The 140,649-nt window shown below is 37.4% G+C and overlaps 6 protein-coding genes, 1 long non-coding RNA gene and 1 other non-coding gene across 8 annotated transcripts; 4 read left to right on the plus strand and 4 right to left on the minus strand.

The window, feature by feature from the left end:
• The first annotated feature begins 11,898 nt into the window (after positions 1-11,898).
• On the plus strand, positions 11,899-18,406 carry LOC117316062. The gene is made up of 5 exons (XM_033870538.1): positions 11,899-12,022; positions 14,961-15,029; positions 16,130-16,201; positions 17,787-17,921; positions 18,166-18,406. The coding sequence occupies exons 1-4, from the start codon at positions 11,956-11,958 to the stop codon at positions 17,879-17,881; spliced, it is 303 nt and encodes a 100-aa protein (XP_033726429.1). The 5' UTR covers positions 11,899-11,955; the 3' UTR covers positions 17,882-17,921; positions 18,166-18,406.
• Positions 18,407-19,466: 1,060 nt separating this feature from the next.
• Positions 19,467-26,049, minus strand: LOC117316121 (N66 matrix protein-like). The gene is made up of 3 exons (XM_033870622.1): positions 25,928-26,049; positions 22,580-23,431; positions 19,467-19,541 (listed from the first exon to the last, which is right to left on the minus strand). Exon 2 carries the CDS (start codon positions 23,416-23,418, stop codon positions 22,582-22,584), a length of 837 nt encoding a protein of 278 aa, XP_033726513.1. The 5' UTR covers positions 23,419-23,431; positions 25,928-26,049; the 3' UTR covers positions 19,467-19,541; positions 22,580-22,581.
• Positions 26,050-42,636: 16,587 nt separating this feature from the next.
• Positions 42,637-69,758, minus strand: LOC117316122 (WD repeat-containing protein 48-like). Its single transcript, XM_033870623.1, has 19 exons — positions 69,693-69,758; positions 67,476-67,616; positions 67,111-67,186; positions 66,544-66,626; positions 65,934-66,063; positions 65,019-65,209; positions 63,578-63,682; positions 63,137-63,256; positions 61,899-61,967; positions 60,429-60,519; positions 58,066-58,163; positions 56,915-57,022; positions 55,780-55,879; positions 55,257-55,328; positions 52,659-52,737; positions 49,503-49,617; positions 48,867-48,943; positions 47,755-47,953; positions 42,637-47,270 (listed from the first exon to the last, which is right to left on the minus strand). The coding sequence occupies exons 1-19, from the start codon at positions 69,741-69,743 to the stop codon at positions 47,172-47,174; spliced, it is 2,004 nt and encodes a 667-aa protein (XP_033726514.1). The 5' UTR covers positions 69,744-69,758; the 3' UTR covers positions 42,637-47,171.
• On the minus strand, positions 53,621-54,184 carry LOC117316123. The gene is made up of 3 exons (XR_004529823.1): positions 54,031-54,184; positions 53,850-53,978; positions 53,621-53,797 (listed from the first exon to the last, which is right to left on the minus strand). It is a non-coding gene; the product is annotated as an uncharacterized LOC117316123 (long non-coding RNA).
• A 4,934-nt stretch (positions 69,759-74,692) lies between the features above and the next one.
• LOC117316390 (40S ribosomal protein S8-like) lies at positions 74,693-90,720 on the plus strand. The gene is made up of 6 exons (XM_033870932.1): positions 74,693-74,745; positions 75,360-75,466; positions 81,115-81,214; positions 82,262-82,437; positions 86,012-86,147; positions 90,560-90,720. The coding sequence occupies exons 1-6, from the start codon at positions 74,742-74,744 to the stop codon at positions 90,667-90,669; spliced, it is 633 nt and encodes a 210-aa protein (XP_033726823.1). The 5' UTR covers positions 74,693-74,741; the 3' UTR covers positions 90,670-90,720.
• Positions 84,446-84,536, plus strand: LOC117317208. The gene has a single exon (XR_004530149.1). It is a non-coding gene; the product is annotated as a small nucleolar SNORD12/SNORD106 (small nucleolar RNA).
• Positions 90,721-99,855: 9,135 nt separating the features above from the next.
• LOC117317040 (transmembrane protein 205-like) lies at positions 99,856-111,423 on the minus strand. Its single transcript, XM_033871823.1, has 4 exons — positions 111,152-111,423; positions 101,753-101,922; positions 101,247-101,404; positions 99,856-100,555 (listed from the first exon to the last, which is right to left on the minus strand). Exons 1-4 carry the CDS (start codon positions 111,247-111,249, stop codon positions 100,271-100,273), a joined length of 711 nt encoding a protein of 236 aa, XP_033727714.1. The 5' UTR covers positions 111,250-111,423; the 3' UTR covers positions 99,856-100,270.
• Positions 111,424-126,866: 15,443 nt separating this feature from the next.
• On the plus strand, positions 126,867-137,462 carry LOC117316625 (glycoprotein-N-acetylgalactosamine 3-beta-galactosyltransferase 1-like; the record flags this gene model as incomplete). Its single annotated transcript, XM_033871304.1, is given in 6 exon segments — positions 126,867-126,905; positions 128,130-128,203; positions 128,993-129,105; positions 130,282-130,362; positions 132,233-132,900; positions 137,141-137,462. Coding segments are annotated over 5 exon segments (1,062 nt in total). The 5' UTR covers positions 126,867-126,905; positions 128,130-128,171.
• Between the last annotated feature and the right edge of the window lie 3,187 nt (positions 137,463-140,649).

Consider the following 140,649-nt stretch of genomic DNA (forward strand, 5'->3'; position numbering starts at 1 on the left):
TGTTTCTCTATGTCTCTTCATTTCCTGATACCCGATTGTGGGTTTTTCTGATGGTCTTTTCGTTCATTTTTCCCTATTGTTTGGTTTGTTCTGATGTCTCCTCCTTCATTTTCCTGATTCCTTTTTCCTTTGTTTGTTCTCTTTTCCTTTCCTATTGATTTTTTCAGTCTCTTCATTTCCTGATATCGATTGTTTTTGTCTCGTTTGTCTCTTTCATTTTCCTGATTCGATTCTTTTTCCTTTGATTGTTCTTTCTTCATTTCCTGATTATGGTTGTTGTGTTTTCTTTCTGATGTTCTCATTTTCTTATCGATTATGTTGTCTGATGTCTCCCCTTCTTTTTCTAAAATTTTGGGATTGTTTTGTTTCTTTTTTTTTCTTTTCCTTTCTTTTTGATTTTTTTCTTTTCCTTTTTTCCCTTTGTTGTGTTGTTTTTTTTCCCTTTTTTTTCAATTTTTCTTTCTCTTTTCTTTCCCTGTTGTTTGTTTTCTATTTTCTTTTTCCTTTGTTGTTTGCTCTACCCCTTTCTTTTTTTTAGTTTTTTTTCCCCTTTTTTTTTTGGGGGTTTTTTTTTTTTTTTTTTTGTTTCCGGGTTCCTTTTTTTCCCTGATATCGATTTTTTTTCTGATGTCTCTCATTTCTGTTTGATTGTGTTGTCTGATGTCCTTCTTTCCTGAATCGATTTTTTGCTCTGATTCTCTCATTTCCTAATCGATTGGGTTTTTGATGTCTCCTTTTTTCAGGGGGTTGTTTTTTTCCCCTTTCCTATTCGTTTGTTTTTCTTTTCCCTTTTCCTATTCGTTTTTGTTTGTCCTATTCCCAATTTTTCTTTTCCCTTTTTCCTGATTCGATTTTTTTTGTTTGTTCTCTATTTCCCCCCTTTGTTTCTTTTCCCCCTTTTTCCTGAACGATTGTGTTCCCTATGTCCCCTCTTTCTTTTGATTTGTTGTTATGTTCTTTTTCCTGTTCGATTTTGCTTTTTCCCTTTTTTCCCCTTATTTGTTATCGATTAGTTGCTCTGATGTTCTCTTCATTTCCTGATATCGATTGTGTTGTTCATGGATGCTCTCTATCATTTCCTGATATTCGATTGTTCGCCTCGATGTCTCTTCATTTCCTGAGTAATCGATTGTAGTTGCTCTGATGTCTCTTCAATTTCCTGATATCGATGTGTTAGTTCTGATGTCTCTTTCTTCATTCCTGATATCGTTGTGTTGCTCTGATGTCTGCGTTCATTTCCTTGATATCGATGTGATTGTTCTGATAGGTCGCTTCATTTCCTGATATCGATTGGTGTTGTTCCTGATGGCTCTTCATTCCTGATATCGATTGTGTTGTTCTGATGTCTCTTCATTTCCTATATCGATTAGTGTTCTCGAATGTCTCTTCATTTCCTGATATCGATTGTGTTGTGCTCTGATGTCTCTTCATTGCCTGATATCGATTAGTGTTGCCTTGATGTCTCCTCTCATTTCCTGATATCGATTGTGTTGTTCTGATGTCTCTTCATTTCCTGATATCGATTGTGTTGTTCTGATGTCTCCTCATTTCCTGATATCGATTGTGTTGTTCTGATGTCTCTTCATTTCCTGATATCGATTGTGTTGTTCTGATGTCTCTTCATTTCCTGATATCGATTGTGTTGCTCTGATGTCTCCTCATTTCCTGATATCGATTAAGTTCTGATGTCTCTTCATTTCCTGATATCGATTGTGTTGCTCTGATGTCTCTTCATTTCCTGATATCGATTGTGTTGCTCTGATGTCTCTTCATTTCCTGATATCGATTAAGTTCTGATGTCTCCTCATTTCCTGATATCGATTGTGTTGCTCTGATGTCTCTTCATTTCCTGATATCGATTGTGTTGCTCTGATGTCTCTTCATTTCCTTATATCGATTAAGTTCTGATGTCTCTTCATTTCCTGATATCGATTGTGTTGCTCTGATGTCTCCTCATTTCCTGATATCGATTGTGTTGCTCTGATGTCTCCTCATTTCCTGATATCGATTGTGTTGCTCTGATGTCTCTTCATTTCCTGATATCGATTGTGTTGCTCTGATGTCTCTTCATTTCCTTATATCGATTAAGTTCTGATGTATCTTCATTTCCTGATATCGATTGTGTTGTTCTGATGTCTCTTCATTTCCTGATATCGATTAAGTTCTGATGTCTCTTCATTTCCATATATCGATTGTGTTGCTCTGATGTCTCTTCATTTCCTGATATCGATTAAGTTCTGATGTCTCTTCATTTCCTGATATCGATTGTGTTGTTCTGATGTCTCTTCATTTCCCTTATATCGATTATGTTGTTCTGATGTCTCTTCATTTCCTGATATCGATTGTGTTGTTCTGATGTCTCTTCATTTCCTGATATCGATTGTGTTGCTCTGATGTCTCTTCATTTCCTTATATCGATTAAGTTCTGATGTCTCTTCATTTCCTGATATCGATTGTGTTGTTCTGATGTCTCTTCATTTCCTGATATCGATTGTGTTGCTCTGATGTCTCCTCATTTCCTGATATCGATTAAGTTCTGATGTCTCCTCATTTCCTGATATCGATTGTGTTGTTCTGATGTCTCTTCATTTCCTGATATCGATTGTGTTGTTCTGATGTCTCTTCATTTCCTGATATCGATTGTGTTGTTCTGATGTCTCTTCATTTCCTGATATCGATTGTGTTGCTCTGATGTTTCTTCATTTCCTGATATCGATTAAGTTCTGATGTCTCTTCATTTCCTGATATCGATTGTGTTGTTCTGATGTCTCTTCATTTCCTGATATCGATTGTGTTGTTCTGATGTCTCCTCATTTCCTGATATCGATTGTGTTGCTCTGATGTCTCTTCATTTCCTGATATCGATTGTGTTGCTCTGATGTCTCTTCATTTCCTGATATCGATTTAGTTCTGATGTCTCTTCATTTCCTGATATCGATTGTGTTGTTCTGTTGTCTCTTCATTTCCTGATATCGATTGTGTTGCTCTGATGTCTCTTCATTTCCTGATATCGATTAAGTTCTGATGTCTCTTCATTTCCTGATATCGATTGTGTTGTTCTGATGTCTCTTCATTTCCTATTATCGATTGTGTTGCTCTGATGTCTCTTCATTTCCTGATATCGATTGTGTTGCTCTGATGTCTCTTCATTTCCTGATATCGATTAAGTTCTGATGTCTCTTCATTTCCTGATATCGATTGTGTTGTTCTGATGTCTCTTCATTACCTGATATCGATTGTGTTGCTCTGATGTCTCTTCATTTCCTGATATCGATTGTGTTGCTCTGATGTCTCTTCATTTCCTGATATCGATTAAGTTCTGATGTCTCTTCATTTCCTGATATCGATTGTGTTGTTCTGATGTCTCTTCATTTCCTGATATCAATTGTGTTGCTCTGATGTCTCTTCATTTCCTGATATCGATTAAGTTCTGATGTCTCTTCATTTCCTGATATCGATTGTGTTGTTCTGATGTCTCTTCATTTCCTATTATCGATTGTGTTGCTCTGATGTCTCTTCATTTCCTGATATCGATTGTGTTGCTCTGATGTCTCTTCATTTCCTGATATCGATTAAGTTCTGATGTCTCTTCATTTCCTGATATCGATTGTGTTGTTCTGATGTCTCTTCATTACCTGATATCGATTGTGTTGCTCTGATGTCTCTTCATTTCCTGATATTGATTGTGTTGCTCTGATGTCTCTTCATTTCCTGATATCGATTAAGTTCTGATGTCTCTTCATTTCCTGATATCGATTGTGTTGTTCTGATGTCTCTTCATTTCCTGATATCGATTGTGTTGCTCTGATGTCTCTTCATTTCCTGATATCGATTAAGTTCTGATGTCTCTTCATTTCCTGATATCGATTGTGTTGTTCTGATGTCTCTTCATTTCCTGATATCGATTGTGTTGCTCTGATGTCTCTTCATTTCCTGATATCGATTGTGTTGCTCTGATGTCTCTTCATTTCTTGATATCTATTGTGTTGTTCTGATGTCTCCTTATTAACTGTTATCGGTTATGTTGTTCATTTGCCCCCTGTTTTGTATCGTTTATGTTGCTTTGATGTCTCCTCATTTCCTGTTTTCGATTATGTTGTTCTGATGGTGCCCTGGTGTTTCCTCGTTTCATGTTATTGAATTTGATTTTCTGACGTCTCCCCTGTATCGATTGTATTGTTCTGATGTCTCCTTAATTCCTAATATCTCCTGTTATCGATTGTATTGTTATGACGTATCCTCATTTCCTGTTATCGATTGTATTGTTATGATGTCTCCTCATTTCCTATTATCGAACATGTTGTTATGATGTCTCCTCATTTCCTGTTATCGAATATGTTGTTATGATGTCTCCTCATTTCTTGTTATCGATTATGTTGCGCAAACTTCGACAATTCCTGTGTTTGTAAAATCAAGAACTTCCCCTATTATCCCATAAGATCCTGGTGAAGTTAGTTTTAATTTTTTCTATTAGCTCTTTTTGTTGCGAGTGATCGATAGAAAACAACATCTGGTTTAATGACTCAATGTTTTATTTACATCTTTGAAATTGACCTTCGGCAAGATGTCCTTGAACCGAGACCACTCTCTACAAAAATGATTTATTTGAGGAATTATTTGATAGGTGATGACACAATTGAATTTGCCATACAATTGATATACAAATTGACTTGGAACTATGACCTTATGAATTCTGGCTAAGAATAACCACAGTAGAATCAATTTACAACCATGATCTTGTATATCATATACTATATTATATATATCATGATGATGATATAATAATAGAATATATACCCTAATGATAACATAATAATATAATATATACCCTAATGATGATATGATAGAATACGTACCCTAATGATGATATAATAATAGAATACGTACCCTAATGATGATATTTAAGTATTAAACTGTCTTTTTATGGATTATATGGTCTATATAGATGCCAGAGCTTTGCAGACAATCTTCATAATGCGCGCTAGCGCATTATGAAATGATTGTCTGCAAAGCTCTGGCATCTATATAGACCATATAATCCATAAAAAGACAGTTTAATGTTTATATTTACGTTTTCTATATTAGTTTCTTTTCGATTTCAACTTTAATTTTCATTATAATTTGAAATCTGACTTTTACCGACGTTTCCACTGTCAGAGGTCAACAAATAGAACAGCCTATTGTGATTCACGTGCTGATTGGCAAAAAAAAAAAAAAAAATAGTGCGTGGAAATCATTAAAAAAATACTGAAAACATCATCAGATATTTTAATAACAATACCAATAATATTAGTAGTCAGTATTTCAGAATATACGGATGAATTATTCAGTTTGTTAACGATTTCGGATTTTTTTTTAAAATTTACCATCCGGAACAATTATGCGGATGGAAATTTCACCCGTCACCACGCGCACGCAACGGCTGACAGCATTGACAGAGTTTAGCTATGAAAGTTGAATGTGCAGTGGGAGAAAGTGGAATTCGCCAAAAAAACCAGATGTAAACATGTTCTTTGATTGCATGGAAACCTGATTACAGTTTATAGTAGCTACAACAGCACCGGTGTCAGGGATACGACCAATGAGAGAAGTGACAGTGGCCGAGGGAGTTAGACGAGCTTCAGCGACAACTTTGCTTGTGACGGGTACCATGCATATGGCTGTTTCAAATTTAGGATGCGTTAGACACGGTAATGCACCACTTGATGCTTTCTTTTGTGAAGAAGAAACTGTTCTATTGTACGACCGGAGAGAAGCCTCGTTCTTATGATTTGACATAAACATGATGTGTCGGGTTTCAAATTTTTTGTCATTCAAACACTGGATGGCGGTGGCGCGCAAACAATGTGGTGTGTAATGATTTTCCACTCTGGCCCCGGAACAAATATCTGTCAACATATGTGTTTATTAAATCTTGTTTTATTTCCATTTTCGTGATTGTTAACCATTCTTACCTTTATTTTCGTTTTACGTTTTAAGATTTGTTTTCTGGTCTCGTACTCTATCCGATAGCATGATGAGCAATGATAAGATGCCACTTGTTTACATTGGTTGCAAGTAGTTCCGGGGAATCCGGTCGCGTATGAATAACACCCGAATGCACGATTTGGGTGTCAGTTATGCATAGAATGGTGTCACGCTTTGGGTGTCAGTTATACTCTCATAGACTGCAAATTTGTTTAGTTTGTCTATATCATGGCTTTGCCATCCAAATGTAAATATAATAATATAATACGTACCCTAATGATGATATGATAGAATACGTACCCTAATGATGATATAATAATATAATATGTACCCTAATGATGATATAATAATAGAATACGTACCCTAATGATGATATAATAATAGAATATGTACCCTAATGATGATATAATAATAGAATATGTACCCTAATGATGATATGATAGAATATGTACCCTAATGATGATATGATAGAATACGTACCCTAATGATGATATGATAGAATATGTACCCTAATGATGATATAATAATATAATACGTACCCTTATGATGATATAATGATAGAATATGTACCCTAATGATGATATAATAATAGAATACGTACCCTTATGATGATATAATGATAGAATATGTACATTATGTACCCTAATGATGATATAATAATAGAATATGTACCCCAATGATGATATAATGATAGAATATATACCCTAATGATGATATTTTGATACATTACGTTACAGTACCTAATGATGATATAATGTGAGAGTTAGTATCGCAGTGTTTTATGATTACATTTAAAACTTGGAAACTACCCACTGATTTCGGGGAATCTCTAATGCTCCACTTTCTATATGTAAATGAGCCGGATGTATATGTGTCGTACACGCATGCGCCAACTGCTTTGCTTTAAAGAATGGTGAACTAGCGATCAATGTCATACACCAGAAGCCCAAAGTCGATAAAACGTACTGGTAGAAAAAGAATGGACAAAATCACAACATAGTCATAATTTTGGCTGTTTCCGATATCTAAGGGAAGTGATAAACCGACTTCCGGTTCTATTGCACCAAACATATTTTGTCACTTTTTGACATATTATGTTTGCTTGATTTATTGAAAATTTCATGAAATTTCCTGACTGTAAAATTAGTCATTTAAAACAATATATGCAAGGAGTCAGTATTGCGAAATGATGATATAGATATTTTGATGAAACTTTTTACATATATGATAGATATATATAAAATCTGATAGTATCTATGAAACTATCTCTGCATAAATAGTAAGAGGCCCGGAGGGGTCTGTATCAAGTCAGCAAAACAGTAAGGAACCACGCAAGAAAATATTTTTGTTAATTGTATAACCCTCTGGACATATCCTTAGATTTGAAAAGGGATGATGTTCTATTTATATGCGGGCACAGGTGAAGTTGATGTCTGGATGTCCAGGTTACAACTCTTGCTGACTAGAGTGCTTTGGAATTTTTCTGATGTATATAATAACCCAGCTAGTACACCATCGACGCAACATGAGCGCACATACAATGTACAAAGTACCTGATGTCCGTTTTCCAGCAGAACCAAAGGAAATATTAGATCTTCCATTATGTTCGTTTCAAATTGGATCCAAACATGACATTTTGTTTGCGACTTGCGACGAGAATGAATCTGACCTCGTATAATATCATCATCATGCTGGTACACCCAGATTTCGTACGTAGTCACTATCATTTGATTGGTGCTCAACAATGTAACCAGGGGACAGTTTTATCTGGTAAATGCCACATGCCAATATCTGAAGGTACTCAAGATTCTACCGGGCAAATGCTATGTTTGAAGCTTCAAGTCTCTGCCATTCACCCGTGGCTCTAAGTATGAAGTTTGGATCATCTGTCATCTGCAAAAGAGACGTCATGCGAGTTGCCATTTGAATGTCGCACTGCTCACGCTTGGAAAATAAACCAAACCAAAGCTCACGCTGATGGTCTGAAACATATACAGATCCTCTGAAAGCATACAGGCTTGCAGTTACAGTACAAACATGAGTTTCTCGATGATTGCTTCAAAGTGGTAAGACTCTACAACCCATCGTACTTTGGTGCAAATGCGATCATCGTTGGCTTGTTGGGAATCCAATTGTGACTTACCAGCTGGCAGGAAGGAGGTGAAGGCATTTTAGCATCAGAACCCAACTGGGCAAGGATATCTAGCACGTCCCTGAAACCACGGTCTACAATAATGTTGTCGTTTTCATGTAACCATCATTTCAAAATACCGAAATTCTCCACGATTAATTTGCTGATATATGCATAATTGATGCTGCTATATTAATTACCAAATGTACATGTATCTACTGTATTACGTGATGACTGTTTTGTGGAGATATATGAATGATTATATCTAAGATCAGGCTTACCTTGTCACCATCAAGCATTCTTATAAAAACAGGGCTTCGTCATGTGTAAGAATGTTTTCTAGATATATAACAATCAAAATATAGTTAAAAATATGTGTTGATTATTCAATTTGCCGATATACTACATATATAATAGTGTTTGTATTTAATCAAATATATATATATATATAAATGTTGAAGCCTTTGATTGTCAATACTATTTTTTGATATATATATATATAACATAGTAACACAATTGAAGACGACTTTATGACTCGTGCCCTGACCGGGCCTCGAACTCACGATCTACGGCACCCAATCGCCTAGCCAGAAAAAACCCGCAGCTTATACCGCTGCGCCACATCGGCGTTTTATATATAGATAAATATATATAGATATATATGTTGTAATAGCCAAAACAATGAATATGACATTTCCCATAATGCAATCGTCATTTAAATTTAGCTACGGTTACATTTGTAGTATCGAAATTTGCAGTAAATCATATTCCTTAGAAATAATATCATATCATTTCACCAAATGAAATATATAGGGTACTACAAATAGCATCTGGTTTTGGTCAAATTTATTCGTGGGCAAAATCCTATTGTTCGTGAAACAGGACCTTTACAAGAATTATACATATTGCAAATATCTCAACATTTTAATGTTTTGTAATTATATTTTGGTACCCATTTCATTTGCTAATATGACAAATAGATTCCTTGTTTACATATAAACAATTAAATACTGAATGGTTTTGTGGTCTGGAAGTTGATAAAAAGCCCAACTGCCTCAATGTGGACGATTTGGTACTCGTTTATGTACAGGTAGAGTTTGGGGTGATGCTGATCAAGGTAAGCATACATGTAAACCCACAAGGACTGTATATCATGTCATATGCTGAATATAATTAGTTAAACCGAAAATAATAATGACTGCTCTAATAAGATAATCAAATAATAAATAAATAAAATAATCGTATTATTAAAGTGTTTTATATATTGTAAGTTGTTCAATGCTATATGTAGCTCTTTTAATTGGCTTTAATGCTCTGTTTTAGCTATTTATAAAAATAAGGATTTACCCTTGGACATATCTATCACAATCGTTATTTGTTTTTTGAGAATGTTTGCCTCATACCTTAGATATAAGACTTATAAAGTGCTCTGACGAAGTTGATTTAACTGATGGAAACCATGCTGGATTTCGTAAAACGTACACAACCATTGATAACAATTTTGTCTTGCACTCATTAATTACTCTTACTGGTGTGATGAAAAGGAACCTTTACTGCATGTTATTAATTTCGATAATATTCGATAAAGGGGTCCAAAATGTGGAGACAATTAATGTTAGATCAATTTAATGTTTAACTGTATTCAGTCAATCTAATATAACATATAATAGTCAGAAATCGACAGCCTGTGACTGTGCTAATGGTTTAAGACAAGGAGAAAATGGTCTATTTAGTTTATATTTGAATGACCTAGAGCATATCATCGGATTACAGTGCTTCATTACTCAACTTGATGATGATCCCATATCTTCATGATTTTTTTTAATATTATTACCTACCTGCTGATGAAACAATATTATCTATCTTACCCAAACTTTTTATTTTATTGTATGTGAATGAAAAAGTTTTTACTTTCTGAGAATCCAGATTTGCAAAAGCATAACATTTTTAACGAGTTCAATGTGTATTGAAAAAACTGGAGATTGAAATTTAACATAGTTAAAGAGGTTTTTCCTTTCAAGCGTCAAAGTCACTCAGATGTCAACACTGCCGACGACAGTCATGGTGACTTCTTGCTAGGCTTACAGGAAAGTCGAGATGTCAGTGAGCCTAGCTGTGTTTTATTGATTATGTAATAAAACAAGTATATCATGTGTGTCTGTGCAATAGTCCAGACCCTCGGTAATTGCAATCGACTGATGTTCTACTGTACTCGGCCTTCGGCCTCGTGCAATAGAACAATGATAAATTACCAGTATCTCATGTCCAGTATTTTGGACTATTGCACAGACGCCCATGATATATTTGTATAATATTGTAATGGCGATGTTACACTCTATATAACTACACATATCCATGTATGTATTATTATGTACATCTTCTGGACAAAAGTATTGCATAATAGTAGTTTGTTATGCAAATATGTTTCGTTGTAATGAATTTGGTTAAAGAGAATAAACGAATTGAATTCACAATTGTTCTTCTCTTGTATCTTTCAAAGCGCAGAAGGTCGTATACAATTAGTTTTATTACATAATGCTTTGAATTTTCCTTAACTATATGCATAACCTATATGCACGGCTTAAATGACTTGCACAGACAACCGTGATATATGTGTATAATATATCTTATAACTTATAATAGGGTAGCAACGCATTTGTCTTCCACCTAGGCGACCGGTGTTCGATTCTCCGATAGGACGTGAAAAGGTATAGGGTCATCTGCCCGACCTCCGGTTTCCTAACACAGTACATTGTATATTTGTTTATGGAAGCTGAAGTATTTATGTGTAGGTAAGCTGGAGGCGTACTCCCCCTTGCGGCAACTTAAAAACCTACTCCCATCAAAATAACACGAAACCTATGAACAAAGTTATCAGAGGCTGCCATCAGTGTCTTAAATATTCCATTAGTGTTAAGTGACTCAAAGGAAAAGAAAGCTATGTGTTTCAATCTAATGGGATTATTTTGTTATGAAAAGTATATAAATGTATCTAATTAACAGCCACCTCTCATTAAGGTGGATCTGTAATAATATTATACTCTTTTCCTGACTTGACTATATCTAATTCAGGATGGATATGTGATAATATTATACTCTTTATCTAACTTGACTATCTCTAATTTAGGGGGATCTGTAATAATATTTTACTCTTTATGTAACTTGACTCTCTTTCATTTAGGATGGTTGTAAACCACTTCCCTCAATAGCTAAGTATCATATGCTTCTATAGTTATTAGTATTACTCCTTCTCCTATAAAACAAAACATCGTATATTCCAGATGTTTGGGAAAAGATAACAAAAACATCAAACGTGAATAGTAATTTGACTTTACTAATTACATACCAGAAATAGGGTATACCTATCTGTATATATAGAGAGACATCATCAATACAGCTGTTTCGTCCTTACCCACCAACGAATCAAATCGATTAGAGTAAACAACATTTGAGGAAGGGTATCAAATCTGGCCTTCATTTTCTATGCATTACAACAATGAGCAATGTTTTACTGCCACATGAAATATCAGTACCGTTAACTGCAATGTATCTATAATGTGTATGACAAGCCCATCGTTAAACTCGTCAATCACTATTTACATAAATCACTTTTTGTTTCGTATTTTATCGGGCTTTTAATCACCAAAACATTTGCATATGCAGCTCGTTGGCTTTCAATGCTTCATTAGTGAAAACGTTTTTTATAAAATTAATGTAGCTAAGATAACTTTCTAATTACCATATTTGAAAAAGAAAGAAAAATGGTTTGACGTGGCAGGTATGTTTACCTCGAAATAAACACAATTTTAGTTCGGATTTCACAAGATACATGTACTTCAGAGAAGATCTCGGTCGAAATGAGGAACGCGGCGTTGATCGTACTTGTCCTAGTGATTATCTGTCTTGTACAGATACAAGGAAAAGGTAAGTGAACTGTCGTATGCAATAAATAATTGTACAACAGAAACACAGGTATTAGAGTCAAAATGAATTAAACTAAACCATAACTCTCATTGAGTGATAGGCCTGAAGTGTTGATAAAACTAGGAGACGACAGAGGAAACTCCAGTGGGTCGGAAGCATGGTGAAAATCTGGTCAGGGAGGAAAATAGTCCGTTATAAAACATACTCCCTGATGTTGATTAGTGGAGTACAATAAAAGTCAAATGTACGTGTATAGAAATGCTATATACTAAGAAATACGATTTTTAAACTACCGAAAATTAAAGTTGTTAAATTGTTAACTGGAAATAACGTGGTTGAATTATCTACTGAGAATGACTGTGGTTGAATTACCTACTGAGAATGACGGTTTTTGAATAATTATCAACGGTTATGATGGTTTTTAGATTGTCTACTGAGAATGGCGGTTGATGAATTATCTACTGGGAATGTCGGTGGTTGAATAACCTACTGATAATGACGGTGGTTGAATTATCTACTAAGAATGTCGGTGGTTGAATTATCTACTGAGAATGACGGTGGTTGAATTAACTACTGAGATTGGCGGTGGTTGAATTATCTACTAAGAATGTCGGTGGTTGAATTATCTACTAAGAATGTCGGTGGTTGAATTATCTAAGAATGACTGTGGTTGAATTACCTACTGAGAATGTCGGTGGTTGAATTATCTACTGAGAATGGCGGTGGTTGAATTATCTACTAAGAATGGCGGTGGTTGAATTATCTACTAAGAATGTCGGTGGTTGAATTATCTACTGAGAATGTCGGTGGTTGAATTACCTACTGAGAATGTCGGTGGTTGAATTATCTACTAAGAATGGCGGTGGTTGAATTATCTACTAAGAATGTCTGTGGTTGAATTATCTACTAAGAATGTCGGTGGTTGAATTATCTACTAAGAATGTCGGTGGTTGAATTATCTAATGAGAATGTCGGTGGTTGAATTATCTACTAAGAATGTCGGTGGTTGAATTATCTACTGAGAATGTCGGTGGTTGAATTATCTACTGAGAATGGCGGTGGTTGAATTATCTACTAAGAATGGCGGTGGTTGAATTATCTACTGAGAATGGCGGTGGTTTAATTATCTACTAAGAATGTCGGTGGTTGAATTATCTACTGAGAATGGCGGTGGTTGAATTATCTACTAAGAATGTCGGTGGTTGAATTATCTACTGAGAATGTCGGTGGTTGAATTATCTAATGAGAATGTCGGTGGTTGAATTATCTAATGAGAATGGCGGTGGTTGAATTATCTACTAAGAATGTCGGTGGTTGAATTATCTACTTAGAATGGCGGTGGTTGAATTACCTACTGAGAATGTCGGTGGTTGAATTATCTACTGAGAATGACGGTTTTTGAATAATTATCAACGGTTATGACGGTTTTTAGATTTTCTAGTGAGAATGGCGGTTGATGAATTATCTACTGGGAATGACGGTTGTTGAATTATCTCCTGAGAATGAAAGTTGTAGCATTGTCTACTGGTAATGAAGTATCCTCATGTAAAAACGGTTGTTGAATTAAGTAAAGGGAATGGCATTTACGGAATCATCTACTTGAAAAGAAGATGGCTGATTGTATAGGTTATTTCTCGGAAGGAAACTTAAAATCTACTATAGGAATGAAAATAACAGTAGTTGAATTAATTCCTGGGAATGAATTTGATTTCTACCTCAATAAACCGGTACATTTCACTGTGCAAAAATACTAATTTATTTTATTGTGTATATACTATGCGAAGGTACAAATCTATTGTGTTGTGTATATACTGTACAAAGGTACATTGTGTTGTGTTGTGTATATACTGTACAACGATACAAATCTACTGTGTTGTGTATATACTGTACAAAGGTACATTGTGTTGTGCTGTGTATATACTATACAAAGGTACAAATATATTGTGTTGTGTATATACTGTACAAAGGTACAAATTTATTGTGTTGTGTATATACTGTACAACGATACAAATCTATTGTGTGTTGTATATACTGTACAAAGGTACATTGTGTTGTGCTGTGTATATACTATACAAAGGTACAAATATATTGTGTTGTGTATATACTATACAAAGATATATTGTGTTGTGTTTTTGTATATACTGTACAACGATACAAATTTATTGTGTTGTGTATATACTGTACAACGATACAAATCTATTGTGTTGTGTATATACTGTACAAAGGTACATTGTGTTGTGTTGTGTATATACTATACAAAGGTACAAATATATTGTGTTGTGTATATACTATACAAAGATATATTGTGTTGTGTTTTTGTATATACTGTACAACGATACAAATTTATTGTGTTGTGTATATACTATACAAAGGTACAAATATATTGTGTTGTGTATATACTGTACAAAGGTACATTGTGTTGTGTTGTGTATATACTATACAAAGGTACAAATATATTGTGTTGTGTATATACTGTACAAAGGTACATTGTGTTGTGTTGTGTATATACTATACAAAGGTACAAATATATTGTGTTGTGTATATACTATACAAAGATTTATTATGTTGTGTTTTTGTATATACTGTACAACGATACAAATTTATTGTGTTGTGTATATACTGTACAACGGTACAAATATATTGTGTTGTGTTTATACTATACAAAGATACATTGTTGTGCTGTGTATATAATGTACAATGGTACACATTTATTGTGTTGTGTTTGTAGTGTACAAAGGTACATTGTGTTGTGTTGTGTATATAATGTACAAAGTACAAATATATTGTGTTGTGTTTGTAGTGTACAAAGGTACAAATATATTGTGTTGTGTTTGTAGTGTACAAAGGTATATTGTGTTGTGTTGTGTATATACTGTACAAAGGTACAGATTCATGATGTTGTGTTTGTACTGTACAAACCTTTATATTTATATAATAGTTCTGGGCAAGCGTCATGACGACAACCGATTGGAGGAAGTATCTGAGGATGAGCAGTTTAAGAATGAAGGTATGTATATTGAGGCGTTATGCTGAGCTAACCAGCGAAATCCACGAAAAAGGTAGGGACACATACGGAATACATTAAATGTTCTAACGGGCAATTAGATGGAGAAATGGGATACGTACGATTTTGGTAATATTTTATCTATCTATTTATTTTTTGTTTATTGATTTATTCATTTTTTTTGAGATTGGGTTTTTAATCATTTGATTAAAAGAGAATGGATGATTAAAGGTTTCCCGAAGAACGAAACTCAGTCTCTACAGTTGTTTGTAACATTCTTGGTAAGTGTTCGTTTTGAGGGCGCTGTTGTTATTTTTCAACTGGATGATGATGATAATATACTGTAAATCGCTTAGATTTCGCGAATACCTTACTTCGCGAACTTACCTCTTCAGACATATTCGGGAATATATGATTTTGCGTACACTTATCCAGAAATGTCTTTAAATTTGCGAGTGATGAACTATAAGATTCATGGACTCCGAAAGACTACTATATCGGTAACCGCCATCTTGGCCGCAATCCAATGGTGTTATTTTCCTACAAATAATCGCAAAGGATTTCTTCGCTTTTAACGCAAAAATAAATCCACACAAAATTTAAGTGATTTGAGGTATTGTTTTCCTACCGTAGATGACATAAAATTTTGTGCATTCCTATGAAAAGCACCCTACCTTTACATTATAGCTCTAGGTGGGCGTGACAACAGAGTAGAGAGTATTAACACACCTACATATACATTAAAGCGTTGTGTGGGCGTGACAACAGAGTAGATCATATCAAAAAGTCTTCCTTTACATTATAGCCCTGTGCGGGCGTGACATCGGGGTAGAGAGTATTAACACACCTATATATACAGTGTACATTAAAGCGCTGTGTGGGCGTGCAGAGCAGATCATATCAGCAGATCTTCCCTTACATTATAGAGCTTGGCGGCATGACAACAGAGTAGATCATATTTACAAGTCTTATTTTACATTACAGCGCTGTGTGGGCGTGCCAACAGAATAGATCATATCAGCAGATCTTTTTTTTTACATTATAGAGCTTGGCGGCATGACAACAGAGTAGATCATATTTACAAGTCGTTTTTTACATTATAGCGCTGAGTGAGATTTCCAACTTGTTTGCGAACATTAACATGATGGATGGGACTTTAATTGGAACACAGCAAGGTGAGCAAGGTCAACCCGCGAAGGCGTGTCTAATGACGAAATATTAAGCTAATATTTGATTGTCGTTATTGGGATATGTCTATAACGTTTTCTATATGGGACAATTTTCTTGTTATTGATCTGACATATACAACAGACCATAATACACCTTTTCGATTACTGTATAGCTGATTATTTTGGCGGTTAGATCGCAATTTCCATTTGAAACGAAAGAATGAAATCTTATCAATAAAGATCTTGTTATTTTCACTTGATTTAGAGGTATTCTGGTAATCTTTGTTGTAATGAGATACTGACCCTTCAGGAATACAGGCTCGTATTCCTATTTTAGACATTACAGCATGTGGCTACATGATTATTTAAAATGCAATAAAAAGACGGTTACTCTACCGAACACCTGGTCGTATTATCCTGATACGCTTCGAGAGTATCAGTGCTAACCTATCGCGATAGCTCAGTCTGTTAGAGCGCCGACAACGTGACCTCCGAGGTCTGTGGTCCGACGCTCACTTCCGCATGCGGTTTGTGTTTCCTGGTAATCTAAGAAACGGACCGATCTGTACAGTCATGGTTGTATCCTTGGGCTTTACCCTAATTGTTCTGGATGGCATGCGGTGGGCCTCCCGTTTATTGTTCAGTGAGGTAGTCACCATCTACTGCAATGACACCCCGCCTCAAAATAACCCTTGCTGTTCATGGCGCTATTAACCCAACAACCAAACAATGTTAACTTTATTGTTCTTCACATTGTATATCATTTATCTATTTGAGTCTGTCTTTAATCTTCACAGTCCGTGAGAACTATTTGAAGATAACAAAATGGAGAGGTATTTGAAACTTTCCAACGTTTTTAGGGGTTTGATTAACATGCTAGTGAGGTTTTATCTTTATCACCCTAACACCACTGGGTCTTACATATTCACACAATTGTTCTTTCTGTATGTAATGCTTTCCAGTCGCAGAGCCTCTATCACGATTGTAGATCACAATCGTAGAACCTATGCCGCATTTGAAGAACCTCTACCATTATTCCTATATGGCATGTTTAGTATCTTTACTCACTAATTATAGGTTTAATGTTTTCTGCGAATAACTAATATCATTGAGACATTACGAGTATTCTTTATAAAAAACGTAGGAAGTGGTGACCGGTGTGATATGAAAAGTGAGGCGTGTGTTTTGCTTGGTTAGTTGTTTGAAGCAGAAGACACTTACCTCCGAAGCACCTTGTCTTTTTCTCCTCATTCTTTTCTTCTCGTTCTTTATCTCCTAGTTCTTTATCTCCTCGTTCTTTTCTTCTCGTTCTTTTTCTCCTAGTTCTTTTCAATGGTCACCAAGTGAATATTTTCTGGCTCCTATTTGTCCCCTTTTTGTCGATGTTGAGTTAATATTACAATTTCGTTTTGATGTGGGTAAATGGGTTTTTTTCTTATCTGTTTCGGGAATTCAGTGTCTTAATAAAAGAAATAAATCGGCTTTAACAGTTACACATATTTGTATATGCGTTTGACAATAGATTTAGACATAACAAACAAGCAGATCGATTCGTTTATGTTTCGGTGATTTTAATGTGCTATGCTTTAAGGTAAAGCTATGGAACAACAGAAGTTCCGACCTCTGAGACGGGAAAGGAGCGAAAGGAAGGAACTGAGAGAACAAGAGAACAATGAGAAGGAATAGAACTGATATCCAGTTGAGGTGTCACCAAGAACGAGTCTCGGTAACGAATATGGTCCAGTTTTTTTTCAATTTCTTACCTTAAGCAATACGTTAAATTCTGTAATGCCTTTGTGTGGAAAGTGAAATAGTTTTCTTAGAATAAGTGAATATTGACAGGGTCCTGAACTAATAATGATATCTTGTGTGATCTATTGTGCTGACAATGTTGTTATCAAAACAAAAATTGGTCCATTAATAGAATGTTCACAAAGTACAAACTTATTATCATAATGTGATTATTTCAGAACCCAACTGAACGGCCTTGACGATTTTAAGGAAAACGATCATTCTGCTATCTTGTGTGAGGACTTTATCAACTGATATTCTACAGATTTTCATTATTGATTCGAGGACACAAAATTGACCCAATAGTATATTAATACAATGTAGCATTGTTAATTGATCTAAGATATTACGAGACTCCCAATTCTCATGACGGTTATAACAGGTGTTTAGTACTTGGTGGAATAAAAGCTGTATGTAAAACGTGAGTTGTTTGTTTTATTGTAAACCTACTCCGCCATCCATAATTCCTATACACTTTCAGAAAATGTTTTGAAGTTTAGAAAATATCATAAGAATATTTTATTGTATCTTTGTCTGTTAACAACTTATGGCAATGATGTTTAGTTGATTCGGTTATTGATAATTTACAAATCCACAAAATATTAAATCTTTTTATGGATTTTGTTAGATGGAGAGCTTTTTTGCTTTCACTTAATATCTATAATAATAAGTGTACTATAATGGTGAATCTCTTAAAAACCCGTTTTCATTCGGTTTTGAAATATTTTCGAAAATAAGTCCCTCCAATGACTCCTGCAGAAACTTATTGGGTTTGGTTGTTTTCATGAAAACTTTCATCTGTCACTTCAAATAAAAAAATCTTTAAGGAATTGGTAAGTGATTTGCATGATATATTTTACCAAGTCAAATGAGCTGGTAGATATATTTCTGAATGGCAGTGTATCTTTTACACCTTTCTACATAGATTACACGATCATGTAGTCTCTTCTTGCATGGCAAGTCTGAAGACTCTGTTCGAGTCTGTTAGTACAGTATATACAAAATTTTGAACTACATGTATCTGAACGTTACTGGTCTTTATCACAAGATTTGAGTAACCATAGCCATTTTTTTTATTTTAAACTGATCGTGAGTGTACCAATATATATCTACATTTTTACATGTACATGTTTCGTTTTTTTCTTATGTCATTTTGTCTCTTGCCCATTTTGCTCGTATTTTTAATCACACTTTTTGGCCTTTATAGTGTTGATGTTTAACGGATTCAAAGTCCAAGCCACACTTGACTGTGCGAGTTTGCAGATATCGTGTGTCCTCCGAGATTTTGGCAGCCGTGTTTGAAAGTAAGGTTTGATAATATTTGAACAGTGAATGCCCTGTCTGCCTGTGAACTACTGGTAGGAACTGCACGGCTAATTGTACTGTTGTATCGACGGACAGACGGACGGAACACACACCACGGAGTCTAACTAGTCCATCCACTTACAATGGTTGACGAAAATATAATAAAAATGACAACCAAACGCCTATCGTTTATTATTTAATAACCATGGTCACTGTAGACACCAGTTCCACGTGATTACATCGGCAATACCTGAAGACAAAAAGGATATCTTTGAACTTTAATATCAACATACAAATTGTGACTGAAGCGAAAAGGAAAAGTCATCAGTAAGAATCTGGTTAATATCAAAAGAAAAGAAGCGTACCAAAACCATTTACAACAAATCTCGAATAAAGTTCGACTAATGTATGATGCATTTTAATGTTCAGTAACGAGTTGTCCTTTACATTTTATTCATTTCTTTTTCAATTTCAACAGTATAAGGAAAACATCAATGCCAAACAGTAAATGGTCAACAACAATATCAACCAGTATACGGTCAACATCAATGCAAAACAGTAAACGGCCAACATCAATATTAATCAGTATACGGTCAACATCAATATCAACCAGTATACGGTCAACATCAATATAAATCAGTATACAGTCAACATCAACCAGTATACGGTCAACATCAATATCAATCAGTATATGGTCAACGTCAATATCAACCAGTATACAGTCAACATCAACCAGTATACGGTCAACATCAATATCAACTAATGTACGGTCAACATCAACTAGCATTCGGTCAACATCAATATCAAACAGTATTCGGTCAACATCATTATCAATCAGTATATGGTCAACGTCAATATAAATCAGTATACAGTCAACATCAATATAAATCAGTATACAGTCAACATCAACCAGTATACGGTCAACATCAATATCAACTAATGTACGGTCAACATCAACTAGCATTCGGTCAACATCAATATCAAACAGTATTCGGTCAACATCATTATCAATCAGTATATGGTCAACGTCAATATCAACCAGTTTACGGTCAACATCAATACCAACCAGTATACGGTCAACATCAACCAGTATACGGTCAACATCAATACCAACCAGTATACAGTCAACATCAACCAGTATACGGTCAACATCAATATAAATCAGTATATGGTCAACGTCAATATCAACCAGTTTACGGTCAACATCAATACCAACCAGTATACGGTCAACATCAATATCAATCAGTATATGGTCAACATCAATACCAACCAGTATACAGTCAACGTCAATATAAATCAGTATATGGTCAACGTCAATATCAACCAGTATACAGTCAACATCAATACCAACCAGTATACAGTCAACGTCAATATAAATCAGTATATGGTCAACGTCAATATCAACCAGTATACAGTCAACATCAATACCAACCAGTATACAGTCAACGTCAATATAAATCAGTATATGGTCAACGTCAATATCAACCAGTATACAGTCAACATCAATACCAACCAGTATACAGTCAACGTCAATATAAATCAGTATATGGTCAACGTCAATATCAACCAGTATACAGTCAACATCAATACCAACCAGTATACGGTCAACATCAATATAAATCAGTATATGGTCAACATCAATATCAACCAGTTTACGGTCAACATCAATACCAACCAGTATACGGTCAGCATCAATATAAATCAGTATATGGTCAACGTCAATATCAACCAGTATACGGTCAACATCAATACCAACCAGTATACAGTCAACATCAACCAGTATACGGTCAACATCAATACCAACCAGTATACGGTCAACATCAATACCAACCAGTATACGGTCAACATCAATACCAACCAGTATACGGTCAACATCAATACCAACCAGTATACGGTCAACATCAAACAGTATACGGTCAACATCAATATCAAGCAGTATACGGTCAACATCAATACCAACCAGTATACAGTAAACATCAACCAGTATACGGTCAACATCAATACCAACCAGTATATGGTCAACATCAATACCAACCAGTATACGGTCAACATCAAACAGTATACGGTCAACATCAATATCAACCAGTATACGGTCAACGTCAATATCAAGCAGTATAGGTCAACATCAATATCAATCAGTATACGGTCAACATCAAACAGTATACGGTCAACATCAATCAGTATACGGTCAACATCAATATCAACCAGTATACGGTCAACATCAACATCAAACAGTATACGGTCAACATCAATATCAATCAGCATACAGTCAACATCAACCAGTATCGGTCAACATCAACTAGGATTCGGTCAACATCAATATCAATCATTATACGGTCAACATCAATATCAATCAGTATACGGTCAACATCAATATCTACCAGTATACGGTCAACCTCAAACAGTATACGGTCAACATCAATATCAATCAGTATACGGTCAACATCAATCAGTATACGGTCAACATCAAGATCAACTAGTATACGGTCAACATCAATACCAACCAGTATATGGTCAACATCAATATCCATCAGTATACGGTCAACATCAATACCAACCAGTATATGGTCAACATCAATACCAACCAGTATACGGTCAATATCAATCAGTATTCGGTCAACATCAATATAAATCAGTATACGGTCAACAATATCAAGCAGTATACGGTCAACATCAATGCCAACCAGTATACAGTCAATATCAATCAGTATTCGGTCAACATCAATATAAATCAGTATACGGTCAACAATATCAATCAGCATACCGTCAACATCAATACCAACCAGTATACAGTCAATACCAATCAGTATTCGGTCAACATCAATATAAATCAGTATACAGTCAATATCAATATCAACCAGTATACCGTCAACATCAATACCAACCAGTATACAGTCAACATCAATATCAACCAGTATACCGTCAACATCAATATCAGTCAATATATCGTCAACATCATTATCAATCAGTATACGGTCATCATCAGTATCCAAATGTTCCGATATTTCATATCAGATGTGCTGGAATTTTTAATAAAGAGACTTTAGTCATATAATTTATATTTATAAGCATCGGAATAGGTGTAGCTTATATAATGGCAGTTGAAATAAATACTGTGAATTTAGCACGTTGATTTAATGTAATTTCCCCCACTTCGCTAAACAAATCAAGCCCGTGGGAAAATATTTGTGAAAAAACAGTCTACTTACAAAAGAGTGGTTACATTAATAAAGGCCTATTAGAATTTCAGCCAAATTTTAAAACATTGGGTCGGGGACATGTGACTACCTTTAGTCGCCTCTGTAAACTTTGGGTCCTGCTAATCTGCTAGTCCTCCTGCTTAGCAATGCAGAAATACCACTGTGTGTCCGTCCTCCGTGTATGACACGTGGTATCCTCATGGGTCCACGACTTCCTAGTTGGCTCTTCCCGTTGTTCCCGTATTGTTTATCTCCAAAGTTTTGAACGACACGTGGTATGCTCATGGGTCCACGACTTCCTAGTTGGCTCTTCCCGTTGTTCCCGTATTGTTTATCTCCAAAGTTTTGAACGACACGTGGTATGCTCATGGGTCCACGACTTCCTAGTTGGCTCTTCCCGTTGTTTCCGTATTGTTTATCTCCAAAGTTTTGTATGATACGTGGTATGCTCATGGGTCCACGACTTCCTAGTTGGCCCTTCCCGTTGTTCCCGTATTGTTTATCTCCAAAGTTTTGTATGATACGTGGTATGCTCATGGGTCCACGATTTCCTTGTTGGCTCTTCCTGTTGTTCCCGAACTGTTTATCTCCCAAGTATCCTTGCTGGTTCATTGCATTGTTCCTGTACTGGTTGGTGCCATATTGTACGTACTGGTTGATTTTATTTTTGCCGTTCTGGTTTATTCCATGGTATCTCTGCTGGCCTATTCCATTACTTCGGTACAGGTTCATTCCGTTTCTATACAGTCCATGTGTCAACAGGTTGCCAGAATCAGATTGATGGATCGGGGTGACAACAGGTATGTTACCAGTAGCAACATTTCTACAATACGGACCAACGCAGGTGGGTTTCGTCCCTCGTGGGAGGATATAGGAGGCCCTCACTACGACCATAGAGACTAGACACACCACCACGAAGGACAACATTGTTTGTCTTGGTCTGGCAAATAGAACATAGGCTATGTTGTTAATATATAGACACGATATGGCCGGTTATTTTTCGCGGGTCGGGCTGACTTTTTAGAATTTCGCGGGCCACTGACGAGGTCGCGAGGTAATTACACAAACAACAAAAATAAACATATCAAACACTTTGGCATTCGACATCAGGAGCAGTATTCGCGATGTCCTCTTATGGCCAGATCGCGAAATTTTAATTCGTTTAATTTAATTGTTTCGTTTAATTTGAAAATCGCCAAAATTATGATCCATGAAAATAACCAGCTGTATGGTATATAGACAATGTGTCAAATATTTATTAAAACTCCATCATAATGTGAAATGTGACAAATTTACAAATCCAGAAGAAAAGTTGAAAACTGTTGAATGAAGGAAGAGCTTTCAATCCGAGAATATCTGACTATTCATAAGAATGCGACATACATGACCATTGAGCAATTACCCAACATTTGTAATGATTCATATGACTAGTATTAGAAATGTTTCAAAATCTTTTTTGAAACAATGTCCTTGTGAAAATACTACTTTAAAGAACCAACACGCAGTTGAATGAACACTAACATCTGAAATAAACTATAAGCATAATTAAGTGAAGTTACAATAGGTTTGAGCAACAAAGTCGTGAAAGCCGATGTCGTAAGACAGTCCTGGCAGAACATACATAACGAAGTATTATTAATTATTCCTGGAGTTTTTGTGTGACCATCCTATAGTGATAGAAAGGCTGGCCTTGACCTTACAAATCAAGAAAGAATGTGTTGAAAGGTTACAAAGTCCTATAATTTATTTCATTTTACATTGATCACATTTGCGTGTATTTAGTTGTTTTTCATTACTAAAGTTAAACATTATAAATGATTTTTAGCGGTTTTTATCCAACGTATTGAAACATGAAGTGTGTCTAGTATTTTTATTTTTCACGATTTGATCAGGTGTTGATGATAATATGGCCTGTCAATACTGACCACACGAAATCAGGTGTGTTATGCGACAATGAATATAAAGCTTTGATTATCTAACGTGGTATGTATTCTGATTTTATACTAAGTTATATCTGTCATTTGATATATTTAGAAAACTTAGAATGTACATCTGCATTCATGAGATTTCCCATTACCCTACATATCACGTCTATCCTTAGTGCCATAGGTTCAGAATATTAGGAAGTTCTCTCCCGTTTTAACATCCTTGATTCGCGTGGCATCTGGATTTCTACAATTTGACCCCTACACGTCACAAATGAATCCAAATATAAGGTGTCACTCTATAATGATACAACAAAATGACACAGTAAATGGAAGTAACTGATAGCAGCCTGATACCGAGAATTGATTTTTTTAAATGATATACCGTAATTAATCCATAGATGTCACTTAACATGAATGTCACTTACATATCGTAACATGCAAAGTTAAAGAGAATATGATTAACAGAATGTAGAAGTAACAAATACAGGTAGAAAGTGTCAATTAATGTTCATCTAGATAGCTTATCCAGTGATATTTTACAATCCTTTAAATACCTACTCTGGAGAAACTTAACGGAAGTAACTTGATTAATTATTAGTATGTATAATGGTTAACCATGGGTCTTTCTGCTGACATGTGGTCTGTTAGCTGTGAAAAAGACATGTTTGAGGAGAACACAATCATATCATGTGGATCACGCACAAAAAAAACCATGCCGCTGTGCCTATAGGACCCAACAATGCTGCTTCTTTGACCGGATTTGACACTGTTATTAGCATAAACATTGATTCCCCTTTGACCTTGAAATATTAAATGCACAAATATAGAATGAAGGGAGGCATTTCAATCAATACAAATGTTCCTATTTAATATTGGTAATACATCTATTTATAGGTAGAATATGATTATTGCAAGATAAATATTTAAGTTGTGGCGTTTTGGGTTATTTTCCACAAATCTTTAAACTCCGCGATCGAACAATATTTCCTAAAAAATATTCTTAATAATATCTAATACCCCGGTAAGAACATTTTGTGATATTATTCGCAGCCACCATTTGCATTCCAGGTCGAAAGTGAATCAATATTGTGCTTTTATAAAGTAAAACGATGTCAAATGGTGCGATAGTGCGGGAAAATGTCACTTGTGAAAACAATGACATGGTTAATTTGTGTAATATATGTGATCCACGTGAACTAATTGTGTTCTCCTGAAACATGGTTTAATTAACAAAGTGTTTAGCAAATTAGATGTCAACAGGAAGACACATGTTTAGCCACGATACACCCTAACAACTGATCAAGTGACCTCTGTTCTATTGCAACAGTGTAGTGATTTGCCACAGGCTTGTAAACCGGATTTAGTCTGGACAAAGTTCTGATCACTTGTGTCTAATCCATTTGTATAAGAGTTATTACAATACATGAATGGGCATCCATAGAAGTCACTTAAAGTTAATTTGAAATTAATATGATATTAACATGAATAAAATCACAGGAGCGACTTACCTTGACTGGTCGGCTGTATACGCGAGGGATCCTTGTCAACTGTTCAATGTTGGACAGGTACGTCCTTATATGGTAAAAAGGAGACAAAAATGATTAGTTGTACCACAGCTATTATCCAATCAAAGACCCACACAGATTTTATATATTTTTTCGACAGTCCATCATAATAAATACAATGATAAATTGAATGAATTGCAACCCTATCCGTTTTTTGTTCACACTCAAGTCCTTGAATGCAATACAACCTGATTCCAGTACCAAGTTAAATAAAAACGATCTCTCAAAACAAATTTTCAAATCGAAAGCGAAAAAGTTTACAATAGAAGTAAAATTTAAAACGTTGCTTCTATGTTTTTGTTTTCGTCAACTGTATTTGATTCCATATGTGTAGTGTTGATGATATGTACTATTGGTGATATTGTAAGGAGTATATGAAGCTAGTTGCTCCTCAAGCTGACGACGCTTTGAGCCTTGTGGTGATGCATCACTGTAATGAGATGGGCGGCTTACTTTGTGGTTTGATTTACAGGACGACACACCGAAGCGTTTGGTGCTGATCACCTTAATGGCAAAGTGTCACAGTATTCTTAATAAAAATGATGTTTTTTTAAATAAAATATTTCCTGCTGATTCTCTGTGTCATTGTTACAGTATTGATCTGACGCCAGTATCTGAAATGCAATTCATAACGGTTCAGTGAGCAGGGTCGTGGCGGTGGGGTATTTTTGGATGTTTGCAGTGTCACCTCAACTTTTAGCTGGCCATCCTAGCAAGGATGCATATCGTCAGCTACAGTACAGCTAAAATTCCTTACATTCCAGAGTGTATCTATAAAAGGGATCAATATTAATTGATACTGGCTTAAATGATGGTGATCAGTTAAAAACTGACGGAGTTCCGAACAAGAAGAAATGAAAAATAATCTATTCCAAATTCCATACCGAAATGCATAGGTTTCATAGCAATGACCGCCATGTACAAACAGAAAATAAGATAGTTTGAAGCGAGGGAGGAGCTCTCCGGAAAACCTAATTAAACGAAAATTAAACACCGGGTTAGAGCTTTGTGTGGATGCCAAGCTATTGTATTCGATAGGGGGAGACTAATCATCGTAATTATTATTTTCTATTGTATTTATTATATTGCATAGTATTGCATTGTACTGTACGTATTGTATTGTATTGTACGTATTATACTATTGTATTGTACTGTACGTATTGTACATATTGTATTGTATTGTACTATTGTATTGTACGTATTATACTATTGAATTGTATTGTACTAGTGTATTGTACTGTACGTATTGTATTGTATTGTACGTATTAGACTATTGTATTGTACTGTACGTATTGTACTATTGGATTGTATTGTACGTATTGTACTATTGTATTGTACGTATTGTACTATAGTATTGTACTATTGTATTGTATTGTTTTGTATTTTATGTATTGTATTGCATTGTATTTTACGTACGGTATTGCATTGTATTGAAATATTGTATTGTATTGTACGTATTGTACTATTGCATTGTATTATTGTATTGTATGTATCGTACTATTGTATTGTATTGCATTTTATTTTACGTATTGCATTGCATTGTTTTTTTACATATTGTATTGTATTGCATTGTACGTATTGTACTATTGTTTTGAACGTATTTTACTATTTTATTGTATTGCATGTATTGTACTATTGTATTGTATTGCATTGTATTGTTCATATTGCATTGTACTATTGTATTGCATTGTATTTAACGTATAGTATTGTACGTATTGTACTATTGTATTGTGTGGTATGTATTGTACTATTGTATTGTACTATTGTATTGTATTGCATTGTATTGTTCATATTGCATTGTACTATTGTATTGCATTGTATTTTACGTATAGTATTGTACGTATTGCACTATTGTATTGTGTGGTACGTATTGTACTATTGTATTGTATTGTATTGTACGTATTGTACTATTGTATAGTACGAATTGTATTGTACGTTTTGTATAGTATTGTATGGTACGTATTGCATTGACTATTATATAATATTGCATTGCATTGTACGTAGTGTATTGTATTAAATTGTACGTATTGTATAGTATTGTACGTATTGCATTGACCATTATATAATATTGCATTGCATTGTACGTAGTGTATTGTATTAAATTGTACGTGTTGTATAGTATTGTACGTATTGCATTGACCATTATATCATATTGCATTGCATTGTACGTAGTGTATTGTATTAAATTGTACGTATTGTATAGTATTGTTTTGTATTGTATTATATGCATGTTGTCATAGGCCCTTACTATGCAATCAGGGCTCACACCATTCATCTATATATTGTCATATCAATCGTGTATAGTTTTGTAATTACCACTGAATTCGGATTCGCGAGTTTTTCTTTAGATATGATATCCTTATTTCGAATCTTTTGTCTCAACATTTATCCTTATAGAACATGCTGATTTAACATTTTATGCCAAAAACAACATAGTTGTTTTGGTATATATCTGTTTCAAATACCGAATACCCAGATAAAATAAAATATTTTTCATAGAAGAGCCGTAAGGTGCGTTACAAAAATTGTGAGATCCATGACCTTGGGGTCTTCACTGGCCAAGTCTGATGAAGATGACATAGTAGTCACCGAAACGTCACATTCAAATCATACACTTGTTGTTTTATACTAAAGTGTAATACTGGTCGTTAGTCTGATGAAGATGACAGAGTAGTCACCGAAACGTCACATTCAAATCATACACTTGTTGTTTTATACTAAAGTGTAATACTGGTCGTTAGTCTGATGAAGATTACAGAGTAGTCACCGAAACGTCACATTCAAATCATACACTTGTTGTTTTATACTAAAGTGTAATACTGGTCGTTAGTCTGATGAAGATGACAGAGTAGTCACCGAAACGTCACATTCAAATCATACACTTGTTGTTTTATACTAAAGTGTAATACTGGTCGTTTGTCCGATTTAAGGTGACAGAGTGGTCACCAAAATGTCACATTCAAATCATACACTTGTTGTTTTATACTAAAGTGTAATACTGGCCTTTTGTCCGATTTAAGGTGACAGAGTGGTCACCGAAACGTCACATTCAAATCATACACCTGTTGTTTTATACTAAAGTGTAATACTGGTTATTTGTCTGATTTAAGGTGACAGAGTGGTCACCAAAATGTCACGTTCAAATCATACACTTGTTGTTTTATACTAAAGTGTAATACTGGTCGTTTGTCTGATTTAAGGTGACAGAGTGGTCACCAAAATGTCACGTTCAAATCATACACTTGTTGTTTTATACTAAAGTGTAATACTGGTCGTTTGTCTGATTTAAGGTGACAGAGTGGTCACCAAAATGTCACGTTCAAATCATACACTTGTTGTTTTATACTAAAGTGTATTACTGGTCGTTTGTCTGATTTAAGGTGACAGAGTGGTCACCGAAATGTCACGTTCAAATCATACACTTGTTGTTTGATACTAAAGTGTATTACTGGTCGTTTGTCCGATTTAAGGTGACAGCGTGGTCACCGAAATGTCACGTTCAAATCATACACTTGTTGTTTTATACTAAAGTGTATTACTGGTCGTTTGTCCGATTTAAGGTGACAGAGTGGTCACCAAAATGTCACGTTCAAATCATACACTTGTTGTTTTATACTAAAGTGTAATACTGGCCTTTTGTCCGATTTAAGGTGACAGAGTAGTCACCGAAACGTCACATTCAAATCATACACCTGTTGTTTTATACTAAAGTGTAATACTGGTTATTTGTCTGATTTAAGGTGACAGAGTGGTCACCAAAATGTCACGTTCAAATCATACACTTGTTGTTTTATACTAAAGTGTAATACTGGTCGTTTGTCTGATTTAAGGTGACAGAGTGGTCACCAAAATGTCACGTTCAAATCATACACCTGTTGTTTTATACTAAAGTGTAATACTGGTCGTTTGTCTGATTTAAGGTGACAGAGTGGTCACCAAAATGTCACGTTCAAATCATACACTTGTTGTTTTATACTAAAGTGTATTACTGGTCGTTTGTCTGATTTAAGGTGACAGAGTGGTCACCGAAATGTCACGTTCAAATCATACACTTGTTGTTTGATACTAAAGTGTATTACTGGTCGTTTGTCCGATTTAAGGTGACAGCGTGGTCACCGAAATGTCACGTTCAAATCATACACTTGTTGTTTTATACTAAAGTGTATTACTGGTCGTTTGTCCGATTTAAGGTGACAGAGTGGTCACCAAAATGTCACGTTCAAATCATACACTTGTTGTTTTATACTAAAGTGTAATACTGGCCTTTTGTCCGATTTAAGGTGACAGAGTGGTCACCGAAACGTCACATTCAAATCATACACCTGTTGTTTTATACTAAAGTGTAATACTGGTTATTTGTCTGATTTAAGGTGACAGAGTGGTCACCAAAATGTCACGTTCAAATCATACACTTGTTGTTTTATACTAAAGTGTAATACTGGTCGTTTGTCTGATTTAAGGTGACAGAGTGGTCACCAAAATGTCACGTTCAAATCATACACCTGTTGTTTTATACTAAAGTGTAATACTGGTCGTTTGTCTGATTTAAGGTGACAGAGTGGTCACCAAAATGTCACGTTCAAATCATACACCTGTTGTTTTATACTAAAGTGTATTACTGGCCATTTGTCTGATTTAAGGTGACAGAGTGGTCACCGAAAACGTCATATTCAAATCATACACCTGTTGTGTTGTGATATATACCAATCCTATTTACATATGATGCACTCTAGTTTCATTTCACAGGGAAAAACATTTAGTCATCGTCTCCATAAAAAGACAATAGATTTGTGTAATAATGACTACACAGTGATAGATTAGTGTACTCCATTGAAGTGGGGACGACATGTAATGCCCGTCTTTTGACACATGACCGGACTTGCATGTCACTGAAATAAGAAAAATAATTCTTAGTGCATTTGATAAATTGAAACAATTAAGTTTACACCTGTGAATTTGAAAAGATACCTTAACTATTTTATCTTATATTAACATTTCTGTTGCCGTTGTGTAACCGCGTGGTGTCTTAAAGAAATGAATTGTATAAAACACGCGAGATTTCAAAAGAAAGTGCGAGATTTAGTAGATTTAGTAGAGACAAAAAAAAAAAAATTACCAAAAACAGAGGCGGAATACGAAAGAAGTTGTCAAGATTACAATTAATTATTTATTCACATTGGATTTAAAAGAAAAGTCAAACTTTTAGAAGATGATGATAGTGTCAATTACGTAACCTTTTGAGAATGATAACAATGTAAGGTATGTAACTGTCTAAAGGATGGTATTAATGGAAAGTGTGTAACGTTCGGAGGGAGGTAATAGTTTAAAGTATGTAACTTTCATAGGGTGGTATTAATGTAACGTATAACTTTTGAAGGTGGTAATAGTGTAAAGTATGTAACTTTGTGAGGGTGGTAATAGTGTAAAGTATGTAACTTTGTGAGGGTGGTATAGTGATCAGTATGTAATTTTTGGAGGATGGTAGTAGTGTAAAGTGTGTAACTTTGTGAGGGTGGTATTGGTTTTCAGTATGTAATTTTTGGAGGATGGTAATAGTGATCAGTATGTAGCTTTTGGAAGGTGGTAATAGTGTAAAATGTGTAACTTTGTGAGGGTTGTAATATTGTAAAATGTATAATCTTTCGGAGAGTGGTAATAATGCAAAGTATGTCATTTTAGGAGGGTGGTTATAGTTTAAAGTATATGACATTTGGGGGTAGTAAGTGTGTAAAGTATATAACTTCTTGAGCGTGGTAATAGTGTAAAGTATATAACTTCTTGAGCGTGGTAATAGTGTAAAGTATATAACTTCTTGAGCGTGGTAATAGTGTAAAGTATATAACTTCTTGAGCGTGGTAATAGTGTTAAGTATATAACTTCTTGAGCGTGGTAATAGTGTAAAGTATATAACGTTTGGAGCGTGGTAATAGTGTAAAGTATATAACTTCTGGAGCGTGGTAATAGTGTTAAGTATATAACTTCTTGAGCGTGGTAATAGTGTGAAGTATGTAACTTTAAGTATTGTGAAAAATACAGTCTGTTCTTATTATCATGAGCATTCGCATACATCTCTTATTTGTAATATAACCAAGTTCTAATATGGTTCATGAAATCTTAGATTGAACGAAATTATCAAACAAAACCAAACAACACAAAATTTTACCTTATCGTCTCATATAGCAAGTTAATTCTCAAAAAATACTAGTAAACATGAATAAAATGCAGTTCTGAAAACGTTATATTTCAAGTTTTGTTTTAAAACGTGGTTCAATCTCCATGTTCATAAGCCAATTAAAATTGAAACGTAACGAAAACAACCTTCCATTCCAAAATTACAAAGATTAACATACACTGAGTGGACTTTCTTTACTACACTTGATGGTCTCGTTACCACAGTTTGCACTTTCCTCTCATTTAGACACCGTGACATTATAACTTGATTACGCTTAGTTCATCGTCGATACTTACATGATCTGTCTTTCATAGTTCAGGTCGACCCCGTGGTTACACTTGCACAAAAACTATCGTATTCATGAATTATTTATGAACCAAATCAAGAAACAGATTAGTTCCGTAGAAAATTGCTACGGAAAATGTGACCAATCAGAAATGGTGTTTTATATGTCCTTTGGCTTGTTTGACAAGATGGCAGATAACAAAGAATTCCGAAATAGGCAATATATATATATGAATATCAATCCGAGGTTGTCAAGTTAATTCTCCCAAGGGATTACACGAGAGACTCCCAAGGGGTTACACGAAAGACTGCCATGGATTAAACGAGAGACTCCCATGGGTTACACGAGAGACTCCCATGGGTTACACGAGAGACTCCCACGGGTTACACGAGAGACTCCCACGGGTTACACGAGAGACTCCCACGGGTTAAACGAGAGACTCCCATGGGTTACACGAGAGACTACCATAGGTTACATGAGATACTCCAATGGGTTACACGAGATACTCCCATGGGTTACACGAGAGACTTCCACGGGTTACACGAGACACTCCCATGGGTTACACGAGAGACTACCATGGGTTACACGAGAGACTCCCATGGGTTACACGAGATACTCCAATGGGTTAAACGAGAGACTCCAATGGGTTAAACGAGAAACTCCCATGGGTTAAACGAGACTCCCATGGGTTACACGAGACTACCATGGGTTACACGAGAGACTCCCACGGGTTACACGAGAGACTCCCACGGGTTAAACGAGACACTCCCATGGGTTAAACGAGAGACTCCCAAGGGGTTACACGAGAGACTCCCACGGGTTACACGAAAGACTGCCATGGATTAAACGAGAGACTCCCACGGGTTACACGAGATACTCCAAGGGGTTACACGAGAGACTTCCCATGGGTTACACGAGAGACTTCCACGGGTTAAACGAGAGACTCCCACGGATTAAACGAGAGACTCCCATGGGTTACACGAGAGACTCCCATGGGTTACACGAGATACTCCAATGGGTTAAACGAGAGACTCCAATGGGTTAAACGAGACACTCCCATGGGTTACACGAGAGACTACCATGGGTTACACGAGAGACTCCCACGGGTTAAACGAGACACTCCCATGGGTTAAACGAGACTCCAAGGGGTTAAACGAGACACTCCCATGGGTTACACGAGAGACTACCATGGGTTACACAAGAGACTCCCACGGGTTACACGAGAGACTTCCACGGGTTAAACGAGAGACTCCCACGGGTTACACGAGAGACTCCCACGGGTTACACGAGAGACTTCCACGGGTTAAACGAGAGACTCCCACGGGTTACACGAGAGACTTCCACGGGTTACACGAGAGACTCCCATTGGTTACACGAGAGACTCCCATGGGTTATACGAGATATTCCCATGGGTTAAACGAGAGACTCCCACGGGTAAAACGAGAGACTCCAATGGGTTAAACGAGAGACTACCATGGGTTAAACGAGAGACTCCCAATGGGTTAAACGAGAGACTCCCAATGGGTTAAACGAGAGACTCCCATGGGTTAAACGAGAGACTACCACGGGTAAAACGAGAGACTACTATGGGTTAAACGAGAGACTACCATGGGTTAAACGAGAGAAGACTCCTTGGGGCCAACGATGGGCTAATATTTTAGATTTCATGAACAGAAAACGCAGCATTGCGCGAATAGTCACCAGTGGCATACATGTACGCTTGCTATTGTTATTTAAGATTTAAGTTCGTGATCGTATTCAGTCATTATTGATATATAATGTAAACAAACTTCATTTTTGCATCACTTTGGCAGGAATTATTTCATTTTCTAAAATATAATTTATACAGTGTAGTTTTGCTATCTTGCGGCGGGGTTCTTTTACGTTTTGGCGATAAAACTTACATCTGCTCCATAACACGCGGATGTCACTGGTATGATTCGGAAAAAGGAACGACATTGGTAAATAATTTCACGTGATTCTCGTGTACACGCATATAAATCCTCGTTAAGACTTGTAAAGGCTATCCAGGAGGCAACGATTTCTAAGTCGCTAGTTCATTCACGTTGTGATAGTCTGTCACCTGTCAATGGCCGCATTATTTGCAAACTTTTTCATATACGTCTGTTTTTACATTGTGGAGCCATGTATCGTTTGTTGTTTTTTGTTTTATACGAATGCAATTAAAGACTTTATTTTGATTTCCCAACGCATTTCGAATTATTTAGCATTAACCTCGCGGTGTCGAATAAGTAAACTAGCCCACGTGAACCGAACACAACCACAAGTCCTCAGTCCAATGCTTATCTATGAAATGTTTGAGGGTGCATAAACATAAAGTACGAGTATGTGATGTTCCCAAATGTAATATTTGTACTTTGAACTACACCACAGCGAGTGTGTTTTTGACATTATATGAATACAAATTCAAAGGAAAAGCTAATGTGGGACGTAACATTTTATACTTGTATACTATAATAAACATTATAATCATCTTCATTTGAAAATAATATCAATTAGAAAGCAAAGGTATTAATTTGAATAGCATGTATCTTATAATTTACTTCATATTGATGCAATCTTACCACAGATGTAATTGACTAATTTGAATATCTACGATTTTACATCTTAGTGAGACAATCTTACCACAGATGTAATTGACTAATTTGAATATCTACGATTTCACGTCATAGTGAGACAACCATGAATTCGGAGTCCCCTTGTAGGATGCAGATTTTTCTTTGAAATTAATCCCAGGAGTTTTCCTATTGATTTCTCAGTGTCCTTTTTAAATTTGATATCGAAAAACATGTAAGATTTGTATACTATATAATTTCTCTCAAAACACCAATGTAAATTACCAAACAAATCCTGTAACTTGGTTGGTAAATATACTATGCATTTGTAGCATCAATATTTCTTTGTACAATAAAGCTTCACACATGAATTGGGGCCTAAGTGACCCCCATGCTAAATCCATAGCTTTTGATTGGCTAAGGGCTCAGCCAAGCCCCTGCAACAACAAGGTTATCCCCACTATAGAGTTAATCCCTGTAAGTTTATGACGCCATCTTGGAACGTTTCTAAATACATATGTAGGTGAAATCAATTTTGTTTTGATTTAGAAGAATTCAGTTTTAGAATTATTTTAAAAAGGACACCCCTGCATTCCCCTTTTTATGTGTCAACAGTGTGGATCTTAATTTTCAAACTATTCTTTTGTGCTCTTCTTTAGTATATTAGTATTGTTAATTTTATTCATTCTGACTTAGTTATTTATATTTTGTTGTCTGATATAAGTTTGATCTATTTGTATAACACTTGTAAGTGGAGTCCCGGTGCTTCCCTTCTGGTCATTTTGCCACACTGCCGGGCGCAGGTTTCCTTTTAAAGGTTTTTCCTGAAGTCCTTGATGATCCATAAATAGAGGGTTTAGTTTTCACTATCGTAGTTTTAAAGGCGTTCTCGCTCACCTTTGCTAAAAATATGTTTTAATTCTAAAATATATGAAATATTAGTGTTAATAATAAACGGCTGCCCCTTTCATCTAGTGGTATGCCAAGATTTTACTGCCATTTATATTGATTGGTATTTTATATTTTATAATTTTCGCGCAAACAGAGCTCGAGGTATGGACCAGATTGTGTAGCTGCAGATAGGTTGATATTGTTTTATAATCATTAACTTTAGCAGGACAAAAAGGTCTCCATGCCTTTGGAAAACGATCAAAAATGGCCAAAATTTTAATGTTAGTAATTGGAATACCTTATTTGTTTAAGCCTGTGTTATATTTCGGGTATATTAAAATTGAAGCCTTTTTAGGACTTGCTTGACCGCGTAGATATGAGACCAAGGTCATCTTAACATATTTTTTATAATTTGTTAAATGAAAGACTTAGTTTCTTTTTTCAAATAATTTTAGCATCTGAAAGTCAGATATATTTCAGGTCATCAGAAAACAATATATGATATATATCATATTGTATAACACGAAATGTTCGAGTGTAATTTTTTTCCATGGAAACTTTTGGAATTTGTGGTTACAAACTTTCGTTAAAACAAAATTATACATAATTGGTCTGAACGAAAGATAAAGGATTCAATTTCTTTTTAAAACATTTTTATGCCTTTGGTGTAGCACTACAAAAACGTAAATGTCGTTTGTTATGCAAGAAAAATAATATAAAATAAAAATGTCCATTTAATGCTGTTGATAATATAGCCTGACATAAGAGTTTATGTTCATATATAATAACGGTAGCAGTTATAAGGTCTAATCTCTCTGGGGTAAATAACCTAACGTAAGAGTTGTTGTTTGTACTTTAATGGCCTTGTTTTCAAATTAACTCTCACAAAAACAGATAGACACAGGTATGTAAAGGTATGTTTATTTCTTTGCTTTTACATGATTTATTCAACAAGTGTTTTAAAATTCATGAATGCACGTGCTACGCCTGGAAAGGAATGACTACACACACTATTAACCTTATTTATAATCTAATTCACACTCAATTTTGGTTTCATGGATTTTTTTAGATTGAACGAAGCATTAAAATACATCATTTCTGGCAATTCAAGCAGCAATGTCGATTCAGTATTTAATCAAATAATAAATTATACCGCATTTAATATTGAGGACATGATATAAACGTTCTTATGAGATATCCTCTTCACATATCTAGGACAATCTATAAACATTTCATATAGATATACTATATATAGGATCATACTTGAGTGTCACACTGAATTTATTAAATACAGTTTAATAACGTTATATACCACAAGCCTTCAGGCGAATGACATATCAGTGAGTTTAATATCGTATAACTAATATTTATGAGAATATACGTGAAAATTATCAACATCATTTCCGAATAAGACAGATAGATTTCGACTCTAGGAGTATGTGTTTCTCTAGAGACAATCGTGGGACTTCATTTATTACATATGACGTCATAAATTATTTGTGACGTCACAATAGTGTTACCACTAATGAATCTTACGATATAGATGACATGGTAGAACGGGCCAGTTTTAGGATAAGTACAGCTTTATTAAGTACTGTATCAACATTGATGCGTGAATATATGACAGCTTGGTTTTTCATACTTCGGTAAAATATGTACAACTCTACACAATTTTTACAGTAAATATGTTACTCGTAAGGCATTAGTCTCTTCCACTAGGCACCAGTCTCATCAATGTTTATTAACTAAGATATTTTTTAACGATATTTTTTAAGATTTTTTTTTTTTTCCAAAAGAAAGAACTATCAAATCTAAGGGAAAATATAAATATAGGAAATTGTTCTAAATAGTTTGTATTTGTTTCCTATTAGAAACTTTAAATTAAGAAATTTCCTGAAATTATGGAATACTGATGAAACGGATGCCATATGTTTTAACCACTTCATAATTCAAAGTAGAATTGAACGAGAATGCAAAATAATTTATAGAATTTTTTTTCAGTTTTAACGCAAAGATCAGTCTCTTTTTCAATATCACTAAATATAAAGTATAACAAAAACAATATTACATTCATACTCTCAAAGAATAAGACAAATGGAGTGGGATAGAATGATAACACACTGTCGACATGTACAACTGATCCACTTTTTCTATAACACACTGTCGACATGTACAACTGATCCACTTTTTCTATAACACACTGTCGACATGTACAACTGATCCACTTTTTCTATAACACTGTCGACATGTACAACTGATCCACTTTTTCTATAACACTGTCGACATGTACAACTGATCCACTTTTTCTATAACACACTGTCGACATGTACAACTGATCCACTTTTTCTATAACACTGTCGACATGTACAACTGATCCACTTTTTCTATAACACTGTCGACATGTACAACTGATCCACTTTTTCTATAACACTGTCGACATGTACAACTGATCCACTTTTTCTATAACACTGTCGACATGTACAACTGATCCACTTTTTCTATAACACTGTCGACATGTACAACTGATCCAACTTTTCTATAACACACTGTCGACATGTACAACTGATCCACTTTTTCTATAACACTGTCGACATGTACAACTGATCCACCTTTTCTATAACACTGTCGACATGTACAACTGATCCACTTTTTCTATAACACTGTCGACATGTACAACTGATCCACTTAATTTTCTATAACACTGTCGACATGTACAACTGATCCACCTTTTCTATAACACTGTCGACATGTACAACTGATCCACTTTTTCTATAACACTGTCGACATGTACAACTGATCCACTTAATTTTTCTATAACACTGTCGACATGTACAACTGATCCACTTTTTCTATAACACTGTCGACATGTACAACTGATCCACTTTTTCTATAACACTGTCGACATGTACAACTAATCCACTTTTTCTATAACACTCTGTCGACATGTACAACTGATCCACTTTTTCTATAACACTGTCGACATGTACAACTGATCCACTTTTTTCTATAACACTGTCGACATGTACAACTGATCCACTTTTTCTATAACACTATCGACATGTACAACTGATCCACTTTTTCTATAACACACTGTCGACATGTACAACTGATCCACTTTTTCTATAACACTGTCGACATGTACAACTGATCCACTTTTTCTATATAACACTCTGTCGACATGTACAACTGATCCACCTTTTCTATAACACTGTCGACATGTACAACTGATCCACTTTTTCTATAACACTGTCGACATGTACAACTGATGCACTTTTTCTATAACACACTGTCGACATGTACAACTGATCCTATTTTTCTATAACACTCTGTCGACATGTACAACTGATCCACTTTTTCTATAACACTGTCGACATGTACAACTGATCCACTTTTTCTATAACACTGTCGACATGTACAACTGATCCACTTTTTCTATAACACTGTCGACATGTACAACTGATCCACTTTTTCTATAACACTGTCGACATGTACAACTGATCCACTTTTTCTATAACACTCTGTTGACATGTACAACTGATCCACTTTTTCTATAACACTGTCGACATGTACAACTAATCCACTTTTTCTATAACACTGTCGACATGTACAACTGATCCACTTTTTCTATAACACTGTCGACATGTACAACTGATCCACTTTTTCTATAACACTCTGTCGACATGTACAACTGATCCACTTTTTCTATAACACACTGTCGACATGTACAACTAATCCACTTTTTCTATAACACTGTCGACATGTACAACTGATCCACTTTTTCTATAACACTGTCGACATGTACAACTAATCCACTTTTTCTATAACACTGTCGACATGTACAACTGATCTACTTTTTCTATAACACTGTCGACATGTACAACTGATCCACTTTTTCTATAACACTCTGTCGACATGTACAACTGATCCACTTTTTCTATAACACTGTCGACATGTACAACTGATCCACTTTTTCTATAACACTCTGTTGACATGTACAACTGATCCACTTTTTCTATAACACTGTCGACATGTACAACTGATCTACTTTTTCTATAACACTGTCGACATGTACAACTAATCCACTTTTTCTATAACACTGTCGACATGTACAACTAATCCACTTTTTCTATAGCACTCTGTCGACATGTACAACTGATCCACTTTTTCTATAACTCTGTCGACATGTACAACTAATCCACTTTTTCTATAACACTGTTGACATGTACAACTGATCCACTTTTTCTATAACACTGTCGACATGTACAACTGATCCACTTTTTCTATAACACTGTCGACATGTACAACTGATCCACTTTTTCTATAACACTGTCGACATGTACAACTAATCCACTTTTTCTATAGCACTCTGTCGACATGTACAACTGATCCACTTTTTTACAATTATACTACTAAGTAGTGTATGAATAGATTATCTAAGCAGAGAAATAGGCGTAAGGTTCTCTGATCAAACAAACCATGTCATCACATACTTTTACAATAAATAGAGCGATGGTTTATAACTTCTTTTATTTCCCATTATTTCTGCTTCAGTTTATATTAACTGTGTACAGACAAACAGTAGTACAATGTATATGTATATATTGATGTTGAGGTATATCGGAACCATTTCGGTTTAACAAAATCTTTGATAGCTTCATAAACCACTTCGGTTAAACAAATAAGAGTACCATAAACGGATGCATAATACCCCGGTCTGACCCTGTCCAATGTTGCTTTAGTTTAGTTTATATTGATAGCATGCTTGGATTTTGTAATAATACTGGGTGGCTAGTCCAAAAAAAGTTAAATCCAAAACGGGAAGATTTTTTTTTTTTTTTTTTTTTTGTAACATACTTATTACACCTGACAGAGATCTGACAGAACTGTAGTTCACTGAAGAAATTTTGAAAGTTTAGTCCCAAACCTGTCAAAATTTAATACATATATATTCCATCATTAAATCGATATTGTCCTTGTTATACCCCATATAAGAATCACTGTCAAAATTTAATGGGACAGATGGAATGACAGACAAAATGAACGTATGTAGACACTATACATAATACGCTGATTGACAGTCAAAGGGCATATGGAAAGATTGTAGGGTCAACTTCAATTTCAAAATCCTTGATCAGACAATTTAAAGATCATTAATATACTTTTCATTGTAGTTTAACTCTGGAATTCAGATAGATAATTTGGAAACATAGTACGTTAGGTACTGAAATTTTATATTTTGTAGCAAGGCATGAAGCCTAATTTCACCGACATTATAATGCATCTATATTGTATCGTTCATTTTAAACCTAGACCACACGGAGCTTCAAACTCACCACCCAGAGGTGGAGGACTAGTGAGAAAGTGTCGGGACACTTTAACCACTCGGCCACCGCGGCCCAGAGGTGGAGGACTAGTGAGAAAGTGTCGGGACACCTTAACCACTCGGCCACCGCGGCCCCCAACAAGGGTAAGAACATTTAATGAGGGAATAGATATTTTAACGATTTGGAGTTGGAATTACGGCGTCGTTAATATGTCGGTATTCTTTGTTATTTTTATATAATTTGGTGTGAGAATTAGGGAGTTCCTTCATGCTCAGTCACAGTCAAAGAGACTACGTGTTCTGTCATTCATATTATATAATTACAACGTAGAGCTGTTCAGTTTTTAATTTAAAATCTATTCAATTCATACAGCCAGCTTAGTTATTTTATACACCATTCTAATACATGTTTACTATTTTATATGCCGTTGTTACTTTTCATTTAATTTCGTAAAATTTATGTATATGCGATAGATTTGTGACAAACTTTGTCCATCAGATATTTTTCATAGTATCGCATACTTTGCACAGGAGCTTTTTATGGCTGAACAAAATCATCTATCTATACATACAGACATTTACGGCCAAAACCGATGTATAATTCATCGCAGGCATAAGCAAATGCTTGATAACGATACTGATATGTATTTTTCGCAGTCATTAGGATTGATTTCCCTGCATACCATGATATTACGAGTTTGTCTGTACCTTGTGTATACTACATGGTCCTATACAATATCGTTCATGGGAAAATATGGCGGAAAACTAGTACCCCGGTAGTATCTCATCAGTCACTAGACTCAGGAGATAGATCAAAATGAAAAATAACCTATTTTAAAACTTGATATAATTAATGCATAGTAAAATGAAAACTGAAAGAAAGAAACAAGAGGCCCATGGGGCCTTAACGGTCACCTGAGTTTTGAAATATTTCACTTAATTTGACCCTTTCTGGTTCTGCCCATCAGCCCCTAGGGGTCAGTCAGGGCCAAAATGTGCATACCATCAAACTATCATCTCATGCTGATAAAGTAAACCAAGTTAGAATGAATTCCAATAGAAATCAAACAAATGACAGTCAAAAATGGGATTTCCCTATATAAAGTAGTTCACTCCCTCCCCAGGGGCAAACATGAGAACCTAGGGTCATGAAATTCACAATTTAAAGCACCTTTTAAAGACTCTTCCATCAATGAAGAATATCCTATTCTTATTTGGGTATTCAGTAGAAATTTTTTGAAATTTCAGACAATTTGACCGTTTTGGGCCCCACCCCATCCCACCCTTACCACGACAGACAAAAGGCTATTAGAATAGGTCACTAGAGACTTTGTCTCAGGTGACCTAAAAAATGTGAACACAACTGGACTCATAAACAATGGGAAAAACAGAACTAACACTAAATTTTGCTAGGTTACACAACACTCGACATTGTGGAAATATTTAATCTTGTTTTGGTCCCAACCGCTGTCATACCTGACAGATCAATAAGACACAACAGGGATTGGTTAACATAGAAATAAAATAATGCATTTTCAGGCAGACAAATTAAGAGGAAAAATGTAACAAAAAATACATTGTTGTTGTGAGAATTGTTGTTTGTACAAAAGAGAAACATGTTAACAGTACCCAGATGTTATACAACTCTCCATCCATCGACAGATTTGTCTCTCACCATCTAAATCACTTTCTCCCAATTAAACTGTACCAGATTTCTTTCTCTCAATTAAACTGTACAAAATTTCTCCATCAACAATGCATGCACTTACCTTCTGAACTGGAAGTATGTAAGTATCACAATAGACAAATGACGAAAAGTCAATATATTAATTTTCTACATAATTCCTCCACATTTCAAACAATGTTTGGTTGGCACAGCGACACATTTCTATTATATGTCTAAATGAGGGCCTGAAAGTTTCACATTAATCAAATAAGTATGAATTTTATGAAACCTATTTTGACAAATGCTACTGCTATGTAGTGTAAATGCTTTAAGATGGGGCAAGGACTACCTTTAGGAGTAACACACCATGTGCTTCTCTTTATAAACAAGGAGCCTCAGTGAAGACTTGGTAGGAAAATCACATTAAGGTCATGAGAAATATTACCTTTTATACCATGAGGATGTGACATAGAAGTCTCGAACTAATTCTCCAAGTGTGAAATTCGTGTCCAATCAACTATCTTACCTTGGGGTCGAGATTCTTTGTTCTAATATACTTCACATGGTGATCTCGTGGTTACAAGGGATAGGACTAATAAAATCTAACATGTGGACAGGGATATCTCAACCCGAGTGTAAGAGTTTGACCAGTCAGCATGAGACTTGCCGAGTGCTGGCCAGCCAAACTCTTACACGAGGGTTGAGATATCCTTGTTCGCATAATAGACCCTACTCCAACAATGTTAGAGGTTTTACACAGCGAGATACTTTTGACAGGTGCTGTGTAACCTGTCGCAGTCAGCAAAATCATATCCGATAGAAAAAGAGCCAACCAGCGGCCTCTTATGTTATAGGAGTAAATAGACCCATGTTTGATTTTTTTTTCACATACTTGCAAGCAAATGTTAGTTTTGATTGATGAAAGTTTTTTATCGCACCATCTACAATGCTCCTTGGAATGTGCGCCTAATTGATGACGTCATTATTTACGACATGGTTACTCAACGTAAAATGATGACGTTATGTTATTGTGAATGTCATATAGAGCGTGCTGTTTTTACCCCCCTGTATGAGAATGATTTATCTTTTCCCCAGCAACCGCCGGATAACCATGTGAAGTATGTGAAAAAAAGATTTCTCACATACTTCACAGGGTTATCCATCGGTTGCCAGGGAAAAGATAAATCGATCTTACACAGGGTGGGTAAAGACAGCTGGCACAAGCTATATGACGCTGCTCACAATAACGTAACGTCATCATTTTACATAGAGTAACGTAAATGATGACTTCATTAATTCTGACGCATATATTCCAAGGAGCATTGAAGATGGCGCGATGAAAAACTTTCAAAACTTAAAAATAATCAATCATGGGTCTGTTCCGACCGGCCAAACCCTTACACTCGGGTTGAGATATCCATGTCCACGGAACAGACCCATGTTAGATTCTATTAATCTTACAATGTTTAGGGAAAGACAGCTGGCACGTTCTATGACACATGCTGCTTACAATAGAGTGTGGCGTTATCATTTTATGTCGCATAACCAAGACGCATCATGTCCTCAATTTCTTAACACATTTCCTCGAACATTTGTGATGGCACAATGAATAAGTTTCACAACACTTCACATTTGTTGCCGTTTTTAAGTATGTGAGAAAAGCATGGGGCTGTTCCATAGATGGGACAGACCCATGTACAATTATGTTAGTCACACCCTCAAGATAGTGGAAGATTCAATTAATCTTGTGATAATTCCCTTTGACCTCTATATCATAATCTGACAAAATACAGTCGACTGTATGTTATTCACATTCAAGTTTGTGTCACAATTTTTGAGATTGCAAATGAAATATAAATCATTTCTTGACAACTACTGCTCGACTCTTATTTCCTGAACACTGTCAACAACATGGAGAAATGTTCATGTTGTCTCCCCTTCAAATTGCCATTGTTTACCAGGAAGATCACAAATACAAAAGAAATTGAGCAAATACTAGAATAAACCTTTACCGAATTACAATGTATATAAAATAACAGGGAATACCAACAATAAAACAAAACTGTAATGCTAATTTAAAATCAATTAAACAAGGCAAAATACAAACAAAAAATGTCGGTACTAATGAGGTACCGTATAAAGTAAACTACGTAAGTCCAAACCCTGTTCCCTCCGTGTTCTTATTGCTGACATAGTCTGTTAATTTCAGAAGGCATTAAAAGAGGAAATTTTTAATGTTATTTTGTTTTGATTTTATTTTGTGCCCTGGTACATTATAACAATGCTATAAAAATGATGTAAAAACTCATTAGTATAATTTTGTTCACAATCTCAAAAAGTAAAACCCAAACTATGTGAGACATACTTTGGTGTAAAACTTCTCTCTCACTCCTTGACCCTCATTCATCAGATGATATTAGTAGATACATATACATATATATATATGTTACTGTAAACGTGGTTATTTTCGCGGGGGGTTAATTTCGCGATTTCAATATGTAAACTATACGCGTTGGGGTAATTTTTGCGATCGATCCTTTCTTTTCGTTTGTAGTTCGAGATTATGCAACTTGATATCAAAATAATATGCGTGGGGGGGGGGGGGGGAATTTCGCTATCAAAAGGACTCTGTGTACTTAGCGTAAATTTCCCCCTCGTAAAAATGTCCATATTTACAGTATGTATCTCCCTAGACACATAACAAATCAATATCTCAGTTATACACAACAAATGACTGTGAGAGTTCAGTAACTTACTGTAAATCACTTAGATTTCGTGAATAATTTACATTTTGTGCACTTTCATCTTCAGACATATTCGCGATTACAAAATTTTGGGAACACTGATCTAGAAATGTCTTTAAAAATTCATGAATGATGAGCTATTAGGGTCATTGACTCTGGAAGACTCGTGTAATGGCGACTGGAATTGGCCATCATACAAGTGACATTTTCATAAGAATAATCACAATTGAATTTCTTCAAATATAAACGCGAAAATAAATCCCATGCAAAGTACAAGTGATTTACAGTAGTCTTGATTTTCTCATACTATTTTATAAATATAACACTCGGACTAAACACTGCCAACTTACTCTTTCTTTTGAGGGATTTCTTATGTAATACACTTAGAGAAAAAAAATAGCTTTCTGATAAAACATAAATCTCTATCAGTGACTGGAGTAATAAAAAAAAAGGAAAAAAAAGAAAAGGAAAACATCAGCTACAAATACATGTATAATGTACACATTATAGCTGTTATCTGATTCTCAGCACTCTTTACACTTAATTCAATTATGATTGCACTAAATTACACTGTATATGAACCAGTCATATAGCAAATAATGTGGGAGTACTTATTCATCATTGCTGTATTCTGCAATGAGATCCAATAGGATCTTGACCCTCACCATTTAATAATCTTTATCAGTCCATTGAAAGACTGAACTTTTCTCTTCTTTTCCTTTCTTTCCCTCCTCTTCCTTTTAATCATTTGATAACATGGGGTACCAAAATATAAAGTCTAAGAACGAATCTACATGTACAAAGAATTTTCTAAAATATATCAATTACAAATTTCAACTGTCAAAATTCAAGATGGCTGCCTGTCGGCCATTTTGTTTTCTTGCTCAAACTCAAACAAGGGACCAAGGGAAACCTACAGATCAGACTCAATATAAAATAGGCACAACTAGGGACCAAGGGAAACCTACATATGAAGTTTGAGAAATATAATAATATAAATAATAGTAAGAGATAACAATGATTGTTTACAGATGGATGGCGGACCACAGATGTAGGGTGATTTGAATCATCTGATAATGGTCAGCTAAAAATATGGTAATGCACTAACATTTGAGAGCAACAATATCAGAACATCACAGTTAAAATACATATTGTCAAATCCATTAATTTTACCTCGGTATATATAGTAGCTAATGACAGTGTGTAATCCATCTACTGGTTTCTTCAATAATTTCCGAAAGTATTGGTAGTAGTATTATGATGTAATGTAACCCTGTACATAAGGTAGATTATTCCAATCTGCAACCTATTAATAAATTTCAGACAGATCTGTCTATCTTTCACTACATTCTGATCTGGTTCCAATTTTACATGTTGAACCGTTCTCTTTCGTGAAATCTGTACATCGTAAATGCTCTACTTTGTGGACATGGTGTGTCTCTCACACACACACATCACGTTGTCCTGTTTCCAACACAGCTATCATAGAGCCATCCTGACTACCCAGCAAGGGTCCCCGACAACCTGTGTCATACCTTCTGTACGGGGCGATAATGTAAAGTCAGATCTCCTGTTTGTTTCCAATAGAAATGCTTCACAGTTCGTAAGTCCATGTTAGAATCAAGAATCTGAAAATCATAAGAAAGGAAAGGATTTTTAGATTTCATAATGCTTTTATTGAGGTATAGTTGTTTTATAAGAAAAAAAATCACCATAATAGCAAAAAGAAAGCAAAACTAAACTGCTTTTTTTCTTCTTATTTTTGTCAAATGGTTCCAACGTGCTGAATTTATCATTACCAAATCTCAAACAGTTCAACCAATATCTGGGTCACTGCTTACAGCAGAACGCTTTAACAATTGTAATTACAAATTGACAGACAGACTGATTGTACATAATCATGATGTTCTTTGATTTTTGTTGTCACAATAAAAAGAGTAATTTGATGTGACCAGATATCCAAACAACAAGTAATTCCTGGATTTGATGCTTTATCTTACAACACAGTTTAACATTATTCAACCTTACTGGTGACCAGGGGAATGGGTTTATAGAACTCCTGTTTTACCTGTTCAATCTGACTACAGACCCAGACTATGGAAATTTGTATACCTGTTCGTTGCATATGAGCTCGACTTTCTCCTCTGCCACAGATGATAGATCAGGCTCCTCCTTTTCAACTGGCTCTGCTCGCTCCCCACCAGTACTATTGGTTTGAGACCCATTTTCTGAACCTTGACCCAACACTTTTTCATACACATGCTCAATTACTTTTCTCACTTGGATCATATCACTGGCTGATAGTCGATCTCTGAGGAAACAAACGGTAACCATAAGTATTTCTGTAACATTCACTGTGATGAGTTTGTGAGTTTGTCCTTCAACAACATACCTTTTACTTGTGATTATCCAATTAGTCTACTCATAGAAAGGGGAGGTAATTCTGACTTAAACAGTTGACATTGTATTTAAAGATTGAATCTAATTTTAAATCCTCTTCCCACAGGGAAGAATACACATACATATATATGGACCATGGGCTAGAAAGCGGCCAAGCCTCTGTGGTTCTTTGTAATATTCTCAGGAATTAAAGTTTACATATCAATAATGCTTACTGACTAATTGAGCACCTGAAAATAAACTAAAAGCGCTAATGCTTAACATGGACTTTGTCATTTGTCAGTTTTTTTTCTATATATACACATAGTAATATTTATCGTGTTTTCCAATCTTTTAACTTTTATATATATATATACCAAAAGCTACATAAATTTCCTTTAGAGTCCTGAGCTAAATATACTTCCAAAAGTATTTTATAATCCAATAGCTTTATGTCCAACTGTAATAGTTGAGAAATAATTCAAGGTCACAGTAACCTGATATAAGTGCACTATACTCACAGCCTCTGGGTGATACATAATGTCGCAAGACTCATAAAGATATCTTCAATGGTTCAAAAGTTACGGCCTGGACAAGATTGTATTATGAAGAGGCAGAACTGTTTCCTTTTTTTTTCTCGAAGGCAAGACATAATTACATCATATTTAATGATTGATAAAAGGAATTCCTCAATTCTTTACAAAAAAAAGTTTGGTTCATGTTGGAACTGGCATTTTCCTCCAGAAGCCTAAAGGGCTTGTATTGGTGTTTAAATGAGATAATTGTATTGTATTGTTGTTGTACAGCCCACTAAGTCCCTTGTTAACACACAAATGAGTACTTACTTCTTAATCGTTTTGATCCCTGTACTTGGGTGTGGTTGTAAGAAGAATGGAATTTTGTTTGATTTCGGTGCATTTCTCTGGAAAAAAAATCCAATGAATTGTAATTGTATTTGTGGGCCCAGTCACCTCTTCTAATGCTAAAATTTAAAGTGCTGCCGAAATATGGCTTCATTCACATATGACTTTACAGTTCAAAATATTCCTCAACCATGCCAGGTGAGAGTAAATAGTTCCTATTTAATAAACAGAAAGATAGTATAAAACACTTAAATAGTTCCTATTTAATATACAAAAATATAGTATAAAACACTTCAATAGTTCCTATTTATATACAAAAATATAGTATAAAACACTTCAATAGTTCCTATTTATATACAAAAAAATAGTATAAAACACTTCAATAGTTCCTATTTATATACAAAAAAATAGTATAAAACACTTCAATAGTTCCTATTTAATATACAAAAATATAGTATAAAACACTTCAATAGTTCCTATTTAATATACAAAAATATAGTATAAAACACTTCAATAGTTCCTATTTAATATACAAAAATATAGTATAAAACACTTCAATAGTTCCTATTTAATATACAGAAATATAGTATAAAACACTTCATAAGTAAGTAAGCTTACATGTACAATAACATCAACCACCCATGATGGCACAGTTTCGTTCAGTAGCATCTGTTCTGTCTCCCCTGCAGCGTCTCGACACAGCAGTCGGAACAATGTCCTACCTCCAATCTCACTAAAACACAACATACCATTATTAATAAAATATAAATGGTCAATATAAATAGGGATACGGTTGAACTTTCCTAAACCAATCAGACTCGATATATGCTTACAACAAAGTAAGTTAAAATGCAAGATTTCGGCTCATTTGTTTAATATCCTTTAAAAATGTTCAGGTATTGAACAAGTTTTCTGTCATAATATGTAATAAGTTTCATTTAAAGTCAAGTTCATTGACTTAAGTTTATTTACTTTCCACAGTTTAGTTATTATACAAATTAGAAATTATTGGGTATTTTTGGGAATAAATTGCTTATCACAGGGTATTAGCCCTGATGATGTAGCAAAGTTGCTACATTGTGAGGCCATGACAGGAGTAACTATCTGGCTTTCTTCCACTTTAGTAACAAATAGTTACTGTTTGACTCCTATATCTCTATCATGGCCTCATGATGAAGCAGCTATCCATGGTAGATTTAAATAATGAACAGTGGTTTCCATGCTGTTATAGTCAATATGACAGCAAAATGTATGGTGGGCAAATGCAGCATGGGAACATTTACCCATCGTCTTGCTGCCATAGTGACTATAACAACAATAAAACCACAGTTCATGACTTCATGACAATGGCTTACCATTTTCGTCAATTGTGAAAACTGAACCAACAAAAACAAGAGGCCCATGGGGCTTGTATCGCTCACCTGGTTGGATTTGACCAAATGTCAAAATAATGTTCATGTTCAATTTGTTAATACATTATACAAAAATGTACTCTCTGAAAGACCATATGGATTATTTTTACAACATAATGGTGTTTAAAGAAACTAAGTCCCTTAGGGTGGGGAAAACCCTTTGGCCTATGTTTACATAAGAATTGTGTTTATCCCTTAATGCCCAGCGTTACTATACATAGTTATGGGATTGAGGGTCACAGTAACCATTTATGCAAAATCTGTTCCCCCATCACCACGGATGTTTCTGACCAAATTGGGTTCAAATCCATTTAAAACTCAAATCTCTATTTCCCCTATTTGGCCCCTCCCTTCAGGCCCCTTGGGGGTCAGAGTCAATATTTATATAAACTCTCTTTCCCCCTTCCCCTAAGAATATTCCAGACCAAATTTGGTTCAAATCCATTCATAACTTTATGAATAATAGCGATTTAAAGGATAAACCCCTATTTCCCTATTTGGCCCCGCCCATCAGGCCCCTGAGGGTACAGAGTAAAAATGTATCCAAACTCGGTTCCCCTTCTCCTAAGGATGCTCTTGACCAAATTTGGTTAAAATCCATTTAAAACTTTATGGCAAATAGCAATTTAAAGACTAATCTCTATTTCCCCTATTTGGCCCCGCCCCTCAGGCCCCTCAATGTTTACACAAACTCTTTCCCCCCTTCCTCTCTCGATGTTCCTGATAAAATTTAGTTAAAATCCATTCGTAACTTAATAATTAATAGCGATTTAAAGGATTAACCCCTATTTCCCCTATTTGGCCCCGCCCCTCAGGCCCCTGGGGGTTCAGAGTAAAATTTATACAAACTCTGTTCACCTTCTGCCAAGAATGTTCCTGACCAAATTTGGTTCAAATTCATTACTAACTTTATGACTAGTAGCGATTTAAAGGAGTTACCCTATTTCCCCTATTTGGCCCCGCCCCTCAGGCCCCTAGGGGTTCAGAGTAAAAAATTATACAAACTCTGTTCCCCTTCTGCCAAGGATGTTCCTGACCAAATTTGGTTCAAATTCATTCATAACTTTATGACTAGTAGCGATTTAAAGGAGTAACCCTATTTCCCCTATTTGGCCCCGCCCCTCAGGCCCCTGGGGGTTCAGAGTAAAAATTTATACAAACTCTGTTCACCTTCTGCCAAGAATGTTCCTGACCAAATTTGGTTCAAATTCATTACTAACTTTATGACTAGTAGCGATTTAAAGGAGTTACCCTATTTCCCCTATTTGGCCCCGCCCCTCAGGTCCCTAGGGGTTCAGAGTTAGAATTTATACAAACACTGTTCCCCTTCTGCAAAGGATGTTCCTGACCAAATTTGGTTCAAATTCATTCATAACTTTATGACTAGTAGCGATTTAAAGGAGTAACCCTATTTTCCCTATTTGGCCCCGCCCCTCAGGTCCCTAGGGGTTCAGAGTAAACATTTATACAAACTCTGTTCCTCTTGTCCCAAGGATGTTACTGACCAAATTTGGTTCAAATTCATTCATAACTTTATGACTAGTAGCGATTTAAAGGAGTAACCCTATTTTCCCTATTTGTCCCCGCCCCTCAGGCCCCTGGGGGTTCAGAGTAAACATTTATACAAACTCTGTTCCCCTTCCCCCAAGGATGTTACTGACCAAATTTGGTTCAAATTCATTCATAACTTTATGACTAGTAGCAATTTAAAGGAGTAACCCTATTTTCCCTATTTGGCCCCGCCCCTCAGGCCCCTGGGGGTTCAGAGTAAAAATTTATACAAACTCTGTTCACCTTCTGCCAAGGATGTACCTGACCAAATTTGGTTCAAATTCATTCATAACTTTATGACTAGTAGCGATTTAAAGGATTAACCCTATTTCCCCTATTTGGCCCCGCCCCTCAGGCCCCTGGGGGTTCAGAGTAAAACTGTATACAAACTCTGTTCCCCTTCCCCCAAGGATGTTCCTGACCAAATTTGGTGAAAATCCATTCAGTACTTTAGGACTAGTAGCAATTTAAAGAAAAAGTTGACGGACGCCGGACGCCGGACGACGGACGCTGCACCATGGCATAAGCTCACCGGCCCTTCGGGCCAGGTGAGCTAAAAATACTGCCTTATTTTAATGATATATGACCCAGTTAATAGTCTGAGGCACTGGGTGTTATAGGCGTATGGTGGCAAACTGCTTCTTAGTATTGTACCAATGGAAAAATACAGATCAAATGTAAATATAGCCAGATAGTTACTGACCAGCTCCTGACATGGCCTTTTTCCCCTTAGTGTTATATGAATTATCCACGAAGTACCCACTAAAAAGCATAATTCCATTCGATATGCAAAATTATTTCTGAAACTTACCAGAATATGACAGGAGTATGACCAGGAACCTGGAACAATGGTGTAGACTGGCTCTTCTCCATAATACCATTCATACCTTCTGTCAGGGGACAAAAAAATAACTTATAATTACTGACCGTTCATACCTTCTGTCAGGGGACAAAAAAATAACTTACTGACCGTTCATACCTTCTGTCAGGGGACAAAAAAATAACTTACTGACCGTTCATACCTTCTGTCAGGGGACAAAAAATAACTTACTGACCGTTCATACCTTCTGTCAGGGGACAAAAAAATAACTTACTGACCGTTCATACCTTCTGTCAGGGGACAAAAAAATAACTTACTGACCGTTCATACCTTCTGTCAGGGGACAAAAAAATAACTTACTGACCGTTCATACCTTCTGTCAGGGGACAAAAAAATAACTTACTGACCGCAGTGACCGTTCATACCTTCTGTCAGGGGACAAAAAAATAATTTACTGACCGTTCATACCTTCTGTCAGGGGACAAAAAAATAACTTACTGACCGTTCATACCTTCTGTCAGGGGACAAAAAAATAACTTACTGACCGTTCATACCTTCTGTCAGAGGACAAAAAAATAACTTACTGACCGCAGTGACCGTTCATACCTTCTGTCAGGGGACAAAAAAATAACTTACTGACCGTTCATACCTTCTGTCAGGGGACAAAAAAATAACTTACTGACCGTTCATACCTTCTGTCAGGGGACAAAAAAATAACTTACTGACCGTTCATACCTTCTGTCAGGGGACAAACAAATAACTTACTGACCATTCATACCTTCTGTCAGGGGACAAAAAATAACTTACTGACCGTTCATACCTTCTGTCAGGGGACAAAAAAATAACTTACTGACCGTTCATACCTTCTGTCAGGGGACAAAAAAATAACTTACTGACCGCAGTGACCGTTCATACCTTCTGTCAGGGGACAAAAAAATAATTTACTGACCGTTCATACCTTCTGTCAGGGGACAAAAAAATAACTTACTGACCGTTCATACCTTCTGTCAGGGGACAAAAAAATAACTTACTGACCGTTCATACCTTCTGTCAGGGGACAAAAAAATAACTTACTGACCGTTCATACCTTCTGTCAGGGGACAAAAAAATAACTTACTGACCGTTCATACCTTCTGTCAGGGGACAAAAAAATAACTTACTGACCGCAGTGACCGTTCATACCTTCTGTCAGGGGACAAAAAAATAACTTACTGACCGTTCATACCTTCTGTCAGGGGACAAAAAAATAACTTACTGACCGTTCATACCTTCTGTCAGGGGACAAAAAAATAACTTACTGACCGTTCATACCTTCTGTCAGGGGACAAAAAAATAACTTACTGACCGCAGTGACCGTTCATACCTTCTGTCAGGGGACAAAAAAATAACTTACTGACCGTTCATACCTTCTGTCAGGGGACAAAAAAATAACTTACTGACCGTTTATACCTTTTGTCAGGGGACAAAAATATGTAACTTACGGACTGAGATACTGTGATACTAATGGAATTCTGTCTTCAATCATCAACATAAATAAGAATAAATACAATTACACTTCATACACAGACATAATCTACATTTCATCATCTAACGCTTGAAATGAAATGTATTAATGTATTATGTAATGTGAAGGGCATTAGAGTAATTTTGCAAGTTATAATAGTGCACTTTACAAGATATTTTTACTGTTGTTTACTTTTTATCAACACTATTTATCAACACAAATACTGAATTTTCAGTGATAATTCTGGATAATTAATGCTAAGGGCAATTTCAGAATTTTTGAAAGCAGATGGGATTTCTTCAATAGAGCACATTCCTTCGGGGAATGTGAATGGGATTTTTAGGGGGTAAATGCGTTTAAATCCCTAAATCTCGCCTGAGAGTGATACCTGTTCACCGTCACTTTTGAAAAGAGTTGGCAGCTAGAATTTGAATTATCATCATGAAATCAAATTAATATTCTTCTCTTTTGTAACAGTAATTATATGTGTCCATGATTCTGACTCCATACTGCTGAAATAGGAGTCTTTCATGTGATCACAGGTTTGAACAATGAACATCAAGATATCAGATTACAAATCATCATACAAATAAAAAAAGAAGTTTGTAATTTTTATATGAGCTAAATTAGGATATCATAGAAGGGACATAACTCCAGGAAAATCCTCAGATATGAATCCAAACCCTCAGGTAAGTCATCTAGACCATGATCCATCAGGATTTGTTGAGGAAGTAATAGGTGTTATTCTGGAGAAACTTTTCATATGAACTAGAAATGGAATGCATAACGACCTTGACCTTACAGATTGGTACTTTTCATGTTCAGGAAGTCCTGGCTGAGAGAGACCTGGCTGAGAGAGTAAAGTAGTAGTATTTGGCAAAAACTTCTGTCCAAAGAAGATTTTAACAAACCTGACAGCCTGTTATCCCAGCATAACTACAGGCTAATTATCAAGATTTGTAGCCTCTATGTTATAAGAAGATGTTGTTAAATGTTAATGCCAGACAACAAACCCCTGTGTACTGTGTAGGCTCAGTTGGTCTCCATTGATGCCAGTGATATAATAAACAGTCAACAACACTTACCCTGGTTTTCATAAACATGTGTCTTTGGCCAATGTTCTAACAGTGCCTGTAGGAGTTCCTGGCCAATATTTACTGAAACAAATACCAACAGAACATGTAAACTCCAGACAATATATAGTCAAGCTTAAGCTTGCAATCGTATAAGGAAAATTTTTTTAGTTACATATTTTCCAATTCAGATCTATACGATTTTTTATTGCATTCAATTAACGCTCATCCCTAAAACTTATCACAGGATACCAATAGTTTGAGAGTTTACAATGATATGATATAAACTTTATCTATTTTACAACAATTGCGAAACAAGTTATATCAACTTATATTAATCACACTTGTTGCCCGGCCCAGGTGGAAGCAAGGGGTGCCAAACTAGAGAAAACCCATGTGGTCAAGCAGATGCCCCCACACATTTTCCCAATTGGGAAATCGAACCCTGGCTGCCTAGGATAAAGACAAGAAAGTTTACTGAGCCCCTAACATGTCAGTCTAACCCAAATCGTACAAATGTATACCTGGTACCTACATTTTGGATCTGTTCCTTCGGGGGTCAGGCCTGCCCCTAACTCCCTCGAAGACATCCAAGCAGCGAAGCAGTCTGATTCATCTAAATGTATGGTGAGCAACTACAAAAGAGGATTGGAGACCCTGTTAAAACACTTATTCAGAGCAGTAGTGGTGTTTACATTAAAACCAAAGACTTAATAAACTGCTGATATATTGTACCAGTAAAGTAACACTTTGAATTCAAAATCATAAAGGATTCACCAAATAACTAAGCAGGTTTTTTCTTTAATTTTTAAACTTAGACATATGTATAGGGTAGATGGTATACAGTCATATATATAGGGTAGATGGTATACAGACATATAAAGGGTAGATGGTATACAGACATATATAGGGTAGATGGTATACAGACATATATATAGGGTAGATGGTATACAGACATGTGTATAGGGTAGATGGTATACAGACATATATATAGGGTAGATGGTATACAGACATGTGTATAGGGTAGATGGTATACAGTCATATATATAGGGTAGATGGTATACAGACATATAAAGGGTAGATGGTATACAGACATATAAAGGGTAGATGGTATACAGACATATATATAGGGTAGATGGTATACAGACATATATATAGGGTAGATGGTATACAGACATATATATAGGGTAGATGGTATACAGACATATATATAGGGTAGATGGTATACAGACATATATATAGGGTAGATGGTATACAGACATATATATAGGGTAGATGGTATACAGACATATATATAGGGTAGATGGTATACAGACATATATATAGGGTAGATGGTATACAGACATGTGTATAGGGTAGATGGTATACAGACATGTGTATAGGGTAGATGGTATACAGACATGTGTATAGGGTAGATGGTATACAGACATATATAGGGTAGATGGTATACAGACATATATAGGGTAGATGGTATACAGACATGTGTATAGGGTAGATGGTATACAGACATATATATATAGGGTAGATGGTATACAGACATATATAGGGTAGATGGTATACAGACATATGTTTTGTGTAGACGACATACAAAGACTAAGGTATGTACTATGTTTATCAGGAAGTATAAATACAAGCTGTATTGCTGGCCAGAACAGGTGTGGTATACATACCCCAGTCTTTAAATCAACAGAAAACCAGTTGGGAACAAACACTGTTTTGAATCTTTTCTTTATTTCTTCCTCAAAATCCACTTTTCCAAGTTCTTCTGTTTTTCGTGCCTACAACAGCAATACCAGTAGTCTATGTAGTCCACATCTCAGTTGTTAACACGTATCAGTGACGCAAATTCAAGGAAAGTTAAGCTTTTTAAAAAAGCTTCACTTGGTAAGCTTTCCTGGATACACAGGTCATAATTTGTTTACTGGGTTTATTTTGAATATCCAGAGTCATTTTGAGGTGGAGTCTCCTTCATAGTAGTAGTTGGTGGCTACCTCACTGAACAACATACGGGCGGCCCATCACATGCCTCCAGAGCCTTGTCCAAAGGACACAACAATGACAGCACTGACCAGCCAGTTCTCAGTTTCCCATGAAACACAAACCACCAAAGGTAGGGAGCGACGAACCATGTATTGGTTCCTGTGCCACTTGTAATTACTTCAAAATCAAACTTAACCCTTTTTCTTTACCACAGCATTGAGAATTAATGAAGTCTAATAGAGCATCAACACAAATTGTGGGGTACCGGTATAACATACATTTTTAATGCCTTCACTTACTTATTTGACCATGTCTGGTTTAGATCATCACAACCTTTCCCTGGTGTGAACTGACGTTTGAATAAGGTGATCCAATTTGGAGGGGTGAAACACTGAAGAAAATCTGAGGTTGACAGGGTTTGATTTCACCCTGTCTATGACCCATTCCCAGAGATAAATTGTAATTTTTGCCAAACTCTACAATCTAGAGGCAAAATTAAATTCCATAAAATACTATGAACTGTTAAAACTAGATGAGTTAACAGACAATTATTTCCTTCTATGCTATTATGACAACAATACCTGCAGATTAGATTTGTAGCATCACAAGTGATGAAGACAAACTAAGTATTACACTTTTGAATTGTATTTGAAAGAATTTTTCCAACATTGATAGGTATGAAGATGTCTGGATCATAAAATAATATTAGACTTAAGCTTTTTCAAATCATGTGTAACTTCTTACGCTGTTATCTGTGATTGGCTAGTAAGTGAAAATTTAAGGCAATTTTAGACTTGTTTCATGACCATAGAGCCAGGTGAGCAATAAATATCAATCTTACCGTTAATACATCCCAGAGAGCCACATTATTTTCTGTATCTTTGGTCAATATGTGGCGCTTGTCATTTAAAACAAAATATTGCCGTATGCTTGGTCCCCCTGTCGGTCAAGAAAGACATCATTATTTAGTTTCTTAAATACATATTTATTAGGATCTATATTTCCTCAAAACAAGAGGCCCAAAGGGCCTTAACGGTCACCTGAGATTTGAAATATTTCGGCCAACTAAATTGACCCTTTTTGGCCCCACCCATCAGTCCTAATGGGGTCAGTCTATGAAGAGTATTTGATTCTAACAAATAGTTGCTAAGAAGATTTTGGAAATTTCAGTCAATTTGACCCTTTTTGGCCCCGCCCACCAGCCCCTGGGGGTCAACCAGGGCCAACATGTACATAACATCAAACTGTAATTAAATGCTGATAATTTGAATCAAGTTAGAATGAATTCCAATAGAAATCAAACAAATAATAGTCAAAAATGTGATTTCCCTATATAAACTATAGTAAAGTTTACCCCCTCCCCAGGGGCAAACGTGAGACCCCAGGGTCATGAAATTCACAATTTTGGTAAAGCACCTTAAGACCCTTCCATCTATAAAGAGTATTTGATTCTACCATATCTGAGAGTAGAGAAGAAGATTTTTGAAATTTCAGTCAATTTGACCCTTTTTGGCCCCACCCACAAGCCCCTGGGGGTCAACCAGGGCCAACATGTACATACCATCAAACTGCCATCCCATGCTGATAATTTGAACCAAGTTAGAATGAATTCCAATAGAAATCAAACAAATAATAGTCAAAAATGTGATTTCCCTATATAAACTATAGTAAAGTTTACCCCCTCCCCAGGGGCAAACGTGAGACCCCAGGGTCATGAAATTCACAATTTTGGTAAAGCACCTTAAGACCCTTCCATCTATGAAGAGTATTTGATTCTACCTCATCTGAGAGTAGAGAAGAAGATTTTTGAAATTTTAGTCAATTTGACCCTTTTTGGCCCCGCCTCCCAGCTCCTGGGGGTCAATTAGGGCCAACATGTACATAACATCAAACTGTCATCCCATGCTGATAATTTGATACAAGTTAGAATGAATTCCAATACAAATTCCAACAAATAATAGTCAAAAATGTGATTTCCCTATATAAACTATAGTAAAGTTTACCCCCTCCCCAGGGGCAAACGTGAGACCCCAGGGTCATGAAATTCACAATTTTGGTAAAGCACCTTAAGACCCTTCCATCTATGAAGAGTATTTGATTCTACCTCATCTGAGAGTAGAGAAGAAGATTTTTGAAGTTTTAGTCAATTTGACCCTTTTTGGCCCCACCCCTCAGGCCCCTGGGGGGTGGGGACCATATAATTCACAATTTTGGTTGACCTTCAGCCATAGAAACTTTCTGCCAAATTTCATTGAATTTTGTTAAGTGGTTTTGGAGAAGAAGTCGAAAATGTAAAAAGTTTACGGACGCACGCCGCACGCCGCACGCCGCACGACGCACGACGGACGACGACGGACAAAAGGCGATTAGAATAGGTCACTTGAGACTTCGTCTCAGGTGACCTAAAAATGTTGCCTGTTTTAATTAAAATAACTACATAATATATTATGAAAAAACATATAAGACTTTCTTTTATATTGAATATTGAAAAAATTCATGTTGAAAGTTGGTATGTAATAATAAGTTGGTGGAAAACAATCTTAGAGATCTCTTTATTTACAATTATAACAGTGTTATCAAACCAATGTGAGGTATTTCTAAATCCATTTATGAAACCTGAAAGTCATTTCCTTGAAAACTGAACAGTACATTTTTCAAATAAATATCGTAGATCCCATGACTTTGAAAACTACATGAAACGATACACACCTCTATTGCAGCAAAAATTAACCAACACATAACCATAAGAATTTTCCATCTACATCATATATAGTTACTGTTTATCATGATATAAAAATCTCATCTTACCAACCTTCAACTTTCGAACAACAGTGTTAAGTTGTGAGTCTTCTGTATGTACATCTTAGCTGAGCACTCAAATATCAGGTTGCAGAAATGTTTATATCAAGTAAATTTGAGAAAGGTTTCCTTACATTAAAATTCCTGAACTAATTACTGGCATGATGTTTTATATGATTTTACCTTTTACTGAAGCTGACAGATGAGGGGACACAGGGGGAGCTCAACCCAGGAGGGAAGATTCTTAATTTTTTAGTTTTTTTTTTCATTTGGATGTAAAATCACAGATTTGGAGAGCAGTAGATAGCTGACCATAAATAGATGACTGGTCAGAATTTGCTAGCCTATGGTTATGGTCAGTTTTAGAGGACTACGCTGTCTATGGTAACAGACAAGATATATTACCTTTAATCGTGAAATCTGGCTGTGTATACATAGGCGTGAGGCCCTCGTTGTCGTACCCGCCTGATAGTCTGGTGCTGATTTTCTGTAGTGGCTACAATGGATCAATAAGCAGATTTATAACACCATTTTTTATTATCTATTATTGCTGTGAATGCTCAAGCTTTACACATGTGAAATACTGTATACCCCAGACTTTTTTGCCTTGAGCAGCACAGAACATATTCGCCTCGTTTTAAAGTCACCCTAAATTGATTTGAAGAAATGTCCTTTTTCCTGTTTGTAGAACCAATATTCCATTCAGAATTCTGGATACAGATGCACTCGGAACACTCAGGATTTACAGAGTTCCCCAAATGTCTTTTCAATACATAAGTAGAGCAGTGAATGTAATCAGGTGTGAAATAAAGAATGTTTACCTGTGATCAATTTTTAGCCTCTTTTGATTCAAATAGTATTGGGTATATACATGGGTCATTGGGTGATTTCAAGCAAACACAAGGAATTGTAATTTCACTATGCCCTGATTAATCATTGACCAGTGTTTTCTCTTGTTCTCTTGTACATGAATGGCATGAATTTTAACTAGATTTTAACTAGATTTTAACTAGACATCGGAGTTACAAGATGTCCATTTTAAAGTTCCTCCCTAAAACAACGTACCTGTAGAAATGAAATATTTTAATTAACACAGAAAAAAACGGCTTATCAAAAGGCAAACAATGAGATTTACTAAACAGTTTTTAATAGTGGTGAGGAAAAGAGAAAAAGAGGATAATACCATAATTACACCCCTGAAATTCGTGAAAAATTACAGGACTATTTAAAAAATTTAAGGATCACGGGTGGAATTGTGTCTAAATTAAAAATTAAAATTAAATGGTGGCAAAAATTATCAGGTATACATTATTTAGGATGGCTAACTAATAACCCCACTCCCAATCCAACCTGATTCCCACTCAAACCAAACCTGTACACTTGTTGATCAGGACAAAATTGGACACAACTGCAGATCAAAACAGTAAACATAGGTGTACAAGTTCAGTGTGCAGACAAACTGATTCCAGGTCACCCTCTAACTTTGTTGTGGGCAGTATGTTATTGGTCTTAAGGCAGTATCTATAAGTGGTGAGAATTACAGAACTGATGTGCTAATTCATCGCGGTGTTAAATATTTAAAATTTGGCAACAAACATTAAATTTGATTGCACTAAGTTGTATTGTGGGAGAGGAGTAAGAGAATGTAGATTAATTTGTTTTAATTTCTGTCTAATAATTTCCCTAATAATCCCTCTTTAAATGATAGTGTAACCTATCCATAACCTCTTGTCCTGGATTATAGCACGTACACACTTACTCTTCAGTGAAAAACCACAGAGTGACCTTTGATGTGCCAGATAGACAGGTCTCACACAGGTCATCAAATAAATTTCATCATTGAATATATGTTTTTAATAACAGCAATATCCTTACCCAACATTTAATACAGGAATCTGTCGTGGCTATCCACAGAGCTGGCTGATCGGTATGTGTTAACTCAAGCTGTAACAGAAAAACAACATGTTATATGGACCCAAACAAAAATGGCAGAAACGATTGAAAGATCAGGAAATATCCTAGTAGGTTTAAGGTTTCTATAGACCATGCTTTACTTATAGCAATGTCACTATCCCGGCAATGTCACTATCCCAGCAATGTCACTATCCCGGCAATGTCACTATCCCGGCAATGTCACTATCCCGGCAATGTCACTATCCCAGCAATGTCACTATCCCGGCAATGTCACTACCCAGCAATGTCACTATCCCAGCAATGTCACTATCCCGGCAATGTCACTATCCCGGCAATGTCACTATCCCGGCAATGTCACTATCCCGGCAATGTCACTATCCCAGCAATGTCACTATCCCTGCAATGTCACTATCCCGGCAATGTCACTATCCCGGCAATGTCACTATCCCGGCAATGTCACTATCCCTGCAATGTCACTATCCCTGGCAATGTCACTATCCCGGCAATGTCACTATCCCAGCAATGTCACTATCCCAGTGTACGGTGAAATTATAGACTGGTGACATCTCACCGTTCATCTTGATTGTTACATAACAACTATGAAAGTACTATGTAAAGACATCATCAAGTGTTTGATGGTCATTATAGACGATATATAATTCAATGCCTCTACTAGTGATCAAACCTCGGACCTCTGTTTTACTCATCTTACACTCAACCAGTTGAATCATGTCTAGACAAGGTATATTTTGCATATTTTCTTCCAGGGTTACATATTTTTTATTACATACATAAGATCTTGTCCTAGCCTTTCCAGTATTAAAGTGTGATGTTACCGAGAGTAACTCTAAGGATGATTCCCAGTCCCTACGTTGGCGCTAATGTAACAGAGATCGAAAATCAATTTCTGTAAGCAGGTCAGTAACTGACCGATGCCCCACACAAATGCCTTTCACCAAGCTAACAAGCACTACCTGCCATAGGCCTAAGTGAAACTAACAAGATAATTAGCGGCTCCATACGGGGTTATCAAGACATATTCTCCAAAATCGGGAGAATACCCTATGTTTTACCTATACGATCGGGAGACGGGGCAGGGAGTCTGAAATCGGGAAATGTCTGACTGAATCGGGAAAGTTGGCAAGTATGCAAATACATGTATACTGAATTCAGTATATCAACTTTTCTTCATTTCTTACCTTTAATATAGGGGCAGTTTCTTCACAAACAAGGCCTCTATAATCTGGGTTTCGTACATCTGTAGCCCAAACTCGTCTATCTCGACCCGCAGAATATACCACTGAGAAGTTCTCATTTGTCTGAAATACAATATATCAAATAAATGCAATATGAACTTTCATATTTGGTACTGAACTTTACTGGTTTGATTTTAGGGCTTAAACACATATTGTAAGGCTATTTCACATCTCTCATTTCCACATCTATTCCAAGTAATTTCATGTCATTTCTAGATAACCAATAAATTTAGTTTTTGAAAAAAAAATTCGGAAGAAATTTTAGAAAATTGCAACCCCGTGCCACCAAAACAACACACAAATTAACATTTAAGGTTTTCATTGCTAAATCTCTTATTCAGTAATTATTTTGCACACTCTATCAAATCCTCCAAGTTCTCCTACCTGTAAAGCCCACACACCCTCATCATGAACTCTGAAAGTCGCCACACACCGCTGTTGTCCAAGGGACCAGAGACGAATTGTTCCATCAGAGCTACCAGACAGACACTAAAATCAAAACAAAGCTTAGTGGATTCTTACAAAACAATTTTTTTATACCCCTATGAAATTAAGATATATTGACATCAAAGCTAATAATTGATTTTTGAAACTATTTCAAATTTAAAACATGCTTTATGTAAAAAAATTCTTATTTGATAAGGGATTCTTTTGAAGGAATCAATACACAACATCAATGATCGTATTGTGACATCACGTTTTTTAAGCGTCATTTACATTTTTTCTCTCATAGAGGCATAAAAAGAAAACTCAACCAATCAGAATGCTGCATTCTGCAAACAAACGATAGAAAATCAATTATTTGTTTGTGAAAGTAACGTCATGAATTTGTGGGGAAAAAACATACCGTATATGACCTAACACTTGTATTAGGGTGCCTGCCCTAATAAGGGCCCCCCTACCTTTTTTCAAAGAAAAAAAATCTTTGACAGAGTGTCAAAATGGTGTTCAAAAGTAATAATCCATGTGAAATGTTTTGCTATTTTGTGTTCAATTTTCTTCATCAAATCAAACCGCTGGAACAGAAGTTTTTGTTACATTTTGTCAATTAATACAGATGAGAGTGCAAAGTGCACCCGAAACTAAACACACATACAAATTATATATATATAACTTACCATCTTTATTTAAAGATAAAGTAAAAGACTTAAATAATTCATGTTGTTAACTAAATGTTGTTCAGAACAGAAAGCTAGAAAAAGACATTGTAAATAAATTATTAGGTCAATGAAAATGATGTCTGATATGATCTGGGAAATCACCTGTGTCTATAAATAGAACACAATAGAATTAAATTTGAATATAAATGGTGGAACACATGTTTTCCTTTCTAAAGAACAGCTGGCATGGTTTACAAGTTTACAGGAATAATCAAGTGGTGTTTAAGCTTAATATATGATAATGAATAGATATCTTCATCTGGAATATTATTTTTATGACTGAATATTTTACTGTTTCCACAGCATTGGGTATTCTGCTAAATAAAACTTCAGAATAATGTATCTTAATAAGGGCACCCCCACTGTCAATTGCCAACGCCCTGCACGCTTATTAACATATACATGTATAGTGATTTCCTCACTCTAACTAATGATGTAATAATTAATACCTGCTCACAAGAGCAGATAACCCTGCATTACGAAAAGACAGAGTATAACATGTTGAAATAAATGTTATTCAATGAAGTATGATTTGTTCACTTTTTAATTGCCATTGATAATCTAAGTAGACAAAAAATCATATTCATATCAATTATAGTCCTAATGAATAGTTATCACTGGTACAGAACATTAAACTCAGTGATGAATTTAACATAGAAACAAACCTGAGTGCCATCCCTGTTTAACACCAGAGCCTTGACATTGTCCGTATGACCTTTCAATTTCATTAATTTCTGACAGGTCCGGGGATCCCAAACACGAAGCACCTTCTCTGTCGACCCTGACACAATGACAGTTCCTGGTGGATTCATTGCCAAACTGTATATTGAGTCCTTGTTCCCATTTAAACTAGATGCTGAAATGAAAATGAAACCTTCATAACTACAGTCAATAGTAAGAAAACATCACAAGCAATCTAATTTGCTCTTCTTCCACAAACAATGATCTGAACTAATCATGAAAATGATAAAACCACTTATAATACATGTACACTGAACAGAATCGTCTATATAATATTGATTAAACATTTGCCTGTAAGTTGATGATTCACAAAAAAGCTATAAAGGATTTTTTTTTGTTTGAATGTGTGAGATAAAGATTATCTTACAGTATAGGAGTGGCTACATAACATGGAATTGATTTAAAATATCAAATGTGTTTAATAAATTTCATAATGAATAGCAATGCTTGTAACATTCTGTTAATCAGAGAGCTCGTTTTTATGAGAACATAGTTTTAACAAACTTTCCAATCTGTTCCTATGTAAGACAGGCAAGTTTTAAATGCAGAATGTTTGTTTTTCTTCAGAGACAATATGTGACATCATAAATAATGGGCATTTTTGACATCACAATACCGTGACAACCATATGACACAGTATAACACACAAGTTATTTGATATAAGAAAATATAACATTCTTTTAACTGAATAAATGCTTTTCAATTTTAGCATCATTTAATTTATTGACATTTAACCAATTTTGTATCAATTGTCTTTCTATCATAATAAAAATATCTACCGATGGTTTTTAATGAGTAATTTTCATGTGAATATACCACAGAGACCGTGTTGTACCTACTTGTTACAGTGTTGTTACTAGCGGTCAACGCTGTGAGGGTATTGACGTCCCAGAGAAAAATTGACCGATCAAGTCCAGCCGATGCCACTTGCTCTTTCTCCTTGGCATATGCCAGAGCTTTCACATAATCCTGTATGATAACAAGACATACAACATATATACAATAACTGAAACTGGGCCACGCTTAGATTCTTCAGAAAAACAATTCATTTCACCTCAAACATACTTACGCAATTTAACTTTTTTAAATACATTTTTTGTTTATATTTACCCTTACCTAATTATTCTTCAAAGAAACAAACAGTAAATGGTTTTTCTGTGCTATTTACGAGAATATACAACCTTCACCATTAATATGTAAATGACATTCCGCTTATCACAATATTCTACTTTCAAGAGAAATTATTAATAATAACTGGAATATCTATATTTATTTTCATTACACACATACTGGGTAGAATTCAAATCGCAATTTTGTTTAAAACAAAACTTTTATCGCAATTTATGAAAATTCTGTGACTGGAAATAGACAAAGTATTACTTTGAGAGTATCATAAATATGCAGACATCTAATTAAACAGATGATATAAATTGACTGACATATATGTACCTTGTGTGTCCTTAGAGTTGACATACAGAAACCTTTGTGGGCATTCCAAACTTTGACTGTTGTGTCACTGGATGCAGAAATCACTGGAAATATATTTATAAATTGCAGGTAATAATTCAAAATAAGTTACATTTCAAAAGGGGAAACAAATTTACTGTCAGCTGTGGATTCCATGCAGTTTTGTTTTATGATTTTTAACAATTTTAATAATCAATGTGTATACAGTAACAGGTAATGAGGTTTCTAGACAAGATGGTTTATAAGCTGTACTAGTGTACCAAGGCCAACAGGGTCTTTATGTGCTGATACAGAACACGTAGACTACTCGTTGACTACTTTGTAATTACAGGAATTTCTCTAGCTGGTTTTGGATATGGGGCCTTTTTGTCTCATTTTGGGAAGAAAATTGGTGAATTGTACTTGGTTCTCAATTTAAAACAACAATGACACAAGCATATATATATATAGCTCTAAAGGAAATAAAGAGAAGTATAGCTGCATACATAAGGTTAACACCTTATCAAAGATTTGATACGAAATGAAGTGAATTATGTTTATCAAACTTACATGTTCGTCCTCCACAACACAGCACAATGTCATTGACCCAGTCTGTGTGATGTTCCATAGACAAAACATAGGGGTCCTACAATTTTAAATGATATTCTTATCAAGCATCATAAAAATATGCATTAAAGTAGGGTTTGAGATACAACTTATATGATTTTTTAAAAACTAAATAAGTTATAAAACTGCACTCTATTTATATAATAAGATTATGTTAGTTCAACAAAAGACACTGACTCACATGTTCTGCATAACATGGTTAATATTTGTGTCGTTTCCATTATATTGATGTCACAGCTAGAAAGTTGTTGTGAACATATAGATATAAAGTTTACGTCAATGCAGACTGAAAAAATTTGGAAAAATACCTTATTTGCACGTGTGTTCCATATCCTGATAATGGAATCACGCCCAGCAGTGTAAAGTCTGTTAAATATGGGGTCAAACTGCAGGGCATTGACCCCTGACCTGTGATGACGTTCCACCTCATCTCGAATTACAAAAGACACCTGCACACAAATTAAAATGTTTCTTCACTAGTCAAGAAACATGGAGTTCACAAGTTAGAACAACATATCAGCTAAAGACTTATCAATGATAATCTTCATAACTGTACAAGTGTTAGAAATTAAAACTGCTTCAGAATTCATGACTAATCATTCCTCCAAATCTTAATTACATCTTAATTACTGTCTGATTATTATGATCGATTGAATATGTTATTACAGTTAACGATGCTGTATCAGGTATTGCAATGGTAACACTATAAGATCATAGCATTAATACAGTTGTCTATTATCTTATGTGTCATCAGAGAATTCTATGGAGGAAGTATGGGGAGACCCAGCCCACCTATTCTGTAGAGTTCAAGTGTTTATGGGATTTATTTGCTGATCATATACCGGGTTTCCTGCCAAGTGCTGCCAGTTCCTTGCTATCACAAGGAGGCAAAAACAAACATACTGCATGCAGCCTCCCAAACACAGTGACACTTAACATATATGCCTCTTGGACACAGGGGAGGCCATACTAAAATTATCATAGCAGTTGATATGACGTTAAACAATATTAACTAAAGCAAACCTTTTTCAATCAACAAAAATGTTTATTTATGAATGTATAGGGAAAATTCTCAAAAATAATAACGGGGTCTGTTTCCAAATTAGTCCCACAATGCAACAGGCGGGTTATCAGTCAACAACAACAATGACAGATTCTGCCAAAAAAAAATGTAAAAGGGACTGGAAGCAGCAAAACCTCAGGACTTCCTTAGGAAAAGAATTGATTCGTTGGAACTAAGCAAGTGAAGAAAAGGGAATAGACTTGAATTCCAATTTTGCCTGGCATCTATTGGATTGCTGGTTAGCTTTTTTCGTATTCCGCATATATTGTCAACTTTAACCGATCTGATTTTTATCAACGGTCTGTTGTATTGATATTGCTATATTTTAAAACAAGTATTTCGTTGTATGTTTGCTTATATTGATCAGTTATCAGGGAATAGACTTGAATTCCAATTTTGCTGGACATCTATTGGATTGCTGGTTAGACTTTTTTCGTATTCCTCAAACATTGTCAACTTTAACCGATCTGATTTTTATCGACGGTCTGTTGTATTGACATTTCTATATTTTAAAATAAGTATTTAGTTGTATGTTTGTTTATATTGATCAGTTATTACGAGAATATTTTGCTAATATGTTCAAATTGAAAGCATCAATAGGCAAGTTCACTTATACTCGATATGTAAACAACGGTCATGTGTGTAGTTTATGTGTAGTCAGTGTGAACGTACTCCTATAACATAAGAGGCTGCTGGTCGGCCTTTTTTTATCGGATATGATTTTGCCGATTGCGACACCTGTCAAAAGTATCTCGCCGTGTAAAACCTCTAACATTGCTGGAGTAAGTGTGAACGTTGTTGTAGCCTCGTTCTCGGCAAGTTATTTTATACACTGATGTCGCAACGATTCCCCAGGTCAAGCATCCAGTCCAATGGTCATTTTAATGTTAGGAGAGCGTGAATGAGCATCTGAGATTACCATTAATATGTGGGTTAACTAGAATTTTAGGTTATTTGGTAGTATATGGCTTTAATCCTCAGTTAACCGGTCAACACTAGATAGGGCAATGTACTTTTTCTACTTCTGCCAGATGATAGACCTATCTCAACATACCGAGAGTCGTGTCAATACAATTCGGAACTTTGTTATCTGCATGGCAAGGAGATAAGAGTTCTATTATTTTTTTGGAAGGGAAGAGATATTGGATTTAAATGTCTCTACTAGTTTACTACAGCTTCTTACGCATTTAAGTACACATTAAAATATGACATAATCTCAACAACCTGGCAAATACCTTACAAAATAACACTAAAGCAGTGAAACAACGAATGAACTCTTAAAATGTAATGCTCGTCGTCCTTATAATCCTAGACTTCCACTCGAAGACAGCATCCGACCAGGTCATTTCTCAGTCATTAGAACATGAATTGTAACAAATAATGTCATTTTAAGGCAATAAGCACTTTAACAGTATTGCTCATATAAGAATTATTGGCGTCATAAATTATATATGCAATATACCTGAACTTTTTTCTTCCCCTGTCCACCGGAGGATCGGTGGTGTGAGGCCATGTTGTGTATTTTGATGTGACGTCATCAGTTTTTGTGTCATTAGATTCTACAAAATAATATTTCGATGAGAGCAATATTATTTTTTTGTACCAGAATTTAATCTTAAGCAATGTAAAAATTAGATGAAATAATGTTTCAAATGTCATTATATAGGTTTGCACGTAAAGATGGAATTAAAATATATAACACGAGTTATCTCCCGTAGAACATTGTTAAAACGCGGGAAAATCCATATCATTAGACAGGACAAGGATTTTTTTAACCAAGCCCCTTTAAATCTAATTCTATCGACTTTCTGAAGCCTTATTTTACCAAAATTACAACTAAGGTCGCATAGGCTTAATTTTACAAATGTAGCCTAACTGAACTGGGCTGAGAACCCTTTTACTTCACACATCACTTATACTTTTCCCACAATAATTTTACGTCAGCTGAAAGGCCATACACCTAAGGTCGTCATAGCGGACGTAAAGCCCGTTAAATACATAAATACTAGTCTGAGCGCCGGTGGCCAGGTAGAACGCAGCTCAAATGCATGGTCGGAGCGAATCCGTCTGTAGTTCGGAGCACAGGGACTTGAGAATAATCAATTAGTTACAGTCTACATGTATTTGGACCTCCCCTAATGTGTAGCACATTTTGAGACATTTTGGGGTGGCGGGATTAAAATTTGGCAAAAATGACATTCCCGGACCACCGGGGTTTGCCAAATTTTTGGCAAAAATGACAATAGGGAAGAAGTACCTGTAATGAAAATATCCAGCCCGCGCTGGCACTGGAACTGGCGACCTCTGACTCTCAAGTCAAATATCCTATCATTGGTTAAGATAGTCCACAAAGAGGAAATAAACTTATTGTAAACTTTAATATAAGGATCGCAATAGATCCCGTTATTGGATCCATTACACCAATAAAGTCCATTTATAGTTTGCATAAATAAATCAATTTATCTTTTTGAGATAATTAACGTTTCGGCGCTGTATCTTAAGGTCAGTTTTGATAATAATAAATTCAGATTTATTTTTGTGATAGTTTTCATAAATAAATCAGTTTGTTGCATTTTTGCCAGTGAAATATATAGAGGATATTGAATGGTTTCACGTTTACTAACATATATTTCACGAGTATGACAGAACATCGATATATTCCGTCATACTCGTGAAATATAATTATGTTATATAGTAAACGGGAGACAATTCAATATCCTCTATTTATCTTTTGGGATAATGTTCAAAACTATATAAAATGCTATATTAGCTTGTATATATAAGTCCGAGGTAAAACAGGAAAAGGTTGATCTAATATTGTATTCAATTCGCAAATGCTAATTTTTAACCGTGTTACAGGTAAATTGCGTATTTCATGAACAGTCAATTTGATGTCCATTATAAGATGTAGATATAATATATTGTACGTGTGTTTACATGTATTGTTTGTGCTGTTACAGGGTTTTTCGGTTGTAATAATTTAAATGTTTGTGAGCATGGAGCTCCGCTTCTTTTTAATGTGTAAAGCTGTGTAGCATCTGAACCCGGCTACATTTACTGTGTATAAACATCATTTTCCAACAAATTCGACTAAAGATTTTCGGCAATCTCTTCAATACTCATCAATCTTTATTATGTTTCGTATTTATGTATGTATTGCGGAACTGGACTGGACTGAGCGCCGGTGGCCAGATAGCTTAAATATTTAGAGCGTCCTTCTAGTAGTTTGGAGGTCCTGGGTTCGAGTTCCAGTTTGGACGTTGTATTTCCCTCTGTTCTATAAATTATGCAAGCCGTTATGCTCACTAATCATTAGAACAATATTTACATTTGCTCCACGCTTTTATTTACATTTGCTCCGCATTTCCCCATTGACACAATGCTAAGAGGCAGTTGCCACCATACGCCTATAACACCCAATGCATCAGGCTATAACACCCAGTGGGTCATGTGACATTAAAAAGGCGGGATTTTTTCGTGTTGGTTCAGTTTTTTTCAAAGTTGACGGAAATGGTAAGACAATGTAAATATAAGTATTGAACAGTGGTTTTAATGTTGTTATAGTCGATGTGGCAGCAAGATGTATGGTGGGGAAATGTAGCATATGGGAACCCTAACGGGTTCACCATACATCTTGCGTTCCATATCGACAATAACAACATTAAAACCACTGTTCATTGCTTAAATGACACACAGTGCATCAGGCTATAATTAACATCCGGTGCCTCGGGCTATAACACCCAGTGCCTCAGGCTATAACACCCAGTGCCTCGGGCTATAACACCCAGTGCCTCAGGCTATAACACCCGGTGCCTCGGGCTATAACACCCAGTGCCTCAGGCTATGATACCCAGTGCCTCAGGCTATAATTTACACCCAGTGCCTCGGGCTATAACACCCAGTGCCTCGGGCTATAACACCCAGTGCATCAGGCTATAACACCCGGTGCCTCGGGCTATAACACCCAGTGCCTCAGGCTATGATACCCAGTGCCTCAGGCTATAATTTACACCCGGTGCCTCGGGCTATAACACCCAGTGCCTCAGGCTATAACACCCAGTCTCTCGGGCTATAACACCCAGTGCCTCAGGCTATAATTTACACCCAGTGCCTCGGACTATAACACCCAGTGTCTCATGGGATAACATCAGTGCCTCAGGCTATCACACCCAGTGTCTCATGGGATAACATCAGTGCCTCAGGCTGTAACACCCAGTGCCTCATGCTATATAATACCCGGTGTCTCGGGCTATGGACTATCTGACCTTTTAAAATCTTCTGTCGACTATAACAGTTATATAATCCGCACGTTTTCAAAAGGCCGATAAACCACAGGTCCTAGCCTCGTCTGTCAATACATCAATATTGATGTATTGACAGACGATGATAGGACCTATGGATAAACCATCAGAAATCTTCGGAATAGAATATGTATATCAGTGGCCGTGTGGAGATGACCTTGTGGTGGGGTGGAGAAAGGGGGTGCGCAACTAATACTGACTTTCTCAATCCGTGGGGGTAAAGTACCCGCTTAAATATTACAGTAGTTGAACATTGTTACATTTCTTTTTTGTTTAATTATGTCCAATTTTCAAAATGACGACCTCAAACCTCGAAAAAAAGGCAATAAAATGCATTGTCGCCAGGGTCACAGGTGCCTTCTTGTTCTGGAGTCCGTGGATTTTAATAGATGAACATACTGCTGTCCACATGATGATACAGGATTTTGTGCTCTGTGCAGTTTGAGTTGGTCGTTACACTTCTGGCTATGTAGTTTTATAGTCGCTTACAGCAAATCTGGCCGCCCGCATTTGAACTCCATAAAAGGAAGAAAAAACATAGTTTTATGAAAATAACAGATTATTTTACCCATTTTGAAAGTATTTGTTAGATGCTGGTCTTAGATAGTTAAATAACAACAAAAAATAAAATGTGTGAAAGGAGGCAACAAGATATGCCTGCCCCACCCCTTTACCAGTCCCGCCCCGCTTCTTTTAATTCGCCTCTATACAGTGTACGTATTTATTTAAATCCCTGATGAATTAATTACATTGTCCTTACCGAGTCATCAGTCTGTAATCTAACCCTACTGTCGCGTGCACACTTAAAATATAAGGCAGTATTTGCGAAAAATATTATGAGAAGCCTTCAAAATCACAAACAAACAACAAAATACTTTACATGACTCAATCAATATCACAGAAAAATCATACACATACAGAATTGCAGATATACCACATGTTAGGACAACAAAATACGACAATTAAGCATTCTTTTCGATCAGAAGCACCTAGCTGGAATGCCCTACCAGATCACGTCAAAACACTTCACTCACACAATTCAAATCACTGACAAACAGCTGGTACATGCACGCAGACAAAACATATGGACATACACATAACATCAGACGGTTAAATGTATATATATTTTTCATATGATAATGTGCTATATTTAAAGAGGTAACTCTAATAGAAATATGTTTCTAACAATTATTTTCTGCAATTATCTATTTTTATAATATTTAGGTTCTATAATCTTATATTTACTTAAACCTATAATTTTATTTTTATGAATTAATTACTGTGGAAGTGTATACCTCGAAAACTGTGGCTGTGCTAATTGTCCAAAACTTTTTTTCATGAACTCTAAGCAGAGACATATATAGATATATAGATATATGATATAGATATATCTATATATGTCTCTGCTCTAAGCCATCATATTACTCACTGTCAGATAAATACACATGTATGTAATGTGTTCGATTTATTTTTATACCTGTGCATGTCTTTTACTGTTTGGGTCGGTTTTAATAGTTCTGGGCTAAGGCCTAAAGGAAACTCTTTTAATTTCTATCTCTCTACAGAAATAAATAATTTTCTCTTTGTACATGTATTCAAATTAACCGCAACTATTCTCCTTGTTTCTATCACCACTTTTTTTCTTTTTTTTTCCTCCTCCTTCCCTTCTCCCTTTCTCTTAAATATGTTATGTTTCAGTGTGAGAGTGGATATACTAGTATGTATGCATGGGTGTATGGGTGTAAATGAAACAATAAATGAATATGAATATTGATACAATGAATAAGTTTTAAAATGTTGTATGTGAGGATATATGTTTGTATGTAGGAATATATATTACGTACTATATGAGTGAATGAGAATGCAATTGTAAAAATATGAACATTAATGTAATACTGTCGCTGTGTGTTATGTGTATGTGATTATACATGTATATATATTATACACCATGATTTCAAAATAAAAATGAATTATAAAAAAAAAATAGTTCTGGGCTAATATTTATTTGCTTTGATATATACCGACTATAAAATTATAAATAAAGTTTGAATTGAATTGAATTGAATTGAATACTATTGAATTGAGTGTGTCGGTGAACAATATCTTTGACAGAGGCGCTTGTGAAAAATACCCCTGATGGGCCCCTCTCATGTACCACGAGAACTCAACGAGAGATTGCGATAAACGTCCTTTTCCGGTAAATCGCCATCATGGGTATGTGTGGAAAATAACGTGACAATTCAATCTTCAATAATCAGCGTTGTATTTTCACATCAATAGTGGAATATTGGTCATATCAATAAACGATATCTTGCATTTACGTAAATTGCACTATACATAAAAGGAATTGTTTCTATCAAAATTAATCAGCATTTCTTTGAGACGAAATCCCCAGTCGTCGCCTGTGTTTATACAATACAGGAGGGGGGATTGTATTTTGTTCTGTATCGGTTCTAAAAAATACTGGAGTATCAATTGATGTACCATTTGGTCAGTTACTTACAGATAGATTAATTAAACGCAGCAAATGTGTAACAACATTGCATTGACACTCGCAGTTGCAGAAAATACGACACCGATGCTTGTGATGATGAAAAATCTTTCCCCAACTTATCGACATATGACGATGTCAAAGCTGTTTAATATGCCAGATTTTCTGATGCAAGCAAATAGTTCAATGTTGTTGGAATATCTTACGGCAGTATATTTAGGGCAATGGCTAATCGAATTATTAATATGCTAATTCTCCGCAATATTACGCTGGAGTTCAGTGGTTTACCTCACTTTATTAAGAATGAAAATGATTACCATGACTCGCTTTTTACCAGGTATCTCCAGAGATAAATGGCACAAGAGGAGGAAGACGGGAGGGCGTATGGCCCAGTTGCACAAGAAGAGGAAGTTTGAGTTGGGTCGTCCTGCCTCAAACACCAAGGTATAACATGAATTTGGAATGTTTACTGAAATCCTGACCCTTTATCTAATCACAATAGAGTATTAAAAAATACAACCGACTTTGTCGATCAGTTACTGAGATTTATTTATAAAGGTGCTTGGAGAAACTGATGAAAATAAGCATGTCTGACTCTTTTTTTTTACGTCAACATTTTCATTTTAATAGAAATATCCTGTTTTAATGACAAAAATAAGGCAAATGGAATCAATGATGAATCAAAATTACACCATCTTTCGGCTGAAACAATCCTGATGGACTACTAATTTACCCACTGATGATTCCTTGGTCAGAGATTATTATCATCCAGGTACCATGTGGCCAAACTCTTACTGCATGATGCATGATTGCAGTCCTTTCTGAAACTATATGCTGGCAATGTATTTCCCCAGCACCTCCAGATCTGCTTACTTAACAGCTTTATTCGGTCGCATTAAAAAAAAAGTGTAGAAATGAGATTATTTTCAGAATTCTGCTTATTACCATACTGAAAAAAGGAAACGTTATGATCTTCTTTATCTTACAAAAATATTACAATAAATCAGGATAGTTATCAAATATTTCGGTATCTGCAAAGTTTGGCACATGTTTGAAGTGCTGTCGTTATAAAACGTTGGCATTTGGTATATGTAGCATTGCAAAAATACTCAGCTAGTCATGTTATAAATACTTACCTTACTTCCTGTCTAGATTAAACAATTTTCAGCTGAACATTGACCAAGTCAGCCGCAAGTCCTCAATTTGTCTAGGTCAGGACCTCTGGGGACATAACCCCTACAGCATATTCTTATCACAATACCTTTGAGAAAAGAAGGTATTGTCAAGAAACTAGGAAAGGCATCATTGCCCCTGTAACAGGAAATCAAGTAGTGTGTCACCACTGGGGATCAAAACCATGACCTTCAGCTCACTGGTCCAGAGCCTTATATTACTGACAGAGAAATTCACCGTAGTATGTTAAAGGTGACAGTATCACTCTGTACACTATTTACAATCAAAACCTGTCGCACCCTAAAAATGGATGCTTGTGATGATGAAAAATCTTTCCCCAACTTATCGATATGTGACGATTCCAAAGCTGTGATATATGCCAGATTCTTCTGATGCAAGCAAATCTCCTACTTGACAATTGAATACAAAGAAACTTTCTAAACTTAGCTGGTAACAAAACCTCTATATATTTTTCTGATGGCAGCACATCACCTCTGAAAATGCGCATGCTCTAATAGATCCTTGTTATTGTATATTATGAAATCTGTGTCAGCAGGGATCAATCTAGGGCCGTTTTACTACCGGTATTCGGTAGTTTCCCCTCGGTGATAAAATTCCCCTTCTGCAGAATATTCCCCATGGAACTTAGATATTTCCCCTATTTCTACCTGGAAAATACTGTTTTCTCATACAATTTCCCCTACTTCATAATAGATTACTTTTTGATGTTTTCTCCGCGATCGTTTTGTTTTGTTTTGCAAGAAATAATTATCGAGGCGAATATTAAATCTTGTTCTTGTCTCGTTCAATCAGGCGCTTGACACGTCACATTTTCCGTGTACTATCAGCAAGCGTCTGGTTGCATTGAACGAGACTAGTAATCGACTACACATGCTTCCGGTGGCATGATAACAATTCTTAACACTGTTTACGTTTACAATTATGTCTCACAAAGACCGATTCTACGTGAAAAAGCTTTCCAAAAGGGATGCATTGGGAACAAAGAAACTAAAAGATTTGTTCAGCAAGAAACCAAGGACGGACACAAATGACAACCAGGCCGGCAGTGGACTTTCAAACGAAGGAATTGTCTTGGTCAGGGTCACTTGATGCACTGATGAGGATGATTTGGAAAAAATGGTGGACATATTCAAAAATAAGAAAGAGAGAAGCTAGGCTTGATCTTTAATATGGATACAGAATATGTAGACATATATGCAATAGTGTCCCAGTGAAACAAGTAAACCCCCTGGAAGAAATATTTACTGTGTTTATTTTCTGTTTTTTTTAAAAAGAATCTCACACGCTTGAAAGCTGTCAGTAGAGCCAATCTAAATAGTCTTGGAATGCTTAAAATCATTTTCAGTCTGTGGCCCCTTGCATTGGAACCCCAGCTATTTTCCCCTGAATACAGAAAAGGGTATATTCCCCTAAACCCTAGATTGATCCCTGGTCAGTGACAGTGTAATGAGTTCAATACCATTTAGACATTTAGAAAAAATAAACACGCACACATTCACAAACACTATTTGCTCTCGAAAGTTTGTAAGCGACTTTGTTAATGTACTTTTTATGCAATTAATGAAATTTGAGTATACATGCAAGATATGTATGCTTTGGTGAATGGTCTCCAACACTGATGAATTAAATGGAATAGAAAGCTTGTGATGATGAAAAATCTTTCCCCAACTTATCGACATATGACGATGTCAAAGCTGTTTAATATGCCAGATTTTCTGATGCAAGCAAAATTTCCAACTGTTGTGATTGGAAAACAACAGGAACATTCAGATAAAATACAAGTCTTGTACTTATTTATTTATTTTATTGAGGGGGCGGTGGATCTATAAATTGGGAATCTGTGTTGAAATTTGAATAATATCCATTATATTTACCCAAACTATATTCCTGGTTGAAGACAATATTTTCTGTTAAAGGATCATGCAAGTTTTGAAGTTAACTACTTCTTATAATTAATGGAAAAATAAAGGCTGATCTTACTACTAATTAATATATGATAGTTTTAACTCGACCTTTTGAGCTACGAGCTTGTGATGATGAAAAATCTTTCCCCAACTTATCGACATATGACGATGTCAAAGCTGTTACAATTGCCAGATTTTTCTGATGCAAGCAAAATGTCAACCGTTGTGATTGGCAAAAAATAGGAAATTGAGATAATGAGTCCATTTCCACTTGTTTTTATTAGGTTTTTATATATATTTTTTTTGGAGGAGAGGGGGATCTGTGTGGGAATTTGGATAATGTCTATTTACCCAAATTATATCCCTTGTAGAAGACAGTATTTTCGATATATATAATGCAAGTTTTGAAATTAACTTCTTACTTAATGGGATAAAAAAAAAAGGCTGATCTTACAACTTATTTTTCTATGACAGTTTTTACTTGACATTTTAAGCCACGTGGAGCTTGTGATGATGAAAATCTTTCCCCAACTTATCGACATATGACGATGTCAAAGCTGTTAAATTGCCAGATTTTTCTGATGCAAGCATGTACACGTGGGATGATCTGTTTCAATCTGTAGTCCTTTGTATGTGTATGTAAGAGTTAAATATTTTGTGTTCCATTTTTTAGATGTCAAATATTAAAGAGATCAAAAAGATTTAAATTTATAAGAAAAATAAAGCATAATTTGATCAGAATACCGAAAAATAATTTAATGTTTTTGTTCAAGAGTTGTAATGGTCTGATATTAAAGATCTGTGTTGTTTGGAATCTATGATGATCAACTAAACACCATCTTTCGGCTGACACATTGCTGATGGACATCTTAGTATTTTCTGAAGATTGCAAAACAAAAAATTCGCTCACGGGTGCTAAAAATGTACTGGAATCTATAATAATTTCAAATTATTTTAAAAGAAAAATTAGTCATCAGCAGCATAACTTGCTTTTATTTTTCAATAATATCCAGCTTGTGATGTTTAGTTATTTATTATTACAAACGCTGTCTCTTGAGCAATTTAAAGGCACTCCAGAATTTTTAGGTGCTGTGAAACGGCAATCTTAAGCAGTCATTGCCAAATTTGCTAGAAGAAATTCATTTGGAACTCTTGGGGGGGGGGGGGGGGGGGGGGATCCAAATGTCGCTTATTTCAATGACAAATCCTGATGAGTTCAGAATGGGACTGGATATATTTTTCCCCAAAAAACACTAACAACACACTAGACAATCTTGTCTCCTTCTGCGAAGAATTTGTGATTTAAATAATATGATTCTAACTTTAACATGTTTGAATACATTTATAATATTTGAATAAATTATAGAAAAACAGCTTAAATCGTACATAATGGCATGTTTTATCCCTGAGTATTCCAAACTATTTTCTGTGCAAATTATTACGCTTGCTTCCTGGTGTGTGCGAGGGGAGGGGAGGTAACTCATACATACTCAAGTTGATGTGACATTGGAAAGTCACCTCAAGCTCTTGGGTTGATAAATGTCCCTCGACTGTTGAATAGACTACTGTTTTTATTCTCGGATTTTCCTATTGAAAGTCGATAAGTGAAATTTTCAGTTGTTTTTACATTCGATACTTAAAATGAAAGTGGAATACTTAAGATTAGTTTGTCATTTCCGAGAAATAAGCCTCACAAAAATTGCCGTGCTGGTTGAGTTGGTTGAAGTAATAATGAGTCGAAACCTAATGTTAGCTTGTTTCCGCAACAGAGATTCCGATAGCAATAAAGAGGTTGCATGTTTTAAATCGGTCGATAGTGAAATACTTGCACAAAGTATATAACATGAATGTGCAGTTCAACAAGTCACTGGAACAGATAGGTAGGCCAATTCATTGGAAATGAATTAAATTTCCGAGACGAATTTCTTCTAATGAAAGTTATGAGATCTCTAATTAGGATACAAATCAGTTATTACATGGGGAGAAAAAAAAAACAGTTACCTCGACACTTTGGTTTATTTATGATTTTTGTTAAAGATAAATTTTCTTTAAACTGGGGGGGGGGGGCAGCTTGAGGATGCAACACAAACTTCTGACACAATGTCAGGTTAATTACTAGCCATGAGCTCGTTGAAAATTAGGTTAATTACTAGCCATGAGCTCGTTGAAAATTAGATTGCAGAACTTGAATTTGACAAAATTTGAGAGAACTAGTTTTGGAATTAATGATGAATAACTTTACACCATCTTTCGGCTGAAATAATGGTGATGGACTTCTTAATTTTACCTGATGATTCCAATATGTTCTCGGTTAAATTTAAATATTGAGTACTGAATTATTTCAAAATGAAGTGTCATTGAAGTCTGCTTGGCATGATTGCTAAAACCTACATGCTATTTATATTTATGTAATATTTGCTTTTCTCCTGTATTTCAATCCCACGTGCACAGCACCTATAAGTGGCCTTGACACTTGGATTTATTTATGATTATTGTTAAAGACAAATTTAACAAGGTGTTTAGGGGGGGGGGGGGGGGGGCTCGAGGATGCAACACAAACCTTCTGACTCAATGTCAAAGAATGGGTTCCTTATTACTAGGCATGAGCTCGTTGCAAAATAATGAATAGTATTTTTGTATAGTTGCAATCATTTAGATTGCAGAACTTTAATTTGACAAAATTTGAGAGAACTAGTTTTGGAATTAATGATGAATAAATTTACACCATCTTTCGGCTGAAATAATGCTGATGGACATTTTAATTTTACCTGATGATTCCAATATGTTCTTGGTTAGATTTAAATAGTGAGTACTGACATATTTCAAAATGAAGTGTCAATGTAATCTGTTTGCGTGATTGGTAAAACCATATTTAGTCTTGTAAAAAAAATCTAAAAACAATTTGATTTTTTAAATTAACTGAAGAGTGATGGAGATAACTGCTTTTCGTAACGATTCATTAATTGTAAATGTTTATCAATTATTTCTTTGCAGCTTGGTGCCCAGAGAATCCGTACTGTGAGAACCATGGGTGGAAACAAAAAATTCCGTGCTCTTAGGTTAGACAAAGGAAACTTTTCATGGGGATCAGAGGGTAAGTATACACATAGAGGGTATGCAAGTGTAAATTTCAATACACCAGTAGAAAATCTAACAGTTGCTGCCCTCTTTGACAGAGGCGCTTGTGAAAAATACCCGATAGGCCCCTCTTATGTACCGCGAGAACTCGGCGAGAGATTGCGATAAACGTCCTTTTCCGGTAAATCGCCATCATGGGTATGTGTGGAAAATAACGTGACAATTCAATCTTCAATAATCAGCGTTGTATTTCCACATCAATAGTGGAATATTGGTTATATCAATAAACGATATCTTGCATTTACGTAAATTGCATTATACTTAAAAGGAATTGTTTCTATCAAAATTTATCAGCATTTATTAGAGACGAAATCCCCAGTCGTCGCCTGTGTTTATACAGTTATAGACAGGAGGGGGGATTGTATTTTGTTCTGTATCGGTTCTAAAAAATATTGGGAGTATCAATTGATGTACCATTTGGTCAGTTACTTAGATAGATTAATAAAACGCAGCAAATTTGTAACAACATTGCATTGACACACACAGTTGCAGAAAATATGACACCGATGCTTGTGATGATGAAAAATCTTTCCCCAACTTATCGACATATGACGATGTCAAAGCTGTTTTAATTGCCAGATTTTCTGATGCAAGCAAATACTATAGAAGCCTTTCAAATATTTATTGGTAAATTAACAATTGTCAGAACAGGTTTCTTCTGTGACTTCTCCGTAATCAAGGAGTTTGTCCATTTGAATTTTTAGGTGAAGGCCTATCAAGTTCCTCCAAAAATAGACTCAACTGATCATGGTATATATTCAAAACCACAGTTAAAATGTTTAAGAACCTGTATGGTTATCAGGTCTGTTGAAATGGATGATGTTAGTTAAAATGTTTAAGAACCTGTATGGTTATCAGGTCTGTTGAAATGGATGATGTTATTCAAGCATTTCAAGGTCATAATTCAAATGCATTCAAAATATTCAACTTCTAAAAAACCCAGAACCTTATCATCTTGGTCAGTAACATTAACCTTTGACCTGTTTATTTTACCTTTCGTCAGCAATCACCAGACAGACCCGTATGATCGACGTTGTATACAATGCCAGTAACAACGAGCTTGTGAGAACCAAGACTCTCGTCAAGAGCTGTATCATCCAGATTGATGCCACCCCCTTCAGACAGTGGTACGAAGCCCATTATGCCCTTCCCCTGGGCAGAAAGAAGGTTGCCAAGCTGGTGAGCCTATGGAGATCCTATGTTTTAGCAGCTTATTTTGATCATTTTGTTGTATTTTTCCAAATGCATGTTCATATTTTCCCAAGCAAAACGTTTTTTAGTGTCCCTGTACATTTATTGGTATGAAGAAATGTCAATCAGAATGTACATGTATATTTAGTGTAATGACTCACAAGCATGTCATGCTACTAATTTCTGTTTATGGAAGCTAAATTACACATTGAAGAAGATCAAATATTTTCATACCACAATATTTTCCCCCAAAGGAATAGTTTCAGGCCTTTGTGAAATAAGGGAAAGAAGATGATTATTTTCTTAGGCCTAATCTTAGTTACTCATGCTACTCCAGTAAGATGTCAGGGTTTTTGCCAGGCATATTTTGGGTCCGGTACACGGACCCATTCCCAATTGAAAATTGGCATGTATTTTCCCAATTTCGGTCTATATTTTCCCAATTCCGGTCTGTATTTTCCCAATCGCTGTTAACATAAGACAACCTAAAAATTTGGATTGATACGAGCTTCCAGTCATTATTTTGTCAACGTTAAAATGTTACCATGAGTCATCGTGTTGTTGTTGGTTTTGCGATTCGCGCATGCGCTTGGATAGTCTTATTGAAGTCATATCATATCTGCGTTTGAATCGCCCATTTAAAGGGGAGTTTAATGCAAAGCGTTTACGTACATTGACTCGTTCTATTTACCGAGGTCAAATCAAGTACTGGACTCGGCACGATGTCACACAATTCCAAATATTACGCAAAGAAGATTTTGCTCAAAGATTCGAAAGATTTAATGAAAGTTACGAGCTTTTTCAAACGAAATACTGGTAATTCCCGATCTGAAAGTCAGGCAGCTGCTTCAAACGATCTCCAACCTGACTGATTTCCCTCTTGACAAGCTTGTTAATGAGTTTAAGCACACTAAAGACAGAAAATTAAACATTCTCTGATTGATAAAAACAAATATCCTGAAAAGAGATGCTGACTTGTATTCATTTGTACAAATATTATGAAAAGAAACAGCTAAGCTTGTATTTTTCATATATTTTTCCAATTTTATAATATATTCCCAAATTTGATGAAACACCGATGGTATTTTCCCAATTTGTGGAAAATACCGATGATATTTTCCCAATTTTTGTTCAGGGACCCTTTCCCAAAATAGCTGGCAAAAACCCTGGATGTATATTATGTTCTACCTAATAAAGTGGGCCCTGGCGGATTCACTATCACCTCTATTGGTAGCTATATATAGTTCCTGATAAAGACAAACCCGAGTCCTCCCGTTGAGTAGATGTTTTACTAGAATAGCCCTCACTGTGTAATTCACAGGAGATGAACTTACAATAAAGAAATGTGCTCAAATATAGGCCCCCTTTAATTTACTGAATATTTTGGGATAATTTCCAATTGCTCTTGACAATAAATTCCTGAATTAGTCTTTGGTAAACACAGGCAACAGATAGGTATCACTTTGACGGCCCCATCCGCGATAACTTCAGTTCGCTTTGGCTCATCAATTTCGAACTAAATACAAATCTTCCTTACCAAAAGTGCTTTTACCTTTTCTAGTTGGAAAACATAATGGTACTTATAGCTGATTGAGGAAATATAAACTGATCTTTTTATGCCCCACCATGAAATGATGGGGGATGGGGGCATATAGTATTACTTATTGTTATTCCGTGTGCTAATATAGCTAATATGGGGAACTGCTGATGCAATCCTTACTAAACTGTAGGGGTGTCAAGTAGCAGCAGGGGCGTTTATATCTATGTAGCTTAGATAAATAGAAGCTAGTAGCATACGACTTCTGAAATGTATAACTATCAACATTTCTTCATACCAATTGATGTACAGGATCTCATAAACAATATCTGCTGATTGGAAGTATGAGGGGGGGGGGGGGTCTCACTAGGGGAAGGGGCCATGTATTTGGCCCCCAAAAAACCCAAACATATCACTGTATTAGGATATTAATATCGGAATGTTATCTATTTGGGACTAGTGCTTGTGATGATGAAAAATCTTTCCCCAACTTATCGATATATGACGATGTCAAAGCTGTGAAATTGCCAGAATTTTCTGATGCAAGCACTTGCCCCTAATTTGTCGGAACTACTTTTAAAATAAATAATTTAAAATCACTTATTTCCTTAATGCTTTAAATGCCTGTTATAAATGGCTTGTCACAGAATGCAGGAAAAAATTCATATCTACCTTAGCATATTTGTACAGTTTACCAATAGTGATTCAAAATATAAACTTATGATCGATTTTGAGAAAGCATTTGATTCAGTTTCTTGGACATTTATAAATGAAGTATTGGATTTCTTTAATTTTGGGGATAGTATCAAAAAATGGATTCACACATTTCAAAAAATTCGAACTCTACAATTAATCAAGGTGGGAATCTTTCACAATTCTTCGAGATAAAAAGAGGTATCGTCAAGGCGACCCAATTGCGCCCTATATCTTTATCCTCTGTTCTGAAATATTAGCAATTAAGATAAGACACAACAAAAAGATAACAGGAGTAAAAATAACTGAATCTGATCGCCCTATTCTACTTTCTCAGTATGCTGATGATACATCTCTAATTCTTGATGGATCAGAATTATCACTACAAGAATCTGTGAAAGAATTAAAATATTTTGAAAGAATATCTGGGTTGAAAATGAATCTGGGAAAAGCACAAGTAATTTGGATTGGAAATAAAAAATACAGCAGAGACATTTTGGCTAAGGAATGGAATTTGCAATGGGGGCAAACAAAATTTACTCTTCTTGGCATTGATTTTCATGTTGATTTATATCGTATTCCAAAGTTAAATTTTGATAAAAAAAAAAGGTGAAACTTAAAGCATTAATAAAGGTATGGAATAGGAGAAGTCTTACACCAATAGGAATGATAAATATAATAAAACTTTATTAATTTCTCAGTTTAATCACCTGTGTATCTCTATTCCAAATCCAGATAACACCTTTATCAAAAGATTTAACACTGAAATATACAGCTTTCTCTGGAACAGTAAGATTGACAAAATTAAAAGAGATGTAATCATTAAAAATAATTCTGAAGGAGGACTTAAAATGATCCAAATTAAAGCATTTATAGATTAATTAAAACTCTCATGGATTCGAAGATTACTTAAAACATCTGGAACATGGCAAATTATTTTGAGTTCCAGTATTGACGAAAACCTTCTTATTAACTGTGGATCAGAATATATTACTTTCTGTCTTAATAAGTGTACAAATATGTTTTGGAAAGATGCATTTAAAGCATGGGAAAACCTGGTCAAATTAGAAGAAAAATATTCCAACGTGAAATCCATCCCGAACATGCCTTTATCGTATAATGAAGCATTCAAGTCTATAATAGTAGTGTGTTTTTTTTTTCTATAAAAATTGGTACAGAAAGGGGATAGTATACGTAGTAGTTAATGACTTTAGAAAGATAATGATAATGTCTTAAGTGTCTTATGTCATGTTTAATGTATATATATGTTAAAAATATTGAAGAAAAAAAATAAAAATAGTGATTCAAAATATATTAAATGTCTGTTTACAGTCCGAGCAGGAAGAAACCGTATTGAACAAGCTACAGACTGCTTCAAGAAAGCTTGTCAAGAAATACAAAGACAGACAAAAGATCGGCAAAGTGGACTCTGCATTGGAAGAAGAGTTTTCATCAGGTCGTGTTCTAGGTGAGTTAAAAGAGGGGTCACGTGTTATTATTCTAGGGGAGTTCACGAAGGAGGCGAGCAAGTAGTTGGCCTCAGCTCCTTTCTAGTTGTTGGGATTTTGAAACGTTAAAATGTTCTATCCGGTTTAGACAATTTTCTAGGCTCTGGTTTCAAGGAAATTAGACGTCATCCAGTCATTTTGAAAATTATGTTTAAGAAATTGATCAGTTGGATGTTATGTATGATCGGTTATTTGTCTGCCAGGCAACCAAATGTTTCTAGTTAGAAGGCAAATCCAGGCGATCGAGGTTTCCAATGTGTTTCTGTAGAGACGAGAAGGTAGTTGAGGATTTAAATTCTAGGAGGTATATGGAGAATAGAAAAAATTGTTGAACAATAGAAAATTGAATTCAAAGATTCATAAGAGTATTTGTTGTCTAGTTAAGTAAAACAGGTTTTAAGATCTTGATAAAAGTCTTCTGCTTGGAATGATGTTGACAATTTATTTGTGTAAATTTGCATCTACCACATGTTGTGCACTTGGTGATGAAGACAATTTCACATGTATTAGCTGTTGATGCTCCATGAAATATACGTCTTGCAATTCTGAAAGTGCACAGAATATTTGATAGAAATTGAAACTTGTTGTGATTTTGAAACAGTTTTCCCTTTGTAGTGATCGGTAAGGTGTTATAGAGGTTATACAAACCTAATGTCAAGTTGTAGTTGTAAAGCATTTTATCATTTTTAGGAGATCCTAATCTTCTATTTGAAGGGGTATACGTAAATGTAAACAAAATTCTTGGCTATCTGATATTTGTTGTGTTCTATAGACATGGTCGTTGGCCACACAACACCGTCAGAAAAAGCCCTGTATTGTCTGATTTTTAATGCTTTCTTGAAATCTTAAACAAGTGTTCCATACAGGGATATTGTCAAATTTTAAAGTGAGTGTTCCATTGCAGGGATATTGTCAAATCTTCGTTGAGGGTTGAAAAGTTCGGAAAGATGCAACCATGTTAATATAAGTCAAGTACCCAATTAAGAAGCGTGGTAATAGAAGTGAATTAGTCTGTTCATTTTGAGTAAGCACTTGGTGATGAAGACAATTTCACATGTATTAGCTGTTGATACTCCATGAAATATACGTCTTGCAATTCTGAAAGTGCACTGAACAGTGTATGAAAGTATATATGAAAATTTCTTAGACAATTGGTCTACAGAAAATTGAAATCCCATAGCCCAAGTTAGATACTTATTGTTGAAAGTAGCATAACTGTGTCACGCAAACGCTTGCATCATCCAGTTCATACTCACTCAAATGTTTGAAGCCAATAATGTGCTGTTCTCAGTGAAAACACCTCAATTGTAAGTTCTGATTTCATATGATCGTTTGTCAGAAAATATTGGAATGTTATTTATATGAATTGTAATGTATGTCAGGACTCGAAACTTTTCATAGCCAATCGGGCCAACACTTAGACATTTTACATAGACCGACCAGGTTTTCTATAGCCTCGGGCCATCGGACCACCTTTACTTTCGAACACTGCTACTGAATAATATTGGCAAAATTCTGGATTGTCTGAAGTTAAATAATAGATCATTAAATGATGTCTGGTGTTCTATTGTCAAGAGTTGAGTGTTCCATTGTAATGTTGGGAGTTATATAACAGCATTTATTGCATTTTTGCCATTGCAATATAGAAATTTATCAAGCTAATAAAACTTACATTTTCACTGCAGCGATGAGCAGTGAAAATATAAGTTTTCCGTTTTTGACCAATCAGAGCGGACCTTTGTATTCACCTCGTTGAAACTTGTTACCGGGGTAGATAAATTGGTTATTTTGCTGTATTTCTGAAATTTTCAAACTAGTTTTTGACAAAATACTCACTTGATGTTTGCTATTTATGCACAGATTCACTGATAACAGCAGAAAACGCTTAAATTGCGCGGATCAGTCCTTTCAAAATGGTGGGTCAAGTTGACGTGGAATAACGTCGCAAAGAGATGACATCATTACTGATTCCCGCACTTTTTGACACTATTAATTTTCCGATGTTTTTAATTTTGTTTTTAAGCTGATGAAATGCAATAAAAAGAAAATTGAATGGTTTCCCGTTAGATATAACATATATTTCAGTCGTATGACAGAATATTTTGATATTTTTCACTCGTGCTTTGCACTCATGAAAATATTGATATTCTGTCATGCTCGTGAAATATATGTTATATTAAACGGGAAACCATTCAATATTCTCTATATATAGGTAGACATTAGGCTAGGGATATTCCAGTAAAATATCGACCTAATAAACCACATTTCCTGATGTACCTACCATGTATAGAATGATTATTTCTGCTCCCCAAATAGGATATATTTTAGTGAAGATATCCCTGCTTTAATGGCAGGCTTATACCACTCAAGTACCCTGTTGAGTAGAGGTTCATTTTGAGTATTAAAGCACTTTGTGATGAAGACAATTTTACATGTATTAGCTGTTGATATTCAATGAAATGTTTTCTAATTCTGAAAGTGCAAGAATATATAAGGTAATCTATGACATGAAACAGTTATTGTTGCATGGACAAACCACGAAAGTTTTTGCAAGAATTGCAAGTAGACAAATTGACCTGAAAGTGAAATACACACATCTCTAAGGTCATCAGAACGTGACCACAGTAAAACAACAGAAGACATCGGACTGACATCCTCATACTGCCTCAGTATTATGATGATTCGAAGTGGTTTAAGACGGCGGATAGTAAAGCTATTTCAGTAATTTCATGAGGAATCATGTGGTATGCAGATGATATGTCACACAATCTAATTAAAATCTAGATGGTCATTCTCACTACGTTACATGAACATCTAACAACATCCCATAAGGGCTGGTTCTCCCTAGGTGTTTACCAAGACTGCAGTATGATGATGTCTTCTGTTGTTTTACTGTGCTGGTTCTCCCTAGGTGTTTACCAAGACTGCAGTATGATGAGGCAGTACGAGGATGTCTTCTGTTGTTTTACTGTGCTGGTTCTCCCTAGGTGTTTACCAAGACTGCAGTATGATGATGTCTTTGATGACCGGAGGGTTTAGGTTTGCTATGGCCGTTCTGGCTTGGCGTATAGCCTTCACCCAAAGAAAACTTGTCATAGTTACTCTGACTGTCAAGCTAATATATCCATTCAGTGCATATAATTAATAATGCAACATTCACATTCACACCCTGGAAATTATATTGACTGTTCAACTCCCAAAAATAGAATGGAACTAATCAGCTTGATGAAAGTGTTTTATTTAGGATTTTGTTGCACAACCAATGAATGTTTATTACGCGACATTTCGACATTACATTACAAACCATGCTTCCAATCTGAAGACATTGTTGAAACTGATGACAGAGTATTTTAAAAATCCTTGTGCTAACACTTCATGATTTAATATGAATTGTTTTAGCAAGTATAACGATGTCTTTGTTAACTGGAGGGTTTTTATATGAATTGTTTAGCAGTATGATGATGTCTTTGATAACTGGAGGGTTTAGGTTTGCTATGGCCGTTCTGGCTTGGCGTATAGCCTTCACCCAAAGAAAACTTGTCATAGTTACTCTGACTGCTAAATCAATTTACTCGTAATTGTTAATGCACATCAGCACTTATTTGCTTATAAGTTTAAGGTTGTTCTAAATGATTTTGTTTAAATGAAAATAAAGATCTGGAATAACAATTACCTGTAGAGAATCGGAAAGAATATTTCTCTTTTGATGTCACGGTAAACATGCCTTTGTTCAGTGACGTCGTGAAACACGTTAAGCATAGTTGTATGTCGAAATTCATTTACAGAATTTGTATTTAACAAATAAGAAGCATTGAAAATATGAATTTACTTTTGATTTCTGGGCCGTTTTTTACTTGAAAAACACATACAAACTTATTAAAATTGAATAAAGTTATCTTCAAAATAAAGCAAGAATATGCACATGTTGTGCAAGCATCAACAAAGTGATGTTACGAATGAGTGATAACTTGCACACGTGATACCGTTAGCAGTTGTAATTGTATTCCTGTCATTCTACCAAACAATTTTGCCATATTTCCATGTAGCTTTTCAGTAAACAAGTTTCCTCTCATTCCACACAATAGATTGCAGCAGATATATGACAACATACCGATGTTATAAGCATCACACAGCCTTGTGCTCATAAAAGCATCCTTTATAAAGTTAAAGTAACAACCCAACAGCTGCTTTTGGTAGCAACTGCAAAATTTGAATGAGTGCGGAAAGAATTAAGTTCCATCTAGGCACAGTAGAACTTGTAAAGCATGTTTTGTAAAAGTTGTCCTAGGCAAAGAAGAACTTCATCTTGTGAGACATATTTTGTAAAAATTCATTGTCCTATATATTTTATTACTTCGTTTTGTCATTACAGCTAAGATTGCCTCAAGGCCGGGACAGTGTGGTCGCTGTGACGGCTACATCCTGGAGGGAAAGGAGCTGGAATTCTACCTTAGGAAGCTCAAGACCAAGAAAGGGAAATAAACTTTATTTATACACCTGTGATGATTGTGCCAGAATAAAGGGGAGACAAACCACTGTTGTTGTCGTCTTTTGTACAGATCACAAGATTCCTGGAGTCACTGTTAATTGTCTCTACATGTCACAAGTTAAAAAAATTTCCAAGCATATCATATTGATGAAATATTTGCAAAAGTTGACACATTTTTAACTATTGAATTTAAACACTAAATGAATAACAAATTTTCACAAATTGTCAAAATCTTTTTTCAAAGACACAATTATGTGGATGTATAAATATGATGAGGATGCACAGTATGCCAAGTAACATTAAATAGCCTTGGTAGAATTAAATCTAGATATCAATCTAATTAAAATTAGAATTGTAATTTACAATACTCAAACAATATACTCCTACAATGTAAAATTGTATTTTGGTGCATCTTGGAAGAGTGAAAATTACGAGAATGATTTTAATTGGATCGATATTGAGATATGCACAAATGTAAGGGATACCAGAAAAATAGTCTTGTTAGCTCGCATGTCACATAGTTCCAGTCAGCCTATGAAATGGTGCATGAGTGGTGGTCAGTAAAACCATTTTAACTTGTTCAAAAAATCATAAGATAGTGAGAAGTTATATTTGGTTAGAAGGTACACGGGGGAAGAGTATATTGAAGATTCCCAATAAATAATTACCTATTTTCAACAGTCACTGGTCAAATAGCTTGTTCATATGCAAATCTCAAGTTCTAAAGGACCCAGAGCACTTATCTTTGTCCAGTTGGTTTCTGCTATGGAGTGCTAAGAAATGGCCTCACACCAATGATCTTTTAAGGTCACAGCGGCCAAATATGTTTAAAACTTCCAAAATCCCCTTCTCAAGTTCAAGAAGACTTGAAGACCTGATATTTTGTCAACATATATCTGGGACACTGCGGTAAGTTTCCCTATGAAAATGACCTTGAAATATTTTCAAAGTCACAGGCGCCAAATAGTTAACAAAAATACTGTCATCGGGTACGAAGTATACAAGCATTGACATATTGTGAAATATTTTTAGACTTGAATCTTGGAAATAATGGTAGACCCTCACCGTAACCCAAATAATAGAACCTAAGTACACTTATTAAAGGTTACTAAATGCCGTTCAACACGTGCACCAAAAACTTAGAAACCAAAGCTGATGCTCTTGTTCAGTCGAGCTAAAAGTTAATTTGAGAATCCTATTACTTTAACTCTTAATACATGTAGTAAATCATTCCCTTGCCAATCTTCTAGTGTTCTGAAAGACGGGGTCGGACATGTTTAAAATTCAATGATATTTGTAAGTTCCGAAAGATGCATAGTTTCTAATATTTTGCCAGCTGGTAAGAAGGATCGAGTGCTCTAATGATTCAGCATACAAATGACCTTTGCCTATTTTCAAGGTCACAACTGTGAAATATATGACCACATACACCGGGGCCTGAGAATTTGTTAGGCTACATGTATTTGGACCTTTCCTAATGTGTATAGCGCAAAATTTGCTATACACACTAGGACAGGCCCAAATGCTTGTAGACTAAACAATTCCCAGGTCCCTGTGACCAATTACACAGGATCTGCACGCTTTATGTCATGTAATGGCAACAAAATCCAACAACATATGTTATCTTTGGTACAAATGTATTTAAACACCATTAAAGCCACATACTCACTAAGAAACAAATGTCAATGTTTACATTTTGAACTTTTTACAGTTTTAGGACTTTATACACATATCTAACAGATTATCGTGAATCAGAAATTGAAAGAAAATGTGTATTTATGAAAGTACAAATGTATAGGGAAATTCCCAACCAATATATAATTGTGGCTGCCGGACCAGGTTTCTCTGAAAATTAGTCCCACAATGCAACAGCGGGTTTTACAGTCCATACAAAATGTATCATGTGACCGGGTGGGGTGTCCTGTTGGGTGTCTTCGGCAGTATGCTTCAATGAGGTAGCACTATAAATAGACAAAAGTTCCGGCCTATCACAAGGAGACAACACGAACATACCGCAGCATCCCAAAACACACATACGCACTAGCCCCACGCACGGGAGACCGTCCTTAAATGACCTTAGCTGTTAATATAAGGTTAAAAAAATAAACTAAACCAATACAAAATGGCGGAATGGCGCAAGCCTGGAACTGCGAAAACGCAGACAGATTCTGCCAAAAAAAAGACACAAAAGTATGGAATCGGCAAAACCCGAGTATTTCCTTAGGAAAGGAAATGATTCGTTGGAACTTAACGAGAGAAAAATAGGAATAGACTCGAATTCCGATTTTCCCGAACGTCTATTGGATTGCTGGTTAGCTTTTGAACATTGTCAACTTCACCGATCCAGAGACATATATACAGAGAGATTAGTAACATCGCTATTTCCCCGTACACGTAGTGGCTCCCTTTATTCGTGACCACTCAAGCATATCCCTTATCGAGAGCGTCCTGTCTCCTATCAAACACACGCGAGCGCAGGTAAATCGGGCTTTGCGCATGTGTGTATCGTAGTATTGGAACTTATTCGACATGTTCTGGTTAATCCGCCATTACGTCAGACCAAAACATCGTCATTTTAAATACACACAGAAAGCACATCGTTTTATTTTGGCCACTACAAAAGTTACCACATTAACCAAAAACTATCAAACTTATGGGATATAGTCTTATTGATCATGCATATTGTTGTCATTTATCCGTATTTTCGAAAATCCATTGGGTCTTATCGACGAGTGTAGGACAAAAGCCCCCCCGGACATTAGCCCCTAGGACAAAAGCCCCTCCGGACGAAAGCCCCCCCCCGGACATTAGCCCCCCCGGACAAAAGCCCCTTCATTATAAATTTAACTGGTATACTTTATATAAATCTGTACTTTTGAAAAACAAAAACTGTATATATACTGCTGTTTTTATCTCTGAAATTTGGAGAATAATTGTGTGGAAAATGAAGGTCCTTGGTTCAATGTCAGAGCTGCATTATATGTCTGTGGTTAAACATCATAATTTATTTGTTCAAACTTTACATTATTAAGTAAGCTGAACATTTCAGGAAAGCTTATCATTTAAAACAAAATGTCTTGAAGTTTGAAAACCTACCAAACACCTGTGTAACAGCTTATTGTTTATGTAACAGTAAAATCAATGAAAAACCTACCAAACACCTGTGTAACAGCTTATTGTTTATGTAACAGTTCAAGTAGTTGTTTTTCGAACTGGTTGTTTACATTGCAGAAGCCACTGGTGACTGAAGTCACTTACATATATATGTAGCACTTAATATAACCACTGCTAAAACATATATTGTAATTTAAAAAAAAAATGAATGAATAAAAACATAAAAAAAAAAAAAAAAAAAATATACTTTTTTTTTATGAAGGGGCTTTTGTCCACTTTTTGATTAGTGTGAAGGGGCTAATGTCCGGGGGGGCTTTTGTCCTAGGGGCTAATGTCCGGGGGGGCTTTTGTCCGTACCTCCTTATCGACATGTCCAAGTTTTGTAATTAAGCAGCCATTACGTCCGACGTAAATATCGTCAATTTTAAACGCACACAAAAAGCACATTGTTTTATCTAGGCCACTACAAAAGTTACCACATTAACCAAAAACTATCATACTTATGGAATGTGGTCTTGATTATCATGCACATTGTTGTCATTTATCCGTATTCTCGAAAACCCCATAGGGACTTTTCGAAAATTTGAGATTCCCGCCGATCTTTCCTGCGTTGTGCTTGACTTTCATACTCAAAATACAAACACTTTGACAGCAAATTGTGATATATTTCATATTGATGACACTTCTGCACTTTGATATTAATAAAATTAAAGCACATAATTGGATCTTGGTGATGATTTCAAATAGAAATTATCGATAATTATGTGTCTGGTTTTCAAGTTTTCTCCAATATGGCGTCTGGTGAAGACTGAACCAAGCGACCGCAAAGGATTGTGGGAAGGTCAGGGGCCACTATGTAAACACAAGTGCAAATATGTCTCTGACCGATCTAAGATTTTATCGATGTTTTGTTGTATGCATATTGCTACATTTTAAAATTAAGTATTTAAATGTAAACTATGTTGTTGTTTTTTTTTTTTTTGTTCAGTTACCTGGTTATTACGCGAATATTCTGTTAATATGTTTAAATGAAAGCATTGTCAGGCAAAGTTCACGTATGCTCTATATGTAAACAACGGCCATGTGTGTAGTTTATGTGCAGTGCATGTTGTTATAGCCTCGTTCTCGGCTCCGTGACAAATCTCGCTATAAATGTAAATGCAGCGAGTTATTTTATACACTGATGTCTCAAGGATTCCCCCGGTCAAGCCTCCAGGCCAGTGGTCAGAGCATCTTGCCATTAATTCACGTGTGCAACTAGAATTTTAGGTTGTTCATGAGTATGTGGCTTTAACTGACAGGACAACGCACATTAACTATCAAATATGATTCAAATATGTCGGTGAATCATATCGCCTCGGATAGAAATATTGTGTACGTTTCCTCAAACATAGCTAACTTGTTACGATCAACATGAGAATTGGAATAGTATAGTTTTGTCATGGTGCCTCTGGACCTCTTGTTGAATTTTTTTTGACACATCTTAACATCTGTAGGATTTCCTTGTCTTTGAATTAAGCATTTGTGATTTTGAGGTTGAAATAAACTAAATAGAAGTTGTTACGCTTCATGAACACATCACCGGTGTCATACTAAACGAAACAAGGGGCCAAATTCCTTTTTGTTGTGATTGTTTATTACAACAATATAACCACTGTTTATGTGTCGAGAACAACGACTAATCAATCACTATCCCTTCGAAGTTGAAAAAAAACATTATTGAATTCAATCATAATGTATCTCGAATCTGAAGACGTCATAATGAAGAATGAAAAAGAGAAACATTGTCACCAAGATGTGTTTGTTGACGTATACAGTAAGGCTGACTAGCCAAAGAGAAACATTGTCACTAAGCAGATGTGTATGGACAATATTTGTCCTTGACCTGTATCAATTTCGTCAAAAACCACTTCTGAATAACTCCTTTGGATATAAGTGTTTATAAATGCTTCAGTGAACAATTAATTTTGATATCGAAGGTATCTAATTAAAATCAACGATTACTCTGCAAGGTTTACTATGTACTACGCCTACGTTCAGGCGTAGTAACCGTAGCCATGCACGTTACAACTGATTTTAATCATATTGACCCCTTCAATATCAAAATACATTGTACGCTGAAGCATTTATAAACACTTAGGGTTACTCGAATTTAGCATATGCAAAATTATTTTTGCATACTGCAACCAATGAAAAGAACCTTTACAAATAGGGACTATTTTTATTCAGCGGATCCAAGGAAATCTAATATTTCCAAACGTAGTGAATCGTGTTCTTAAAATAATGGCAGCCTATGGAACGCCATAGCTGCCTTATGTGGTAACTTGTATTATATGATGTATTCGCTTCATTATATGAAGTGATTATTTCATTTTATGAAGTGATTATTTCATTATATGAGGTGATTATTTCATTATATGAGGTGATTATTTCATTATATGATGTATTCGCTTCATTATATGAAATGATTATTTCATTATATGAGGTGATTAGTTCATTATATAAAGTGATGGTTTCATTATATGAAGTGATGGTTTCATTATATGAAGTGATTTTTTCATCATATGAAGTGGTCGTTTCATCATATGGAGTGGTCGTTTCGTTATGATGACCAAATATCTTTATGACTACACTTTTAGATTTATAATACAGAAATAAAACCGGTAGAAATATCCGGACGCTTTTAATTCCGTAAATCTTTTTGTGAATAATTGCACACACACGCCGTCTTTTTCTTTAAAAAATACATGGAAATAAAATCTTTTTTAATTGTAATTTTGTGTACTTAATAAGTCCGTAAAGTGAATCTAAATGAAACAAGAGGCCCATAGGGCCTGTATCGCCCACCTGGTTGGATTTGACACAATGTCAAAATAATGTTCATGTTCAAATTGCTTTATTTGTAAATCTCAAACAATGCTATATGTGGTTATAGTGTGGGGATCCCAACTGCTTTAAAGAAATAATGAAGTCCAGACTCTCTAAGGTCTGAAAGATCTCAAGAATTGTTTTTAGAACATGCATTCATCACTTTATGACTAGTAGAGATTTAGATGAATTACGTTTATTTCCCCTATTGGGCCCCGCCCCTTTGGCCCCTCAGGGGTCAGAGTCACCATTTATGCAAAATCTGTTCCCTCTTCCCCCAAGGATGTTTCTGACTAAATTGGGTTCAAATCCATTCATAACTTTATGAGAAGAAGTGATTTAAAGGAATTACCTTTATTTCCCCTATGGGGCCACGCCCCTTTGGAACCTCGGGGTCAGAACCACCATTTATGCAAAATCTGTTCCCCTTCCCACAAGGATGTTTCTGACTAAATTAGGTAAAAATCCAATAAGAACTTTTTGACTAGTAGCGATTTGAAACAAATGTTGACGGACGGACGACGGACGGACGGACGACGGACGCGGCGCCATGACATAAGCTCACCGGACCTTCGGTCCAGGCACAGGGGCTAGTAACGATATAAATGGGGAAAAATGAAAAATAAGAAAAAAACGTACGCAATACATATAACATAACACATACATGTATTGCGTACGTTTTTTTCTTATTTTTCATTTTTTCCCCATTTATATCGTTACTAGCCCCTGTGGTCCAGGTGAGCTAAAAATGTGCAAGAAATGTAAGCGTGTTAAGGGGGATAACTCGCAAAGATGCTTGAAACAGTGATGCTGTGGGTACACGTGTACGTGACCTATATTCCTTGTTGGTTCCCTAGGTAAGTGTCATTTAAAGACTGTTTTGTTAATGTATTCCAGGTATGATTGGGATATTTACACGCAATAACAATTTTGTAATCATTTTGCATAGTCAGAACACGTGTTAAGGTGAAATATTGAGTTAAAGTTAAGCTAGATCGAGTGAGGAGCAGGGCGCCTACCCGCGCTACCCGAGAGGTAAGTTGGGCCTAAGTTTCTAGTTTAACACTTTCCAAGAACACTTTATACTTTTATTTGCTAAAATAGTTGTTTACTAATGCCAATATGGTTTGCCGCATAGTCTGACGGGTACACAGTTACTATTAATAGATCTTATTCATAAATTTACCTCTATGTTTTATATACTATTAATATGCCAAACTGCATAAAACATACATATTTTCATTAGTAAACAACTATTTTAGCAAATAAAAGTATAAAGTGTTCTTGGAAAGTGTTAAACTAGAAACTTAGGCCCAACTTACCTCTCGGGTAGCGCGGGTAGGCCGCCCTGCTCCTCACTCGATCTAGCTTAAAAATATATTTCACCTTAACACGTGTTCTGACTGCAAAATGATTACAAAATTGTTATTGCGTGTTAATATCCCAATGATATCTGATATCTGGAATACCTTAACAAAACAGTCTTTAAATGACACTTACCTAGGGAACCAACGAGGAATATAGGTCACGTACACGTGTACCCACAGCATCAGTGTTTCAAGCATCTTTCAGAGTTACCCCCTTAACACGCTCTCATTTCTTGCACATTTTTTTCATTTAAATTCACTTTACGGACTTATTAAGTACACACAATTACAATTAAAAAATATTTAATTTCCAAGTATTTTTTAAATAAAAAGACGGTGTGTGTGTGCAATTATTTACAAAAAGATTTACGGAATTAAAAGCGTCCGGATATTTCTACCGGTTTTATTTCTGTATTATAAATATAAAAGTGTAGTCATAAAGATATTTGGTCATCATAATGAAACGATCACTTCATATTATGAATTAATCACTTCATATAATGAAACCATCACTTTATATAATGAAACCATCACTTCATATAATGAAACCATCACTTCATATAATGAAACCATCACTTTATATAATGAAACCATCACTTCATATAATGAAGCCATCACTTCATATAATGAAACCATCACTTCATATAATGAAACCATCACTTCATATAATGAAATAATCACTTCATATAATGAAATAATCACCTCATATAATGAAATAATCACTTCATATAATGAAGCAATCACTTCATATAATGAAATAATCACTTCATATAATGAAGCGAATACATCATATAATGAAATAATCACTTCATATAATACAAGTTACCACATAAGGCAGCTATGGCGTTCCATAGTAGCCTGTTGCGACCTTTCTCTTCGGCAGTGTGACCTTATTGTCCAGATTGCTGTTAGGTTGGTCACCACTGATTGTAACGACTGGATTCGAACAGTTGAGCACAACACGGGCGCAGCCAGATTCGGCCGGTTTAACAGCGGAAGGGTTTAACACTGATTCATAGTTTAGACTTGGCAATCATCAAGTAGACTTACTCACAGGTGAAAGTAATCTTGGTACCGTTGGATCAGACGATTTCGTCACCGATTTTCGTTTTTCCCCCCCCGCCAAAACTTCGATCGCGCAGGAATAGTTACAAAATTGTAAGGTAATTTTTGATTGGGTAATACATTAAACAGAATTCGAATTTTGTATAGGCAAAAATATTTAATTATGGCACACTTCCCGCGCGAGGGGCCGCGATGGCCGAGTGGTTAAGGTGTCCCGACACTTTAACACTAGCACTCCACCTCTGGGTTGCGAGTTCGAAACCTACGTGGGGCAGTTGTCAGGTACTGACCGTAGACCGGTGGTTTTTCTCCGGGTACTCCGGCTTTCCTCCACCTCCAAAACCTGGCACGTCCTTAAATGACCCTGGCTGTTAATAGGACGTTAAACAAAATAAACCAAACTTCCCGCGCCATATATGTCATGTAAACAGATACCCAGCCTCGGAAATTATTGGGTGTTGAGTGGGGTTGTAAAATGCATTCTCCGTAACTATAACAGTTTACCAATATGGTGGCCATCTTTGATGTCGTAGGGTTAACCTTTTTTCGAAATATTCGTGGACCATACACTACATTCGTAAAACCCCGTCTTACGACTTAATGGATAAAGAAGCGATTTGAAGTTTTTTCATCAATCATTGTGGATTCTTGATAATCATCCATTCACAAATAGACTTACAGCAGCGCTATAAGAAGAGCTAATTTAGATCATAAAGATATATGGACAGGTAAAATGAAATATAAAAAAAAGATGAACACTTTGGATTAGTTTGCATTTCAAACGATATTTATGAAGTAATTCAGATGACTTCCTGCTCTTTTAATCCGTCAGAATGAGACACAAAACCATCTTTTAACAAACGCTAGTGACAACACAGTTGACATTGAAGTCAAACGTCACTGCCTGACACTCATGGGAACCTCTATGTTTGTATTTTCCTGCAATATCGAACTCATTGCATACAATGCATCTGCAAAACCCGTCCTCCAGAAGAAAACTATCCACTAAACTTTCTCATTCGACATGAACGTATTTTTTAGTTGAAATTCGGCATCATTTGTGAACGATACTTCCTGGACGGACACGATTGTTCCGGGTCTTTGTGAACTTACTTCCGGTATTGTTTGGAAGCACCGGAAGTGGAATGAAGGCTGTATTCCTATACCACCTATTCGGACGTCAGACATCGTTTGTCATTGCTATGTGGTACAAATGGAACGTGTTGGCCGCCAAACCAATCATATTGATCCCTCCACTTAATCCGTGAGATAATCTGAAGGTCCGATTGACGCATGCGTACTCTGGGTTTACAAGGAGTTCGGACAAGTCTGTGAAGCCGACCTCGTACGCTTTACCGGATTTCTTCTCCAGGGAGAAACGGGTAAGCATGCTTTCGACTATTATGGGTGACAGAAGGAATGCGTTGATAAAGTCCGCCCCGAGACTGATCAATAGTGCGGCTATCTGTAACGGATAATTCATAAAATTAATTGGCGAATTTATTGTTTTACTTATCCTATTGAAGTTATCAATGTCTGAACAATATACAAAACATAGTGCTGGATTCGCTTGTTCGTTATGAATCTTAACAATTTAATGATCGTTAGAAAACAATGCGTTATTACTTCCGACACCTTTCGATTCTGATTTATCTCTATCACTGTGACTGGGCACGAATTTCAAACCCAAAGTCTATTTTTGGACATGGACATTCCCTAACATCTCTAGTCTTTTAAATTCGTCCTCATGAACAATATTTTCTGTGTTCACGTCATGCTGCAGTGTGCATCAGACACATACCAATTGATGTAAGATAACGAAGTTTGGAATTTGTGCTTCTCTAGCTGCACAGGCGTCTGCATCTTGTTAGTATTGATAGAAAAAAATATTTCTACTATTGATATAGTATGGACTATTCTTATCTACAAATCCTAACCAGATACAGACGCCTGTGTTCTCTGTGATTCAGCGTAACATTTGAATTTGTCGGAATTCGTTTTTATTGGTTTTAAAATCCAAATTATTTTGTTCTTGCTTGGCAAAGTAGAATTCTGTATTTAAAGTCTGTTCGGATTAGTTTTACTGTATGTGTACACATTGTGTTGTACTGTTGATTTAACTCAAACACAATGTAACATTGATATGTGGTGTTTACCTGTAGTTGTACATCGTGGCTGCCATGTTTATGATGAGATGCAAAGATTGCTATGGTAACGGATGACGTTACAAACCCGAAACAGAAAAACAGCGGGAACAGTTTGCTCTGCACGTGGCCAAACCAGATGCGTGGTAGATTGAAAAACAGCAAAAGTCCTGAAATAATGAACAGAAAAAGACTTGACATGAACATGTGTGGGGAAAGGGAGGAGGCACAACAGGAGATACAAATGATTAATTATAACGCTCTACGCGTGACTGAATACTGTGACTTTAACTGCTGGGTCCATTATGAACTCCAAAATATGTTTACATATCGGAATTTAGGTTACACGTGCCTTACACTTATTCGTTTCAAAACGTTTTTTTTTTTTTTTTTTTTTTTTGGAATTTAAACAATGTATATCTAATCATTTATTCAGTTGATTTCGTTCTACTACGGGATCTGATTTCATGCAAGATTAAATCATCTTTATCACAAAAACGTTATTACATCACCATTACCTGCTACAAACGTCATCCAAAATTGCGCTCCATAGTGTGATATAAATGTGAAGAAATACAGAAAGTTGAACACCCTTGAACTTTGACCCATTAAAGACTTGCTTGGATACAAAGCAAAGCTGAGAGATATGGTGGCCACAATTGCGGCGAGGTAGCGGATCTGCGGGATTCTGTAAAATAACAGATAATACAGGTAAGTCCTATAGAAAAAAATCAGTTTCAGTGTGTCATAATTATAAAGTAGATAATAGAGCAACATCTCGCAACAACAAGTCTCTATATCCATGCAAATTGAGGATTAACATAGATTGTTTATGCATGTTTTTCATGTACTTTCGAGGATGGGACTAATGTGGGAACTCCAAATAATTTGGCGACTACCTTAAACTGCCGATTTGTGTGAAGCGAATTTCTATACTCCCTTTTCTACTGTTTTCTCACTCTTAACTAGCTTTCAGGTTCCCAGTGACTTGTTTTGTAGGCGCTGGCCCGTGACACGCCGTGATGTGAGGTGTTGTCGCTCTCTCCTAACCAGTCGTGTTGTCACTGTCCTATGACTGGCCGTCGTTTACACCCGTTGTCGCTGTCCTGACCCGCCGTTGTTTACGGGGTGTTGTCGCTGTCCCATGACTCGCCGTTGTTTACGGGGTGTTGTCGCTGTCCTATGACTCGCCGTTGTTTACGGGGTGTTGTCTCTGTCCCATGACTCGCCGTCGTTTACGGGGTGTTGTCGCTGTCCTATGACCCGCCGTCGTTTACGGATTTTGTCACTGTCCTATGACTCGCCGTCGTTTACGGGGTATTGTCGCTGTCCCATGACTCGCCGTCCTTTAAGGGTGTTGTCGCTGTCCCATGACTCGCCGTCGTTTACGGGGTGTTGTCTCTGTCCCATGACTCGCCGTCGTTTACGGGATGTTGTCGCTGTCTTATGACTCGCCGTTGTTTACGGGGTGTTGTCGCTGTCCCATGACCCGCCGTTGTTTACGGGGTGTTGTCGCTGTCTTATGACTCGCCGTTGTTTACGGGGTGTTGTCGCTGTCCCATGACCCGCCGTTGTTTACGGATATTGTCTCTGTCCCATGACTCGCCGTTGTTTACGGGATGTTGTCGCTGTCTTATGACTCGCCGTTGTTTACGGGGTGTTGTCGCTGTCCCATGACCCGCCGTTGTTTACGGGGTGTTGTCGCTGTCTCATGACCCGCCGTCGTTTACGGGGTATTGTCGCTGTCCCATGACTCGCCGTCCTTTAACGGGTATTGTCGCTGTCCCATGACTCGCCGTCGTTTACGGGGTGTTGTCGCTGTCCCATGACTCGCCGTCGTTTACGGGGTGTTGTCGCTGTCCCATGACTCGCCGTCGTTTACGGGGTGTTGTCGCTGTCCCGTGACCCGCCGTTGTTTACGGGGTGTTGTCGCTGTCCCGTGACCCGCCGTCGTTTACGGGGTGTTGTCGCTGTCCCATGACTCGCCGTCGTTTACGGGGTGTTGTCGCTGTCCCATGACTCGCCGTCGTTTACGGGGTGTTGTCGCTGTCCCGTGACCCGCCGTTGTTTACGGGGTGTTGTCGCTGTCCCGTGACCCGCCGTCGTTTACGGGGTGTTGTCGCTGTCCCATGACCCGCCGTCGTTTACGGTGTGTTGTCGCTGTCCCATGACTCGCCGTCGTTTACGGGGTGTTGTCGCTGTCCCATGACCCGCCGTCGTTTACGGGGTATTGTCGGTGTCCTATGACCCGCCGTTGTTTACGGGGTGTTTTCACTGTCCTCTGACGCGCCGTATAGAGAACATATGTTGTCGCTGTCCCCTAATCTACTGTATAGTGTACGGGTGTAGCCGCGGCCCCTGACCCGCCGTGTTGTCACTGTCCCCTGATCTAGTGTACGGGTGTGGTCACCGTCCCCTGATCTAGTGTACGGGTGTGGTCACTGTCGCCTGACCCGCCGTGTTGTCACTGTCCCCTGATCTAGTGTACGGGTGTTGTCACTGTCCCCTGATCTAGTGTACGGGTGTGGTCACTGTCGCCTGATCTAGTGTACGGGTGTTGTCACTGTCCCCTGATCTAGTGTACGGGTGTGGTCACTGTCCCCTGATCTAGTGTACGGGTGTGATCACTGTCCCCTGATCTATTGTACGGGTGTTGTCACTGTCCTCTGATCTAGTGTACGGGTGTTGTCACTGTCCCCTGATCTAGTGTACGGGTGTGGTCACTGTCCCCTGATCTAGTGTACGGGTGTGGTCACTGTCGCCTGACCCGCCGTGTTGTCACTGTCCCCTGATCTAGTGTACGGGTGTTGTCACTGTCCCCTGATCTAGTGTACGGGTGTTGTCACTGTCCCCTGATCTAGTGTACGGGTGTGGTCACTGTCGCCTGGCCCGCCGTGTTGTCACTGTGTGGTCACTGTCCCCTGATCTAGTGTACGGGTGTTGTCATTGTCCCCTGATCTAGTGTACGGGTGTGGTTACTGTCGCCTGATCTAGTGTACGGGTGTTGTCACTGTCCCCTGATCTAGTGTACGGGTGTGGTCACTGTCCCCTGATCTAGTGTACGGGTGTGGTCACTGTCCCCTGATCTAGTGTACGGGTGATGTCACTGTCCCCTGATCTAGTGTACGGGTGTTGTCACTGTCCCCTGATCTAGTGTACGGGTGTTGTCACTGTCCCCTGATCTAGTGTACGGGTGTTGTCACTGTCCCCTGATCTAGTGTACGGGTGTTGTCACTGTCCCCTGATCTAGTGTACGGGTGTGGTTACTGTCCCCTGATCTAGTGTACGGGTGTTGTCACTGTCCCCTGATCTAGTGTACGGGTGTGTTCACTGTCCCCTGATCTAGTGTACGGGTGTTGCCACTGTCCCCTGATCTAGTGTACGGGTGTTGTCACTGTCCCCTGATCTAGTGTACGGGTGTTGTCACTGTCCCTTGATCTAGTGTACGGGTGTTGTCACTGTCCCCTGATCTAGTGTACGGGTGTGGTCACTGTCCCCTGATCTAGTGTACGGGTGTTGTCACTGTCCCCTGATCTAGTGTATGGTAGTGGTCACTGTCCCCTGATCTAGTGTACGGGTGTGGTCACTGTCGCCTGATCTATTGTACGGGTGTTGTCACTGTCCCCTGATCTAGTGTACGGGTGTGGTCACTGTCGCCTGACCCGCCGTGATGTCACTGTCCCCTGATCTAGTGTACGGGTGTTGTCACTGTCCCCTGATCTAGTGTATGGTAGTGGTCACTGTCCCCTGATCTAGTGTACGGGTGTTGTCACTGTCCCCTGATCTAGTGTACGGGTGTTGTCACTGTCCCCTGATCTAGTGTACGGGTGTGGTCACTGTCCCCTGATCTAGTGTACGGGTGTTGTCACTGTCCCCTGATCTAGTGTACGGGTGTTGTCACTGTCCTCTGATCTAGTGTACGGGTGTGGTCACTGTCCCCTGATCTAGTGTATGGTAGTGGTCACTGTCCCCTGATCTAGTGTACGGGTGTTGTCACTGTCCCCTGATCAAGTGTACGGGTGTTGTCAGTGTCCCCTGATCTAGTGTACGGGTGTGGTCACTGTCCCTTGATCTAGTGTACGGGTGTTGCCACTGTCCCCTGATCTAGTGTACGGGTGTTGTCACTGTCCCTTGATCTAGTGTACGGGTGTTGTCACTGTCGCCTGATCTAGTGTACGGGTGTTGTCACTGTCCCCTGACCCGCCGTGTTGTCACTGTCCCTTGATCTAGTGTACGGGTGTTGTCACTGTCCCCTGATCTTGTGTACGGGTGTTGTCACTGTCGCCTGACCCGCCGTGTTGTCACTGTCCCTTGATCTAGTGTACGGGTGTTGTCACTGTCCCCTGATCTAGTGTACGGGTGTGGTCACTGTCGCCTAACCCGCCGTGTTGTCACTGTGTGGTCACTGTCCCCTGATCTAGTGTACGGGTGTGGTCATTGTCGCCTGATCTAGTGTACGGGTGTTGTCACTGTCGCCTGATCTAGTGTACGGGTGTTGTCACTGTCCCCTGATCTAGTGTACGGGTGTGGTCACTGTCCCCTGATCTAGTGTACGGGTGTGGTCACTGTCCCCTGATCTAGTGTACGGGTGTTGTCACTGTCCCCTGATCTAGTGTACGGGTGTTGTCACTGTCCCTTGATCTAGTGTACGGGTGTTGTCACTGTCCCCTGATCTAGTGTACGGGTGTTGTCACTGTCCCCTGATCTAGTGTACGGGTGTGGTCACTGTCGCCTGACCCGCCGTGTTGTCACTGTCCCCTGATCTAGTGTACGGGTGTTGTCACTGTCCCCTGATCTAGTGTACGGGTGTTGTCACTGTCCCCTGATCTAGTGTACGGGTGTGGTCACTGTCCCCTGATCTAGTGTACGGGTGTGGTCACTGTCCCCTGATCTAGTGTACGGGTGTTGTCACTGTCCCCTGATCTAGTGTACGGGTGTTGTCACTGTCCTCTGATCTAGTGTACGGGTGTGGTCACTGTCCCCTGATCTAGTGTATGGTAGTGGTCACTGTCCCCTGATCTAGTGTACGGGTGTTGTCACTGTCCCCTGATCTAGTGTACGGGTGTGGTCACTGTCGCCTGACCCGCCGTGTTGTCACTGTCCCCTGATCTAGTGTACGGGTGTTGTCACTGTCCCCTGATCTAGTGTATGGTAGTGGTCACTGTCCCCTGATCTAGTGTACGGGTGTTGTCACTGTCCCCTGATCTAGTGTACGGGTGTTGTCACTGTCCCCTGATCTAGTGTACGGGTGTGGTCACTGTCCCCTGATCTAGTGTACGGGTGTTGTCACTGTCCCCTGATCTAGTGTACGGGTGTTGTCACTGTCCTCTGATCTAGTGTACGGGTGTGGTCACTGTCCCCTGATCTAGTGTATGGTAGTGGTCACTGTCCCCTGATCTAGTGTACGGGTGTTGTCACTGTCCCCTGATCTAGTGTACGGGTGTTGTCACTGTCCTCTGATCTAGTGTACGGGTGTGGTCACTGTCCCTTGATCTAGTGTACGGGTGTTGTCACTGTCCCCTGATCTAGTGTACGGGTGTTGTCACTGTCCCTTGATCTAGTGTACGGGTGTTGTCACTGTCGCCTGATCTAGTGTACGGGTGTTGTCACTGTCCCCTGACCCGCCGTGTTGTCACTGTCCCTTGATCTAGTGTACGGGTGTTGTCACTGTCCCCTGATCTTGTGTACGGGTGTTGTCACTGTCGCCTGACCCGCCGTGTTGTCACTGTCCCTTGATCTAGTGTACGGGTGTTGTCACTGTCCCCTGATCTAGTGTACGGGTGTGGTCACTGTCGCCTGACCCGCCGTGTTGTCACTGTGTGGTCACTGTCCCCTGATCTAGTGTACGGGTGTGGTCACTGTCGCCTGATCTAGTGTACGGGTGTTGTCACTGTCGCCTGATCTAGTGTACGGGTGTTGTCACTGTCCCCTGATCTAGTGTACGGGTGTGGTCACTGTCCCCTGATCTAGTGTACGGGTGTGGTCACTGTCCCCTGATCTAGTGTACGGGTGTTGTCACTGTCCCCTGATCTAGTGTACGGGTGTTGTCACTGTCCCCTGATCTAGTGTACGGGTGTTGTCACTGTCCCCTGATCTAGTGTACGGGTGTTGTCACTGTCCCCTGATCTAGTGTACGGGTGTGGTCACTGTCGCCTGACCCGCCGTGTTGTCACTGTCCCCTGATCTAGTGTACGGGTGTTGTCACTGTCCCCTGATCTAGTGTACGGGTGTTGTCACTGTCGCCTGATCTAGTGTACGGGTGTTGTCACTGTCGCCTGATCTAGTGTACGGGTGTTGTCACTGTCCCCTGATCTAGTGTACGGGTGTGGTCACTGTCCCCTGATCTAGTGTACGGGTGTGGTCACTGTCCCCTGATCTAGTGTACGGGTGTTGTCACTGTCCCCTGATCTAGTGTACGGGTGTTGTCACTGTCCCCTGATCTAGTGTACGGGTGTTGTCACTGTCCCCTGATCTAGTGTACGGGTGTTGTCACTGTCCCCTGATCTAGTGTACGGGTGTGGTCACTGTCGCCTGACCCGCCGTGTTGTCACTGTCCCCTGATCTAGTGTACGGGTGTTGTCACTGTCCCCTGATCTAGTGTACGGGTGTGGTCACTGTCCCCTGATCTAGTGTACGGGTGTTGTCACTGTCCCCTGATCTAGTGTACGGGTGTTGTCACTGTCCTCTGATCTAGTGTACGGGTGTGGTCACTGTCCCCTGATCTAGTGTATGGTAGTGGTCACTGTCCCCTGATCTAGTGTACGGGTGTTGTCACTGTCCCCTGATCTAGTGTACGGGTGTTGTCACTGTCCTCTGATCTAGTGTACGGGTGTGGTCACTGTCCCTTGATCTAGTGTACGGGTGTTGTCACTGTCCCTTGATCTAGTGTACGGGTGTTGTCACTGTCGCCTGATCTAGTGTACGGGTGTTGTCACTGTCCCCTGACCCGCCGTGTTGTTACTGTCCCTTGATCTAGTGTACGGGTGTTGTCACTGTCCCCTGATCTTGTGTACGGGTGTTGTCACTGTCGCCTGACCCGCCGTGTTGTCACTGTCCCTTGATCTAGTGTACGGGTGTTGTCACTGTCCCCTGATCTAGTGTACGGGTGTGGTCACTGTCGCCTGACCCGCCGTGTTGTCACTGTGTGGTCACTGTCCCCTGATCTAGTGTACGGGTGTGGTCACTGTCCCCTGATCTAGTGTACGGGTGTGGTCACTGTCCCCTGATCTAGTGTACGGGTGTTGTCACTGTCCCTTGATCTAGTGTACGGGTGTTGTCACTGTCCCCTGATCTAGTGTACGGGTGTTGTCACTGTCCCCTGATCTAGTGTACGGGTGTGGTCACTGTCGCCTGACCCGCCGTGTTGTCACTGTCCCCTGATCTAGTGTACGGGTGTTGTCACTGTCCCCTGATCTAGTGTACGGGTGTTGTCACTGTCGCCTGATCTAGTGTACGGGTGTTGTCACTGTCGCCTGATCTAGTGTACGGGTGTTGTCACTGTCCCCTGATCTAGTGTACGGGTGTGGTCACTGTCCCCTGATCTAGTGTACGGGTGTGGTCACTGTCCCCTGATCTAGTGTACGGGTGTTGTCACTGTCCCCTGATCTAGTGTACGGGTGTTGTCACTGTCCCTTGATCTAGTGTACGGGTGTTGTCACTGTCCCCTGATCTAGTGTACGGGTGTTGTCACTGTCCCCTGATCTAGTGTACGGGTGTTGTCACTGTCGCCCTACCCGCCGTGTTGTCACTGTCCCCTGATCTAGTGTACGGGTGTTGTCACTGTCCCCTGATCTAGTGTACGGGTGTGGTCACTGTCCCCTGATCTAGTGTACGGGTGTTGTCACTGTCCCCTGATCTAGTGTACGGGTGTGGTCACTGTCCCCTGATCTAGTGTATGGTAGTGGTCACTGTCCCCTGATCTAGTGTACGGGTGTTGTCACTGTCCCCTGATCTAGTGTACGGGTGTTGTCACTGTCCTCTGATCTAGTGTACGGGTGTGGTCACTGTCCCTTGATCTAGTGTACGGGTGTTGTCACTGTCCCTTGATCTAGTGTACGGGTGTTGTCACTGTCGCCTGATCTAGTGTACGGGTGTTGTCACTGTCCCCTGACCCGCCGTGTTGTTACTGTCCCTTGATCTAGTGTACGGGTGTTGTCACTGTCCCCTGATCTTGTGTACGGGTGTTGTCACTGTCGCCTGACCCGCCGTGTTGTCACTGTCCCTTGATCTAGTGTACGGGTGTTGTCACTGTCCCCTGATCTAGTGTACGGGTGTGGTCACTGTCGCCTGACCCGCCGTGTTGTCACTGTGTGGTCACTGTCCCCTGATCTAGTGTACGGGTGTGGTCACTGTCCCCTGATCTAGTGTACGGGTGTGGTCACTGTCCCCTGATCTAGTGTACGGGTGTTGTCACTGTCCCCTGATCTAGTGTACGGGTGTTGTCACTGTCCCTTGATCTAGTGTACGGGTGTTGTCACTGTCCCCTGATCTAGTGTACGGGTGTTGTCACTGTCCCCTGATCTAGTGTACGGGTGTTGTCACTGTCCCCTGATCTAGTGTACGGGTGTGGTCACTGTCGCCTGATCTAGTGTACGAGTGTTGTCACTGTCGCCTGACCCGCCGTGTGGTCGCTGTTCCCTGTCTCGTCGTATAGATAACATTTATTTGCGCTGTCCCTTGATCCGTGTTAGGCGTTAGCGGGGGTATTGCGTGGAATTGTAAGATACTTGAAAATCATAGAAACCGATATCTGACCATAAAGACGCGACAAAAGGTCAGGTTTTCAGGGGCTCTTTGTCTCCCGATATTCAAGCGACGTAATGTTTTTAAATTGTCATGGGAACACGTTCAAAATTTGATTAAAACCAAAATTAGCCAGGGTACTGCGCATATATAAATTGTATACCAGCGCACAGTAAGGGGAATTCCCGATAGGTAATGTAAGGAATACCAGTCTGGAATGGAACATATATCCAACAGGTAATGAAAAATTGGCAGGTAATCATAGAACCGCATGATTTTGTGTGTTGCGTCAGGCCTACAAAGGAATTCCGCAGCCGGTATGACTAGAGGTAAACCCTTTTAAATATGAGGGAATGTACATGTATGGATAGAGAGAACCCTCCTCAAACATGGAGGGAATCCCCGACCGCTATGGATACCGAGAACCCCCTCAAACATGGAGGGAATCTCCGACCGCTATGGATACCGGGAACCTCCTCAAACATGGAGGGAATCCCCGACCGGTATGGGTACCGGGAACTTCCTCAAACATGGATGGAATCCCGGACAGGTATAAATGCCGGTAATCATCGTCAACCATAGAGGGAACCCTCGACCGGTATGGATACCGGGAACCTCCTCAAACATGGAGGGAATCTCCGACCGCTATGTATACCGGGAACCTCCTCAAACATGGAGGGAATCCCCGACCGGTATGGGTACCGGGAACTTCCTCAAACATGGATGGAATCCCGGACAGGTATAAATGCCGGTAATCCTCGTCAACCATAGAGGGAACCCTCGACCGGTATGGATACCGGGAACCTCCTCAAACATGGAGGGAATCTCCGACCGCTATGTATACCGGGAACCTCCTCAAACATGGAGGGATTCCCCGACAGGTATGGATACCGGGAACCTCCCCAAACATAGAGGGATTCCCCGACAGGTATGGATACCGGGAACCTCACCAAACATAGAGGGATTCCCCGACAGGTATAGATACCGGGAACCTCACTAAACATAGAGGAATTACCCGAAAGTGTGGAAAGAGGGAATCCCAGAAAAGCATAACGTATAGTTGTGGAAGCCCTAACAATTACACAGAAAATAAATGAGATGCAAAATTATAGGTCTAATTAAATATCTTTCCTGAAATGTATTCCGCCGTGGCATTAATGAAATGAAAAACTTACCTTAAGTTCATCATGATGAAGTTCGAAAGTAATGATAGTAACCAGTCACAATCCTTTATAGATACTGATGCACATTTCTGTAATCTGTAATTTATCATTAGCCAGATAATTCGTTATATATACACATTACCGTCCTGATTGTCGGCACGTACGATTTCACGTCTACGTCATCATGAAACAAAATGTGATATATTTTGACGATATTACGCACGTTACGTACTGTGATACGTATATTACGGGGTCGTCTGTACCGGGAAAGACGTTTTACAGGAGACTCAAAGGAAAGCTGTACGGCCACATGTACAGTAGCCCGTATAACATACTAAACATCACTGCGGCTACTCCAAACGCCGTCTTCTTATCTGAACGAGTACACAAACAGGCTTACAGTCTGTGATATACTTACAGAAGAAAACACCTTTTATGGAACAATATAGAGCTGGAACACCAAAATACCTTTTGGGAGTAGCCTGCCCAACAGATGAACCGGCTTTTAATTTGCAACGTGTTTTTGATGCATGTACAACGTAAATATAATGCATTCATTGACTAATATATATATACATGTATATAATCAACTCTCTCTCTCATATAGCCATATCAAGTATAACCTGAGATCTGTACAATCTTCAATATATTAAACGTCCAGGGCTAGGACCAAAAATACAACTCAATGAGACACCAAATTTGAGATACATTCTTACGTTTTCCCACTATTGGATCCTCAGACCAATATACCAACTTGATGATCTCGATGTTGAAATGAAAATAAAATTAAGGTGTTTTTTTTCCCTCGACTTCCTTTTAAAAATTATTTCCTTACATTTACTGTATAACCATGTTGGTCTCTGGCTAGAACGTCTCACTATTACACCTGCATTCCCATTCATCACATGTAACTTCACGCACGACTTGTGCACCTTACCACAACTCATGAATATTCATGTCTGTTAATAACAAATCGTACGCCATCTCCGCAAAGTTCGCCAATAATCATCATTTCAACATTCACATGATAATTTATGTAGTACAAAATAAGTTACTTACAAAATCAGGATATATTATTTATAGTAAAACATGAGTCACCAGGCGCGGATCAGGATTTTCGAAAGGGGGGTGTTCCAGTGGTGTCTTCTCACTTAGCCAACATTCTGAATTTTTGAGGTATACAGGTAAGGTATTTTGTTGGCCAAGTGATACTAGGTGTGAAAGGTAGAACAATAGGAGATAATTACATGTAAAGGCTATAGACTGCTTCATAAAACTTCAAACTTTATGGGGATGTCATCGTGATCTATTTCTATTGAATTGTTTCTTATTCATTTCAATTTCAACAGACCAAAATGTGACCCATACTTGCCAACTTTTCAGAATTCTCATGGGGGAGAAAGTGCGTGAGCGACATTTTCGACTCAAGACACGCCGCGTACCACTTTTGAAAAAAAAATATGTAAAGGGAGATAATTTACTATAGGAAGATTTCTTTTCATTTTTATCTCTATAATCTCCTTAATTTGAAAATGATCTGTGCAGCATTTATTGTGTTTCTACAGAGACCTACATAGGGAATTGTTTTGATGCTCGCTTATTAAGATTATTTGAAATTTTCAATTCAAATTTGAAAAAAAAAAATTAAAAACTTTCTCTGTACTCTCAACCTGGTGTATGAGTGTTGTTTGATATGGTGACCATATTTCAGAGCAGTATTCTAATTGACTGCGTAGACACGTTTGTAAATGGCCTGCAAGTACGTTTTAAAAATCCAAACATTGGCATGGCTTTACCAACCACTTACTAAATATGTAATGAAAAGTTAAGATTTTGAGTGAGCCATACACCTAAGTCTTTAACATATGTTTCATTCTTAAGAGATTCACCATGGCAAAAACGTACAACAGAGGGTAAATAATTGAAATCGTGTAGTTTCAGGTCTGACATTATAAAGAAATTGTTGGTATCATCTCAATAACATCACCTCATCAATGGTAGTTGGAAAAGCACAAAGTTCTTCATGGCACCCTAGCTTTAATTCATTAAACACATCCGCAGCTAGTTTGATATAATTCTATAAGTACTGGTATGCACGGAATATATTTCATTTGGTTTCTTTTCTAAATCTGTCATTTTGTAAAAAAAAAACAAACAAACAAACAAACAAACAAACAAAACAAAAAACAAAAGCAATTAAAGACAATTGTACTTAATACATTTATTATTAAAAGCACAATTTAAACTTGAAACTAGAGATGAAGCTAGGTTTCATAATTTATGTCGATAAAGTAAAATTGGGTATATTTTATGTATTTAGATTTATGATGATAAGTAGCCTACATAAATTCGTTTAAATCTTTTTCACATAAGTCATATTCAACTTGTTATTTTCATATTTTCTTTCATGAAAAGTAAGAACAGACTATAGCTGAAACTCACTCAGGTGTAAAATTTGACATGTTGGCCAGGTAATACAGGTAAATTTCAGAATGTTGGCTAAGTGAGAATGAACTGTTCCAGTAATTTAGTGATAATGCGAGCGCCGTAGGCGCGAGCCGAATTTGTCTCCATTTTCAAAGGTGTTCTAGGGGGGGCGAAGCCCCCCGGCGGAAAATGAATATAGCAAATTTGCAATAATTCGGGATCAGGCGCGGACCCAGGATTTCGAAAGCGGGGGGGGGGGGGGGGGGGGGGGGTCCAGTAATTAGTAATGGGGGGGGGGGGGGGGGGGGGAGGGGTCCAGTAATTTAATGATAATGCGAGCCTCATAGGCGCGAGCCGAATTTTTTTCCATTTTTAAGACTATAAAAAAATGTCCTCCTCCGAAAAAGGGGAAATTTACCTAGAATAGGTATTCACTTTAAAAACTTATTATTTTTCCTTAATAATTGACAGGTTTTTAACTTTTTAAATCTGATAGAATGTGTATATAAAGCGAACCTTATATGCTGCTAATTTGTCGACAACAGCTGCCAGTGCAGTATAACAGTTATAATACGGTGTTTCCAGTATTCGTACCTGTTGGTAATTGGTATTACTCTATTCACGTTAAAACCGCGCATTCTTATCCGTGTTGTGTTTCTGTCTTGTTCTCATCATGAAATCAATCAACTTCACAAATTATCTTCAACTTATCGAACTTTGTGATGAAGTTAAGCAAAATTTCGTATTAAGATATAAATATTGACTTACCAGACTAGTGCAGACGACACACAGGTCTGAGGATTGATATACTAGTATAAAACTCGGAATGTTCCGCATGTACAAGATTAAGTTTTTATCGTTGCATTCAAGAAAACATTTTCGGTTCGAAAATTTACACGAGATTTAGATTTTAGATGTCAAAAAGTGTGTGGGGGAGATTTGTTCCCCCCCCCCCCCCACCCCCCCCCCCCCCCCCCCCCACACACACACACACACACACACACACACACACACACACACTGTACGCCACTGCATCACACCTATATTTTCTGTTATACTGCGTAATGCAGTTTAGAGGGAACCCGCTATCCCTTCTCTATCTATTGTTAAACGAGGATCCATACAAAGAATCCTATACAGTATTGAGGAGTAATCATTGTTAATGAGTATCCCTATACATTGCTCTATCGTTGACGAACCTCGCCTCATCATCTGAATGCCAATCTCACCCAAACCTTTCACTGACAGCTTGTCTCTCACGTGCACCAACCTCGCCTCATCATCTGAATGCCAATCTCCCCCAAACCTTTCACTGACAGATTGTCTCTCACCAACCTCGTCTCATCGCCTGACTGCCAATCTCCCCCAAACCCTGTCCTTTCAACTTGTCTCTCACCAACCTCGTCTCATCGCCTGACTGCCAATCTCACCCAAACCCTGTCCTTTCAACTTGTCTCTCACCAACCTCGTCTCATCGCCTGACTGCCAATCTCACCCAAACCCTGTCCTTTCAACTTGTCTCTCACCAACCTCGTCTCATCGCCTGACTGCCAATCTCACCCAAACCCTGTCCTTTCAACTTGTCTCTCACGTGAACCAACCTCGACTCATCGCCTTACTGTCAATTTCCGTCAAACCTTTCACTGACAGCTTGTCTCTCACCAACCTCGCCTCAACATCTGACTTTCAATCTTCCCCAAACCCTTCCCTTACAGATTGTCTCTCACCAACCTCGCCACATCACCTGACTGTCAATCTCCCCCAAACCCTTCCCTTACAGCTTGTCTCTCACGTGCACCATCCTCGTCTCATCGTCTGACTGTCAATCTCCCCAAAGCCTTCACTGACAGCTTGTTTCTCACCAACCTCGCCTCAACATCTGACTGTCAATCTCCCCCAAACCTTCACTGACAGCTTTGTCTCTCACGTCCACCAACCTCGACTCCTTACCTTAAATGGTCATAGCTGTTGATAAAGTTCGGAAGTTCGAATTATGCTGATGTTTTATCGACGTTTGTTCTATCGGTATGATGTCGATTACCAGTGAATAAACGGTGTCGGCATGAAACATCTTAAAATACCAGAGAAAACAACAGTATATCATAAAAATCAGCCAATATCAAATAAAGCCAGAGCGATGCATGCCATCATGCCATTTATCGGGCGATGTTTCTGTCAGATAAGACCGCACAACAAATGCATCGCCGGATAAACTCTAAAGACAATTACATGTAGTCCGTAAGGCTGTAGTACAGGAATATTGTCCAAGTAAAATCATCGATTTCCTTCATGATGTCCATCTTAATGGAGCAGCTGGACTAATCGATCGGTTTTGGATTGTGACCAGCGGTCGTTAGCACAGGGACCTGAAAATTTGTTATTATGCGTGTATTTTGTCCTTTCCTGGTGTTTCTCACAGGGACCTGAGAATTGCGTGTATTCGGACCTCCCCTAGTTTATATAATACAGGGACCTGGTCATTTGGTAGTTTTTGTGTATTTGGACTAACACATTCTATTTCGTTTTAGAGAGTTATATTTTACATTTACCGAATTTTAATCTCCCTAAACATCTGCTACAAACTAGTGAAAGTACACGAAGACGAACAAATTCTCGGGTCTCTGTCGCATATCTATATGCATGCACTAGCAGCTAAGCTACGGTGTCTGGGACTTCATCTTCTTGCGAAGAGATTATCACTAGCGGATTTAAGGGGGGGGGGGGGGGGCGGAACTGATTCCGATTTTATAGTGCTACCCCACTGAAGCATGCTGCCAAAGACACCCAGCTGGACACCCGGTCACATTATACGGATGACGTTAAGTTAAGTTATATTACATATTGAGGTATCTATCCACATTACGGATAAAATATCCTAAATCATGAAATAGCCTTTACTAGGGTAAGGCAGTATTGGGATAAATGATGGTCGCAGTTTCGTATGTGGCCCAGTATGTCCGTTTCCTGACATGGGTACGGTACCAGGCAGTGATGAGATTAAATGTAGGTCGCAGTTTCGGAAGTCACTTATGCCCCTTTCCTGACATGGGTACGGTACCAGACAGTGATATAGTTAATATAGGTCGCAGTCTCGGAAGTCACTTACGTCCCTTTCCTGACATGGGTACGGTACCAGACAGTGATATAGTTAAATGTAGGTCGCAGTCTCGGAAGTCACTTACGTCCCTTTCCTGGCATGGGTACGGTACCAGACAGTGATATAGTTAAATGTAGGTCGCAGCCTCGCAGGTGGCCCACTAATGTCCATTTCCTGCATGCGATGGTATAAGATGTTGTCATTCATATGCTGCACAAGTCAATGCAGAATTCAAAATCTCGGAGCGGACATTTTATGATATATGTTAGCATTGATTCATAGGGAATCTGATTACACTACGTAAATAAATGCTAAATAAATAAATAAGCCTCACCCGAAAAAAGCTTGACTAATTATACTGCAATCAAAGTATTAAGAATCAAGAATCTCTCCGAAGTTGATATAATTGTTTCGCAATTGTTGTAAAATAAAGAAAGTTTAATAAAAAGAGAAAAAATCTTAGTCCACCATCATGTGAGGCCAGTTGTTCAAATGTGATTAGCTTAATAACTAGATTAATGACTGTCTCATTTCTCCTTTACTTCTAAACTTGAGTGTATTTTTTCTTTAAAAAAGGAAAGTAGGCGAAGGTATTTTGTCATGTTTGGTTTACCAGAAATCATTTTATAAGGATTTTAAAATTGCTGTAATTAAAACTGTGATTAGCCTTATCGCCTTAGTACAACTGGTCCCAGATGATAGGCTGTTCTTGGTGATGTTCGGCTGTTCAAATCACCCTGTGCCATTAAACAATACAAGTTATCGTTATTTTTCAGAAGTACTTTCTCAAATTTCATATGTAGGTCCCTAGTTGCGCCCTTTTGATTTTGGGACTAAAAAACAACATGACTGTGTCAGACGATCATCCTGGATTTTGACAATAGAAATTTGTTATCACTAATTCTTGGGAAGTAATGGATGGTTATTTCTGAAAAGTGACGTGTTGCTTCCCCTCAGTCCCTTGTTGTGACTGATTTCGGTCACGTCACTTTTCCTCTTGGCATGGCATTTCGCTCTTTATTTGGCGAACTGTCGCTCTTCGTAAGGCGGGACCGCCAATGCGACAGTGCAGCATGACTGAAATAAGCTACCATAGCCCCTAGTTGTGCCTATTCAGTATCAGTATCAACAAAATACCCGACAGGCAGCCATTTTGATTCTGACATTTGAAGAATATATATATTTCTGAAACTTGGTGTGCAGATTCTACTTGGTCTGTGCATGGTTGTGTCTGTTAATTTTGCGTCTGACCAGGAAAATAAAATAGCCGACAGGCGGCCATCTTGGATTGTGGCAGTTAAAAGTTAGATATTTTATTTCTTTTACACCTACTGTCAGGATATTTGGTTCATTGATGCATCCATGAAGTTTTCAGTCAAATCGGGAAAATATAATGGCCGATAGGTAGCCATCTTGGATTTTGACATCTGAAAACCTTTTTAACACTTCAAGTGTCTACAGGCGAACCCAGGTTCTAAATACCATCAGTGTATTACACCAGGATCTTCCAAATGAGACATACAGCCACACAGTAGTAAGGACAGGTACACATACAGACACACAGTAGTAAGACAGCCACACAGTAGTAAGACAGTCACACAGTAGTAAGACAGACACACAGTAGTAAGACAGTCACACAGTAGTAAGAGAGTCACACAGTAATAAGACAGTCACACAGTAGTAAGACAGTCACACAGTAGTAAGACAGTCACACAGTAATAAGACAGCCACACAGTAATAAGACAGCCACACAGTAATAAGACAGTCACACAGTAGTAAGACAGCCACACAGTAGTAAGACAGCCACACAGTAGTAAGACAGTCACACAGTAATAAGACAGCCACACAGTAGTAAGAGAGTCACACAGTAATAAGACAGCCACACAGTGATCAGACAGTCACACAGTAGTAAGACAGCCACACAGTAGTAAGACAGTCACACAGTAATAGGACAGCCACACAGTAGTAAGACAGTCACACAGTAGTAAGACAGTCACACAGTGGTAAGACAGTCACACAGTAATAAGACAGTCACACAGGAGTAAGACAGTCACACAGTAGTAAGACAGCCACACAGTAGTAAGACAGCCACACAGTAGTAAGACAGCCACACAGTGATCAGACAGTCACACAGTAGTAAGACAGTCACACAGTAGTAAGACAGCCACACAGTAGTAAGAGAGTCACACAGTAATAAGACAGCCACACAGTGATCAGACAGTCACACAGTGATAAGACAGTCACACAGTAGTAAGACAGTCACACAGTAGTAAGACAGTCACACAGTAATAAGACAGTCACACAGGAGTAAGACAGACACACAGTAGTAAGACAGCCACACAGTAGTAAGACAGTCACACAGTAGTAAGACAGTCACACAGTAATAAGACAGCCACACAGTAGTAAGACAGACACACGGTAGTAAGACAGCCACACAGTAGTAAGACAGTCACACAGTAGTAAGACAGCCACACAGTAGTCAGACAGCCACACAGTAGTAAGACAGACACACAGTAGTCAGACAGCCACACAGTAGTAAGACAGACACACAGTAGTAAGACAGCCACACAGTAGTAAGACAGCCACACAGTAGTAAGACAGTCACACAGTAGTAAGACAGTCACACAGTAGTAAGACAGTCACACAGTAGTTAGACAGTCACACAGTGGTAAGACAGTCACACAGTGGTAAGACAGTCACACAGTGGTAAGACAGCCACACAGTAGTAAGACAGACACACAGTAGTAAGACAGACACACAGTAGTAAGACAGACACACAGTAGTAAGACAGCCACACAGTAGTAAGACAGTCACACAGTGGTAAGACAGTCACACAGTAGTAAGACAGCCACACAGTAGTAAGACAGTCACACAGTGGTAAGACAGACACACGGTAGTAAGACAGCCACACAGTAGTAAGACAGCCACACAGTAGTAAGACAGTCACACAGTGGTAAGACAGTCACACAGTAGTAAGACAGCCACACAGTAGTAAGACAGTCACACAGTAGTAAGACAGTCACCAGTAGTAAGACAGTCACACAGTAGTAAGACAGTCACACAGGAGTAAGACAGACACACAGTAGTAAGACAGCCACACAGTAGTAAGACAGTCACACAGTAGTAAGACAGACACACAGTAGTAAGACAGACACACAGTAGTAAGAGTCACACAGTAGTAAGACAGCCACACAGTAGTAAGACAGTCACACAGTGGTAAGACAGTCACACAGTAGTAAGACAGCCACACAGTGGTAAGACAGTCACACAGTAGTAAGACAGTCACACAGTGGTAAGACAGTCACACAGTAGTAAGACAGTCACACAGTGGTAAGACAGTCACACAGTAGTAAGACAGTCACACAGTAGTAAGACAGCCACACAGTAGTAAGACAGCCACACAGTAGTAAGACAGTCACACAGTGGTAAGACAGTCACACAGTAGTAAGACAGCCACACAGTAGTAAGACAGTCACACAGTAGTAAGACAGTCACACAGTAGTAAGACAGTCACACAGTAGTAAGACAGTCACACAGTAGTAAGACAGTCACACAGTAGTAAGACAGTCACACAGTGGTAAGACAGTCACACAGTAGTAAGACAGTCACACAGTAGTAAGACAGCCACACAGTAGTAAGACAGTCACACAGTGGTAAGACAGTCACACAGTGGTAAGACAGTCCACACAGTGGTAAGACAGTCACACAGTAGTAAGACAGTCACACAGTAGTAAGACAGTCACACAGTAGTAAGACAGTCACACAGTAGTAAGACAGTCACACAGTAGTAAGACAGTCACACAGTAGTAAGACAGTCACACAGTAGTAAGACAGCCACACAGTAGTAAGACAGTCACACAGTAGTAGACAGCACAAGTAGTAAGACAGTCACACAGTAGTAAGACAGCCACACAGTAGTAAGACAGACACACAGTAGTAAGACAGTCACACAGTAGTAAGACAGCCACACAGTAGTAAGACAGTCACACAGTGGTAAGACAGTCACACAGTAGTAAGACAGCCACACAGTGGTAAGACAGTCACACAGTAGTAAGACAGTCACACAGTGGTAAGACAGTCACACAGTAGTAAGACAGTCACACAGTGGTAAGACAGTCACACAGTAGTAAGACAGTCACACAGTAGTAAGACAGCCACACAGTAGTAAGACAGTCACACAGTGGTAAGACAGTCACACAGTGGTAAGACAGCCACACAGTGGTAAGACAGTCACACAGTAGTAAGACAGTCACACAGTAGTAAGACAGCCACACAGTGGTAAGACAGTCACACAGTAGTAAGACAGCCACACAGTAGTAAGACAGCCACACAGTGGTAAGACAGTCACACAGTAGTAAGACAGCCACACAGTGGTAAGACAGTCACACAGTAGTAAGACAGTCACACAGTGGTAAGACAGCCACACAGTAGTAAGACAGTCACACAGTGGTAAGACAGTCACACAGTAGTAAGACAGCCACACAGTGGTAAGACAGTCACACAGTAGTAAGACAGCCACACAGTAGTAAGACAGTCACACAGTAGTAAGACAGTCACACAGTAGTAAGACAGTCACACAGTAGTAAGACAGACACACAGTAGTAAGACAGACACACAGTAGTAAGACAGTCACACAGTAGTAAGACAGCCACACAGTAGTAAGACAGCCACACAGTAGTAAGACAGCCACAAAGTAGTAAGACAGCCACACAGTAGTAAGACAGTCACACAGTAGTAAGACAGACACACAGTAGTAAGACAGTCACACAGTAGTAAGACAGACACACAGTAGTAAGACAGTCACACAGTAGTAAGACAGTCACACAGTAGTAAGACAGCCACACAGTAGTAAGACAGACACACAGTAGTAAGACAGCCACACAGTAGTAAGACAGACACACAGTAGTAAGACAGTCACACAGTAGTAAGACAGTCACACAGTAGTAAGACAGTCACACAGTAGTAAGACAGTCACACAGTAGTAAGACAGTCACACAGTAGTAAGACAGTCACACAGTAGTAAGACAGCCACTACAGTAGTAAGACAGCCACACAGTAGTAAGACAGCCACACAGTAGTAAGACAGACACACAGTAGTAAGACAGTCACACAGTAATAAGACAGTCACACAGTAGTAAGACAGTCACACAGTAGTAAGTCAGTCACACAGTAGTAAGACAGTCACACAGTAATAAGACAGTCACACAGTAATAAGACAGTCACACAGTAATAAGACAGTCACACAGTAGTAAGACAGCCACACAGTAGTAAGACAGACACACAGTAGTAAGTCAGTCACACAGTAGTAAGACAGTCACACAGTAGTAAGACAGACACACAGTAGTAAGTCAGTCACACAGTAGTAAGACAGACACACAGTAGTAAGACAGTCACACAGTAATAAGACAGTCACACAGTAGTAAGACAGCCACACAGTAGTAAGACAAACACACAGTAGTAAGACAGCCACACAGTAGTAAGACAAACACACAGTAGTAAGACAGCCACACAGTAGTAAGACAGACACACAGTAGTAAGACAGTCACACAGTAAGTAAGACAGTCACACAGTAGTAAGACAGTCACACAGTAGTAAGACAGTCACACAGTAGTAAGACAGTCACACAGTAATAAGACAGACACACAGTAGTAAGACAGTCACACAGTAATAAGACAGTCACACAGTAATAAGACAGTCACACAGTAGTAAGACAGCCACACAGTAGTAAGATCAGCACACAGTAGGTTAAGACGCACACAGTAGTAAGTACAGTCCACACAGTGGTAAGACATGTCACACAGTAGTAAGACAGTCACACAGTAGTAAGACAGTCACACAGTAGTAAGACAGTCACACAGTAGTTAGACAGACACACAGTAGTAAGACAGTACACACAGGAGTAAGACAGCCACACAGGAGTAAGACAGCCACACAGTAGTAGACAGTCACACAGTAGTAAGACAGACACACAGTAGTAAGACAGCCACACAGTGGTAAGACAGCCACACAGTAGTAAGACAGTCACACAGTAGTAAGACAGTCACACAGTAGTAAGACAGTCACACAGTAGTAAGACAGTCACACAGTGGTAAGAACAGGTACACAGTAGTTAGATAGCCACATAGTAGTAAGACAGTCACACAGTAGTTAGACAGTCACACAATAGTAAGACAGACACACAGTAGTAAGACAGCCACACAGTGGTAAGACAGCCACACAGTGGTAAGACAGCCACACAGTGGTAAGACAGCCACACAGTAGTAAGACAGACACACAGTAGTAAGAGTCACACAGTAGTAAGACAGCCACACAGTAGTAAGACAGTCACACAGTGGTAAGACAGTCACACAGTAGTAAGACAGCCACACAGTGGTAAGACAGTCACACAGTAGTAAGACAGTCACACAGTGGTAAGACAGTCACACAGTAGTAAGACAGTCACACAGTAGTAAGACAGTCACACAGTAGTAAGACAGCCACACAGTAGTAAGACAGTCACACAGTGGTAAGACAGTCACACAGTAGTAAGACAGCCACACAGTGGTAAGACAGTCACACAGTAGTAAGACAGCCACACAGTAGTAAGACAGTCACACAGTAGTAAGACAGTCACACAGTAGTAAGACAGTCACACAGTAGTAAGACAGACACACAGTAGTAAGACAGACACACAGTAGTAAGACAGTCACACAGTAGTAAGACAGACACACAGGAGTAAGACAGCCACAAAGTAGTAAGACAGCCACACAGTAGTAAGACAGTCACACAGTAGTAAGACAGACACACAGTAGTAAGTCAGTCACACAGTAGTAAGACAGACACACAGTAGTAAGACAGTCACACAGTAGTAAGATCGACAGCCACACAGTAGTAAGTCAGCCACACAGTAGTAAGACAGTCACACAGTAGTAAGACAGACACACAGGAGTAAGACAGCCACACAGGAGTAAGAGAGTCACACAGTAGTAAGACAGCCACACAGTAGTAAGACAGTCACACAGTAGTAAGACAGGCACACAGTAGTAAGACAGACACACAGTAGTAAGACAGACACACAGGAGTAAGACAGCCACACAGGAGTAAGACAGCCACACAGTGGTAAGACAGTCACACAGTAGTAAGACAGACACACAGTCGTAAGACAGCCACACAGTAGGTAAGACAGTCACACAGTAGTAAGACAGTCACACAGTAGTAAGACAGTCACACAGTAGTAAGACAGCCACACAGTAGTAAGACAGCCACACAGTGGTAAGACAGCCACACAGTAGTAAGACAGTCACACAGTAGTAAGACAGTCACACAGTAGTAAGACAGTCACACAGTAGTAAGACAGTCACACAGTAGTAAGACAGTCACACAGTGGTAAGACAGTCACACAGTAGTAAGACAGTCACACAGTGGTAAGACAGTCACACAGTAGTAAGACAGTCACACAGTGGTAAGACAGACACACAGTAGTAAGACAGTCACACAGTAGTAAGACAGTCACACAGTAGTAAGACAGCCACACAGTAGTAAGACAGACACACAGTGGTAAGACAGTCACACAGTAGTTAGACAGCCACACAGTAGTAAGACAGTCACACAGTAGTAAGACAGCCACACAGTAGTAAGACAGTCACACAGTAGTAAGACAGTCACCAGTAGTAAGACAGTCACACAGTAGTAAGACAGACACACAGTAGTAAGACAGACACACAGTAGTAAGACAGTCACACAGTAGTAAGACAGACACACAGTAGTAAGACAGCCACACAGTAGTAAGACAGCCACACAGTAGTAAGACAGTCACACAGTAGTAAGACAGACACACAGTAGTAAGACAGTCACACAGTAGTAAGACAGCCACACAGTAGTAAGACAGTCACACAGTAAGTAAGGACAGTCACACAGTAGTAAGACAGCCACACAGTGGTAAGATCGACAGCCACACAGTAGTAAGTCAGCCACACAGTAGTAAGACAGTCACACAGTAGTAAGACAGCCACACAGTAGTAAGACAGTCACACAGTAGTAAGACAGGCACACAGTAGTAAGACAGTCACACAGTAGTAAGACAGACACACAGGAGTAAGACAGCCACACAGTAGTAAGACAGTCACACAGTAGTAAGACAGCCACACAGTAGTAAGACAGTCACACAGTAGTAAGACAGACACACAGTAGTAAGACAGTCACACAGTGGTAAGACAGTCACACAGTAGTAAGACAGTCACACAGTAGTAAGACAGTCACACAGTAGTAAGACAGTCACACAGTAGTAAGACAGTCACACAGTAGTAAGACAGTCACACAGTAGTAAGACAGCCACACAGTAGTAAGACAGTCACACAGTAGTAAGACAGTCACACAGTAGTAAGACAGACACACAGTAGTAAGACAGCCACACAGTGGTAAGACAGCCACACAGTGGTAAGACAGTCACACAGTAGTAAGACAGCCACACAGTAGTAAGACAGCCACACAGTAGTAAGACAGTCACACAGTAGTAAGACAGTCACACAGTAGTAAGACAGCCACACAGTAGTAAGACAGTCACACAGTAGTAAGACAGTCACACAGTAGTAAGACAGCCACACAGTAGGTAAGACAGTCACACAGTAGTAAGACAGTCACACAGTAGTAAGACAGTCACACAGTAGTAAGACAGTCACACAATAGTAAGACAGTCACACAGTAGTAAGACAGTCACACAGCGGTAAGACAGCCACACAGTGGTAAGACAGCCACACAGTAGTAAGACAGCCACACAGTAGTAAGACAGTCACACAGTAGTAAGACAGTCACACAGTAGTAAGACAGACACACAGGAGTAAGACAGCCACACAGTAGTAAGACAGTCACACAGTAGTAAGACAGTCACACAGTAGTAAGACAGTCACACAGTAGTAAGACAGACACACAGTGGTAAGTCAGCCACACAGTAGTTAGACATTCACACAGTAGTAAGACAGTCACACAGTAGTAAGACAGACACACAGTAGTAAGACAGACACACAGTAGTAAGACAGACACACAGTAGTAAGACAGCCATACAGTAGTAAGAACAGGTACAGCTTCAGCTTTTAACAATGTTCCACTATACTAACGCATACTGTTAGTAAAAGTAAATAAACTTAGATACTGCCAAAATATTCGAAAAGTAAAAGTCACTGAGTTTTAGGTCTCGTGTCGGAAAGTGTGCCTAGTGCTCGAACGGAGGTGTTAGTAAGGCCGTCCGTTCATGAAGCTTTAGTGTTATCGTATGTAGATTTCTTTTGGACCGTAGTTGTGTCCATTCAATTTTGAGTCAGATCTGGAAATCAACATGGGGAACAGGTGGAAAGTAGAGTAAATATCTTATATTTATACGGATCAGAGGCTCATCATTTAAGGAAATTGGCAAGAACTTATTATACGTTTCCGCCATTTTGGGGAAAAGTACATTTTATGATATAATGTTATTAATGATAATCACCTACACATGAGGCATTATATTGGATTAAACATATGTTATTGCCATAACTGAAAGCAAGCCAGGATTTGGCACCATTTATAACAACATTATTAAAGCTCATTCCCAAATATAGTACCATATACAGTGTACACTGTATATATTAAGGTTCAACATTTGGCAAAAACAGTGAGGTTATCAATCGAAGATTCAAAAGCAAAGGAAGTATACTACAGAAGAACATAATTGTATACATTATTAAATCTATCCAGTCGTTATATTTAGAGTGAGTCGATATATGGCATTTATTTACCTAGCCCGAGTTTCCTCTGGTATACATTTGATATCATGGCCAGAGGAAACTCGGGCTACAATTTACCTCGATAGATAATCTGCGGGAAACATATCTAAAGTATCTGACAAAAAAATGCAACTCAAAAATGAGTATAATAAGGCATTTTTCGAATCCGGAATTAGTTGAAACATTCTGTAGTTGACACATTTTCATTCTGTAAATGCTGTACTTATTAAATTCAATTTTTCGGGTAAGGCTAAACAAAACTTTGGATAACATTTCCTGGAACATATTAAACTGTCTCCCAGTAGTTTGACATAATGCACATATATATTAGGTTGAAAGAATACATAATCATGATTTCGATTAAAAAATTGATAACATTTATGAGATATCTTTTTTATCGTATAACTCCCATATTGAGCCTCTCTTACCTGGAAGATGCAAGGGAGGTCACTCTAACTGACAGGAAGTAAAGAAATAGTGTGGCGGTTGACAGCACGGTGTCCAGGTGGGCTTATTAACAGAAACATACTGATAATGAATAACGTTTGAATTAAATCCTAAAATTTTGGTAACAAAAGAGCCATGCCATCGCGTGCTACAATTGTTTTTAGAACTTTACAAGTTCAGTAGGTATAAATAGAATCTAGACAGAATATATATAATCTTAAAACAAATGTTGTAATGTTATTGATCAAATAAACATAATCCAAAATTTTGATGTTTTATTTAAACAGTGCACGCAATAGTTAAATACAAATTTGTCTATTAAAATTGAGACTGTCTCGAATTACCTGTCAAATGGCATTCCATGAGGGATGAGTGCACATATTCCGTTTTTAGACTGATCAAGACAATAGAAATAAACTGCTGTGATTTAGCAAGGAATTCGTTAGTTAAACTAATATTGATTGGTAATCTTTTGCTAACCCATGCTTAACACATTTTACCAACCTGCAATGTCTAGTATTATTCAGGAATATCATATCATTATGCACCAACATTTTGTACCTTGATTATATATACCATATCCCATAGAATATTTTGATGGGACTTTACAAATACTGGCCGTGGCCTGACAGCTAGATACAGTGACACATGTACGCTTAATATAAGATAAAAGATATGTATATGGAAAACCCTGTTTAAAATTGTAGCCATCATATACCTCCTGTGTATATTGTAACAAGTATTTAATATTTTTATCATGACCTGTGAAGATGCTTTACCTGATACAGTTATAATTAGGCCTACTGCAAATCATTTAGATATTGTGAATTGTGTTACTTCGTGAACACCTCTTCAGATATAAATTTCATGATGATTAGATACGAGTCATAGAATCAAGACTCCTACATACAAAAGGGTTACTTTCATACAAATAATCATGAAGGATTTGAATTAGTAAATTAACTCTTCTTAGATATTAATGCAAAAAAATAATTTCCATGCAAAATGTTCAATCAGAGACTTGTATATCAGGTATATACGTCTCTGGTTCAATGTAATTAAAATGCAAGCTTGAAAATCACATAATTTACATTCTGGTCATTTGAGAAACTTTCACTCAAACTAAAATGTCGTCGTCAGCCAGGCAAGGACAAAAGGATTTTTTTTTAAACAATCTAATGTAGAACAGGCCACAATTTACAGTACTATACTGGACTTCTATCATGATTGTTTCTAAAATTTCAATGTGTATTTATATATTTTTTTGTGTTGATGTTTTTAGGTTATTTAGGACTTTGAGGTTGAGTGAGATGACAGGCATATCATGAGATTGGACTCCAGAGTCATGAAGAGCCGGTATAGTTCACTTAATCCATAATTTACCTATATACTCCCTATAATGTCTGGAAACAGATGTTTACCCTTTCCTCCTTGGAAACTTTTTTTAATATAAAGTTAAAAGTTTATTGCAGTTATGTTTTAAGAAATAACTGCAAAGAATAAATTGAGTCTAAATGTAGCTTTTGGTCTTAATCTATTTATGAATGACATTTCTGGGATGAATAAATATTCCTGTTTCCCAAAAATGAGGCTAGTCAATTACCATATATTGTTTATTTTACAGAAATAAAACCATAAGGCAAGAGAGATTATCAATTTAACAAAGAAAAGTCCTAATTTACAGGCATAAGTACAGAGTGACTTTATCGTGGAGACTAGATTTTAAAATCCTGTCACTTAAACAAAATGTTCACTGTCAAAATTTTCTTCATTACTGAATGGTCATGAGAAACCAGGCAAAATGTCTTCAGATCAAATTCAGGTCAATATTTTCAGGTCAAATTGATGAAATTGACCTAATTTTCTGGTCAATTTCAGGTCAATATTTTTTCAGGTAAAATTTAGCTCTAGACATTTTGCCTGTGTTAGTAACTGTGACCAAGATGAATTCATGGCCAATGAGAACTTATTATCTGTTTAGGACTTTAGATGTAGAAGCATATGGATTTATCCACCAACCCAACAAATAATTAAATTTCACTTATTATTTTCATGAACTTTTCCCCCCAAAAAGTGAGGTTTTCGTATCAAGTAATGATTGACAAGGTCTATATATGAAGTCATGTTGGAATTGATGTCTTTCAGAATAAAACACTTTGTGTGGAAGCACAAGCCATTTTGGAGACTGTACATGAGAAATCTTGTCATCATGACTGCCGTCGCAATGTGTTCCGTCTTCATCGCCTGTCTTGATGAAGGTAATGCAATTTATAATATGTTACAATGGAGTACACTGTACATTAATCGCAAAAACTGGCTACTGGTTTTCTTGAATTCGTTAACGTTGGTTTGGTTTACCGGTTTCATCCAAACAGTGGGCTTCATCAGGACCATAATATTCTTGTATATTCTATAACATTATTTTTCAGATCAGTCATTTTTCGAACACTGATATTTTGAGTCTTGGAATCATGGATTTGTAATTACTCACAGGGCACTATATATATATATATCTCCTAGTGTTGGGACTCATCAAAATTTTGGAAATCTACTTGACAGAAAAAAAATCTTTCAAAAATTGCTTTTATTGACCTCTGAACACTATATTTTCAATATTTTATGGGTCCCATTAATAACATATATAAGTTGTTATTTCTGTATCCATCATAATTACGTACCATATAATACAATAAGATGTGTATACAATACATGTACACATGTGTATTGAGGTTTGTCCTTTGTGTATCTACATTGTATAATTATTTTCTTCGTTTTCTAGCCTAATATCTTTAATTAATCCCCTACCATGAAAACAGAGGGGACTTAATTGGTCCCGTACCATGAAACATGGGGGGACTATAGGTTTCTTCTCCGTTGGTCTTGTAAGTATATATACAAGTGTTGCCATGCAGCTGGTGTTCTGATTAATAAGGACGAGGCATGGATGCTATTTAATCTGGTAGTAGGTACATTAGCAATGGTATATGAAGGGAAAATTTTTTGAAAATGTGAGATTTTGTCTCACATTGCGTGAGAGAGGTCTTCATGGGAGAAAGCTTTGAATATTGTAAGTCTCCCAATGAAGGACGTGAGAGGTGGCAACCCTGTGTAGGTAATGACAAAGTTTGTCGGCACTTTAACGGCTTCATTAATCCTTAAGGGATTTTTATCAAATTTAATGCAATAAAAAAGGATCATAATATCTGGGACAAGTTTGAGTTTCGAGGGTTTTGGGTCAAGGTCACTGTTATTACAAGAATAAATATTCATACCCTTCCCACATTACACTCCGAGCTACATTATCGCCGTATGTTGCTGTTTTTAGCGGGAGTCAGTAAAGGATATTAATTGATTTAGGAATGCTCAGTATGCTTCTTACCACTGAATCTATATCAGACATCAGAATATATTTTTGTGTTGTGTACTACTTGCAGATTTCACTTCCAAAGTGAGAGGCTATGTTTGGAAGATAGACATGAAGACCTTGGCTGAGCAGTACAAAGATGAATCCTCACGTAAGTGTAACCCTTGTCATTTCCTTCTGACTCAACTAGAAATGATCTTTTGGTAGTGTCTGACTAGGGGGCTTGGGTTCGATTCCTAACAGATGCATTGAAATAATAATACAATGAAATTTATAATGGCTAAGTACATTTCCTGAGTCCCTATATATACACTGCTTGACTAAGTCTTGAGCTTGAGAAAATCTCCTTAGTCGAGTCAGAAGAAAGCAGTTTTAAAAAAATAATTCACCTTCAATAGATATAAAGTATGACTTTCATGACAAAATATGACAAAATTGATCTTTAGTAAATCGATTCAGAATACAAGTACATGTGCATATAAAGCTCCAGCTATACATCAAGCTATTGAAAGTTTGTGATTGTTTCCATCTGAATTATCGATCATGGTAAATTCAAAATTTGATAACAATCGTCGATTGTATACAGAGCAGGGGTCGACATTAACTTTTTTCTGCACTTGTCCCTTTGGACAAGTCACATTTATATTCACTTGTCCGAATGGAATTATCACTTGTCCCACTTGTAAATTTTCAATTAAGTTTAATGATGTTTTTCAATGTCTGTGTGTCATGCAATAAAATGATAACATTGCAATGACAACTATATTACTGATATTTATTGGTGTTTTGTCCAAGTTACATAATGAAGAAGAAAAAAAATATTACTGACTGCCTATTTTTGATTTACAGAAACTAAACTAGTCTTATAAGAATAGAAATAAAATGCCTAAAACATGAACATAATTGTAGAAATGCAATAGTGCATAAATATCTGAAATACTATCTTTGTTAAATCTTGCAATAAATAGTGAGCCTATAGAATCAGCATCTGTTGCCACTTTAGTCCTTCAAATTTCCTTGTACGCTTTTATTCATATTCCTTTTTTTTTCCAATATGCATATTCAATTCAAAGACAGCAATGGGGCTGATTGAATATTTTTGAAAAACATGGAAAGTTAAGTTATCATCTGCATAGTGTTCCGAATTAAACTATTTTCGTTATGAACAAGCCATTTCCAATGTACACCATCCATGTTTTCGTTTCATTTTTATAATAGGTATCAGGTGAAGTCTTGTGAATGTTGATTTCAGAATATAAATAAACAACATGAAGACAATATTTGTTACTTGTCCCATCTGACAAGTGTTTTGATACTTTCACTTGTCCGACAGCAATTTAGTCTGGTAGCGGACAAGCCTTAATGTCGACCCCTGCCTGAGTGATTAGTCAACTTAGCTCTGACTATGACTAATTGATCATGATTTTCTGTGATCGATCATAGTTTCACTATAACATGGAAATTTTCAGGAGTTACCAATCACATTTGAGTATTTACCATGAAAACAAAGAAAAATTAATTATATTTAAATGCGTTAAAACAACATCTCAAAGCATTGCTAGATCCCTTAAAAAACATCCAACACAATTTCACCCCGTTTGATGAATGTTTTGTAGATGTTTCCCTTTCTGTCCATAATCGATCAATAATCAATGCTCGATAGTTTAAGAAATGGTGATGATCAATCATGATTTTCTGTGACTTCCCACACTAGTTTCAATAGTGATGAACTACTAAAGGAGATGATAGAGACAGGAAAAGGTAATATATACAGGTATTTCTTTAAATTCATATGCAAGATTTTAACACATTTTACAAATTAACCAACAGGGAATTGCCATGTAAGCCTGGTTAAGTTACTGGAAAGTCTCCAATAGTATCTCAATACTATCGTGAAAGTAAGCCACAATATATATATATAGTTAATTAATCACATAGTAATAGTGTTGTTATAGAGAAAAATACCCACAATAGTCTGGCCTTTCATCATATATAGATATCTTTTATGATTTCTCCTTCAGTATACATAGACAAGACACATGCTGACCTGCTGTTCCAAAAGGTCAAAGTGCTATGTTTTATTCTGACCACGGAAGGAAAACTAGCTGGGAAAGCTCAGATCGTCAACAATACATGGGCAAGGCGATGTAACAAGGTGTTATATGTCTTGTGTACGAAGCACAAGGCGCCAGACCTCCTGTCCACCTGTTCTATAGGAGAGAGTAAATATCACCTGACTGGTAAAGTCCGACATGCTCTCACGCATTCCTACGAACACTACATGCAGAATTACGACTGGTTTTTAAAGGCAGATGATGATACATATGTTATCATGGAGAACCTGCGTTATTTGTTGTCACATTATCCCACTAATAAAGCAGGATATCTGGGCTATCACTTCAAAGTACACCTAGACCAGGGGTACATGAGTGGCGGGGCTGGCTATGTCATTAACAGACAAGCCCTGAAACAGGTGGTGGAGCAAGGGTTCCAACATAACAGTTGCCTTGAGGATGGTGGAGACGAGGATGTAGAAATCGGCAGATGTCTTCAATCTTCCAACGTGCAAGTGTTCAGTTCACTGGATAAGTATGATAGAGAGACTTTCCATACAGACAAACCTTGGCAGCATGTATGGGGAATACCACCAGGATATCTCAACTTGTACTCCAAAAATGGAGTGAGAAAGGTAATTGTAAAAGGCATTATGGCTTAAGGTGTATTGTATCTCTACATGATCACAGGTCCCCAGAGTATGTTGTTTTATTAAGTATTAATAATTTCATTTTATGTTTTTAGCCCTGGGATTGTTCAAATTACACTGCACTTGTGGTCCGTCCGTTGTCCATCATCTGTTATTAACCAGTTCAATAATGCCATTTCATAAGAACTAAGTACTTGATGGATCTTTCTCAAACTTAATTTGTATGTGTAGGTTCCCCTTGGTCCTTGCAAGTAGTTGTGTTCTGCTGATTTTGGGACTGATCAGAAAAACAATATGGCTGACAGGCAGCCATCTTGGATTTTGACTTGGATCATCACTGTTTCTTAAGAAGTGCTGGATTGATATTGCTCTTATTTCTTCTTTAGGCTCCCCTTGGTCCCTAGCTGTGCTTGTTTGATTCTGGGACTGATGAGAAAAACAAAATGGCTGAGAGATGGCCATTACAATTTTATAAATGAGATGAGATTTCGCTATTTCTTTAGAAGGACTAAATGAATTTTTATTCAAATCGCGCTGCGTATGTGGTCTGTGGTCCATGGTCTGTCCGTCCTTACTTCCGCAAACAATTCTTGTTATCGCTATTTCTCAGAAAGTGCAAAAGGGATCTTTCTCAAATTTCATATGTAAGTTTCCCTTGGTCCCTAGTTATGCATATTTCATTTTGGGACCAATCGAAAAACAACATGGCCGATAGGCAGCCATCTTTGATTATGACAATGGAAGTTTGTTATCGCTGTTTCTCAGAAAGTTCTCAAATTTCATATGTAAGTTTCCCTTGGTCCATAGTTATGCATATTTCATTTTGGGACCGATCGGAAAACAACATGGCCGATAGGCAGTCATCTATGATTATGACAATGGAAGTTTGTTATCTTAGAAAGTGCAAAGGGGATCTTTCTCAAATTTAATATGTAAGTTCCCCTTGGTCCCTTGTTATGCATTTTACATTTTGGGACTGATCCGAAAACATGGCTGATTTCATGCTATTTCTCAGAAAGTATTGAAGGGATCTTTGTCAAATTTCATAGGTAAGTTGCTCTAGGTTCCTTGTTATGCATATCACATTTTGGAACCAATCAGATACAACATGGCTGACAGGTGGCCATCTTGAATTTTGAGTTTGTTATTGCTATTTCTCAGAAAGTACTGAAAGGAATTTTCTCATATTTCATATGTAATTTCCCCTTGGTCCCTGATCTTGGATTTTGACAATTGAAGTTTGTTATCGCTATTTCTCAGAAAGTCCTTAAGATCTTTGTCATATTTCATATGTTAGTTAACCTTGGTCGCTAGTTGTGCATATTGCATTTTGGGACTGAGAAAACAATATGACAGACAGACGGCCATCTTGGATTTTGAAAATTCCAGGTTGCTCCTGCTATATTGTGTTTTATAAATTTATTAATTGTTTTGAAAGAATAGTGAAAGAAGGTAAAAGAAGAGAAAAGATCAGTCTTTCATTTGACTGATATGTATCATTCAATGGTGGACATCAAGGGCCCTCTGGGAACTCTTGTTCTCAAATTTCATATGTAGATTGCCATTGGTTGCTAGTTATGCCCTTTTGATTTTGGGACTGATCTAGAAAAAAGGACTGACAGGTTTACTGAAAGGATATTATCAGAAACTTAATGTGTGGATTCAGTTTGGAGTACTCTGATAAGGAAAATGATATGACCGGTATATGTAATGGTCTGGGATTTTGTTGTGTCCATTCAGTTATGACTCGAATGAAGAAAACAAAATGTCCGGCAGGAGGCCATATTTGATTTTGATATGGGAAATTTGTTATTGATATACATCTCAGAAAGTTCTCGGATCTTTCTAAGACCTCGTATATAAATTCCTATTGTTATCAAATGATTAAGTAGAAGAAGGGGAAAGAAAGGAAAAATAGAGAAAAGATTATAGGGGAAATATAGCAAATTCTTTAAAATCCTTCTTCTACTGTAGAAATGAAGGGATTTGATTCATATTTGGTCTGAAGCATCCTTGGGTGAAGGGAAACCAATTTTGTATAAACGATGGGTCTGGCCCTCCCAGGGGCCTTAGGGGCCTTAGGGGCGGGGCCCAATATGGGAAATATAGCAAATTCTTTAAAATCCTTCTTCTGTAGAAATGAAGGGATTTGATTCATATTTGGTCTGAAGCATCCTTAGGTGAAGGAGAACCAATTTTGTATAAACGGTGGGTCTGGCCCCCCAGGGGCCTTAGCGGCGGGGCCCAATAGGGGAGATATAGCAAATTCTTTGAAATCCTTCTTCTTCTGCAGGAATAAAGGGATTTGATCCATGTTTGGTCTGAAGCATCCTTGGTTGAAGGGGAACCAATTTTGTATAAACGGTGGGTCTGGCCTCCCAGGGGCCTGAGGGGCGGGGCCCAATAGGGGAGATATATCAAATTCTTTGAAATCCTTCTTCTTCTGTAGGAATAAAGGGATTTGATCCATATTTGGTCTGAAATATCCTTGGGTGAAGGGGAACCAATTTTGTATAAACGGTTGGTCTGGCCCCCCAGTGGCCTTAGGGGTGGGGCCCAATAGGGGAAATATAGCAAATTCTTTAAAATCCTTCTTCTTCTGTAGAAATGAAGGGATTTGATTCATATTTGGTCTGAAGCATCCTTGGATGAAGGGGAACCAATTTTGTATAAACGATGGGTCTGGCCTCCCAGGGGCCTGAGGGGTGGGGCCCAATAGGGGAAATAAAGCAAATTCTTTGAAATCCTTCTTCTTCTGTAGAAATGAAGGGATTTGATTCATATTTGGTCTGAAGCATCCTTTAAGGTGAAGGAGAACCAATTTTGTATAAACGGTGGGTCTGGCCCCCCAGGGGCCTTAGGGGCAGGGCCCAATATGGGAAATATAGCAAATTCTTTAAAATCCTTCTTCTTCTGCAGGAATAAAGGGATTTTATCCATATTTGGTCTGAAACATCCTTGGGTGAAGGGGAACCAATTTTGTATAAACGGTTGGTCTGGTCCCCTAGGGGCCTGAGGGGCAGGGCCCAATAGGGTTAATCCTTTAAATCGCTACTAGTCATAAAGTTATGAATGAATTTGAACTAAATTTGGTCAGGAACATTCTTGGGAGAAGGGGAACAGAGTTTGTATAAATTTTTACTCTGAACCCCCAGGGACCTGAGGGGCGGGGCCAAATAGGAGAAATAGAGATTAGTCTTTAAATCGCTACTAGTCATAAAGTTTTTAATGGATTTTAACTAGATTTGGTCAGGAACATCCTTGGGGGAAGGGGAACAGAGTTTGTATAAATTTTTACTCGAACCCCCAGGGGCCTGAGGATCGGAGCCAAATAGGGGAAATAGAGATTAGTCTTGAAATCGCTACAAGTCATAAAGCTATGAATGAATTAGAACCAAATTTGGCCAGGAACATTCTTGGGGGGAGGGGAACAGAGTTTGTATAAATTTTACTCTGAACCCCCAGGGGCCTGAGGGGCGGAGTCTAAGAGGGGAAATAGGGGTTAATCCTTTAAATTGCTACTAGTCGTAAAGCTATGAATGAATTTGAACCAAATTTGGTCAGGAACATCCTTGGGAGAAGGGGAACCGTGTTTGTATAAATTTTTACTCTGAACCCCCAGGGGCATTAGGGTCAGGGCCCAATAGGGAAAATAAGGGTTTATCCTATGAATCGCTATTTATCATAAAGTTATGTATGGATTTGAACCAAATTTGGTCTGGAATATCCTTGGGGGAAGAGGGGAAAGAAAGTTTATGTAAATATTGACTCAGACCCCCAAGGGGCCTGAAGGGTGGGGCCAAATAGGGGAAATAGAGATCTGTCTTTATATCGCTCCTAGTCATAAAGTTTTAAATGGATTTGAACCGAATTTGGTCAGAAACATCCTTGGTGAAAGGGGAACAGATTTTGCATAAATGGTTACTGTGACCCTCCATCCCATAACTATGTATAACATCGCTGGACATTAAGGGATAAACACAATTCTGATGTAAAAATAGGCCCAAGGGTCTTTCCCCACCCTAAGGGACTTAGTTTCTTCAAACACAATTAGGTTGTAAAAATAATCCATAGGGTCTTTCAGTCCCTTAGAGAGTAAGTGTATTAACAAATTGAACATGAACATTATTTTGACATTTGGTCAAATCCAACCAGGTGAGCGATACAGGCCCCATGGGCCTCTTGTTTGAAAGGCATGGGATAATTTTTGATTGGTTGTTTGTAGGGAGCCGATTGCTGCAGCCAGTTCACAGTTTCCTATCATCATGTTGATGCAGCTACTATGGCATTCATGGAGCACATGCTTTACCGGACAAGTGTATATGGACGACACGGACTCACAAATGCTACCGACATCTTTCCACCACGATATCATCGCGGCAGTCAGGGATAAGTAGCAGTATAATGTTATGTGATCAGCAGGACTGGTTGTTAGGTTGTGTTCTGAGGAAATCACTTGACACACATATCAGGTTTATCAAACAGCATACATATATTTATATATATGTAGATTTCTCACCTTTTTGCTTTTAGCCACGGGGGATAGGATGGGGGGGGGGGGGGGGGGGGGGCTGGACTATAAGTTCCCTTTATGTCCTATGCTATGCACATGTATAACAATCAAAATTTGTCAGTGCTCTAGCAGCTTTAATCCTTGAGAGATTTTCAACGTCATTTTAACTGTTTAAGGTTGTTGGGTGAAGTTCCAGGTCACCATCGCTATTTTTAGAACATCCTTTTACAGCATTCCAGCAGCTTACATTCCTTCAGAGATGTTGATCAAACTATAAAGGACTATTATATTTTTGAAAAGTTTCTTTTTTAATCAAATGCACATTTGATATATTTTTGGAGGTCTTTATGGTGTAAGATATGATATAGTCCAAGGGAATATACTGGAATTAACATATTGTCAAGTTCATAATTATTTATCAATGTTAAGCTGTTAATGTGTAGTTGAAGCACCCTGTTAGACTGTTAAAGGCTAGTTAAATCAGTCCCTGTCCCAGTGTTAGACTGTTAAAGGCTAGTTAAATCAGTCCCTGTCCCTGTGTTAGACTGTTAAAGGCTAGTTAAATCAGTCCCTGTCCCTGTGTTAGACTGTTAAAGGCTAGTTAAATCAGTCCCTGTCCCTGTGTTAGACTGTTAAAGGCATGTACATTATTGCCAATGAAACATAAGTCAGGTATTTTTGCTCATATGGTATTTTCCTTTTGTGATAGAATATACAGCATTCCAAGTTCTCCTACAAAGAAATGAGGCCTTGACTATTTTATATATTAAATATTAATGTTTTTTTTTGTGATCAGCATTCCCACTTTTACATGTTGATGTCATGGTATTATACATTAAATTTTATTTTATGGAGAATCTGTCCTGTTGTGTATTATATGGAGAATCTGTCCTGTTGTGTATTATATGGAGAATCTGTCCTGTTGTGTATTATATGGAGAATCTGTCCTGTGGTGTATTATATGGAGAATCTGTCCTGTTGTGTATTATATGGAGAATCTGTCCTGTTGTGTTTACATCATGCGATTACATTCATTGTCATGTGGAAACTTTAGATTTAGTATGTTGAAATAATGGTGTAATAATCATTATACAGAATTTCTTCTGTATGTGTGTGTGTATGTACCAATGTATGAGCAGATGTACGAGTGGTGTTATATATATGTGTGTAAGTACATATATGTTGCGAAGATGTTACAAAGTGCTCTGTTTTATCATATACTTGTACATGTATCATTGTTTTGAATAAAAAGCTCTTAATTAAAAAAAAAAGGGTTGAAATAATGAAGTTGAAGACAGAGTCAGGGGAAAACAGGCTGTGATAAAAAGTATCTGGTTTCAATTTTATGAATTAATTGTCTGAAAATACTAAGCTTTTGTAGAGAAAATTAATAGTTTTAAGTATATAATCTGGTCAAGTCTAAACTTGATATTGGTATCTGACTTGTTAGAGCCATACTGAAAGGATGCTCTTACCATGTTTCGTAACCTCGTGGAAATTTCAGGTCATCTGAGATGAAGTCTCAAGTAACCTTAATCGCCTTTTGTCATGGTGCGTTGTGCATCCTCTGTACATAAACAATTAACACTTTCATTTTCTTCTCAATAACCAAGAGGCCTAGAGACCTGATGCTGGGGTGAAGGGCTATCAGATTGTTCAAATGAATGACCTCGACCTTCATTGAAGGTCACATGGGTCAAATATGCTAAAATCTTTTAAACATCATCTTTTCAAGATTCAAGACGCTTAGAAACCTGATACAATTGTACATGTATTTGGCCTGTAGCATGCTGGGGTGAACGACATTGATCTCAAATTCAAGTGTACAGGAATCAAATCGGCCAAAATATATAAAAACTCAGGTGACTGTTAATGTGCGTGGGCCTCTTTTAATATCTTGGATTTACATGTACTTGTTATTTGAATATTGTGTTTAGATGATAGTGATTTGAAAAAAAATATATCCTGTGTGGTAATGTTATCATCGTCCAGCATCGACCTTTTGAATAAATTAAAACAAGTTAATCTCAATATCAAATTTCATTTAGGCAACTAGCACGGGGATGGACAAGAACTATACATGTACATAATGTACAGTGTACGGTGGATTGAAATACAGTCTTGGCTCACATTTCAATCATTATCATTGTCAAATCTTAAAATATGACAATGTTGTACTATATCACACCTCTGATATTCAAGCCATGCTTTGTCAGTTGAATCTATCAATACAACACGACACAGGTAACACCTGATGGAACCAAATACTGACTGAGGACTCACCTAAGGTGAGTATTTGATTCTACCAGGTTGGTATAACACCATATTAACTTAGTGTGTTTATTTTCATATTAGATATGAAACATGTTTGCTTGTAAACATAATATTGTTTTGTGTTTCTTAAAATAGAATATCGGGCCAATATCTTAAAATACTAACGTGACTGTTTAGCCCATTAGGAAAGTCACAGATATAATACAATGCATAAATTTCAAACAATGATGGTGTGTTTACGACTGATGCACCTTGTACAGGGATTGATACACCTTGTACGGGGATTGATACACCTTGTACGGGGATTGATACACCTTGTACGGGGATTGATACACCTTGTACGGGGATTGATACACCTTGTACGGGGATTGATACACCTTGTACAGGGATTGATACACATTGTACAGGGATTATTGCATTGTAATATTTGGATGATAAAAAAATCCGATATTTCTGATCAAATAAGTGAGTGATATAAAAATGATATGGTTGAAAAGACAGATAACATAAGTTAAAGTTAATTTAAATGTGAAGAAGTCCGATCCCTAATGAGATAATGTCTATATATATTGACCACCAAGTTATAACATGTTATCAAAGGGAGATAACAAGTTCAGACATAATAACATATCCTGGTTATTATTTATAATTATAGAATCATTTAAAGTGATAATATTTAACATCTGTCTGTTTGATATTTTGGCTTTTTGATATAATGGTTGGTATATTGATGCCAGCCATACAAACTGAATTGTCTGTGTATTAAATCATGTGATTTTAATTTTTTCTTTGTTTTATACATTTCACGGTTGTTATTTCTGTTGGTGTTACCTCGTTATCGGTGTCTATTATATTTGTATATCGTCAGAAATAGACCAGACTCTGTTCTAGTGATACAAATGAGTCACATGGATTTCCAATGAAGTATTGCGAGATCTGACCATTCT

Source organism: Pecten maximus, chromosome 18 (genome assembly GCF_902652985.1).
Source record: "Pecten maximus chromosome 18, xPecMax1.1, whole genome shotgun sequence".
Classification (NCBI taxonomy): domain Eukaryota; kingdom Metazoa; phylum Mollusca; class Bivalvia; order Pectinida; family Pectinidae; genus Pecten; species Pecten maximus.

Coding starts and splice junctions, on each gene's coding strand:
- LOC117316122 (XM_033870623.1), bottom strand. CDS start 69,743: ATGGCCTCACACCACCGATCCTCCGGTGGACAGGGGAAGAAAAAAGTT. Junction 65,210..65,933: donor TAGTAACAACACTGTAACAA/GTAGGTACAACA, acceptor TTTTCATTTCAG/CATCTAGTTTAAATGGGAAC. Junction 47,954..48,866: donor GGGATCAAAACGATTAAGAA/GTAAGTACTCAT, acceptor TTGTTTCCTCAG/AGATCGACTATCAGCCAGTG.
- LOC117316390 (XM_033870932.1), top strand. Junction 81,215..82,261: donor CTTTTCATGGGGATCAGAGG/GTAAGTATACAC, acceptor ACCTTTCGTCAG/CAATCACCAGACAGACCCGT. Junction 82,438..86,011: donor GAAAGAAGGTTGCCAAGCTG/GTGAGCCTATGG, acceptor GTCTGTTTACAG/TCCGAGCAGGAAGAAACCGT.
- LOC117316121 (XM_033870622.1), bottom strand. CDS start 23,418: ATGTTGTCCTTCGTGGTGGTGTGTCTAGTCTCTATGGTCGTAGTGAGG.
- LOC117316062 (XM_033870538.1), top strand. CDS start 11,956: ATGAGGAACGCGGCGTTGATCGTACTTGTCCTAGTGATTATCTGTCTT. Junction 15,030..16,129: donor TGAGCAGTTTAAGAATGAAG/GTATGTATATTG, acceptor TTTACATTATAG/CGCTGAGTGAGATTTCCAAC. Junction 16,202..17,786: donor TTTAATTGGAACACAGCAAG/GTGAGCAAGGTC, acceptor CTATGCTTTAAG/GTAAAGCTATGGAACAACAG.
- LOC117317040 (XM_033871823.1), bottom strand. CDS start 111,249: ATGATAAATTACAGATTACAGAAATGTGCATCAGTATCTATAAAGGAT. Junction 101,405..101,752: donor TTGGATGACGTTTGTAGCAG/GTAATGGTGATG, acceptor TCATTATTTCAG/GACTTTTGCTGTTTTTCAAT. Junction 100,556..101,246: donor GCCACGATGTACAACTACAG/GTAAACACCACA, acceptor TATCCGTTACAG/ATAGCCGCACTATTGATCAG.